Source organism: Primulina eburnea, chromosome 10 (genome assembly GCF_022965805.1).
Source record: "Primulina eburnea isolate SZY01 chromosome 10, ASM2296580v1, whole genome shotgun sequence".
NCBI lineage: Eukaryota > Viridiplantae > Streptophyta > Magnoliopsida > Lamiales > Gesneriaceae > Primulina > Primulina eburnea.
Window position 1 is genome coordinate 29,080,243 of NC_133110.1, and position 144,179 is coordinate 29,224,421.

General features: G+C 39.7%; 2 protein-coding genes, 1 long non-coding RNA gene and 1 pseudogene across 5 annotated transcripts; all 4 read right to left on the bottom strand.

Annotated features, from left to right (window-relative positions):
- Positions 1-9,472: 9,472 nt before the first annotated feature.
- LOC140802838 (endoribonuclease Dicer homolog 1-like) lies at positions 9,473-11,122 on the bottom strand (annotated as a pseudogene).
- Positions 11,123-32,379, bottom strand: LOC140803260 (endoribonuclease Dicer homolog 1-like). 2 transcript variants are annotated; one of them, XR_012111814.1, is made up of 6 exons: positions 21,351-21,813; positions 13,300-13,897; positions 13,138-13,233; positions 12,409-13,039; positions 11,492-11,592; positions 11,123-11,414 (listed from the first exon to the last, which is right to left on the bottom strand). XR_012111814.1 is itself a non-coding variant. In XM_073159043.1 (6 exons), the coding sequence occupies exons 1-4, from the start codon at positions 32,345-32,347 to the stop codon at positions 12,875-12,877; spliced, it is 567 nt and encodes a 188-aa protein (XP_073015144.1). In that variant the 5' UTR covers positions 32,348-32,379; the 3' UTR covers positions 11,126-11,414; positions 11,492-11,624; positions 12,409-12,874. The 2 variants fall into 2 exon arrangements, 1 of the variants encoding a protein (XP_073015144.1); XM_073159043.1 differs by lacking the exon at positions 21,351-21,813 and adding an exon at positions 32,200-32,379 and having other exon boundaries at positions 11,126-11,414; positions 11,492-11,624; positions 13,300-13,457.
- An 81-nt stretch (positions 32,380-32,460) lies between these two features.
- LOC140802839 (endoribonuclease Dicer homolog 1-like) lies at positions 32,461-77,575 on the bottom strand. Its single transcript, XM_073158457.1, has 8 exons — positions 77,309-77,575; positions 76,715-77,103; positions 76,248-76,476; positions 33,521-33,693; positions 33,302-33,424; positions 33,067-33,227; positions 32,744-32,977; positions 32,461-32,617 (listed from the first exon to the last, which is right to left on the bottom strand). Exons 1-8 carry the CDS (start codon positions 77,508-77,510, stop codon positions 32,461-32,463), a joined length of 1,668 nt encoding a protein of 555 aa, XP_073014558.1. The 5' UTR covers positions 77,511-77,575.
- A 46,930-nt stretch (positions 77,576-124,505) lies between these two features.
- Positions 124,506-127,612, bottom strand: LOC140803885 (uncharacterized). 2 transcript variants are annotated; one of them, XR_012111971.1, is made up of 5 exons: positions 127,262-127,612; positions 126,649-126,733; positions 126,356-126,567; positions 125,460-125,521; positions 124,506-124,693 (listed from the first exon to the last, which is right to left on the bottom strand). It is a non-coding gene; the product is annotated as an uncharacterized lncRNA (long non-coding RNA). The 2 variants fall into 2 exon arrangements; XR_012111970.1 differs by lacking the exon at positions 127,262-127,612 and having other exon boundaries at positions 126,649-126,802.
- Positions 127,613-144,179: the final 16,567 nt, after the last annotated feature.

Below are 144,179 nucleotides of genomic sequence, written 5' to 3' on the forward strand. Positions count from 1 at the left end.
CATAGCAAATGGCTAGTAGTTGTACTTTGTTATGTACTGTAGTTGAACACTGGATTGTTGAGTACGTACCAGACGGGATATGTATGTTATGTGTTCATGTTGTAATTAAATAAAAATATGATGCTTATTTATATGCATTTGAGTTAATGTAAAAGCAAAAATTTGACCCACTTTTTATATTAATGATCCATTTAAATCCCAAAGAAAAGAGTTAGAGCCCGGGTCCCCACAACAGGTGGTATCAGAGCCGTAGGTTCTGTAGACTGAGATAGAGTAGAATGAGCGGGGTAGATCGAGTCATCTTCCTTGCTTATGCTGTGCTAGCATGTTTATTGCTTTCGTTACTACATGTTGTTTATTATCTGATTGATTACAGCGTGTAATAAACTGAATCAGAACCGATTCTAGATCAGAGGTAAATGATCAGAGGAGGACTGAAACAGTTGTATAGCTTGTATACTAAATTGTTTGAATATCAGATACATGCCTCCTCGAAGAGCAGCAGTTCCTCTACGACCATTAGCGCCAGAACAGGGGAGTACATCCGGAGATACGATGGATGTCACTGCTACGCCCATGGAGACTCTATTAAAGCGATTCCAGTCATTCCGACCACCGAACTTAAAGGGTACAGAAAATGCCATCGAATGCGAAAGCTGGTTGGAGGATATCGAGATGTTATTCGAGTCTTTAGGGTACAGTGATGAGAAGAGAGTGAAGCTCATTGGCCATCAACTGCAAGACATTGCTAAACATTGGTGGTTGAATATCAGAAGAGCACTAGAACAGCGTGGTACTGAGATTACATGGAAAGTGTTCAAGACCGAGTTCTATCAGCGATTCTTTCCTGTATCCTACCGTAAAGATAAAGGCGCTGAATTTGCAAACCTGAGGCAAGGGCAATTGAACATTGAAGAGTACGTTGCTAAATTTTCTTCTTTGCTTCGCTTTGCACCTCACGTTTCAAGTAATGATGAGGCCATGGCAGATCAGTTTATAAATGGCCTGAATCCAGATATCTTTACGTTGGTCAATACCGGGAGACCCGATAATTTCTCGGATGCATTGAATCGTGCCAAAGGAGCTGAAGCAGGATTGCTTAGGCAACGGAGTGCTCCGTATGTTGCACCGAGTCCGAGACCGTCACTACCTCCATCTCAAGTTCCTCCTCCTCGATTCGAAAGTGGTGGTAGCCGTAGTGGACGCAAAGATCATTTGAAGGCAAAGGGCAAACAGTTTAAAAGGACAGGGAGCAGTTCTTCGAGCTCCAGCGGGTCAAAACAGAGAGGTTTTGGCCAAAGTCTAGAGGTAGCAAGTGGATATTGCAATACTTGTGGAGGTAAGCATGCCACAGAACAATGTCAGGGTGTATTGGGTAAATGTAACGTATGCAAGCAACCGGGGCATTATGCCAAGGTCTGTCCTCAGAGGAGTGGTGCATCGAGATTCCAGGCGGCAGGATCGTTTGCCTCCGTGACGCAGCCTGAGAGGCAAGCTTCATCTGTTCACTCATTTCAGCCGCCACCTACACCGACCCAGCCTCGAGCCAGAGGTGGCCAGCCAGGGAGTCAGCCTCAGAGACAACAGGCTCAGGTGTTTGCCTTGACTGAAGAGCAAGCACAGGATGCCCCAGATGATGTCATAGCAGGTAACTGTTCTCTTTGCGGTTATCCTGCTTATATATTGATAGATACGGGTGCATCGCATACATTCATTTCAGAACGATTTGCATTGTTGCATTCTCTGCCTGTTGAGTCGTTGTTAGATGTTGTGTCTATTATTTCTCCGTTGGGAAGTGGTTTGATAGCTGTGACCACGGTTAGACATTGCATCTTAAGGTTTGAGGGTCATGAAATTGATCTAGATTGCATAGTACTCGGGTTAGATGATTTTGATTGCATTGTTGGTATTGACATGCTAACAAAGTACAGAGCTACCGTGGATTGTTTCCACAAGATTGTCAGATTCAGACCCGAGATGACAGATGAGTGGAAATTCTACGGGAAGGGTTCCAGATCTCGGATTCCCTTGATTTCGGCTTTGTCTATGAATAAGTTGCTGCAGAAAGGAGCAGATGGGTTCCTTGTGTATGCTGTAGATGTTCAGAAATCTAGCCCGACATTGGCAGATATACCAGTAGTACGAGAATTTGCAGATATCTTTCCAGATGAGATCCCAGGATTACCTCCGGTGCGAGAAGTAGATTTTAGTATTGATTTGATTCCAGGTACCACTCCTATTTCGAGAGCTCCGTATAGGATGGCACCGATAGAGTTGAAAGAATTAAAGGCACAGTTGGAAGATCTGCTAGCCAAGGGATATATCAGACCTAGTGTATCTCCTTGGGGTGCTCCGGTGCTATTCGTGCGAAAGAAAGATGGATCCATGCGGCTGTGTATCGATTATAGGCAACTGAATAAGGCCACGATAAAGAATAAATATCCATTGCCTAGGATCGATGATTTATTTGATCAATTGCAGGGATCCTCTGTTTATTCTAAGATTGATTTACGATCCGGATATCATCAGCTCCGAGTTCGAGATGTAGACATACCAAAGACAGCATTTCGAACCAGGTATGGGCATTACGAATTTATTGTTATGCCTTTTGGTTTAACAAATGCTCCGGCGGTATTTATGGGCTTGATGAATCAAGTATTTCAGAGATATTTGGATGATTTTGTTATTGTCTTTATCGATGATATTCTGGTGTATTCTAAGAATAGAAATGAGCATACAGAACATCTCAGAATTGTGTTGCAGACACTGAGAAATGAGAGATTGTATGCCAAATTGTCAAAGTGCGAATTCTGGTTGAATCGAGTTGTCTTTTTGGGACATATCATATCGGGAGATGGTATTTCTGTAGATCCGAGTAAAGTGGAAGCTGTAATCAGTTGGCCGAGACCGACTTCTGTACCCGAAATACGCAGTTTCATGGGTCTCGCGGGATACTATAGACGATTCATCCAAGATTTCTCCCGTATTGCGAAGCCAATTACGCAATTGACACAGAAGAATGCACCGTTCTTATGGTCTGAGGAGTGTGAGTCTAGCTTTTTGGAATTGAAGAAGAGGCTGACCAGCGCACCCGTCCTGATGATTCCTTCAGGTACGGGTAATTTTGTTGTATATTGTGATGCTTCTCACAGAGGTTTGGGATGTATTCTTATGCAGCGAGGGCATGTGGTTGCATATGCCTCGAGACAATTGAAGACTCACGAGACGCGATACCCCATTCATGATCTTGAATTGACGGCTATTGTATTTGCGCTGAAGATCTGGCGCCATTATCTTTATGGCGAGAAATTCGAGATCTATTCAGACCACAAAAGCTTAAAGTACTTGTTTTCTCAGTCGGAGTTGAATATGCGACAGCGTAGATGGCTTGATCTGTTAAAAGATTTTGATTGCGAGATCAAATATTACCCGGGAAAGTCAAATGCAGCGGCAGACGCCTTGAGTCGAAAGGTATGTGCCTTATCCTTATCGACGATAGGTGTTACGAAACTCGTTGAAAATTGCTGTTTTGCTGGATTAGAATTTGATACAGATAGGAAGCCACTACGACTTGCTACTATTCAAGTCGAGCCAAACTTGATCAGAAGAATAAAAGAAGCACAAAGAACAGATCAGAATGTGCAGAGATCGATTCAGATGGTCAGAACAGGACACGTATCAGAATATCGGGTGCGGGAGAATGTGTTGTACGTAAATAACCGTCTGGTGGTGCCGGATGTTTCAGAGTTGAGACATCAGATTATGTCTGAAGCACATTGTAGTCGGTTTAGTATTCATCCTGGTGGCCGAAAGATGTACAATGATCTGAAGACACAGTTCTGGTGGAAGCAGATGAAGTCAGACATTGCGGAATTTGTGTCTAAATGTTTGAACTGCCAACAGGTGAAGGCCGAGAGGAAGAAGCCCGGAGGGTTACTTCAGAGTTTGTCTATTCCTGAATGGAAATGGGATCACATTTCCATGGATTTCGTGACGAAGTTACCACGATCTTCCCGAGGCTGTGATGCGATTTGGGTCGTTATCGACAGATTAACCAAATCAGCTTGTTTCATCCCGTACCGAATGACTTACAGACACGAGCAGATGGCGGAGATATATGTTCGAGAGGTAGTCAGATTACATGGAATGCCGAAGTCCATCGTATCAGATCGTGATCCACGATTCACTTCACACTTCTGGCATAGTTTACAGCAGGCCTTAGGTACGACATTGCACCTGAGTACTGCGTATCATCCTCAGACAGACGGACAGTCAGAGCGGACTATCCAGACTTTAGAGGATATGTTGAGAGCTGTAGTGCTAGATTTTGGCACTAGCTGGCAAGATTCCTTACCTCTTTGTGAATTCTCTTACAATAATAGCTATCAGACGAGCATTGAGATGGCACCAATTGAAGCTCTATATGGTAAGAAGTGCAGATCTCCGCTATACTGGGATGACATTGTAGAAGTACCAGAACTTGGACCAGATATGATTCGTGACATGACAGAGAAAGTGAAAGTCATTCAAAAGAGGATGAAAACGGCGCAAGACAGGCAAGCGAAATACGCCAACATCAGACGTAGACCGTTAGTATTTGAGCAAGGAGACAGGGTGTTTCTAAAGATTTTCCCATTCAGAGGCATTGTCAGATTTGGCAAGCGTGGAAAGTTGTCTCCTAGATACGTTGGTCCTTACGAGATTCTAGAGAAGATTGGCGATCGAGCATATCGACTGGCTCTTCCTCCTTCTCTATCTGGGATACATGACGTCTTTCATGTATCGATGTTGCGTAAATATATGCCTGATGTTTCTCATGTCATTCGTCCTGACGAAGCTGAACTCGATCAAACTTTGAGCTATGTTGAACAACCGATACAGATTCTTGACCGGAAGGAAAAGAAGCTGAGAACAAAGACTATTCCTCTAGTGAAAATCCAATGGAGTCGTCATGGCATTGAAGAAGCGACTTGGGAAACGGAAGCAGATATGCGACAGAAACATCCCGAGTTGTTTACATGATGTAAGTAATTTTCAGTCTTGATTATATTACTTGTCATATATGTTTAGTAACTGCCGGTGATTTCGAGGACGAAATCATTTCTTAGAGGGGGAGAAATGTAAGGCCTGAGAATTAATAATCTTTATTGACGCGATAATTGAGGATATGAGAATACATGTCATGTCATGAGGAGCATGACGAAATGCCAAGATTTTGACTCTGTTAATCCGGAATTATGAAATTTTAGTTGAGGTAACTATAGTAGGACCATATTGAGACGAGAAAGGGCAAAACTTTGCATTTCACAAGTTTCGGGCAGAACTAGTGGCGCCCGAGCGGTAGAAAGTGACCGCCCGAGCGCCAATGCTCAATAGGAAGATGTTCGGGCAGAAGGTGTGGCGCCCGGGCGGTAATTTATGACCGCCCGAGCGCCAGAAACTCGCATGACGGGCAGAACCTTCCGCGCCCGGGCGGTAAATTGTGACCGCCCGAGCGCCAAGGAGCATTACGGAAATGCTGGGACAGAAAGTGACGCGCTCGAGCGGTACTTTCTTACCGCCCGAGCGCCGACCCAATTTCAGGAAAAATGACACGTTTTGTTTTCATGCAAGTGGGGATATATATATGTTTCTCCTTCAGAATTCAGTAAGAACGAAGGAAGGGAATCGAAAATCTTTCAGAAAATTCTTACGCCTTTTTGGTTCAATCCGTCCGTCAGATTTTAAATCCGACTTCGGTACCGTGTTCCTATCGTTGTAGGCTACACGTGGACGTAAGTTTTACCATGTTTTGACATGTCTTGAAATTATGTTGTTGAAGGAATCAGATATGATTCATATATGTTGTTTCTGGCATGTTAGACATCGTATAATTGTAAACGGATTTAAGAACGGACACCGTATAGAATTATTATGATTTTTCAAGCATGTGTATTGTTGGGAGATGCAGATTATGGGGAAATTAGGAGTGTGTTCTTGATGTATTGGATTGTAGAGAATATACTGATTTTGGTTAAGTTATTGGTATCGAGAATTACGTCGTTTTGTCGTTAAAAATTGATACCGATATTGATTATTGATAGTATATGTATCAACATTGCCATTTCAGATTGATATCGGTAAAATTTGTCTTCGAGACTTCGACTACGACCGAGTGGTGCGACGAAAGGTATAAGCCATGTTTTGTTTGGGGAGATGTAACTCATATAAGATATTATTTGAGTTTCCCAACCAAAATCACATACTAGTATTATTAGGTATATTGTAACATGTTTATGAATTGTGTATAGTATTATATTCAACATTATAACATGTTTATGCTTTGATTTCAGAATTGTATTCAAGCACGTATGATCAGTGTGATATTCAGATATGAATATGATTATACTTTGTTTACATATTGATAATTCATTGCATTTAAGATAGGAGAGTCGTTGACAGCCATTGTAAACTATCTAGATGTTCGGTGTATCTCAGCTTAGGAGCAGCCATGACTCCTATTGCAGCCATAGATACAGCTCAGACCGAAGTCTAGGAATAAGACGTACAGTCATCCCGAGTGGGAGGGTAGGTGACAGCCATTGACGTCTTATTCATACGGGATCCCTAGAGTTCTAGTCGAGTCGAGTCCAGACATGGTTTGATTCGTATTGCATTGCATGTGCATATAATGTCATTCATGATAGCATGTTTCATGTTTACTTGATTATATGCATGTATACATGTTTATACTGGGATTTGTTCTCACCGGTTTTCCGGCTGTTGTTGTGTCTGTATGTGTGCACGACGACAGGTGGGGCAGGATCTGGGTCACGCAGAGGATGAGAGACAGGTATAGCGTGGTGATCACGGGCATAGCAAATGGCTAGTAGTTGTACTTTGTTATGTACTGTAGTTGAACACTGGATTGTTGAGTACGTACCAGACGGGATATGTATGTTATGTGTTCATGTTGTAATTAAATAAAAATATGATGCTTATTTATATGCATTTGAGTTAATGTAAAAGCAAAAATTTGACCCACTTTTTATATTAATGATCCATTTAAATCCCAAAGAAAAGAGTTAGAGCCCGGGTCCCCACATATTCAAAATTGGTCATGCAAAATTATACAAGAGTGAGAACTCTACATACAAAAATTTCAAGCATGCATGTTTTATGGACAAACAAATATCAAGAATACGATGCAACAAACAAGATACACTTAAATGAGAAGGAAATAAAAGTGTCCAAAGTTCAGGAAAAGGTCACCCTAAATGACAAACAATTACACCAACAGAGGATGATTTGACGAAACATGAGTCAGATATTCACATGAAATGAAGCTATTAAATGAATATAACTAACGAGGAAAAAATTAGAATCCACGAGTTCTTCAATAAAGGTGTGAAATCTCATTTCTGGTCATATGTCAGGCTGAAGAAAATATTCAAATTCGAAAAAAAAATTAATATGGAAGGAGGCGGCTAAAGTGTTCGCTCCATCTGTATGTTTGGGACCATAAGCCAGATCAATTCCATTAAATTTGGGGAAAAAAGGAAATGAAAAGATAAAATTAAAGCATACCTTGGCTTGAAGAGCTTCAGATTCTTTGAGAAAGAAATCGAACAAAGAATCCGATGATTTGGGAACGCACTTGTCCTCGTACAGGGCAAAATTTCTGGGATATTTCCCTCTAAAAGATAACGGTTTCATCTTGGCGAACCAAGGTCGTGAAGTTGATGGCTAGATCGCACGGTGGTCGGCCGGTCTTCCTTGGCGTTGAGAAGCGGCGGCATCGGCTTGAGATTTTGTGGGGAAGAGGGCGACGTAGCGCGGGAATGGGTTTGGGTTTTCTTTCTTTTTCTTCACTCTTTTATTACAAGTGTGTGTATTATAACATTACAAATTATTTTAAAAAAAATTATACGATAACGGTTTTTGTACAACCGTTGTCGTTAACCATATAAATTACTAAGAAAAAACCAGCTCAATGACAACAATTTAAACAAACCGTTGTCTTTGACCCTCGACAAAATCATATATAGACAACGGCTTTTATAAACCGTTGTTGTAGACCAAAAAAACACGCTCATAGACAACGGTTTTTACGTATCCCAAAAAAACACGCTCATCTACAACGATTTTTATAAACCGTTGTTGAATCCAAAAAAATAAACACGCTATTGACAACGGTTTTTAAAAACCGTTGTTGTAGCCCAAAAAAACACGCTAATAGACAATGGTTTTTAAAAACCGTTGTCATAGACATATCTAAGACAACGGTTTTTAAGAAACTGTTGTCTATGAACGGGTTTTTGAGCCTACGACAACGCTATTTTCTTGTAGTGTCGGTTGAATGTCCTTTTCAACAATTGATGACGTGTACAGCTGAATGATCAGCTGATTCATTGGTAAGCTCACAACTGATTATATCAACTAATCAGTCAGTTGTCTTCGAAATTCCAGTTCAGCTGGTTTCAATTGCCTTCGATAAACTGCACATTAATCTTCAGTTGAGCAACTGTCCATTGATTTATGTAGTTTAGTTACTTCAAACTACTTGATCAGTTAATCCAATTAACATTTTTTGAACTGAAGATAACACTATTTGATAATCATAACGATTTTTTATCATGACAAATTTCGAAAATGGCCCACCAATAATCAATCATAACTAATGAAGCAAAATACTAACACACAAATACATTTTCCATGATTGTATCTACGGACATTGTATTGTTAAAATATCTTTAGAAATTTATTATTTTTTAAATGTTTTTTTTTTGTTTTATATGTAATAAAATATAAAAATAATATAATTTTGATGAGTCTAACATGCCCAATTTAGATTTGATCCGTCGAGTTCGTGAGATGGGAGGGGTTTAAATTGAGTCGGGACGGGTTTGGCCAGACGGGCCCTAGACGACCTCGTTGTATCTGGAAACTGAGCATAGAAAAGGAAATGAACTTCCTTGCCAATGTTTTCCTTCCACTCGATTTTTTAAGACAGAAAATGAGAAGGCAAATACAATTTTTTTTTTAATCTTCTGTTCTCCTTTCCCAGCTGAATCCAAGTTAAATTTCATTAGCCAAGCTATAGATAAGTGACCGGGGAATATACAAAATAAAATTCCCTCTAGCCGAGGAGAAAAAAGGTTCACAGGCCTCGATGAACTGTTGGATTAAATGATGTAAATACAAAAGAAACGTGAATATAATATAACCTTTCATATCAGTTGCTAGATATCATTCATGTATACCATTTATTCAAAAGTTCCAGAAGGAGAACTGCAGCAGAATCCTTTGCTCTCTTGACACTCGGCATTGGATCCCCGAGGCATTCATCGGTCCATCCTCTTATCAGAAGTATTAACACGCACTGCAAAGGTAAATCTTTTTGCATGTGCCTGACCGCCCTCATGTATACACCTGAAACGTGTTTAAAAAATCAATATAAATGAATATTTTCTTCGAGAACGACATTTTCAATTTACAAAATTCCACCTAGAAAAAGAGCTCTTACTGGTATATGCTGCATTGGCCAGTTTCTGCGCAATCAGGATATCATTCAAGGTCTGCCTGGTAAAACTTTGGCTACCATTCTTCTCTTTTCCGTCAATGTCACCATTCTCTTTGGCTTCTGCTAACTCCTTTTCTTCCAGAGCAACAAGAGCATTTCGTGCGGCCAGTTTTTGTGCCATTTTCTTTTGCGGATTGCTTGTGCTACCAACCTCTACACCATCAACATAAACTTTCACAGTAGCCAGGTTCCCACTACGAGTAGCTTTGTATTCTACACCTTTTGCTTGAAGCTGGCATCGCTCTTGTAATTCTCGAACATGATGCATCCGGAGTGTTTCTGGAGTAACAATCGGGTTCAGCAAGGGCTGAAAGACCTGGAAATATACACCAATACATTCCAACTCAAACCTCCCAGCCCATCCCTTACAACATTATATAAACCAAGAAAATTCTGATGGGTTGCATTAATGAAGCTAACCTCCCATATAGATGCAGTAACACATCCGCCATCAAGGAAGATAGCCCCAGCAATTGATTCAGCAATATCTGCAAGAACTTTGGGAGCTTTGCAATCCCCTAAACCAAAAGAATTGAACCCAGGTTTTGAAGGTTCATTCTCAACCTCTTTCACAAAATCCCGAATCTGAAAGTGGGTTAAATAAAATAAAAGTAATGGACATATAACATCGATAGGTAAATGAAGCAAAAAAAATTCACACCTGTTTCTCAAGGGAACTTGAACCATGACGAAGATGAGAATGAAGATTATGTTTGAAAGCCACGCGTGCAAAGTTCTCTTTATTTACAGCAGCCGCTCGCAAGTCTGTTAGACTTCCTGGAGGCAAATCTGTATATGTGAAGAATAAGTACCTTGTGATGAGATGATCCAGCAATGCATCGCCAACAAATTCCAGTCGTTGATAACAAGACACTCCAGAAGATGGACGTGATGCATGAGTTATAGCTTCTGCAAGTAACCCTCTATCACTGAACTTGAAATTCAAAGAACCTTCTAATGAATCAAAATCGATACTTCTCAGTATATTGTCTGGTACAACGCACGGTTTGACTGAGTATTTAATCTCTTTCAAACAAAATCAATCTCAATTCCAATCCATCTTATTAGGTGGTTCGCAGCACACTTTCCACCTTCGACATAATAGACACTAACTAATGCTTCCACAACATCAGCCAGAGTTTTGCCGGAGAGCACACGATATGAGCTTGAGTCACTCTCAAGTTCCCCATCTTCCATTTTGTCTTCTTCATATTCATCATTATCGTGGAACTTTCTACTTAACCTCTCATCGGACGCTATTTCTTCATCAAAAAGTGATAACTCTGCTTCCTTGGTGTCCTCATCAAAGACAGGAAGCACCCCAGGTAAAGCCCATCTAGATGGAGCAAATCGATCTGCCTGGATGTATGACTGAAGCCCTTTGTTCAGCGCATACCTATAAAGTGCCATGTTGCTTATCATTTTCTTTCTCATTTCAGTGAGCTGACCTTCATGTTTTTGGGGATATTTTAGAAAAAGAAATCTAATCACAACCCACTTAAGGTAAGCATCTCCTAAATGCTCTGCTCTTTCATAACAGAAGGTCTCTTGGCATGAAGTTGCAAGGCTTTCAAGATCTGTAAATAGACGGATCACAGATCAGGTATATGTTAACAGCAACTTTCATGAATCTTAATGGAATTCAAGAGTACCTTTGAAGCCGGAACAGGATAATTAATGATATCCTTAAGTTGAACCGCAAGCAGCATGCTTTCAATTCTCCTCATAATAGATGGCAATCTTTGAGCACTCCTAACTAGTGAACCAGGAAGAGGATGTACAAAACATAGTTCAGGAGGGAGGAAAACATAATATGTTTTCTCATGCGTCTCTTCAGATACAGCATCATGACCTATCATGGAAACTTCCATGGGTACTCAAATAGCCAAAAAAAAATGATGAAACAAAAAAATTAACCAAATAGCATACCGTCTAAATGTTCGAACCGTGGGGATAAGAGATTCTTGCAATATGAAACACCACAGGCTTTTATTAGAGGTTGCTGTCTATAGATCAATTCAATCCCATACCTACAATTAATTTGGTCAGCAAGGTCACCATGCTGCTAGTAGAGAACGGAATTTGCTCAATGTTTGAAGGCTGGCTTCTAGTCTTCTAGCAACTAAAAGAAGCACATTCAAAACAAATTTTTTTTAAAAAAAAACTTATAAACCACGTTATTCATAATCAAATGTGTTTCTCTCTCCAATAATTAGAATGATTAAGAAATCTGAAAAATTTTCAAATCCACAAGCAATAGCTAACCCTTGCACACAAAATAGGTTAAAAGCAAAAGGAGCAAAAGGGTAGGGGATTGTTTCTTCGGATTTTTTAGTTGAGATTATTCTACTTAAAATCCCAGTTACCAGACTGTGTATCCACTTAAAAAATCAAATCTTCCTCACTATTAGAACATCATTCCGGAAACACAAAATACATCCATTTTTTGTCTTTCACCATCACCGCATCATGCCAAAAACATTAACATATTTTAGATTTTTAATACCTCCTCGCAGTCCAAAAACCCAAAACTTTCAAAAAGCAAACATCACTACAGGATTCAAAATTTTCACATCAAACACTTCTCGAACTCTTTTTGAAACTCTCTAATTGCAAATTACAGAACCAAATCAAATGTCAACTGTTTTTATCCTTTTTTAAATTCTTTTTCAACACACATTTTCCTGATTCTCAGCCAAAATCTTTCCAAGCTAGCACATATAAAAGTGAAAATTACCAATAAAAACAACCAGATACATGGAGGAATTCATAATCACACACATCATCTATGCAGTAGGGGAAGAGTTAACACAATAGATAGCAAATTCAAAGTGCAGGAAACATACTTTTGCTTATAATATTCGGCATAAGAACTGTACTCCAAAGGACTTAGGTAGCCTTCTTTCCTTGGGAATGAGTTCTCAGCTGTCATATCAAAGCGCACAGAATCAACCTAGAACCTCTTTCCAGAATGAACTGCAGTGACAATTTTTCCTCCCAGATCTTCAACCATAACACAACAATCAGCCATCATCAATTTTCCATTTGTTAAATCAACTTGCAAGGGTACTCTACTAGCATCGTGATGAGGTGCTAATCCAGATGCTTTGACCACATCGAACTAGGTAACATCTCTTCTGATCCCATAATTAGGATGGCTTTTCTGTTCATTGGCCATGCCATGGCGTAATTTTGCAAACCCATACTCTCTACGGTCTCCACCTAGTGTTTGCTCATTGGTGCCAAGGTAAACATCCGGTCTAGCTCTCTGAAGGGGATTACTCCATGCATCAGTCTTCGCAACTTTATCAATTAGAGCCCAGTCAAAATAAGCTTTACTGGATCTGCAGATTTTCCTCTAGACAAAGGAACAAACAAATATGCTTTCGCAGTGTCCCAAGGAGTGTTGGATGGTTCAACATCCACATCCAATACAATGCTCATCAGGCGTACATGAAAGTTCTTAAGCAAAGTCAACTGTACACAGAAATTGTTAGTGCTTTCTCAATCTATCATTTCTAAACCAAGCACAGCAAAGTAAAGATTCAAAATAATCAAAGAAAAAATCTGCACACCTGGGTTTCTCTAATTTCTATCGCCCCCTCGCAAACAAGTGTAGCCTTTGTTATAAAAGCCCGAGCAATAAATAAATCCATCGACATTGATAATACCTGGCAAGTATAAGGGAGCAAATGAAGAACTCTACTGTTGTTGAGCTAAAAATAAAAATAAGATACCTCAGCATCCAACTCAGTGCCAAACAGTACTGCAAACTCTGACACTTGGTTTAGGAGGGAATCTTTTGAAAAGCCAGTATTTTCACATGTGACAGAGTACATGTAAAGATTAAAAATCTTGGATTCTTCGCGGCTTTGTCCAGATAATATCCACTCTCCATGCAAAGAAAAAGGTAGTTATGTGCTTCTAAAATCCACAACAAAGCATGGACTGAAAATAGGGATAATAAGGAGAATCCAGGACCAATAGATTGTTTATTTGATAGAAACATGGCATAAAAATACTGGAAGCCTCTGGCACCACAGGGCTCTAAGATCCCAACGGAAGATGTATCACAAGCAAAACATATAACCACTCTATTGATTCATTTATTCCCTTATAATCTTAGATTCACAACCTTGTTTCCTGTACATTTTCCAAAATCAATGAAAAATGTTTATTTCTGCTGTCCAGCATAGGATGGTGACTTTCAACCTTTGTACCATATTTAGACAACAATAGTTCTGTGACTGAAATCTAGAGAACTATCTTGTTTCTAATTAAGAACATTAATTTGTGACTTGTGAGTGGTTGACAGCATCATTGTCATTGAAGAACCTAAAGGGGGGGTGAATAGGTTCTTTTAGGCCCTTTAGCGTTTTTAAAACGAGTTTGCAAAAATTGCAAGCGGAAGACTTGAGGGACAATCACAAATAAAATGAATGCGTAAAGTAAGTGCGTAAAATAAATGCGTAGTAAAGTAAATGCGTAAAGTAAAGAGGGATAGAGATGTTTATGGAAGTTCGACGAAGAATCGTCTACGTCTCCCCTTCTCGATGAGGATCGAGGTATCACTATATCGACTTGGCTTTAGGAGCTCCAAGCTAGCTTTTACAACCACGCCTCGATGCGTCTACTTGGCCTTGAGGGCTCCAAGGATAGCCACGAACTTTACAACCCACTCGAGAGTATTACTTTCACTCTTTTTCTACAACTCTTTTGATATTACAACTCTTTTAATCAACGCACACAAGAGATAGTAGAAAGCTTTGTAAGAGACAAGAGAGAGTGGAGTGGGATGTTTTAAAATGCATCCTCAAAGGCCTATTTATACTAGTCTTGGACGCCAAGGTTCGGATCTTCTGTTTTTGCTTCGGAACGTCCGATGTGATTGAAATCAATTTGCGTAATTCTGGGATGACTTCGGATCGTCCGTTCTTGACTTCGTAGGGTCCGAACATATGCTTCGGATGGACCGATCCAGCTTCGTTTCTTCCGAACGGTTCTTTCAGACAGTGTATGACCAGCTTCGGAAGGTCCGAACTCAAGTTCGTACCGTCCGAACATTCCCGCGTTTCCAGAGATTTGAAATCTTCAACACTTCGTAGCGTCCGATCATGTCCTTCGTAGCGTCCGAAATCTTACTCAATCAATCAGTCAGATCAATTTGTCTCCGCATTCAAGTGATTTGATTGCTTGTGTTCGGAACGTCCGATCACGTCTTCGGACCGTCCGAACTGGCTCCTCGCAGCTTCCGAACAGGCACCTTTTCGGAACGTCCGAACCAACTTCGGATCTTCCGAACTTAACTTTGTTCTTAGTTTCCTGCATGCCTCAATATAAAACATTAGTACATTTTTAAGCCAAGTTTTGGTATCATCAAAACAAAAACTTTGGGATATGTTACAGCATTAAAAACATTAATCTCATCCTCGAGATTTGTATGCGTTTAAGGCGTAACAATCTCCCCCTTTTTGATGATCACAAAACTTGGTTAAAAATTGAGAAACAATAATCAACATAATTCAAATTATTATTAAATAACTCCCCCTTAATCAAATAACAAGTCTAAGAGGTTGAATTAAGGCGAATTTATTTAATAACCATTTGATAGCAATTTTAACCAAATAAATTCTCCCCCTTTTTGTGATAAGCAAAAAGACATAAGCATAAAGAGAGACAAATAAACAGGTAAAATATCCACTAATAAATACAAGTCTTTTATACAATGATGCATAAAGATAAAATAAACAAAAATAACAAAAACATAATCTAAGAATCCGCATCCCGCAACTCTCTATGGCTCGGTTCGGACGATCCGAACACGTTCGGTGGATTCCGAAGTAGCCAAGATGAGGAACACCTAAAATTTAAAATATTTAGCACATAAATGAATGTTGAGCCATAATTATGGATAAATACAATTAATTTGTATTATCCGACATTATAATGCTCACATTAATAATACTCCCCCTCAATTTAACAAATATGTACGAGAGTATTCGACTAGTGTTTACAACTCAATCATGCCAAGTTCACCACGCAAACGAGTAAAAGTAGATTCATCTAGTGGTTTTGTAAAAATATCAGCAATTTGATTCTTGGTGTCAACATAGTGAAGTTCAACATCATTTTGCTCAATGTGATCACGAATGAAATGATGTCGAATGTCAATATGTTTAGTACGAGAATGTTGAACTGGATTCTTTGTTAGACATATGGTGCTTGTATTATCACAAAAGATTGGAATTTTTGAAAAAGTAACACCATAGTCGAGTAATTGATACTTCATCCAAAGAATTTGTGCACAACAACTACCGGCAGCCATATACTCGGCCTCGGTCGTTGAAAGTGCAACACAGTTTTGCTTTTTAGAAAACCATGACACCAAGCAATTTCCCAAAAAGAAACAAGTTCCACTAGTGCTCTTTCTATCCACCTTATATCCTCCAAAGTCGGCATCACAGTAAGCTTTTAAATCGAAAAATGAGTTCTTAGAATACCATAATCCGAGATTTGGAGTATTTGAAAGATATTTGAAAATGCGTTTTAAGGCGAATAAGTGTGATTCCTTTGGACATGATTGAAATCGTGCACACAAGCAAACACTAAACATAATGTCAGGTCTACTAGCAGTCGCATAGAGTAGGGAGCCAATCATGCTACGAAATAACTTTTGGTCAACAGGTTTACCTCCCTCATCTTTGTCGAGTCTGACTGTCGTGCTCATAGGTGTGGATGAGGCTTTGGAAGACTCCATCCCAAACTTTTTTAGCATCTCCTTGATGTACTTTCCTTGGTTGACAAAGAAACCATCCTTGCATTGCTTGATTTGGAGACCAAGGAAGTAGTTGAGCTCGCCCATCATGCTCATCTCAAAGTGATCCTGCATAAGCTTAGAAAAATCTCTACACAAGTGTTCATTAGTAGCACCAAAAATAATATCATCTACATATATTTGTACTATCAGCAAATCATTATTTTTAGTCAAGGTAAATAAGGTAATATCAACTTTACCCCTACAAAAACCATTAGACAACAAAAAGGTAGATAATTTCTCATACCAAGCTCTAGGAGCTTGTTTCAAACCATACAAAGCCTTATCAAGTTTATACACATAATCAGATAAGTGCACATCTTCAAAACCAATAGGTTGCTCAACATACACTTCTTCTTTCAAATCACCATTAAGAAAAGCACTTTTAACATCCATTTGAAACAATTTAAAGTCTCTAGAGCAAGCAAAAGCAAGTAGCATGCGAATGGATTCTAGTCTAGCAACAGGGGCATAAGTCTCATCATAATCAATTCCCTCTTCTTGACTATATCCTTTAGCTACTAGCCTAGCTTTATTTCTAGTGATTGTACCATGCTCATCTAACTTGTTCCTAAATACCCATTTAGTTCCTATGACAGGTCTATCAGTGGGTCTAGGTACAAGATTCCAAACTTTATTCCTTCTAAATTCATTTAGTTCATCTTGCATAGCAATAATCCAAGAATCATCAAGTAAAGCTTCTTCTATGTTCTTAGGCTCTATGTGAGAAAGAAAAGCAAGATAATTGCACATATTAGAAGAGCGAGTAGATACTCCCTTCGATGGGCTACCAATGATGAGGTCCATGGGATGATCCTTGTGTGTAGTCCACTCCTTCGGAAGAGGTGCGTCCTCTTGATCTTTAGGAACATCATCTAGGCTTGTGGACTCCAACTTTTCGCCAAGGATATCTATATCATCATCATCAGAAACAACAGGTCTAGGCAAGCAAGGGTTAGTTTCATCAAATATGACATGAATAGATTCTTCAACTAGTAAAGTACGTTTATTAAAGACTCTATATGCTTTGCTAGAAGTAGAGTAACCAAGAAAGATACCTTTGTCCGATTTAGCATCGAACTTACCCAGGTTGTCCTTACCATTGTTGTGGATGAAGCATTTTGATCCAAAAGCGCGGAAGTAAGAAATGTTAGGCTTTCTCCCTCTCCATAGTTCGTATGGAGTTTTCTTGAGAATTGGCCTTATTGATACGCGATTGATGATGTAACAAGCAGAACTCATTGCTTCAGCCCAAAAATATTTTGGTAGAGAATGCTCACATAGCATGGTCCTTGCAATCTCTACTAGGGTCCTATTCTTCCTCTCAACGACACCGTTTTGTTGAGGAGTTCTAGGACAAGAAAAGTTGTGACCAATGCCTTTGCTTTGACAAAAAATTGAAAAATTTTCATTTTGAAATTCCGTTCCGTGGTCACTACGGATTTGTTTGATCAAAAGATTTTTCTCATTTTCAACCTTTTTGACAAAAATTTTGAAATGATCAAAGGCATCATTTTTGTGGGCTAAAAACAATGTCCAAGTAAAACGTGAAAAATCATCTACAATGACAAAAGCATAAGATTTTCCTCCTAGACTAGTTGTCCTCGAGGGACCACATAAATCTAGGTGAAGTAATTCAAGGGGCATAGAAGTGGATACAAAATTTTTATTTTTGAAAGATTCCTTTGTGTGTTTACCAAGTTGACAAGCATCACAAAAAGAATCTAATTTTAAATTCAGCTTTGGCATTCCGGAAACTAGGTCAAGTTTTAAAAGTTTTTCTATGGTGCTCATCCCAACATGACCAAGTCGTCTATGCCAAAGAATGTTGTCATCAACATTTAATGTTACAAGGCTTTTTATTTTTGAAAAAGATGAAATCTTTAAATCGACCTTGTAAACATTTTCACTTCTATAACCTTTGAAACTAATGGTTTTGTCAGTTGTGAGTGATACAGTGCAATCGTGTGGTGTGAATTTGACTTCATAACCCCTATCGCACAATTGACTAATGCTTAGGAGGTTATGTTTAAGCCCTTTCACAAGAAGTACATCATCAATAATAGTAGAGTTAGATATACCTATTGAGCCGATGCCTTCTATGATCCCTTTGCTGTTGTCTCCGAAGGTCACCGATCCCTTTTCTTTTGGTCGAATGGATTGTAGCAGCTTCTTTTCTCCCGTCATGTGTCGAGAGCATCCACTGTCAAGATACCAAGTGCTCGATGACTTGTCTCCCCTTTGTCCCTACAAGGTTGAGATACAGTTTGATAGTTGGTACCCGTTTCTTTGGGTCCTTTGAGGTTAGTAGTAGTTGGGGATTTGGGGATCCATTTCCAATAACTATTCTTGTTGTGTTGGTGTCTAAGTTTATTGCATTTAGGTCTTATGTGGCCTATCTTACAACAGTAAGTGCATGTTGGTGGTGTTCTTGGTTTTGCCTTTGCGATAAGGCTAGCGAAGTTGACTGATTTCTTTTCATATCCTAGACCTCCTTTGTCGAAGTTACACCTTTGCATGCTCAAGAGGTTTTCTAGTTTACCGCTACTCACATTGAACTTGTTGAAGGCTTTCTCTAAGTCTCTTAGGTTTGTCTTGAGCTTAGTGTTGTCATGCATCCTAGCTTCTAGTTCAGTTTTAAGTTGCTTATTCTCATTTCTAAGTGACTTAGCCTTATTGTACATACTAGTGTAAGCGGAGAGTAATTCATCGTAAGAGGGTACCTCGTCATCATCCGAGTCGGTCAGATGATCTTCCTTCGCCATGAAGCATAGGGTAGACTCCTCTTCGTTGTCGCTGTCGCTCCACGTGGCTAGAAGGGCCTTTTTCTTGTCTTTGCCGGCCTTCTTCTTGGAGGGACACTCGTTTGCATAGTGACCCTTTTGTTGACAGTTGTAGCAGGTCACTTCCTTCTCAAACTTTTTGTCTTTCTTGTTGAAGTTGGAACTCCGCATGAATCTTTTGAACTTTCTAGTGAGGAGTGCCATTTCTTCATCGTCGCTATCTTCAAGTTGACTGGTCAAGGCGATCCCTTTCGCCTTTACTTTGTCGTCATCTTTCTTTGTCTCCTTCCGGGTAGATACTTCAAGTTCATGGGTCTTTAGGGTCCCATGAAGTTGATCAAGGTCGTAGGATGCCGCATCTCCCTTGTTGGATTCAATGATAGCCGTTCGCTTTGAATCCCATTCCGCCGGTAATGCTCGAAGGGCTCTCCTCCACACTTGTTTAGTTGGGTAGTTCTCACCAAGTTGGGCAAGCTCATTGATGATTTGGGTGAGCCGCCGGAACATGGTGTCGATATCCTCCTTGGGTTCCATCTCAAAGGTCTCGTACTTGAGTTGGAGAAGGTCTATCTTCGTTTCTTTGACTTGATTGGTTCCCTCGTGGCAAATCTCCAATTTGTCCCAAATCTCTTTGGCGGAGGTGCAAGCCGAGATTCGGTTGTATTCATTCATATCTAGAGAACAATGAAGAATATTCATAGCTTTAGCATTTTGAGAGATAAGTTTCATATCGTCCTTGGTGAAGTCATCCATTCCCTTAGGAATTTCCTTATTATCCACCGTTTTCATGGGGATATAGGGACCTTTCACCGTTATTTTCCAAAGGTCGTAATCGACGGATTGGATGTATAGAGATATTCTATTTTTCCAATATCCGTAATTAGTACCATTGAAAAGAGGGGGACGATTTGTGGATTGTCCTTGGGCATACTCGCTTGCTAGATTGGCCATTTAAAAGATTTTGAAAAACCTTGCTCTGATACCACTTGAAGAACCTAAAGGGGGGGTGAATAGGTTCTTTTAGGCCCTTTAGCGTTTTTAAAACGAGTTTGCAAAAATTGCAAGCGGAAGACTTGAGGGACAATCACAAATAAAATGAATGCGTAAAGTAAGTGCGTAAAATAAATGCGTAGTAAAGTAAAGAGGGATAGAGATGTTTATGGAAGTTCGACGAAGAATCGTCTACGTCTCCCCTTCTCGATGAGGATCGAGGTATCACTATATCGACTTGGCTTTAGGAGCTCCAAGCTAGCTTTTACAACCACGCCTCGATGCGTCTACTTGGCCTTGAGGGCTCCAAGGATAGCCACGAACTTTACAACCCACTCGAGAGTATTACTTTCACTCTTTTTCTACAACTCTTTTGATATTACAACTCTTTTAATCAACGCACACAAGAGATAGTAGAAAGCTTTGTAAGAGACAAGAGAGAGTGGAGTGGGATGTTTTAAAATGCATCCTCAAAGGCCTATTTATACTAGTCTTGGACGCCAAGGTTCGGATCTTCTGTTTTTGCTTCGGAACGTCCGATGTGATTGAAATCAATTTGCGTAATTCTGGGATGACTTCGGATCGTCCGTTCTTGACTTCGTAGGGTCCGAACATATGCTTCGGATGGACCGATCCAGCTTCGTTTCTTCCGAACGGTTCTTTCAGACAGTGTATGACCAGCTTCGGAAGGTCCGAACTCAAGTTCGTACCGTCCGAACATTCCCGCGTTTCCAGAGATTTGAAATCTTCAACACTTCGTAGCGTCCGATCATGTCCTTCGTAGCGTCCGAAATCTTACTCAATCAATCAGTCAGATCAATTTGTCTCCGCATTCAAGTGATTTGATTGCTTGTGTTCGGAACGTCCGATCACGTCTTCGGACCGTCCGAACTGGCTCCTCGCAGCTTCCGAACAGGCACCTTTTCGGAACGTCCGAACCAACTTCGGATCTTCCGAACTTAACTTTGTTCTTAGTTTCCTGCATGCCTCAATATAAAACATTAGTACATTTTTAAGCCAAGTTTTGGTATCATCAAAACAAAAACTTTGGGATATGTTACAGCATTAAAAACATTAATCTCATCCTCGAGATTTGTATGCGTTTAAGGCGTAACAGTCATCACATTACTCAAATAATATATGTTGAGAACATTAATTTGTGACTTGTGAGTGGTTGACAGCATCATTGTCATCACATTACTCAAATAATATATGCCAACAAATTGAGGGAAATTCACTTATGCATCCGATATGAGCTAACACTTGCAATATCTTTATTCATCAACTGGGAGATTTGTTAAGTCTAACTACTTGCACAACATTACATTGCTCCTATCCACTTCCAAGTTTCCTTTACTTTTTCAATTCATTTGAAGTTATGCCCAAATTCTGCAGATTTGAGGACCACATATGGCATTATGACTTAAACGCAAATATATTCCATCCCGAATTTGACCGAATTAGAAATTATCTTCCAACAATCACAGAAAAGGGTCATAAACAGCAACAATTTCATGCAGACAAAATCGTACATATTTGAGAACAATTTAGCATGTATACTATGCTCTTGATAGAAAAAGGGAGGTTATTGGGATTTCAACATAAAAAAGACATCTAATGATACTTCTGTTTCAAGAAAATGTTGGCATCTGTCATGTCCCGGGACCGGGGTTAGTCGACACCGGCATTGTCTCACAATCACATAATTGCAAAACAACAAGACTCGTAGTAAATCAAAATAACCAGTCTTTTTCATAACAAATAATCGTCTTTACAATGCGATGGAAAAAAAATGCGGAAGCGAAATACTTTAAAAGACAAAAAAAATTCGACTAGTCTCGATTGGATTGGCTTCATCACCATCCCCAAAAGTAATCTCGCTCCTCATTCTCGACTTGTTCTTCGTTCTTTCCTGGGTGGGAATGTAAGGGGTGCGTATTTTAGGAAACACTCAGTAAATGGGGCCGATCATGCATAACAAATATCGAGGATATACATACGAATAAATTATCGAAATTTCAATATTAAGCATGTTGATACAATTACGAATATAGCACTGAAAAATCATCTCATTTTCTATGGTTTTTACTGATCAATCCCCTATATGTTACTCCTCTAAGGGGCGAGGTCAAAGGAACGGTTATTATAACCCACCGCATCAGGGCCTAAACAAATCATATCAAAGTTCGAAATTTCCTTTACCATTTCTAAATCAAATCATTACAATGTATTTCAAATAATTCAAACATGCTTTCGAATATTATAATTGATATTAACAACGAATAATTCAGGGGATTTCATACCGAAAGGAAATGAATATATCATGCCGATCGAATTTTCAAAGTCATATTTAATTTATTTTCGAAATATATCATGCTCACTTAAAAAGAAAATAAGTGTCATTTTATTTAATAATATCAAAAACCCACTTACAGTGTTTTAAATGCTAAAGAAAAAAAACGTGGATGGTGTTGCACTGGGTATTCGAACTGTCACACCCTTACTCTATACTTAGCATAATTACCATAATCAAAATAAGGTTTGAATGATATAACTATAGTATGAAACAAATCAAACAAGAGGCATCACTTTGACGGTTTATAAAAATTTTGGCATGATGTCCCTATATTTGTATAAGCCAAAAACTCAACTCAAGCAACAACCTCAAGCATATTTTCATACAGAACCATACACCATATTGTTATACATATACATATTCTCGTATACAAGCATACTTTGTATCATCATAACCTTCGTAAAAACTTGTTCAAACCCTGACATGTTTTAGTACAATACATATGCGGAAGCTATACAATAATAAGTCCCGGTTCTTGTCGAGGTGAGGCACGTCACAAGCATCCATTGGTGAACCGGCATCCTACGTCTCTTCACTACCTGATCCTGTAATACATGAGCTACGTGAGTTTATAAAACTCAATAAGTTGGCACTTATACGTATCAATATGCATAGAAATAACTACATATCAAGTTGTGATCAACAATGGAACTTTAAACAATGTCATATCATACCGTATATTCATGTTCATTTTTGTACTTGAGCCTCATTAGTTGACCTGTACTACTGTACTTGCTTTATTATATTGCTACTACTGTGTTGGACGTCAGGGAGCAACCTTTGGCAACCCCACGCCCCATGAACATATATTGGCCAATAACTTTGGTGGACTTAAAACCACCCATGATGTCAACAAGCTCTATATCATGTAAAATCAGTCCTTTTCTTTTCATGTTCATGTTCATTTTCATTACATAGCACCCATCATCAAGATTCATGAGTTCCTTACATATTTAATACATAACAATGGAATATGGTGCTATGTTTTCATCAATAAACATACTAACAATGTACATATAGCAATAATCAATGGGAAGTATTTGAAATCATAATATTACTCATGTATTACTTCAAGAACATGCCAACTTACTGTCCAAGCTTAACAACACTGGTTTGAGATGGTGAATCTCGCTCCTATACTGTCAAATACATCAATAAACCCATCACTATGTATATACTAGGTGAAAATCACTCCTCTACATGTAGAACAACTAAAAAAGAAGAAAACTTACACCTATATGATGCTCTTGTGATGGAGAACTAAGTTCTCACTTCAAAACAATGAAGGAAATGAAGAAAGAGAGCTTTGGAGGAAGATTCTAAGTTTTTCTTTCGTGCCTTGCTGTGAAGGAAAGGGGAAAGAATTGATACAATGGCTCAGAAATTTGAAACTTATCTTCTTGTATGAAAGGCGACGCTCGGGCGGTAGTTTTCTACCGCTCGAGCGCGGAATGTTCTGTCCAAGACATAAAATTTTGGTGCACCGGCGCTCGGGCGGTCATATTCTACCGCTCGGGCGCCATATGTTCTGTAAAATTTGTGAGCTTGTAAAGTACAGGCGCGCGAGCGGTAAAATCTTACCGCTCGGGCGCCACCTATTCTGCTTCTGCGCACTGGATCCTTAAAGATCGCTCTAAAAACGTCTCTTCCGTTCATAATCTGGAAAAGTGGTAAACTAGGAAGTTGTAGCTCTATGTCTTGGCTTGAATCGCCCACTGGTTTCATGTCATTTGGAAGTCTGAGTAAAACGTTATGCCCATTCGCCCAACATGTGTCATTGTAGGAGTGACGATACACACAACTCACTTCGGGGCGCTTTTGGCTTGTCTTCCACAATGATTTGGACAAAACTCAAAATAAGAAAGTTGTAGCATTATATCTTAGCTTTCTAATGGTTAAGGCCTCACACAATTTGGACCAATATTCAAATCATTATGATAAAACCCGTACGAACTACCATATTTACATCTCATTTCCCACAACTTCCATTACACTATCATCACCTACACATCTTACTCTACTATTTAGACATATATTCATTCTCAATATACCATGGGCAATATAAAAGTCATGTTCAATCTCAATATCGATACCTAAATCATCACGTGGAATCTAACGAGCTAAATAACTACATAATAAACGACATAAACGCATTATTATCATTTGTACGAGTAACCGGGCATTACAATTCTCCCCTCCTTCAAAGAATTTCGTCCTCGAAATTTGACGTACCATATAGTTCTGGATATCTCTGTTGGATCTCGTCTTCTCGCTCCCAAGTTGCTTCTTCAATCGCATGATTGCGCCATAATAATTTCACCAAGGGTATTTCCTTGCCTCGTAACACTTTTGATTTCCTATCGAGGATTTGGACCGGTCGTTCTTCATATGAGAGATTCGATGCAAGCTCCAATGGTTCATAGTGAAGAACGTGATAAGGATTGGCCAAATACTTTCGTAGCAAGGAAACGTGAAAAACGTTGTGAACATTTGACAAGTTCGGAGGTAAAGTAACTCTGTAGGCTCTGTCTCCTATTCTTTCCAAGATTTCAAAAGGACCGATATATCTTGGACTTAATTTTCCCTTCTTACCAAAACGCAAAATGCCCTTCTATGGTGATATCTTTACAAATACATGGTCACCAACCTGAAATTCCAATCGACGACGTCGCACATCAGCATAGCTTTTCTGTCGACTCTGGGCAGTGTGCATTCTTTCTCTGATCTTGGTTACCAATTCAGCTGTCTTTTGTACCAATTCAGGGCCTAATAATTTCCTTTCTCCTATTTCATCCCAATGTACTGGAGATCGACATTTTCTACCATATAATGCAGTATATGGTGCCATTCCAATGCTTGACTGATAGCTATTGTTATATGTAAACTCAGCCAATGGTAGTTTACTGTCCCAACTACCTGGGAAGTCAATAGTACATGCCCTCAACATATCTTCTAAGATCTGATTCACTCATTCTGATTGTCCATCAGTTTGAGGGTGGAATGCTGTGCTGAATGACAATCGAGTTCCCATAGCATGATGCAAGATTCTCCAAAATGCAGATGTAAATTTGGGATCTCTATCTGATACAATGGACACTAGGATGCCATGAAGCCTCACTATCTCTTTGATGTATTTTTCAGCATATTGATTCATCGTGTATGTGGTCTTCACCGGAAGAAAGTGAGCTGATTTTGTAAGTCGATCCACAATAACCCATATACCATTGAACCCTCTTTGAGTTCTTGGCAAACCAAGAATGAAATCCATCGTGATGTGTTCCCATTTCCATTCAGGAATGGGTAGTGGTTTCAGGAGTCCTGCTGGTCTTTGATGTTCATTCTTGACCTGTTGACAAGTTAGACATTGTGCAACAAATTGAGCAATGTCCTTTTTCATACCTGGCCACCAAAATAATGGTTTCAAATCCTTGTACATTTTAGTGCCTCCTAGATGGATCGAATAGGGAGTAGCATGAGCATCAATAAGAATGTCGTTCCTGATCGTTCCTTGTTTTGGCACACACAATCTACCCCGATATGTCCATATTCCTTCCCCATTCCATTCAAAGTTCGAATGTCCTTTATCCTCATCTCGTTGTCTCAATTGCTGGAATTCAGTATCTGTATTTTGTTCGGCCTTGATCCTGTCTGAAAGTGTTGGTCGAACCATGAGAGATGATAATTGGATTGCAGTGCCCTTTGTCATAACATTAATCTTCAAATTCTACAAATCCCATAAAATTTGTTCTTGTACTTGCATTGCAGCAATAGAACTGGACTTTCGACTTAACGCATCTGCAACAACATTGGCTTTGCCTGGATGATAATTAATAACACAATCGTAATCCTTCACCAATTCCAACCAACTTCGTTGTCTCATATTCAGTTCTTTTTGCGTGAATAAATATTTCAAACTCTTGTGGTCAGTATAAATTTCACATCGTTCGCCATACAGATAATGGCGCCATATTTTCAATGCAAATACCACTGCTGCCAGTTCTAAATCATGTGTTCGATAGTTTTTTTCATATTCTTTCAATTGCCTAGAGGCATAAGCAATCACCTTCCCGTGTTGCATCAAGACTGCTCCTAAACCTTGTTTCGAAGCATCACTGTACACTACAAAATCTCCTGATCCTTCTGGAATAGCAAGGACCGGTGCTGAAGTCAATTTTACCTTTAACTCTTGGAAACTGCGATCACATGCTTCGTCCCATACAAATTTCACATTCTTTCGAGTTAAAGCAGTCAAGGGCAATGCTATCTTAGAAAATCCCGCTATAAACCGACGTAATAACCAGCTAGCCCAAGAAAACTACGTACCTCGGTAACAGTGGTAGGTCGTAGCCAGTTATTAACAGCTTCAATCTTACTTGGATCCACTGATATGCCTTCTTTTGAAATGATATGACCCAAAATGATACTTGTTCAAGCCAAAATTCACATTTCTTCCATTTTGCATATAAATGTTTATCCTTCAAAGTCTGCAAAACTAATTGCAAATGTTCTCTATGCTCCTCTACAGTTCGTGAGTAGATGAGAATATCATCTATAAACACAATCACGAACCTGTCTAGGAATGGTTTGAAAATTCTGTTCATTAGATCCATAAATGCAGCTGGTGCATTCGTTAGTCCAAATGGCATTACAAGAAATTCATAATGCCCGTACCTGGTTCTGAAGGCAGTCTTTGAAATATCATCTGACTTCACTTTTAATTGATGATAGGCTGATCGTAGATCAATTTTCGAAAAGATAGCAGCTCCTTGTAGTTGATCAAACAAATCATCAATTCTAGGGAGTGGATACTTATTTTTGATTGTCAATTTGTTCAACTCCCGATAATCAATGCATAGACGAAGAGTACCGTCTTTCTTTTTCACAAACAAAACAGGTGCACCCCACTGTGAAAAGCTCGGTCTGATAAACCCTTTATAAAGCAACTCCTGTAACTGTTCTTTCAATTCTTTCATTTCTGTAGGAGCTAGTCGATAAGGAGCTTTTGAGATCGGATGAGTTCCTGCCACAACATCAATTACAAATTCGATCTCTCTATCTGAGGGTATGCCTGTTACATCATCAGGAAATACTTCTGGAAATTCACAAACAACATCTGTATCTTTCAATTCAAGAACAGGTGGATCACTAGTTCACACAAATGATAAATATCCTTGACACCCCTTCTGTAGTAATTTACAAGCCTTCATACAAGAGATTATCCGAAGAGGTAAGGATATACCTGCACTTGCTACGGTGAATGGTTCAGCTCCTACTGGTGCAAACTTGATCATCTTTATGCCACAGTCAATAGTAACTCTGTACTTCGAGAGCCAATCCATTCCCAATATCACATCAAAATCGGTCATGTTCAAAACAATCAATTCAGCATACATCTGATGGCCTTGGACATATATTGGACAACCTCGCACAATCTGATCTGTCTGTAATTCTTGCCCGGAAGGTAAGGCTATGGCGAGTTGTGTCTCTGTTGTACTTGCTGTAATGCCCAGTCTCTTTACAAACGATTCCGAAATAAAAGAATGCGTAGCTCCTGAATCTAGTAAAACAATAGCAGTAATACCAGAAATCAAGAACATACCGGTGATCATCGATGTATCAGCATCCACTTCTTCTTTGGTCAACGAGAAAAGGCGTACTGTACTTTCTCAGAACTTTTTGGACAATTCTTGGCGAGATGTCCTGGCTTCTTGCAACGATAACAGACATTAGAACCCTGCATACACTCCCCTCCATGGAGTTTGCCACATTTAGGACAAGGTGGCCTGTCATGTTCTTTACGTGGATGGGGACCCTTGCTACGGGGTTCCTCTGGTCGAGCACCTTTGCTATCGGTCTTTTTGCCTTGTCCTGTTCCTTGGCTCTTTTGAAAGTACTGTTGCCTTTGTTGTTGCCTGTCTATGTCAATGTCATGTTCATCTTGTTCTGCTACTGCTGGATCGGTGCTTCCCACGAATTCCGGAGGATTCAAACGTCTAAAACGATCATATACGTCTGTTTGAACAGGCACATGTCTGTGTACTATGGCTTGAGCTTGTGCCTGTTCATGAGTAGTCCGTTGCATCTCCAGTAGCTGCTGGATTTGTTCACGATGGACTTTTGCTTGTTGTTGGAGTAATTGCGCGAAGTCATCTACAGGTCGCTGCGCACTGCCCTCACCTTCGACTTATGGGGCCTTGCCCTTAGATGACTCTCCTTCCTGCACTTTACGTTTCGGTGGCATCGTCGCTTATCTTAACCTATATGTAGGAAACATAGACACATAACTTAGCATAAACTATGAGATACAAAGATACTTACTTGCCGAGTTCTCCATGTGGATGAAGTGCAGTGTCTTCCCTGTCAAAGAACCGTGGGCTCTGATACCATAAAAATGTCACACCCTTACTCTATACTTAGCATAATTACCATAATCAAAATAAGGTTTGAATGATATAACTATAGTATGAAGCAAATCAAACAAGAGGCATCACTTTGACGGTTTATAAAAATTTTGGCATGATGTCCCTATATTTTTATAAGCCAAAAACTCAACTCAAGCAACAACCTCAAGCATATTTTCATACAGAACCATACACCATATTGTTATACATATACATATTCTCGTATACAAGCATACTTTGTATCATCATAACCTTCGTAAAAACTTGTTCAAACCCTGACATGTTTTAGTACAATACACATGCGGAAGCTATACAATAATAAGTCCCGATTCTTGTCGAGGTGAGGCACGTCACAAGCATCCATTGGTGAACCGGCATCCTACGTCTCTTCACTACCTAATCCTGTAATACATGAGCTACGTGAGTTTATAAAACTCAATAAGTTGGCACTTATACGTATCAATATGCATAGAAAGAACTACATATCAAGTTGTGATCAACAATGGAACTTTAAACAATGTCATATCATACCGTATATTCATGTTCATTTTTGTACTTGAGCCTCATTAGTTGACCTGTACTACTGTGCTTGCTTTATTATATAGCTACTACTGTGTTGGACGTCAGGGAGCAACCTTTGGCAACCCCACGCCCCATGAACATATATTGGCCAATAGCTTTGGTGGACTTAAAACCACCCATGATGTCAACAAGCTCTATATCATGTAAAATCAGTCCTTTTCTTTTCATGTTCATGTTCGCACCCATCATCAATATTCATGAGTTTCTTACATATTTAATACATAACAATGAAATATGGTTCTATGTTTTCATCAATAAACATACTAACAATGTACATATAGCAATAATCAATGGGAAGTATTTGAAATCATAATATTACTCATGTATTACTTCAAGAACATGCCAACTTACTGTCCAAGCTTAACAACACTGGTTTGAGATGGTGAATCTCGCTCCTATACTGTCAAATACATCAATAAACCCATCACTATGTATATACTAGGTGAAAATCACTTCTCTACATATAGAACAACTAAAAGAGAAGAAAACTTACACCTATATGATGCTCTTGTGATGGAGAACTAAGTTCTCACTTCAAAACAATGAAGGAAATGAAGAAAGAGAGCTTTGGAGGAAGATTCTAAGTTTTTCTTTCGTGCCTTGCTGTGAAGGAAAGGGGAAAGAACTGATACAATGGCTCAGAAATTCGAAACTTATCTTCTTGTATGAAAGGCGGCGCTCGGGCGGTAGTTTTCTACCGCTCGAGCGCGGAATGTTCTGTCCAAGACGTAAAATTTTGGTGCACCGGCGCTCGGGCGGTCATATTCTACCGCTCGGGCACCATATGTTCTGTAAAATTGGTGAGCTTGTAAAGTACCGGCGCTCGGGTGGTAAAATCTTACCGCTCGGGCGCCACCTATTCTGATTCTGCGCACTGGAGCCTTAAAGATCGCTCTAAAAACGTCTCTTCCGTTCATAATCTGGAAAAGTGGTAAACTAGGAAGTTGTAGCTAGGGGTGAGTATTCGGTTAATTCGGTTACCGACCGAACCGAATTAACCATAATCGAACCGAACCGAAATATTTATCCATAACTGAACCGACCGAATTAATTTTTATAACCGATGAAAACCGAACCGAATTAAAATCGGTTAATTCGGTCGGTGACCGAATTAACCGATTAGTTTAGAAAAAAATTTGTGATTTAATTTTAATTATATATGTAATTTTTTTTAACATTATAATTTACACAAATGCATAAAAACATAAAATCACACACATCACAAATATATAAGTTTTATTTGAACACAATTAATTCATACTATATCGATTTTAAAATTAAAAATTAAAATATTTATAAAAATTGATAAGTAAAAAAAATTATTAAATAATAATATTTATTATATCGGTTAATTCGGTTAACCGATTTAAAAATTTTGAAAACCGTAACCGAACCGAATTAACCGATATAACCGAATTTTTTTAATTTGGAAACCGAATTTCCGAAATAACCGAACCGAATTTCCGAATTGGCTCGGTTCAGTCGGTTAATTCGGTTTAACCGAAATCTTGCTCACCCTTAGTTGTAGCTCTATGTCTTGGCTTGAATCTCCCACTGGTTTCATGTCATTTGGAGGTCTGAGTAAAACGTTATGCTCATTCTCCCAACATGTGTCATTGTAGGAGTGACGATACACACAACTCATTTCGGGGCGCTTTTGGCTTGTCTTCCACAATGATTTGGACAAAACTCAAAATAAGAAAGTTGTAGCATTATATCTTAGCTTTCTAATGGTTAAGGCCTCACACAATTTTGATCAATATTCAAATCATTATGCTAAAACCCGTACGAACTACCATATTTACATCTCATTTCCCACAAGTTCCATTACACTATCATCTCCTACACATCTTACTCTACTATTTAGACATATATTCATTCTCAATATACCATGGGAAATATAAAAGTCATGTTCAATCTCAATATCTATACCTCAATCATCACGTGGAATCTAACGAGCTAAATTACTACATAATAAACGACATAAACGCATTATTATCATTTGTACGAGTAACCGGGCATCACACGAACTTTCTCCCCGGTCCGGATCGCGGCAGGGCTTTGCTGCTTGAGGATGAAAGCTTCGAAAATTTGGAGGATGCCAGAGAGAATTTCAAAATTCTAAGGTGTGAATTTCGAGTTATGGAGCCTCCTATTTATTAGCGTGGGATAAAATCCTACCATAATTAGATTGATACATCTTACCTATTTACGGGATAATCTTTCCATATACGTAAGATTATTATTCCCTAAATAAACCTTTCCAAAATTCGAATTTATGGCTTCTGGACTGGATGGATGAACGTAGACTGCTTTCTAGTATAGGTTCATGACGTACTGGACTGCATTGCAAATTTGTTAGCTTCCTTATTAAAAAACTTCCTTATATGCAATATATTCTTTCCAATTAAGTTGGCACATTGCCTAGTATGCAATATTTCGAAATTCATTGTATATCCTGCACTGGATTTTTGAATTTCGTATAATTGTTGGTTTGGAATATTTTTGAATACCATGTATCATTCAATATTTTCGAATTTCCTTTTACACAAAGAATTCGAAAATAATATCCTATACATGTTTGTAATAATAAAAACACATATCTTAAATTCGCGGTTCTCAAAGCATCAATATCAATCATGAAGGCATGTCAAGCTAATCATCTGCAAAGCATAAGTCCGCTAATGCAAAACCAGAGCAGGAGGACCTAACCTGGAGAATATCGGCTACACCTTCAGGGTAGAATTCTCTATGTCTTGCAGTTCCTGGGAGAGGTTCTCCTTCATCATTTTGTTCAACTTTGTCAGCTTCTGCCCCAACTCCCTTGTCTGGCAATAGCATACCAGTAAATGCTACCATCTCATGTAATTTCTTGCAAGCAGCCAAACAAACAGCCTACAAAATGCATGATTTGTCAAATAGATATCCCCCAATAAGAACTCAAACAAGTAGCATGAAGATTTTTAACATAATCATGCCTGATGTGCAAGACGCATCAACTTGCATGGAGGACCTTCCAGTTTTTCAAAGGGTGCATTACATGGGAGTCGAAGTTCACATGAATATTCCATCGGGCCTCTTGGCATCTCATGAAGCTTTATTGTAAACTCTGGATGAAGAATTGAATACCTGAACGTATAAAAGAAGTCGAGTGATTGCAACATGATAAGATGCACATGCATGAAAAGTGGTGGGGCGGGGGGTGGATTTGCCTCACATGTATGTGTTTGTATATGTCTACAGAAAGAGAGTGACCTGTCACTAGGCAGTTGAGAGGAGTAAAAGTGGATGAGTCCAACAGCTGAATTTAAGCTAACTACAACACCTGTTGATTTCACCTGGTACATCGTACTATCTACAGCCTCTCCTGAATTTATGCTGCTGGTATCCTTGAGAAAACTAATATCAGTCCTCTCGATGGCTTCTTTCCTCAAGGTATCTTCACTGTTCTTAGCATTTTTTAAAAAGGCTACATGGGATAAATTCTCTCTGCAAATGAATCATCAATTTCAAATTAAGCTATATAAGTCGTCACTCCATGAATTAACGGGGAAGGTAAAATCATGCCACAGAGGCACCTTTCAACCATCAAAATATAATCTGATCCAGGTTTTCTAGCTCGACCTCTGGACTGAATGTAAGCCAATACAGTTTTGGCAAGATCAAAGCGAATGACAACATTACATTGCCGAATATCAAGTCCCTCCTCAGTAACACTAGTGGCAACTAAGACAGTCACCTGCCAAACAGGTCAATACCAAATAAGTTGTTGGCAGTATTAAGGGACCTTCAAGCAAAGACAGCTTAACATACACGACCATCTCGGAATCTGGCAATTGTATCTTGCATTTGAGAAGTTCGCATTTCTAGACTATTGTTGCGCCCTGTCAAACTTGCTGATTTGACAAAACTTAGAGATGGAAGTTCCATAAACACCTGGACATATATACCAGAAACTTTAATTCATGTAAGAAGACACTAGCTAGCAAGAAACAACTTCAAGCCATAATAGTTATGCTGTACTCAATTGACCTTAGGAAGAACCAAAGCTGCCACAACACGTTCCACGAAGATTATTGCACGGAAATCCTCAGTGTGCTGATACTTTAGAAGTATTTTGTTTAATGACTGCACCTTTGGAGTCGTCTTTCCATCAGCAACTGCAGCTCCAATAATCACATCAACATGCTCCCCACCAGAGACAACTAACAGACACACGTATCATCACATTATCCATCCAATGACAAATTTAGGTACCAGATACTGCAAATAAGTTGTAAGATATACACAAAAAAAACCAAAACACAAATACTGATAACTCAAGCATAAAGAAGAATCCGCCAAATTATATAGTCTTGAATATGTCAATTAGATAAGGATATTATCTTGTATTTTGTATTAAACAAGATTAGGTTTATCCACTAATTTGTTTTTGTTGGAAGATTTATTAGAATATTGTATATTTGTGCAATTTTTTTTTATTGTACTAGATAGATTTTAGGAGTTCATTTGTTAGTTTCCTTAATAGGAAGATTTGTTTCCGGTTTTGTTTAAAAATAAAGTCTATATATTAATGTACAACCACTATGCCTATGATATACAAGATTTATTTCTCAATACTTGATCGTTTTTCTGTCAATTTGGTATCAGAGTCAAATCCAAGATCCTAGGGCTTAAATTAGCTTCTGAAAAATGTCAAAGGCTGAGAGTTCCCGCCTCCTCCACCCGAGACTCAACTTAAACCCATCTGAAAATCATCCCATTCAGATCACTACAATCCGAATCAATGGTAACAATTTCCTTCGATGGTCTCAAGTAGTGAGAATTTGCATCAGGGGGAGAGGCAAGGTTGGCTACATTATGGGTGAAACACCAAGCCCGATGAAAGAAACCCAGCCTATGCCACTTGGGAAGCTGAAAACTAAATGGTGCTGACTTGGTTGGTCAACTCCATGGTCGAAGAGATAAGTGCAAATTATCTTTGCTATTCAACATCCAAGGAGTTATCGTATAATGTTTCGTAGATGTACTCAGATTTAACGAATCAATCTCAAGTGTATGAATTAACTCTACGACTTGGGTAAATTTGCTTGGTGAGAATTTCGTGACTACATATTTCAATTCCCTAAAGAGAATTTGGCAAGATCTAGAATTATTCAATGATCAAGAGTTGAAATCACCCGATGACTGGATATAAATTATCTTTGCTATTCAACATACAAGGAGTTATCGTATAATGTTTCGTAGATGTACTCAGATTTAACGAATCAATCTCAAGTGTATGAATTAACTCTACGACTTGGGTAAATTCGCTTGGTGAGAATTTTGTGACTACATATTTCAATTCCCTCAAGAGAATATCAAGAGTTGTAATCACCCGATGACTGGATATACTATAAAAAAATTGTCGATGTTGGTCGCGTCTTTAAGTTTCTTGCAGGATTAAACATTGAATATGATGAAGTCCGTGACCGAATTGTTGGGAGAAACCCTGTTCCATCCATTGGAGAAGTTTTTGCGGAGGTGCGGCAAGAAGAAAACCGTAGACATGTTATGCTAGGAAAAACAACTGCTTGTAAAATGGAATCTGCCGAACGATCAGCCCTGGCAATTCCTGAAGCTCATGCTAGCCGTAAATCCTTCCAGAACCATCATGTAGGAGACAAAACTGGCCGCAATTGTGAATATTGTGGAAAGCCTAACCCTACACAAGAAACTTTCTGGATGCTGCATGGAAAGCCACAAATGGAAGGCTGAAGAAATCGAGTATTCCTACAGCAAATGAGGCCGAGGCACCCTCATTCAGCAAAGAGCAATTATAATCAACTTCTAAAATTGGTACAATCTTATTCAGCACCTAATGTTCCTATCGGTTCGATTGCACAAATAGGTAGTAATCCGTTGGCACTTTCTGTCTTTCAAAATGTCAGCCCTGGGGTCATAGATTCGGGGGCTTCAGACCATACAACAAGCAATTCTCACTTATTTGACTCCTATATTCCATGATCTGGAGTTGAAAAGATTATAATAGCTGATGGCAGTTTTTCATCCATTGCAGGGAAAAGACACATTAAAATTTTTTGGTTGTGTTTGCTAAGTGCATATACCTAATGTTTTCCATTTCAAACTTAGATCCAAAATCTGAAAAATGTGTTTTTCTCAGCTATGTTTCTAAATAAGTGTTTTAACCATTTCACAAAAAAAAAAAAAATTCAGAGCATGAATGTCCGATCTGTGGAGGATGAGTCGTTTTTTCCAACAAATTATCTTCCGGGAGAGAAAATAGTGGTTGAGAAAGATAATTTTTGGGACACATTACCCGTTCTTGAAATTATACGAAAGGCTTATGATCCCTTAGTTGAATTCGATAAACACTTTGTGGAAAAAACTTTTGGAAGTACGGAAACCAGAAGTAGTACCACGTCTTTGCCAGACATTAACCATTTATTTCTCAAGCAAATGATCAATCCAACTTGCGTAGTGATGGTTCTACAAGTCAGGGTAATATTCCTTCCACTCCATCATTTGATATATCTCCCACTGATCTTGATATTCCTATTGCACTTAGGAAAAGAACTCGAGCATGCACTAACCATCCTTGCCAAGTTTCTACTTATGAAAAATTGTCAAACACTCATAAAGCTTTTGCGTCTAAGATTGCTAACATGCCTGCTCCAAGAACTGTCTATGAAGCATTAGGTGATCAAACTGGAAATTAACAATGATGGAAGAAATGAATGCTCTTAGGCGACATGACAGATCTACCGAAAGATAAAAAGATAGTTGGTGCAAATGGGTGTTTATGGTAAAGCTTAAATCTGATAGAAGTGTTGCGAGCTACAAGGCGAGACTTATAGCTAAAGTATTTACTCAAACTCATGGTATAAATTACCAAGAGACTTTTGCCCATCTCGCTAAGATTAACTCTATCAAAATACTTGTGTCTCTAGCAGTTATCTCCAACTGGCCAATTGCATCAGTTTGATGTGAAAAACGTATTCCTAAATGGAGATTTACAACAAGAAGTATATATGGACTTACCTCCGGGTTTTGAAGAAAGGTTTGAAAAAAAAAAGTGCGCAAGTTGAAGAAAGCCCTGAATGGACTAAAGCAGTCTCCTAGAGCTTGGTTCGAGCAATTTGGGAATACAGTGAGGAGATATGGTTTTCTACAAAGCCAAGCTGATCACACTTTATTTTTCAAACATTCCACCAAAGGTAAAGTAACCATCCTAATTGTCTGCATTGATGACATTATCATGACTGGAGACGATTACCTTGAGATAAACAACTTGAAGTTGAATTCGATATAAAGGACCTTCAAAAGCTGAAATATTTTCTTGGGATGGGATTCTCCAGATCGAAGAAGGGATTTTCATTAGCCAACGTAAGTATGTTATTGACTTACTCAAAGAAACAGGAATGACTGGTTGTAAGGCAACATATACTCCAACAGAACCTAATGTTAACTTGAAAGCTGCAGCACCTAATGAAGTGGTGGACCGAGAACGTTATCAAAGATTAGTTGGAAGGTTAAGCACATACCAGACCCGACATAGCTTTTGCAGTAAGTGTTGTGAGTCACTTCTTGCATTCATCTGGACATACTCATTTCGAAGTTGTATTCAAGATCTTGAAATATCTCAAAGGGACACCTGGGAAAGGACTTTTGTTCGAAAATAGAGGTGTAATAGCCGAGCCCGGTGTACGGTACGGTTTAAGCTTTACTTGTTTATTTGGGTTTTGTGATTAGATGTTTAGAGTTGTGTTTTGGGCCATAGTATTATTGGTTATTATTGTTAATGAGGTGTTAGATGTTGTTGATTGTTCGTTTCAGTGTTTCGGTTCGATTTTTAGTTGCCTTGGTTTGTTCTTGGCCGAAGTGGTACCGCACCCGCACCCTTGCAAGGACCGCACCCGCGGTCATTTATGTTGGATTTTGATGGTTTTACCGTGAGGACACCGCACCCGCGGCAGTGTAAGCACTGCACCCGCGGTGAGACCGCACCCGCGGTAAATGTAGCACCGCACCCGCGGTCATCGTGCATGGGAATTATTTTGGTTGGCCGAAGGCATAGCGCACCCGCGGTGCTTGTGGTAGCGCACCCGCGGTGGAGGTATGGGCGAGTTTTTAAGTTGCTTTTTGGAGTTGTTGGCCATACCTTATCCTCATCTTTCCTCTTTATTTCCGATTTCCTCTCATTTTCTTAGGGTTTTCTACCATTTCATTCACTTCCTACCTTTGATTCTTGGGTTTGTTTGGATTTCCGACTTGAGATCGACGTTCTCCGTGGTATAAGGAAGCTTAGGTAAGTTTTTGGTGCGATTCTATCATGGTTTTTGGAGATGAGTTGTTATAGGGTGTTGTTATTGTTGGTTTAATGGATTATTTGACTTGTATTTGTGGATATAGAGTTGATATTGGTGTTGTTTATGGATTATTGTTGTAGGTGGTGTACCAAGATTTAGTTTGGAGGTGTTCGATTGGTTTGTAAGTGGAATTTCATCCTTTGTGCTCACATGATATTATATGTATTGTGTTTTAAAGGTTTCAAAGTGTTATTCCCTTCCATTGATCCATTGTTATGTATTGATTTCATTGATTATCTATTGGAGGTATTGTATATCTCACTATTGTTAAAAGGGAATACAAGAGAAAAGATAGAGATTGCGAAACGACGGCTTTAAATGATATTCAGAGTTCAAATGTTTTATTGGATTGATTAATCATAGTCAGAGCATTGCATGCAATTAGATGATCCTCGACCATAGGCTTTTATCCCTCATGATTAAGATCATGATTAGCGTCCGGGTCCCCACAACAGGTGGTATCAGAGCTGTAGGTACTAGAACTGTAGATTCTTGAGATTGAGATAGAAAAGGCTAGTGAGCGGGGTAGATTGAGTTTTCTTTCCTTGCTTGTGATTGCTAGCATGACTTGCTGCGTTATATAATACATGTTACTTGACTTATCTGATTTGATTTTGTAATATGTATTATTGGCACGAATCTGAATTGATTCTCGATCAGCAGTAAGATGATTGGAGGAGAGATTGAATTGAAACAGATGTGTTGGATTGGGCTACTAATCCTTTTGAGTTTCAGATATGCCTCCCAGAAGAATCCCAGAACAGGGTAGTACATCGAATCCTCCAATGGATGTAACACCAACTCCAATGGAAACCTTGCTGAAGAGGTTTCAGTCATTCAAACCACCCACTCTGAAAGGTACTGAGACATCAGTCGAGTGTGAGAGTTGGTTAGGTAGCATTGAGTTGCTGTTTGATTCACTGGAGTACAGTGATGAGCGCCGGATTAAATTGATTGGGCACCAGTTGCTGGATGTTGCACAAAGCTGGTGGGTTACAATGAAGAGGGCCTTGGAGCAACGAGGTACGATTATTACTTGGGATGTATTTAAAACTGAGTTTTATCAGAGATTTTTCCCAATATCGTACATAAAAGACAAGGGGGCGGAGTTTGCCAATTTGAGACAGGGTCAGCTGAACATTGAAGAATATGTGACCAAGTTCTCGACCTTGTTGAAGTTTGCTCCACATGTGGCTGGAAATGACGAAGCCGTTGCCGATCAGTTCATCAATGGCTTGAATCCCGATATTTTTACATTGGTGAACACAGGGCGACCCAATAACTTTGCTTATGCCATGAATAGAGCAAAGGGCGCTGAAGCAGGCCTGATAAGACAGAGAGGAGCTGAATTTGTTCCTCCAGTGTCGAGACCACAGCAACCACTTCCCCGATTCGAGAGTGGTAGTAGCAGTGGTGGAACGAGAGATTTTCTGAAAGCTAGAGGAAAGCAATTTAAGAAGTCTGGCGGCAGTTCTTCTAGCTCTAGTGGTTCTCAGCAGAGTTATACTGGAATGTACTGCGGAAATTGTGGAGGGAGACATTCCACTGAACAATGCCAAGGAGTACTTGGTAGCTGCCACTTCTGCAAGCAACAGGGACATTTTGCCAGAGTATGTCCACAGAGGGGTTCCCAAAGATCCCAGGGAGCCGAACCATCTGGATCAGCGGCACAGTGGAGTAGACGATCAGCTGCTGTTCCTTCATTTCAGCCAGCACCATCTCAGTCACAGCAGAGGCCAGGAGGAAGCCAGACAGTGGGCCAGCCTCCTAGACAGCAGGCCAGAGTATTTGCTTTGACCGAGGAGCAGGCTCAGGAAGCACCAAATGATGATGTTGCAGGTAACTGAGTTGTTTGATTTTCCTGCATATGTATTGAGTGATGTCGGTGCTTCACATATTTGTATTTCTGAGAGATTTGCATTGATGCATGCATTATCTGTTGAGTCCCTATTTACTGTAGTAGTGTTTCTTTCCTTGAGAAAAGATCTTGTACCAGTGATTTCTGTTAGATCTTGTATACTACAGTCGGATGAGAATGAGATCGAGTTAAATTGTGTGGTAGATGGTATTGTACTGGTGTTCTATGATTTTAGAACTGCATTACTGATATTGATATGCTGATCAAGTACGAAGCTACCTTAGATTGAATCCAGAAGATGGTAAGAATCAGACCTGAGATGACCAAGGGACGAATATAGTACGATAAGAATTCTAGATTGAGAATTCCTTTGATATTCGTACTAGCTATGACTCGATTATTACAGAAAGGAGCAAAGTGACTCCTTATGTATTCAGTTGATTTACTGAAGTTGAATCTATCATTGGCTGATTTACCAATGATACGAAAGTTGTTAATGTTTTCCCCAGATAAGACTTCAGATCTGATTTCAGAGAGATTGATTTTAACCTTGAATTGATATTAGAAACGGTTAAAATGGTGAATCTTGATTGAGACAGATTGTGTTCAGGGATTTTTATATCTGAAAATGATGTATCTGTTGATTCTAGCAGAGTTAAACCGTGATTAGTCAGCTGAGGTTGACATCAGTGTCAGACAGTTGCGGTTTATGAATTTAGCATATTTTGAATCTGATTGAGTATTGATGTTATTCTGAACACGTGGTTGAGACTGATTGTAGACAATGAAGATTATATTGTACCGTCTGAACCAGAGCTGATTTTGAAACGTTAGCAGTTCAAAAAGCTGATTAGAATGTTTAGAACTCAATATCGATAATCAGAACAGAGTGTCGATCAGAGTAACAGATATGTGATTGTGTATGTTGTATGAGATTGATTATTCTGTGATGTCAGATGTGTCAGAATTGTACAATAAAGCTTGATAGTGATAGTCAGAGCCGAATACCAGGTAGGTATTTCCTCTTTAATTTATGTAATTAACTGATTTGTGTATATCAAATAGTTCGAATCAGAAATGACAGATATTGTCAGAAACTTACAGTCGTGGATTTAGTGTTCAGTCTGAGGATTGTGACTGTATTGTATTCGAACAGATAGTGGTGATATAGACAGATGAGATCAGTTATAACAGAAATGTATTGAAATGTTGGCAGAAATTGTACTGATATGTCTAAATTGCTAACAGAAAAGATAGAAAGATAGAAATCAGAAGATTATTACAGATTTTGTATAGTTCTGAACAGAAATGGGAGTACATTTCTATAGCTTTCGTAATGAAATTACCGCCATTTTCTTTAGATTATGATATGATATGATTATGATTGACAGATTATTCAATCTATATCTATCAGTTTGTACCAGATTACGTACAAACAGAACTAGATGACATAGATCAATGTCAAAGAAATAGTCAGATTGACGAGAATGCAAGAATTAGATGATATCAGATTGTGATTTTGACGGAGTTGTACTTGTGATAGATTATATCATAAGCTCTCTTGTGCAGATTATTACAGATTGACAGATAGTCAGAGTATATTATCAGATATTGACAGATAATTGTAGAGCTTTGGTACTGGATGTTAGTACTAGTTGATATAGATTATTGTCATGACATGATTGATTGTATGACAGTAGCTATAAAGATAGTTCAGAATGGACAGATTTAAGAAACCAACGTTGGATAATAACGATTGGTAATTGAAGATGAAGATTGATTATGTTCTAGATTGGGATAAACAGATAGGATAACAACTACAGATGGTATTTTTTTGTGATAGATTGCAGATTGGAATATACTGATGTTGTATAGCCAGTAATGCGGGATTGATTCGGCTAGAACGAGTTGAAGAAGGATTATGATATTATAATTCTTGACTACTGATTCCAGGCCAGAATCAGAGCTTGATCAAAGAAAAATACCTCAGAATGATGTTAGTAAAACGAGTTTGGATGTTAAACTCTGTTATTCATTTCTTCTAATAGATTTGGATTGCTTGTGGGGAGTTCGAGGACGAACTCAGATCTAAGAGGGGGAGAAATGTAATGCCCAAGAATTAATCACTGCAATTAACGATGATTGATTTATCATTTCATGTGATTATGACGGGATTAATCGGGACACCGAGAAATGTATTCAGAAATAAAATTATGAAAGATATGAGAATGCTATACCGCACCCGCGGTAAGGGGAGGACTGCACCCGCGGTGGTGCTACGGGAATTTGAAAGAATCGATACAGCAGGGTGACCGCACCCGCGGTGCTTACGAGACCGCACCCGCGGTGCAAGACCGCACCCGCGGTGCTAATGCGACCGCACCCGCGGTGTTGCGTGTCTTGCGGAAAATGAGCCATGTGCCGGAATGCATGCGCGAGTTGTCTAGATATATATATAGACATGCAAGTCGGTTTTCAGAACATAAATGGAGGAGAAAGGGTCGAAGCTTTGGCACGAGAAATCCTTACGCCTTTTTCGAGAAATCCGTCCGTCTGATTTTGAATCCGACTTCAGTATCGAGTTCCTAGCAACGTAGGCTACAACTGGACGTAAGTTTTACTACGTTTTGACATGCTTTGGAATTATGATATTGTCAGAATTGAATGGAACTCATATATGTTGTTCTTGACGTATTAGACATCATAGAATCGAAGTCAGATTAAGAAACAGACTGATTATGGAATTGTTATGATTTTTGGAATCAAGTGATATCAGAATTGAGTTGTTATTGAGTATGAGATATTAGAATTAATATCTGATTGATATGGTATTGTTGGGTATATTGATATTATACCGTTATGCCATCGATATTGAATTAGATTGAGTATTGAGCAGGACAGATTTGATTCAAGTGGTGTATTGATATTATACTCCTCGTTATTGTTCTTGTCAGATCGATAGTGACAGGTTTTGAGTTCGAGACTTCGACAGAGCCAGAATATCAGAAAGAAAGGTATAAATTAATGTTGAGTTGGGATTGCACAACTCGAGTGAGGTTTGACTCGAGTTTCCCTAAATCACATACTTTTACTTATTGCATTGATATTTGCAATTAATCAGACTTATGATTGTAGTTTATTGATTTATAGCTACTGTGTGATAAGATTGATATTTGTAGCTTATTGATTTATAGCTACTGCATGTAATGACTGCTGATTCGCTAGTCATTGACTGATTTGCTTAGATACTGACTGTATGTATGGATTACTGAGTCGTTGAGTCATAGGCTGATTCGCCTAGTCACCGGCTGATTCGTCGGGTTATAGACTGATTCGTCTAAACTTAAGCTGATTCGCTTAATTACAGGCTGATTCGTCTGGTTATTGGCTGATTCGCCTAAATACCGGCTGATTCGTCGGGTTATTGACTGAGTCGTCAATTCTGCGGCTGATTCGCCCAGACACTGATATATGAATTATATCGATGCCGTTTAGGGATTGATTCATTCCTATCGACTGAGATTCGATATAATACCTATATCCAGACATCGGGATCCCTAGGATAGAGTTGAGTCGAGTTTGAGACGACGCGTCAGTGGAGTCGAGTCTGATGACGACGCGTCGGTTGAGTTGAGTCTGATATGACCTGTTGATTTACATTGTTTATGCCATTCATGATTATTGAATGTTTGATATTGATTTATGTATTCTGATTTGATACAGGTTAAGAATATGTCTTATATATGCTTTCGTATATGCTTTTATATGATTGCATGTTTACATTGTTTATACTGGGATATTTATATCTCACCGGAGTTATCCGGCTGTTGTCTTGTTTTGTATGTGTGCATGACAATAGGTGGGGCTGGATCAGGGTCAGAAGAGGATGAGAGATGACGAGTTTAGCGTGGTGATTCCGGACTTGGTAGAGATAGGGTTAGACACTTGATATTAGTTGTTAAACCCTAGTTGAATAAATGTATGTTGTACATGACTTGTACTTTTATACTGAGATGTATGTTCATGTTTAATATGTAATTTGAGTAAATTACATTACTTTTCCGCTGTGTATTTTAAAAAAAAAATTTAGACCCTGTTTTATAATTGATTAATTAGTCCCAAACATGATTAAGAACTTGATTTGCGTCCGGGTCCCCACAACGGGTATGTTTTCTTGCATCTATCCATTGTTATATATATTGATTGGTGTCTTGTGAGCATTTGTAGAGTATGCCTCCTAAGCGTAAGGCGGCAGAGGGTGAGGATAGTTCTTCCTCGAGAGTTGTCGACGAGTTCGGCAAGTTGCTTAAGGAGCAGGCTAAGGTGCATAGCGATCAGATTCAGCAGTTGCTCCGATTGCAAGGAGCAGGACAGGGTCGAGGCCAAGTGAGAGGTCAGGTTGCTCAGGCTGTTGGCACTGATGCCGTCTTTTCTGCTTTCAAGAGAATGGATCCACCGGAATTCGCAGGTAGCACCGATCCTTTAGTTGCTGTCGAGTGGGTCAAGGCGCTTGAAGCTATCTTCGATCATCTCCAGTATGAGGACAAAGACAGGATCAGCTGTGCAGTGTTCATTTTGGTTAAGGCTGCCCGCATTTGGTGGAATGCGACGAAGGTTGGTGTGACTGTTGCGACACTGAAGTGGTCAGAGTTCACTGACCTGTTCTATGACAAGTATTTCCGTGATGCACTTCGAGCGAGGAAGGTTACGGAGTTCTTGGAGCTTCGACAGGGGAGCTTGGATGTTGGTCAGTATATCCTGAAGTTTGAGGAGGGTTGCCTATTTGCTCCGTATATTGCTTCGAACGACAAGGACAAAGGCGCTCATTTCATTCAAGGCCTTAGAGCTGAGATTCGCCGTGATATCAACATGTCCAAGGCTGTTACTTTCAAGGAGATCGTGTCCAAAGCTTTGTTGGCCGAGCAGGATGAGAAGGATATCGCCAGGGAGAGGCAGGAGAGGCATCAAGCTGTTGCTCAGAGAGGCCAGGGTTCTATTCAGAGGGGCAGGGATCATTTCAAGGACAAGGGCAAGATGGAGTCGAGTCCTAGACCTCCGCCAGTTCCAGTTGTTCCATTTGATCCCGAGAAGCCACTGTGTCCAAAGTGTGGCAAGCATCACCGTGGAGAGTGCAGATTTGGCACTCATACTTGTTATCGTTGTGGCACGGCAGGCCACGCTGCCAGGAATTGTCCTCAAGGAGCTAGCCAAGGGAAGGTGCAGGGTCGTATCTTTTCGATGACCAAGGAAGGTATTAATCACGATTCTTCATTGATCTCTAGTACTATTTTGATTTCAGGCAGAGTAGCTACTACTTTGATTGATACTGGTGATACTCATTCTTTTATGTCTGAATTGTTTTTGAGATCTTTGGGTATAGTTCCTTCTGTTCTTCCCCTCCAGCTTAGTGTTGTTTTGCCTTCGGGAAATGTCTTGTGCCCGACATCGATTGTCTTTGCGTGCCCTATTCGTATTGAGGAGCGAGTTGTCTTCGCTGATTTGATTATTATCCCTATGGTTGCCTTCGATGTTATTCTTGGCATGGATTGGCTTTCGACTTACCGTGCAGTTATCGATTGTGTTGCTAAGAAGGTGACTTTTGCAGATGATGGCCAGGGAGGAGTTATCGCCAGCTCAGGTACTTCGCTGGTCCTTCCTTTTATTTCTTGTCTTGAGGCTGAGAGATTGCTGTGTAGAGGTTGCGATGGGTTTCTTGCTTCTATTGTGGATGTTGATAGACTGATTAAGTTGAATATTGATGATATTGATGTTGTGAGGGAGTTTGCTGATGTGTTTGAGGATGATGTTCCGGGTTTGCCACCGGACAGAGATGTTGAGTTCGTTATCGATCTAGCTCCTGGTACGGTTCCTATCTCTAAGGCTCCGTACAGGATGGCCCCTACTGAGATGAAGGAGTTGAAGGCGCAGTTGCAGGATCTTCTAGATAAGGGTTTCATTCGTCCGAGTTCTTCGCCTTGGGGAGCTCCGGTACTTTTCGTTAAGAAGAAAGATTGTTCCTTGCGGCTGTGTATCGACTACAGGGAGCTCAACAAAGTGACTGTCAAGAACAAGTATCCGTTGCCACGGATAGATGATTTGTTTGATCAGCTCCATGGTGCCACTGTGTTTTCGAAGATTGATCTTCGGTCTGGCTACTATCAGTTGAAGGTTAGGGAGTCTAATGTGTTAGAGTAGGTGCCCGTCGAGCCAAGTGTTGGCCGAGTGTTCACAATGAAACTCTATGTATAAGCAGTCTTTATTTTAATAATATTTGAAATTATTATTTTGGCAAATCTTTATCTGTATACCCATGCTAGCTGCATAGATAAAGCCCTTGAATATACGAATAGTAGAAAGAATATGAGATGCTCATATGATGAGTATCATGAAACTCATATTTGTAATACTGTATATTCTAAACGGTTCCTAGTCGATTCAGCCGCCACTAAGAAGGATATAGGCCGCTCGAGTTAGAGACTAGTATCTGCGATGTGAGTACCATGTTTCATTGGTAGGGGACATTGTGATGTCCGAACATGCAGATAGGTGCTCCTTGTAGAGTGCACTGAACAACCCTCCATAAAAGGACTTTCCAAGTGGTTCTCACTTATCGAGTGGAAAAGTCCTGGTTTATGGTTGTACAGAATTAGTCCTTATGACCCGGGACAACATTGAGACTCTATGTGCTAGAATTACACTTTGACTTGTTTACCGACTCTCATGGGGTCATCAGGTGGCAAGGTTGGGTGTTCTGTCGAAACACATAGGAGTCGATGCATTGTAGTCGGGGATTCACCGCTTACCTTCGGGTATGGATATCCTATGTGTTATCATGTGTATGTAGATCGAAATCTCTGGCCAGAGTATGGTTGTAATTATGAAAGGGGTTTCATAGATTACACCATCGATGCAACTACGACATGACACATAGTATCGATTCTTGGACAACTCTCGATATACCAATGGTTGTCGAATCGATCGGGATATATGAGTTGAAGGGACCGTACTGTACGCTAACCATAATTGAATGGTTCTTGCAGGCACTATCATGTGATACCTAGGGAATCACGTAAGCGATGCTGCTAGGCGTTTAACGTGATTGGTTGGGTACTATCAGACTTGAGTTCTGACGTTCTTACTATCAAGGAGTTGATAAGTAAGAATGGAGCAATTGGGGTATGCTCGAATAAGGACATGTTTAGTCCGAATCACATGGAGATGTGAACCCACGGCTAGTTGTATCAATGAACCATTGAGGGCCACACAAGTACTAGCTTTGTAAATCCCGATGAGAAGTAAAATAGTTCAATGTGTTGAACGGCTTATAAAGGAGTTTATAAGCGTAAAGGAAAATTAGAAGTATGACTTCTATAAAGGAGAAAATAGTTCAAAGTGTTGAACGGCTTATAAATGTGTTTATAAGTGTAAAGAAAAATAGAAGTATGACTTCTATGAGAGAAATGTAAATTTTGATTTATGGAAGTGTTTCTAAATTAAAATTTGGCCAAGTGAATAATGTAATTGAAAATTGTGATTTTCATAGACATTATTATGGACTAAATAAATTAATTCAAGTGTTGAATTAATTAAACACTAGTGGGCCTAGTAGAGCCCAAATAATTAAATTAATTCAAGTGTTAGATTAATTAAATAATATTGAGTCTTGTAGAGCTCAATTAAAATAATTATTTAAACTAGTGGGACTTGAGTAAATTCAAGTAATGTTTAAATAGTCTCAAATGTGTTTGAGATATTTAAATTTAGTCCAAAGTTTTTAATTTGATTAAAAACTATATAATATGCATGCATGGGAGGTGAAGGGTTGGAGATTACTTTTTAATAAAATAATGCAAGGCATGCTACTTTTCATTTTTGCTTTTTGCAACACCAAGACAAGGAATTGAATTCATTCTCCCTTCCCTCAACCATGAGATGGCCGAAACATGCTCTAAAATTCTCTCCCATTTTTCTCTCTTCTTTGTGTTCTTGAATTGTTTAAGAACACACACTTCTCTTTGATAAATCCTCACATTTTTCTAGTGCAAATTGTGAGGGGATTTACCTAGTTGGTGGTGGGCTTAATTTTGGAGTAAGGAGGAGGCTTGAAGATCTTCATCCATTCAAGAGCTTTGTTGCTAGTCAACAAAGTTGGAGCCACAATCAACTTTTTAAAGTTGATAGGTAAAACATTCTAAACATCCTATGTGAGGATTTATCAAAGAGAAGTGTGTGTTCTTAAACAATTCAAGAACACAAAGAAGAGAGAAAAATGGGAGAGAATTTTAGAGCATGTTTCGGCCATCTCATGGTTGAGGGAAGGGAGAATGAATTCAATTCCTTGTCTTGGTGTTGCAAAAAGCAAAAATGAAAAGTAGCATGCCTTGCATTATTTTATTAAAAAGTAATCTCCAACCCTTCACCTCCCATGCATGCATATTATATAGTTTTTAATCAAATTAAAAACTTTGGACTAAATTTAAATATCTCAAACACATTTGAGACTATTTAAACATTACTTGAATTTACTCAAGTCCCACTAGTTTAAATAATTATTTTAATTGAGCTCTACAAGACTCAATATTATTTAATTAATCCAACACTTGAATTAATTTAATTATTTGGGCTCTACTAGGCCCACTAGTGTTTAATTAATTCAACACTTGAATTAATTTATTTAGTCCATAATAATGTCTATGAAAATCACAATTTTCAATTACATTATTCACTTGGCCAAATTTTAATTTAGAAACACTTCCATAAATCAAAATTTACATTTCTCTCATAAAAGTCATACTTCTATTTTTCTTTACACTTATAAACACATTTATAAGCCGTTCAACACTTTGAACTATTTTCTCCTTTATAGAAGTCATACTTCTAATTTTCCTTTACGCTTATAAACTCCTTTATAAGCCGTTCAACACATTGAACTATTTTACTTCTCATCGGGATTTACAAAGCTAGTACTTGTGTGGCCCTCAATGGTTCATTGATACAACTAGCCGTGGGTTCACATCTCCATGTGATTCGGACTAAACATGTCCTTATTCGAGCATACCCCAATTGCTCCATTCTTACTTATCAACTCCTTGATAGTAAGAACGTCAGAACTCAAGTCTGATAGTACCCAACCAATCACGTTAAACGCCTAGCAGCATCGCTTACGTGATTCCCTAGGTATCACATGATAGTGCCTGCAAGAACCATTCAATTATGGTTAGCGTACAGTACGGTCCCTTCAACTCATTATCCCGATCGATTCGACAACCATTGGTATATCGAGAGTTGTCCAAGAATCGATACTATGTGTCATGTCGTAGTTGCATCGATGGTGTAATCTATGAAACCCCTTTCATAATTACAACCATACTCTGGCCAGAGATTTCGATCTACATACACATGATAACACATAGGATATCCATACCCGAAGGTAAGCGGTGAATCCCCGACTACAATGCATCGACTCCTATGTGTTTCGACAGAACACCCAACCTTGCCACCTGATGACCCCATGAGAGTCGGTAAACAAGTCAAAGTGTAATTCTAGCACATAGAGTCTCAATGTTGTCCCGGGTCATAAGGACTAATTCTGTACAACCATAAACCAGGACTTTTCCACTCGATAAGTGAGAACCACTTGGAAAGTCCTTTTATGGAGGGTTGTTCAGTGCACTCTACAAGGAGCACCTATCTGCATGTTCGGACATCACAATGTCCCCTACCAATGAAACATGGTACTCACATCGCAGATACTAGTCTCTAACTCGAGCGGCCTATATCCTTCTTAGTGGCGGCTGAATCGACTAGGAACCGTTTAGAATATACAGTATTACAAATATGAGTTTCATGATACTCATCATATGAGCATCTCATATTCTTTCTACTATTCGTATATTCAAGGGCTTTATCTATGCAGCTAGCATGGGTATACAGATAAAGATTTGCCAAAATAATAATTTCAAATATTATTAAAATAAAGACTGCTTATACATAGAGTTTCATTGTGAACACTCGGCCAACACTTGGCTCGACGGGCACCTACTCTAACAATCTCCCACTTGCACTAGAGCCAACTACCCATATGTTCAAAACCCATTGATTCGCGATGCTTGTTGAACAATGGTCCAGGTAAAGGCTTAGCTAGTGGATCAACAACATAATCTGCGGAGCCGACTTTGTCAATAGACACTACTCTTCTTTCCACAATCTCTCCGAGGATGTGGTACTTTCTCAATACGAGTTTGGATTTCTGATGAGACCTTGGCTCCTTTGCTTGAGCTAAAGCTCCCGTGTTGTCACACAACACCGGGATAGGAGCAACTTCATTAGGAATGACGTCCAACTCTTAGACGAAATTCCTTATCCAAACAGCCTCTCTTGCTGCATCTGATGCAGCAATGTATTCGGCCTCTGTGCTGGAATCCGCAATATTGTCATGCTTGGAACTCTTCCAAGAGACAGCAGCACCATTGAGCATGAATACAAACCTAGAGGTTGACTTCGATTTATCGATATCGCTTTGGAAGCTAGAGTCGGTATAGCCTTCCAATTTCAGTTCTCTATCCCCATAGACCAAGAACAACTTATTGGTCCTTCTCAACAACTTGAGGATGTCTTTCACAGCTTTATGGTGTGGAAGACCGGGGTTCGATTGATATCTCTTCACTACACATAGTGAAAACGCCACGTCAGGACGTGTAGATATCATCCCATACATGATGCTACCATTTGCCGAAGCATACGGAATGCGTGTCATCGCCACTATCTCTGCATCTGTCTTGGGAGACAGACTTGGATAGGGACACGCCATGACACACTGGTAGACGTCCTCTCATGGACTCATCCATCGAGAACCGCTTCACGATGGTATCAATGTATGTGGACTAGGTGAGACCAAGCCATCTTTTCGATCTATCTCAATAGATCTGTATCCCAATACAAAAGATGCTTCACCCAAGTCCTGTATCGAGAACTCACTCGCTAATCATATCTTAGTTGATTGCAACATTCCTACATCATTCCCAATGAGTAGAATGTTATCAACATAAAATATCGGGAATGTCACGACACTCCCACTGACCTTCTTATACACTCAGGGTCCCTCATGATTCTTAGTAAATCAAACTCTTTGATCGTACTATCGAATCTGAGGTTCCAACTCCTAGATGCCTTCTTTAGACCATAAATAGATCTCTGAAGTTTGCATACCATATGCTCACTTCCGACAGATGTAAACCCTTCAGGTTGAGACATGTAAAACACTTTCTCAAAATCCATATTAAGAAAGACTTGTCTTAACATCCATCTACCATATCTCATAGTCATACTATGCAGCTATGGCTAATAAAATCCTTATGGACTTGAACATTGCGACTGGGAAAAGGTTTCTTCAAAGTCAACTCCTTGTCTTTCAGTGTAACCTTTTGCCACCAATCGCGCCTTGAAGGTCAATACCTTCCCATCCGCCCCAAGTCCCTGTGGGAACAGTTCCCACAGGTGGATCCACAAGATCCTACACTTGGTTCGAATGCATGGAATTCATCTCAGATTCCATTGCTTCAAGCCACTTGGATGAATCGGCATCAGATAACGCTTTCTTGAAGGTCCTTGGATCACATCCATGGTTAGGCTCATCATGGCCCTCTTCAAGAAGCAGACCATACCTCATAGGTGGTCTCGAGACTTTCTCGTATATGCTAGGAGCTTGTATCTCCTCTCTTGGCTCATCGGGTGTGGGTTCTATAATTGTGGGTTTCTCTCGAACCTCTTCGAGTTCTATCATCTGCCTTTTTCTATCCAATAGAAAATCCCTTTCCTAAAAGGTTGCATTCCTAGAAACAAACACCTTTGTTTCTTGGGGATGATAGAAATAATATCCAACTCAATTCCTTGGATATCCCACAAAGTAACATAAAATGGATCAACAATCCAATTTATCTCCCACTTTCCTGCTTCACATAAGCAGGGCTCCCCATATTCTAAGATAAGAATATTTGGGAGGCTTACCCATCCATATCTCATATGGTATTTGCCTTTGAATGGACATTTAGTAGAATATCTTTTACTTTTAAGTTATAGAGATCGTTTTTCAAGTTCTCAAGTACCAATTAAACATTCATTCTTGTAAATGTTGCAAACACCTTTGCTAAATAAACAAGAATATCCATTTTTATCATAATAGAAATGGAAACAATGTTTTACAAAATTAGGTACAAACAAAACATCTCACAAAATTAACTTAAACTATTGTTCAACAATAAGTAAACATCCTCAATAGCCTTGGCAGCAACTCTTGCTCCATTGCCCATTCTCAAGAAGGTCACACCTTCCTTAAGCTTCCTACTTCTTCCCATCACCTGTAACCCATTACAGAGATGTGAGTCACAACCGGTATCTAATACCCAAGAAGTAGAGTTAATTAAAATGTTTACTTAAATCTAGAACATACCGTTTCCAGAACATTTCTGGGCAAGATATTCTTTGCAATTTCGCCTCCAATGTCCAGGCTTCTTGCAGTGATGACATACATCATTAGTCTTGTCAGCCTTAACTGGTCTGGCTGCCTCAACAGGGTTCGGAGATTGCCTCAACAGGGGCACGTTCTTCTCGGGACGTTGGAAAGAACTCTTCTTTCCCTTCCCATGTGGATCAATCTTCGTACCAGATGAAGAACCCACATAAAGAACCAACTTCTCTTTCTTGATGGTGGATTCAAACGTAACAAGCATGTTCACCAACTCCTCAAGGGTCGGTTCCATCTTGTTCATGTTGAAATTCACCACAAAAGGATCAAATGAGCTAGGCAGCGATAACAGCAACACGTCGGTGGTCAACTCCGAAGGCAAGATCAAATCCATGCCAACGAGCTTGTCCACGAGCCCGATCACCTTTAGGCCATGCTCATGGACCGAGGCCCCATCTCGCATGCGCAAAGTGATCAGCTCCTTGACGGTTGCATGCCTAAGAGGACGCGTTTGCTCTCCAAAGAGCTCCTTGAGGTGCAAATGAATGTCAGCAGCATTCTTTGCACCCTCAAAACGCCTCTGTAGCTCATCGTTCATAGAAGTCAGCATATAACACCTGGCTATCAAGTCATGGTCACACCATTCCTTGTAAGCCTGCAATTCCTCAGGATTGCAGTCAGTCGGAGCCTCAACAGGGGGCGACTGAGTCAGTGTATATGTTACCCTTTCCGAATTTAAGACTATTTTCAAATTTCTTAGCCAAGTGAGGTAATTAGGTCCAGTTAATATGTGTTTGTCGAGTATTATAGATATCGAATTGCGCATCGAAGACATTGTTGATTTGTACTGAAAAGTAAAAACAGATAAATGTTGATGACTATTTTAAAATATTTGGTAAGATATAAAGTATGGACTTTAACTTTATAAATATTTACTCCCACTGTTTTGACATCTTTCACTACCCTCTAGTGAAAACGGGAAACTCTTTCCTCAGTAGGTACGTAAGGTCCAATTAGCGAATTGTGATCCCGAATAATATCGGCCATCACAATTCCTAAAAGGTAGTTTCCAATTGCATCGCCATGCAACCCTCTACGTATACTTTTGTTTCACGTTTGATTAGGACCCAATAATATGACGTCGTTCATCTTTACGTGTCAAGCCTAACCCATCGATATTGAACCTTAATGGACGGTCGCCATGAGTTCCCTCAATAATATGAGCCGAAATCATGGGAGTTCCACGTAGTTCACATCACCATGTCAATGGATGTCACAGCTTTCCGGCACCCAGGGCCCCCTCAATAATATGAGCCGAGCCCCGAGTACGGGTAGCGTTCATCATGCACCCATTGTCGATGGAAGACAAGGAAATTATAACCAATTTTATAATTCCCCTTTTCGGGCTTGATATTAATTTTGAATCTTATTCAAAATGAGGGTTTTTAATTTTGAAAGGTCTCATCATTAATTTTATTTTAAAAGCTCGCCATGTTTGATCGTATGTTTGCCGGATTCATGCAACTTTGTTATTATCATAATAATAACGCACATACTCATTATTTATAACATATCATGCATATATTATAAACAGTAAACAATACAAGGATGATCAATTGCCCCAACACTAATGGCCCGTGTGAGCCAAACACGGGCCTAGGTCCAATCCTAGGGTAAATGCACGGGATGCAAATGCAACTACATTATTACATTAGCATCCAATATTACATGTCTTCGATCTTCATAATCACCAAGGCCACCATCTTCCAATCTTGATCTTCACCTATTCTAATATTTACAATTAAATATCCATGGCACATAGGGATACATCTCATGGGGGGTGGGAACGGGCCATAAACCAAGCCCACTTTAAATTGATAATTATTACAATCATACAACACAAATATCCTAGCATACACCTAGCAAATTGGGCTTGGGCTTTTGATCATCCTTCATGCATAATATCACATATCATACACCATCAATTAATTATCACTATAATTAATTGATCCAATATTATATATCTTGATCCAATCACTAACCGCCACAATTATAAATTAAATTAACAAAGTATACAAACACCTTTGTCTACTTTCAAATTAATTTATTTATAATCGAATTTCTTGTAAATCACAATTTACTATAAATAATTAAAGTCCAACTTCAATTATTTATTTTATGAGAAAACATGTGCAACAATTGTAAATTTAAACTTAAGGGCCCAACAACCATTTTTCACCAAAAATACTTTGGCCCATTTAAATTTCACAAATTATGTTGTCCATCCAATGGCCCAACATCTCAAGGCCCATGACACTAAGATTCACCAAAACACTTTTGGAAACCCTAGCCGTCATCGCCGTCGCCGGAGCTCCGTCGCCGGATTCCGGCAACAACAAAAAAATTTTTTTTATTTTAAAAAGACATTTCGGGCAGCCCCTTGGGCTGCCCCTCGGCTGCCCGAAATTTTCGGGCAGCCCCTTTCGGGCAGCCCCTCGGCTGCCCGGAAAAACATTTTTTTTTTTTGTTTTCTTAAAAAATTTTCGGCCCTATCAATACATGCACAAAAAATTTCTCAAGCGGTTAGAAATCGATCTCAACATAATATTACGTAAATATTACACAAAATCCGTAACCTAAGCTCTGATACCAATTGAAAGCGGACCGGTTACGGTGGCCGGAAACGCAACGGAAGCACAAAAAATCGAAATTTTGAGGGAATAATTTCGGCCACCCCTAGGACTTGTGCAATATTTACAAAAACAAAAACACCATACATAGGATGTTTAGAATGTTTTTGTTTTTGTAAATATTGCACAAGTCCTAGGGGTGGCCGAAATTATTCCCTCAAAATTTCGATTTTTTGTGCTTCCGTTGCGTTTCCGGCCACCGTAACCGGTCCGCTTTCATAATGTCCCTAAGACGGCTTTCAGGACCAGGTATGGTCATTTTGAGTTTCTTGTGATGTCGTTTGGTTTGACCAATGCCCCTTCAGTCTTCATGGATTTGATGAACCGTGTGTTCAAGCCGTTCTTGGATAGCTTCGTCATTGTCTTTATCGACGATATTCTTATCTATTCCAAGACCAGAGAGCTTCATGCAGAGCATCTCAGAGTTGTGCTTCAGTTGTTGCGAGAGAAGAGGTTGTTTGCCAAGTTGAAGAAGTGTGAGTTTTGGCTGGATCAGATTTCTTTTCTAGGCCATGTCGTTTCGAGAGATGGCATTGCTGTTGATCCATTGAAGATTGAGGCGATTCAGAATTGGCCTATTCCTACTTCTGTTTCAGAGGTGCGCAGTTTCCTTGGTTTGGCGGGTTACTATCGTCGTTTCATTTCAAATTTTTCCAAGATTGCCCTGCCATTGTCCAATCTGACGAGGAAGACTGTGAAGTTCGAGTGGTCCATCGATTGCCAGAGTGCATTCCAAGAGCTTGAAGTATCTGTTTTCGCAGAAAGAGCTCAACATGCGGCAGAGGAGGTGGTTAGAGCTTGTCAAGGATTATGATGTGACTATCAGTTACCACCCAGGGAAGGCAAACGTTGTGGCAGATGCGTTGAGTCGCAAGTCGAGTGCTTCATCGAGTTCTTTGATTCAGAGGCCATTGTTGATGGATTTTCAGAGAGAGGAGATAGATCTGGTTATTCCAGGTACCATTGCTCGTCTTTCAGCGTTGGTTATTCGATCTACTTTGACGGACAAGATCCGTAGAGAGCAGTCGACTGATGTTCAGTTGACAGAGTTGAGAGCTAGAGCAGAGGAGAGAGGGAACTCAGAGTTTGGTTCGAGTGTTGATGGTTTGGTGACTTTCAGAGGCCGTATTTGTGTTCCTGTTGGCGATGATATTCGACGAGACATTCTGACAGAGGCTCATACCGCACCTTATTCGATTCATCCAGGTAGTACGAAGATGTATCAGGATCTTCGTCGACTCTATTGGTGGCCAGGTATGAAGAAAGATGTTGCTTTGTTCATTTCTCAGTGCCTTACTTGTCAGCAGGTGAAGATTGAGCATCAGAGACCTGCTGGGACATTGTTATCATTGCCGATTCCTTAGTGGAAGTGGGAGCATATTACGATGGATTTCGTGACTGGTCTTCCCAGAGTTCAGAGAGGTTATAATTCCATTTGGGTCATCGTTGATCGATTGACCAAGTCAGCGCACTTTCTTCCAGTCAAGACGACGTACTCCATGAATCAGTACGCCGAGGACTACATTGCAGAGATTGTTAGACTTCACGGTGTCCCTGTGTCGATCGTGTCTGATCGTGACCCTAGATTTACTTCCGAGTTTTGGAAGAGTCTGCACAGAGCTATGGGTTCGCGGTTAGCATTAAGTACAGCTTATCATCCCCAGAGCGACGGTCAGTCAGAGAGAGTCATTCAGATTCTTGAGGATATGCTCAGAGCTTGTACTATTGACTATTCTGGTAGCTGGGATTCTAAATTTCCACTTGTGGAGTTCACGTACAACAATAGCTACCAGGCGTCGATTGGGATGGCACCATATGAGGCACTTTATGGCAGGAAGTGCAGATCGCCTTTGTTTTGGGATGAGGTTGGTGAGAGGAAGATGTTGGGTCCCGAGTTGGTCCAGCAGACGGCCGATGTTGTTGCAGTGATCAGAGAGAGGATGAAGACTGCTCAGTCCAGACAGAAGAGCTATGCAGATGTTCTTCGCAGACCTTTGCAGTTCGAGGTTGGCGATCATGTATTTTTGAAGATAGCACCTCTCAAGGGTGTGATGCGATTTGGTAAGAAGGGTAAGCTGAGTCCGAGGTTTATTGGCCCTTTTGAGATCTTGGACAGAGTTGGTGACAGAGCCTACAAATTAGCCCTACCGCCCGATCTTGACAGAGTCCATAATGTGTTTCATGTTTCGATGCTCAGGAAATATATTGCAGATCCTTCCCATGTTCTTCGCCACGAGCCATTGGACTTGACGCCGAGTTTGACGTACCAAGAGATTCCGATTCAGATTTTGGATCGCACAGTTAGAGTTCTGAGGAACAAAGAGATCGGCATCGTTAAAGTCCTTTGGGGGAACCATTTGATAGAGGAAGCTACGTGGGAACCAGAGGATGAGATGAGAGAGAAGTATCCTGAGTTGTTCGTGCAGTGACGTCAATTTCGCGGACGAAATTCCTCTAAGGAGGGGAGATTGTAATAGCCGAGCCCGGTGTACGGTACGGTTTAGGCTTTCCTTGTTTATTTGGTTTTGTGATTAGATGTTTAGAGTTGTGTTTTGGGCCATAGTATTATTGGTTATTATTGTTAATGAGGTGTTAGATGTTGTTGATTGTTCGTTTCAGTGTTTCGGTTCGATTTTCAGTTGCCTTGGTTTGTTCTTGGCCGAAGTGGTACCGCACCCGCACCCTTGCAAGGACCGCACCCGCGGTCATTTATGTTGGATTTTGATGGTTTTACCGTGAGGACACCGCACCCGTGGCAGTGTAAGCACCGCACCCGCGGTGAGACCGCACCCGCGGTAAATGTAGCACCGCACCCGCGGTCATCGTGCATGGGAATTATTTTGGTTGGCCGAAGGCATAGCGCACCCGCGGTGCTTGTGGTAGCGCACCCGCGGTGGAGGTATGGGCGAGTTTTTAAGTTGCTTTTTGGAGTTGTTGGCTGTAATGCCCGAGAATTTAATTACCGTAATCTGGAATGATTTGGATATGATTACTGTAATCAGAGATTAATCCGGAATGATTTATTGAATTAATCGAGATGATTATAGACGGGACGCGTTCTTGTTAGATTTTGAAAGGAAGAATATTGCGTGTGCGTGACTCGAAGGTCTCGCGCATATGCGCGAGAAGTGTACGCGCATATGCGCGAGCCATGCGAGAAGCCAAGGGAGAAATCCAGAAAGTTTGGCGCACATGCGCGGTGTAAGTGCGCGCACATGCGCGGCAAGGCCAGAACCAGTGGCGCATATGCGCGAGTAGAGTGGCGCATATGCGCGGGAGGGTCAGAAGGGGTGGCGCATATGCGCGGAAATAATGGCGCATATGCGCGAGTAGCATTCTCGCCGAGACAGTAGGTCTCGCGCATATGCGCGAGTAGTGGCCGCGCATATGCGCGAGACGTGCTGCGTGAAGAAGTATGCCACGTTTTTCTACATGCATGGAGTATATATATATACATATAACAAGCGTCTCTCATTCAGAATAGCAAAGGAAATCGACAAGTTTGGGGGAAAGCTTTGTTCTTTTTCTTCGAAATCGATTTGCGAGTAAACCGTCTATCTGAATTGAAATCCGACTTCGGTACTGTGTTTCTATCAACGCAGGCTACACAAGGACGTAAGTTTTATTACGTTTAGACAAGATTTGAATTTATGATGTTGTTAGAATTGAATATGATTCAGATATGGTGTTTCTGCTACCGTAGATATTGTAGAATCGAAGTCAGATTTAGAAATAGACTGGTTATGGCATTGTTATGAATTTTAGAGTTGATTTGATTGAGATTGCTATCAGAATTATGCTGTTATTCATTTTACAAGGTACAGATACTGAAGTTATAGATTGTACCGAGATTTATTAGGAATTCTGGTAGTGTAATTGTGATGTTAAGACTGACGGGATTACAAGACTGTAGTGTTATGCCGTCTAAACATCAGTTGGTACAGATTGATCAGATTCAGTATTGGTTTCTGTTATCTTGTGATATGGTTGATATGAATCAGATTGTAGCTTATTCAGATATTGACCGGACAGATTTTGAATGGGATTATACATTGATACAGTGTATTGATTATTGTCATTTCAGATCAGATATGGACAAATTCGACTTCGAGACTTCGTCTTCATCAGACGGGGACGACAAAGGTATAATGCATGTGATATTCGGGAAGTCCCAACTCAAATGAAATCTCATTTGAGTTTCCCAATGAAATCACATACTAGATTATTATTTATATTGTTACCTGATTATGCTTTGATTTTAGAATTGTATTCAAGCAGGTAAGATAATTGTGATATTCAGTTATGAATATGATCATGCTTTGTTTACAGATTGTTATTCATTGCATTTAAGATAGGAAAGTCTTGACAGTCATTGTCAGACTTCTAGACGTTCGGTGTATCTCAACTTAGGAGTAGTCATTACTCCTATTGCCAGCCGTCGATACAGCTCGGACCGAAGTCTAGGAATAAGACGTACAGTCGCCCCGAGTGGTTGGGTAGGTGACAGCCAGTGACGTCTTATTCACCCCGGGATCCCTAGAGTTATAGTTGAGTCGAGTCTAGACATGATTTGATTAGGACTGCATGCTCATATGGATGTGGCTCCTAGATCATGGGACCCATCGTTATTGCCTTCAGTTATGATAGCATGTTTGTATGATTTAGACTGTTTATGTGCATATTTATTGATTTAAATTGCATGCGAGTTTAAATGGATTTCGTAGATTAAGAAATCTATTATTTTGATTCTAATCATGAATTATTTTGAATATATACATGCTTACCATGTTTTATACTGGGATTTATTCTCACCGGAGTTATCCGGCTGTTGTCTTGTTTTGTATGTGTGCATGACAACAGGTGGGGCTGGATCAGGGTCAAGATGATGATGAGAGAAGACGAGTGTAGCGTGGTGATTCCGGACTTACAGTAGACTTGGTTTTATTACTGGACTTTAGTAGTTGAACCTTAAATTAGCTTGTTGTACTTTAATACTGAAATGTATTTTATACAGACATGTATAGTATTTAGATTCCATTACCTTCCGCAGTTATATCTTAAAACGAAAAATTTTTAGACCCTGTTTTATCTTAATTGATAATTAAATCCCAAAGATGATTAGCGTCCGGGTCCCCACAACAGGTGGTATCAGAGCGAGGTTAGTTCTTTCAGAGCTATAGATTCCTTAGCGATGGATATCGTAGAAGTTAGTTCCTTTAGAGATTTGATCTGTTAGCTATAGATCTTTTAGCGATAGATCTTTTAGATTGAGATAGTCAGAATTGATAGATCTTTTAGACTGCCTTAGATTAAGATAGAAGAGAATGAGCGGGGTAGATGAATTTTCTTTCCTTGCATGTGTGTGCTAGCATGAGATTGATTTTAATGTTGACTGACATTGTGTGCTAGCATGAGACTATGTGTTACTGCTTAAAGATCCATGTTTACCTGATTATATGATTTGAATTGGTATTATGTATTCTTGAATATGAATCAGATCGGATTCATGATCAGCAGTAAGATGATCATGATCAGAAAGGATTGGCACAGCATTGTATTATTGGGTTATTAATGTTTGTGGTAATCAGATGTACCTCCCCGAAGGATTTTGGAAACAGGCAGTACTTCGTATGAGCAGCCATATATACCAGAACCGCAGATAGATGTGTCAGCGACTCCGATGGAAACCAAATTGGCAGAATTTCAGTTATTTCAGCCGTCGATTCTGAGTGGTACAGAGACGCTTGAAACGTGTCAGCACTGGGTTGAGGACATAGAGATATTGTTCGATCTACTGGATTGTACAGATGACCAAAGAGTTAAATTGGTATTTCACCAATTACAAGAGGCTGCCAGAAGTTGGTGGATTACAATCAAAAGAGTATTAGCACTACGTGGTACTGTGATCACGTGGGAAGTCTTCAAGACTGAATTCTATCAAAGATTTTTCTCCGCCTCGTACCGAGAAGACAAGAAAGCAGAGTTTGAGAATTTGAGCCAAGGGCAGCTGAATATTGACCAATATATTGCTAAATTCTCTACTCTACTGCATTTTGCTCCTCATTTAGCTAGGAATGATGAATCTGTAGTGAATCAATTCGTTAGAGGAGTGAATTCGGAGATAGTTGCATTCATGAATCTACAGCGACCCTATCACTTTGCTGATGTCTTGAGTAAAGCAAAGAGAGCAGAAGAGAGTTTGATTCGACAATTAACGAGGTTGTGTGTGAAGCAACCCCAGACACCACAATCCCCTTCGAGATTTGAACGTGGCAGCACGAGTGGAAAGCAAGATTTGCTGAAAGCTCGGAAGAAACAGTTCAAGAAGTTAGGCAGTGGTTCCTCCAGTTCCAGTGGTTCCAGTCCGAGTTATACGGGAGTCTATTGCGCTAGGTGTGGAGGGAGACATCCCACCGAACAATGCCAGGGAGTGACTGGTAGATGCAATATCTGCGGACAGCATGGGCATTTTGCTAGAGTGTGTCCTCAGAAGGGTTCCCAAAGATTCTGGGGAGCAGGACCATCGGGTGGCAATGCGTGAAAAACAGACCCAATAGTTACAACAGGTACCATTCTTTATGATTATATTGCATACGTATTGATATATACTAATGCATTCGTTATGAGTATCTGTGAATGAGTAGTATGGAGATATGCTGCATCTGTTGGGTCTGTGTATACTGTAGTATTGATTCCTTGGCTGTTGAGGAATATGTTGATATCAGAAATTTCTGTGACATATTATATATTACAGTTAGATGAGGATGGGACTGGATCAGATTATGATGTACTTGTAACCATCTGATTTGGATTGCATTATTGACATGATTATGCTGAACAAGTACCGAAATATTGTAGCATGTGTTCCAGAAATAGTAAGATTAAGACCAGATCTAGGTGATAAATGAGGATTTTCGATCCCGAAGTCCTTAGAAAATTTTAGGGTTTAGGACTCGATTATTACAGAAAGGAACAGATGGCACCCTTATGTATCCAGTAGATCCACTGAAATCGAGTCTAAAATTTGATAGTAAGATAATAGTTAACTGGTGTTTGCAAAGATAAGATGTCAGATGGGTTCTCTATCAGAGAGAATTGAAAGAATTGACAGATTAAAGTATGGGCTAAAAAATCCAGTTGATTGTGTATTTCTCTTGAAGACATTTTAGTTCTGTTTCTAGATTGACAGATTATGTGTTCAAGGGTATTTTGAAGAATTATGCTTGTTATATCTATGATTCCGGGATATATCCACAGCATCTGATTGTTTATATTGAATATTTGAAGACTGGGTTAAATATTCCGAGAACTGTGATTATGGTATACAGCGATGGGTCAGGTAGGGATCCGAATGCAGTTATTGATACAGGTTTATATTCAGACTATGCGGTATCAGGAATGTCAGAATTAGCAGAATGTCAGATATGTCAGAACTTTCTTATCTAAGCTGGACAGATTATCTTATTCCGATTATCTTCTTCTTGTGTTGATTTACATCTGCTGAGTATTGTTATGAGTTAAATCAGTAATTGAGACATCTTATATTGTTTGGGAGTATATTCTAATTGCAGATGAGATAAAGCAGTTGATCTGGGCAGTATGAAGATTGGTCAGTCAGCCAGAATCTATTATGTTATGAGTTTCTTAAACTCACTAGATCAGCATAGGACATTTCTATTCTGAGTTTGATTTGTTGTTATTGTAATGATTATTCAGTGTGTGATACTATGCAGTTCCAATTGTATCAGAGTTGTTTGTGGAAAATACAGTAGTCCCGAACGGTGATCAGAATTTTCAGACCTGTATTTTGTTGATCAGATCAATCTACCATCGATATGATTTTGTGTTTTCTATGGGTTTGGTTATTGTGTGATGTCAGAATGTTTCAGAATTATTTATAGCTTTTGATATGGGTAGTAAGAGCTGAATGCCAGGTAGGTATTTCTTATTTATTTTATGTTATTAACTGATTTTGTACAGCATAGTTCGAATCTGAAATCTCAGGTATGTCAAAAATGCACAGTAAGGGATTCAGTTTCATTCGGATGGTTCTGAAGGTTTGATACTCGAACAAATAGTGTTGGTATAGACAGATTTGATCAGTTATAACAGAATTTGTACCGAAAGGTTGGTAAAAATGGTACTGATATGTCTGGATCGCTAACAAAAGAAGCCAGAAAGCTAGGAATCAGAAGATGATTACCGACTTAGTATATTCCTGAATAGAAATGGGAGTACAATTCTATTACTTTTGTGATAAAAATTACCGCTATTTTCTTCAGATAGAGATGTGAGATGATTGTGATTGATAGATTGTTCAATCTATATCTAGTAGGTTGTATAAGAAGATGTACCAACAAAACTAGAAGACAGAGATCACTGTCAAAGAAATAATCAGATGGATGTGATTGTGATGAAGTTTGCACTTATGGTAGGTTATATCATAAGCTGTTTTCTCTCAAACTTTTGTTACAGATTGACAGGTAGTCAGCGGGTAGTAATCAGATAGTGAAAGATATTGATAGAACTCTCGTGCTGGATGTTAGCACTAGTTATCCAGATAGTGCAGAAGGAATAGATGTAGGAAACCAATGTCGGAGGATGACGATTGGTATTTGGAGCCAAATATGGAATATGTCCTTAATTGGAATAAACAGATGAAATAGCAACTACAGGTGGTATTGCTTTGTTATGGATTGCAATTGGCGTATATGGGTGTTGTATAGCCAGTAATATGCGATTGATTCGGCTAGTGACATGAGTTTGGATGTGAAACTCTGTCAAACAGATCTTCGGATAGATGTGGTTTGATGATTGGTGAGTTCGAGGACGAACTCAGATCTAAGAGGGGGAGAAATGTAATGCCCGAGAATTTAATTACCGTAATCTGGAATGATTTGGATATGATTACTGTAATCAGAGATTAATCCGGAATGATTTATTGAATTAATCTAGATGATTATAGACGGGACGCGTTCTTGTTAGATTTTGAAAGGAAGAATATTGCGTGTGCGTGACTCGAAGGTCTCGCGCATATGCACGAGAAGTGTACGCGCATATGCGCGAGCCATGCGAGAAGCCAAGGGAGAAATCCAGAAAGTTTGGCGCACATGCGCGGTGTAAGTGCGCGCACGTGCGCGACAAGGCCAGAACCAGTGGCGCATATGCGCGAGTAGAGTGGCGCATATGCGCGGGAGGGCCAGAAGGGGTGGCGCATATGCGCGAGTAGCATTCTCGCCGAGACAGTAGGTCTCGCGCATATGCGCGAGTAGTGGCCGCGCATATGCGCGAGACGTGCTGCGTGAAGAAGTATGCCACGTTTTTCTACATGCATGGAGTATATATATATATACATATAACAAGCGTCTCTCATTCAGAATAGCAAAGGAAATCGACAAGTTTGGGGGAAAGCTTTGTTCTTTTTCTTCGAAATCGATTTGCGAGTAAACCGTCTATCTGAATTGAAATCCGACTTCGGTACTGTGTTTCTATCAACGCAGGCTACACAAGGACGTAAGTTTTATTACGTTTAGACAAGATTTGAATTTATGATGTTGTTAGAATTGAATATGATTCAGATATGGTGTTTCTGCTACCGTAGATATTGTAGAATCGAAGTCAGATTTAGAAATAGACTGGTTATGGCATTGTTATGAATTTTAGAGTTGATTTGATTGAGATTGCTATCAGAATTATGCTGTTATTCATTTTACAAGGTACAGATACTGAAGTTATAGATTGTACTGAGATTTATTAGGAATTCTGGTAGTGTAATTGTGATGTTAAGACTGACGGGATTACAAGACTGTAGTGTTATGCCGTCTAAACATCAGTTGGTACAGATTGATCAGATTCAGTATTGGTTTCTGTTATCTTGTGATATGGTTGATATGAATCAGATTGTAGCTTATTCAGATATTGACCAGACAGATTTTGAATGGGATTATACATTGATACAGTGTATTGATTATTGTCATTTCAGATCAGATATGGACAAATTCGACTTCGAGACTTCGTCTTCATCAGACGGGGACGACAAAGGTATAATACATGTGATATTCGGGAAGTCCCAACTCAAATGAAATCTCATTTGAGTTTCCCAATAAAATCACATGTAAGGCTCAAGAATTTTCCGTTGTCATCGATGTGAGACTTGAAGAGGAGAATGCGTGACATGAAAAATGAGAGTTTGAGCAAGCATGGCCGAAGCCACACCGCCCCTGCGGTGCTAGGACTACCGCCCCCGCGGTGTAGGTGATAGAAAATTGAGGGAAATGTGCGAACAGACACCGCACCCGCGGTGCTAGCACGACCGCACCCGCGGTGTGAGACCGCACCCGCGGTCATGTAAGGACCGCACCCGCGGTCTAAGTGCTACATTTTTGGATGAACTCGCCGTGAGCACAGCGCACCCGCGGTGCAAGAAGAGCGCACCCGCGGTGCTGCATGCGAAGTGCCACCTTCGTTTCTCTACTTGACACATGGCATGCTATATATATATATGTTGTATTGACACTTCATCTCTTCATTTCTTCATCAGCAGAATCGAGAGTTCCTCTTCAAGAATCCTCAAATTTTCATAGCCTAGAAACTATATTATGCAAGAGTTGTTCATCCGATTTTAATTCCGAGGTAAGATTTGTGTTCCTTGCATTGACGGCTACAAAGTGACGTAAGTTTGATATAATTCCAGCATGATTCAGATTGTGGATGTTGGGGAACTTATGATTTTGTTGCGAATATATGTTCTTGATATATAGAGCATCGTATATTTGTTATCAGATCGATTTTCGGACACCGTATACGAGCCTTGCGAATTTCCAGCATGTATATTGATATTGATTGGAAGAATTGAGCATATTATATTGTGTTGATGAGTATATTAGGAAGATTATGAGTTGTGGCTATGGTATATATTGTTTGTTGAGATTGAGTTGATCGGTATTGCGAGAATACGCTGTTATGCCGTAGATTTGTACCGAGATTTATTATTGATTGGCATATATGTTGCTTTGAGTTAGAAATTGATATTGGGTGTCTACACATTGCCGTTTCAGATTTGAGGTGACAGGTTTGACATTTGATTCGAGATCTCGACAGACGATTCGACAAGAAAGGTATAATTCATGTGGTCACGGGATTGCACAACTCGATTCAGATTTGATACGAGTTTCCCTAAATCACATACTAGATTGTTATTACATTGATTATGTAATGCCTTGTTTATTGATTTATATTCGAGTCCTGAGATAGGAGAGATTGGCAGACTTGCCAACACTAGACGTTTCGGTGTATCGTCGCATAGGAGCAGATTTGCTATATGTGTAGACCTTCGATACAGAGTTGACCGAAGTCTAGGAATAAGACGTACCGTTGCCCCGAGTGGTTGGGTAGGTGACAGACCGTCTTATTCACACCGGGATCCCTAGATTAGAAAAGAGTCGAGTCAAGATTTGAATTGTCGAATACAGATTTGTATTCTACTACATGTTTAGATGTATATTCATGTTACTTGATTTATGTTATGCATTTGTACATGATTTATGACATTGCATGCATCCATGTTTTATACTGGGATATGTTCTGACCGGAGTTATCCGGCTGTTGTCGTGTCTGTATGTGTGCATGGCAACAGGTGGGGCAGGATCAGGGTCACGACGAGGACGAGAGAGTTGATAGCGTGGTGATGCCGGGTGTAGCAGAAGACTTCTTATGTTGTACTAGTAGTTCATGTTGATACTAGAGATGTTATATTGTTCTTATCACATGTATAACAAGTAAGGCTACTAGATCACGACATGTAATGTTTGATGACTGATGTTTGTTTAAAAAAAAAAAAAACGCTTTATGTTAACATTCGATTAAATGTTAGAAAGCGAAAATTTGACCCGTCATTTTTAATAAAGATCCAATTAAATCCCAAAAGAATTGAGTTAGAGCCCGGGTCCCCACAACAGGTGGTATCAGAGCAGTAGGTTCTGTAGACTGAAATAGAATAGAATGAGCGGGGTAGATCGAGTCATCTTCCTTGCTTTTGAGATGCTAGCATGCTTTATTGCTTTCCCTATATATGTTGTGTTGTATTATCTGAATTGATTTACAGCATTTCAAGCCTGAATCAGAACCGATTCTCGATCAGAGGTATATGATCAGAGAAGGGCTGAGACAGATGACATTGGGTGTGTACTAATCAGTTTTATGATCAGATTTATGCCGCCTAGACGAGTGCCACAACCAGAGCAGGGTAGCACATCCGGTGCACAGATGGATGTCACCGCTACGCCGATGGAGACTTTATTGAAGAGATTCCAGTCTTTCCATCCGCCTACTCTGAAAGGCACAGAGAGTGCAGTAGAATGCGAGAGCTGGCTGGATGATATCGAGATGCTGTTTGAGTCTTTGGCTTACACTGACGAACGACGTGTGAAGCTGATAGGGCATCAGATGCAAGAGGTTGCAAAGTGCTGGTGGTTGACTACAAAGAGAGCCTTGGAGCACCGAGGCATTGATATCACGTGGAAAGTTTTTAAAGACGAGTTCTATCAGCGCTTCTTTCCCGTCTCCTACCGGAAAGATAAGGGAGCTGAATTTGCGAATCTGAAGCAGGGACAGTGGAACATCGAGGAGTATGTTGCTAAATTTTCTGCATTGCTACGATTTCCACCGCATGTGGCCGGAAACGACGAGGCAGTGGCCGATCAGTTCATCAACGGACTAAATCCGGATGTTTTCACTTTGGTGAACACGGGCCGTCCTAGTACTTTTTCGGAGGCACTGAACCGAGCAAAGGGAGCAGAGGCTGGCTTGATCAGGCAGCGAGGAGCTTCCTACGGTGTTCAGGGGCAGAGACCGCCACAGCCTACTACCGTACAGTTTCCATCACCTCCTCCTCGTTTCGATAGCGGATCTAGTGGTAGTGGCAAGAAGGAATTTTTGAAGGCTAAGGGCAAGCAGTTTAAGAAATCTGGGAGTAGTTCATCGAGTTCGAGTGGATCTCGACAGAGAGGTCAGGGGTCAGATTATAGTGGCGCATACTGTGGTTCGTGCGGAGGGCGACATGTGACGGAGCAATGTCAAGGAGATCTGGGACGCTGCAACATCTGTAGGCAACAGGGACACTTTGCCAGAGTTTGTCCCCAGAGAGGTGCATCACGATTCCAGAGTACAGGATCATCAGCACCAGCGCCACAGATGGAGAGACAGGCATCCTCTGTACACTCCTTTCAGCCACCCTCTACACAGACCCAGCAGAGGCCAGGAGGTAGTCAGACGGTGAGTCAGCCTCCCCGACAGCAGGCACGTGTTTTTGCCCTGACAGAGGAGCAGGCGCAGGAGGCGCCAGATGACGTCATTGCAGGTAACTGTTTTCTTTGCGGTTATCCTGCATATGTGTTGATAGACACAGGGGCATCTCATACATTTATATCTGAACATTTTGCATTGAGACATTCATTGCCTGTTGAGTCGTTGTCGACAGTAGTGTCTATAGCTTCTCCGTTGGGAAGTGGTTTGATATCTGTGACTACTGTTAGACACTGTATGCTTCAGTTTGAGGGGCATGAGATTGATCTTGATTGTGTAGTACTTGGTTTAGCTGATTTTGACTGTATAGTTGGTATAGACATGTTGACCAAGTACAGGGCCACGGTAGATTGTTTCCACAAGATTGTCAGATTCAGACCCGAGATGACAGACGAGTGGAAATTCTACGGCAAGGGTTCCAGATCTCGGATTCCCTTAGTATCTGCTCTGACTATGAGTAGATTGCTTCAGAGAGGAGCAGAGGGCTTTCTCGTATAATCAGTAGATCTAGTGAAGTCGAGCCCAGCATTGGCAGATCTGCCAGTGGTTTGCGAGTTTGCAGATGTTTTTCCTGATGAGATTCCAGGGTTGCCTCCTGTTCGAGAGGTTGATTTCAGCATAGATCTTATGCCCGGTTCTGTTCCTATTTCGAGAGCTCCGTATAGGATGGCGCCGATAGAGTTGAAAGAGTTGAAAGCACAGTTGGAGGATCTTTTGTCCAAGGGATATATCAGACCCAGTGTATCTCCTTGGGGTGCTCCAGTGCTTTTCGTTAGAAAGAAAGATGGTTCGATGCGACTGTGCATTGATTATAGGCAGTTGAACAAGGCAACCGTGAAGAACAAGTATCATTTGCCTCGCATCGATGATCTGTTTGATCAGTTACAGGGATCTTCGGTATACTCGAAGATTGATTTGAGATCAGGGTATCATCAGCTCCGAGTTAGAGACGTTGATATTCCAAAGACTGCATTCCGAACCAGGTATGGACATTACGAGTTTGTTGTCATGCCTTTCGGTTTGACGAATGCACCTGCGGTGTTTATGAGTTTGATGAACCGCATTTTTCAGAGATATTTAGATGATTTTGTGATTGTGTTTATTGACGACATTTTGGTGTATTCGAAGAGTTTGACTGAGCATGCAGATCATCTGAGAATTGTGCTGAAGACTTTGCGACAGGAGCAGTTGTATGCTAAACTGTCCAAGTGTGAATTCTGGCTGAGACAGGTTGTCTTCTTAGGGCACATTATATCTGGAGATGGTATTGCGGTAGATCCGAGTAAAGTTGAGGCTGTGATCAGTTGGCCGAGACCGACTTCTGTGCCAGAGATACGCAGTTTCATGGGTCTAGCCGGGTATTATCGACGTTTTATTCGAGACTTCTCCAGTATAGCGAAGCCGATTACCCAGTTGACACAGAAGAATATGCCATTTGTGTGGTCCGAAGATTGTGAAGCCAGTTTTGTTGAGCTGAAGAAGAGGCTGACTAGTGCGCCTGTCTTGACGATTCCTGCAGGTACAGGTGAGTTCGTTGTATACTGTGACGCATCTCACAGAGGGCTTGGATGTGTTCTTATGCAGCGAGGGCACGTGATAGCATACGCCTCTAGACAGCTGAAGCCGCACGAGACTCGTTACCCGATTCATGATCTTGAATTGGCGGCGATTGTGTTTGCACTTAAGATCTGGCGTCATTATTTGTATGGCGAGAAATTTGAGATCTATTCCGATCATAAGAGCCTGAAATATCTCTTTTCCCAGTCAGAGTTGAACATGAGGCAGCGACGATGGCTTGATCTGCTGAAAGATTTTGATTGCGAGATCAAGTACCATCCAGGAAAGTCGAATGCAGCGGCAGACGCCTTGAGTCGAAAGGTATGTTCTTTGTCCTTGTCGACTATAGGTGTATCGAGTTTAGTAGAAGATTGTTGCTTGTCTGGATTGACATTTAATACAGAGAGTAGACCGTTGCGACTTGCTGCGATTCAGATTGAGCCAGACTTGATTTCGAGGATCAAAGAAGCACAGAGAACTGATCCGAGTGTGCAGAAATCGATTGATATGGTCAGAGCTGGTCATATCTCAGAATATCAGGTCAGAGATTCTGTTCTGTATGTGAATAACCGCCTAGTGGTGCCAGATGTTTCAGATTTGAGACGACAGATCATGTCGGAAGCACACTGTAGTCGGTTCAGCATTCATCCTGGTGGCAGGAAGATGTATAACGACTTGAAGACACAATTCTGGTGGAAGCAGATGAAGACAGACATTGCAAAATTTGTGTCTAAGTGCCTGAATTGCCAGCAGGTGAAGGCAGAGAGAAAGAAGCCCGGAGGTTTACTTCAGAGTTTGTCTGTTCCTGAATGGAAATGGGACCACATTTCCATGGACTTCGTGACGAAGTTACCTCGATCTTCGCGAGACTGTGACGCGATTTGGGTTGTAATAGACAGACTGACCAAATCAGCGTGTTTTATTCCGTACCGGATGACCTATCGACATGATCAGATGGCCGAGTTGTATGTCAGAGAGGTCGTCAGATTGCATGGTGTGCCGAAGTCGATCGTATCAGATCGAGATCCACGATGCACTTCTCACTTTTGGCACTGCTTGCAGCAGGCTTTGGGTACGACTTTACACCTGAGCACTGCTTATCATCCCCAGACGGACGGACAGTCAGAGCGGACTATCCAGACTTTAGAGGATATGCTGAGAGCTGTAGTACTAGATTTTGGTACTAGTTGGCAAGATTCATTGCCATTGTGTGAGTTTTCATACAACAACAGCTATCAGACGAGCATAGAGATGGCACCGTTCGAAGCTTTATACGGAAAGAAGTGCAGATCTCCGTTGTACTGGGATGATATTTCTGAGGTACCAGAGTTGGGGCCTGATATGATTCGTGAGATGACAGAAAAAGTGAAGATCATTCAGAAACGAATGAAAACGGCACAGGATAGGCAAGCGAAGTACGCCAATATTAGACGTAGACCGTTAGTATTCGAACAGGGAGACAAAGTATTTTTGAAGATTTCACCTTTCAGAGGCGTTGTCAGATTTGGCAAGCGAGGAAAGTTGTCTCCTAGATACGTCGGTCCGTATGAGATTCTTGAGAAGATTGGCAATCGAGCTTACAGACTTGCTCTTCCTCCTTCACTGTCCGGTATACATGATGTTTTTCATGTATCGATGTTGCGCAGATACATGCCAGATGATTCTCATGTCATTCAATCTGAAGAAGCCGAGTTAGATCAGACTTTGAGCTATATTGAGCGACCGATTCAGATTCTTGATCGGAAGGAGAAACAGCTTAGAACCAAGACTATTCCGCTGGTGAAGGTTCAATGGAATCGTCATGGCATCGAGGAAGCAACTTGGGAGACAGAGTCTGAGATGAAACAGAGGCATCCCGAGCTATTTGTATGATGTGAGTTTTCTTTCAGTTCTAATGTCATTTCTTCCTTTACTATGATTGATTAAGTTGTTTGCGAGTTCGAGGACGAACTCCTGTCTAAGAGGGGGAGAAATGCAAGGCTCAAGAATTTTCCGTTGTCATCGATGTGAGACTTGAAGAGGAGAATGCGTGACATGAAAAATGAGAGTTTGAGCAAGCATGGCCGAAGCCACACCGCCCCTGCGGTGCTAGGACTACCGCCCCCGCGGTGTAGGTGATAGAAAATTGAGGGAAATGTGCGAACAGACACCGCACCTGCGGTGCTAGCACGACCGCACCCGCGGTGTGAGACCGCACCCGCGGTCATGTAAGGACCGCACCCGCGGTCTAAGTGCTACATTTTTGGATGAACTCGCCGTGAGCACAGCGCACCCGCGGTGCAAGAAGAGCGCACCCGCGGTGCTGCATGCGAAGTGCCACCTTCGTTTCTCTACTTGACACATGGCATGCTATATATATGTTGTATTGACACTTCATCTCTTCATTTCTTCATCAGCAGAATCGAGAGTTCCTCTTCAAGAATCCTCAAATTTTCATAGCCTAGAAACTATATTATGCAAGAGTTGTTCATCCGATTTTAATTCCGAGGTAAGATTTGTGTTCCTTGCATTGACGGCTACAAAGTGACGTAAGTTTGATATAATTCCAGCATGATTCAAATTGTGGATGTTGGGGAACTTATGATTTTGTTGCGAATATATGTTCTTGATATATAGAGCATCGTATATTTGTTATCAGATCGATTTTCGGACACCGTATACGAGCCTTGCGAATTTCCAGCATGTATATTGATATTGATTGGAAGAATTGAGCATATTATATTGTGTTGATGAGTATATTATGAAGATTATGAGTTGTGGCTATGGTATATATTGTTTGTTGAGATTGAGTTGATCGGTATTGCGAGAATACGCTGTTATGCCGTAGATTTGTACCGAGATTTATTATTGATTGGCATATATGTTGCTTTGAGTTAGAAATTGATATTGGGTGTCTACACATTGCCGTTTCAGATTTGAGGTGACAGGTTTGACATTTGATTCGAGATCTCGACAGACGATTCGACAAGAAAGGTATAATTCATGTGGTCACGGGATTGCACAACTCGATTCAGATTTGATACGAGTTTCCCTAAATCACATACTAGATTGTTATTACATTGATTATGTAATGCCTTGTTTATTGATTTATATTCGAGTCCTGAGATAGGAGAGATTGGCAGACTTGCCAACACTAGACGTTTCGGTGTATCGTCGCATAGGAGCAGATTTGCTATATGTGTAGACCCTCGATACAGAGTTGACCGAAGTCTAGGAATAAGACGTACCGTTGCCCCGAGTGGTTGGGTAGGTGACAGACCGTCTTATTCACACCGGGATCCCTAGATTAGAAAAGAGTCGAGTCAAGATTTGAATTGTCGAATACAGATTTGTATTCTACTACATGTTTAGATGTATATTCATGTTACTTGATTTATGTTATGCATTTGTACATGATTTATGACATTGCATGCATCCATGTTTTATACTGGGATATGTTCTCACCGGAGTTATCCGGCTGTTGTCGTGTCTGTATGTGTGCATGGCAACAGGTGGGGCAGGATCAGGGTCACGACGAGGACGAGAGAGTTGATAGCGTGGTGATGCCGGGTGTAGCAGAAGACTTCTTATGTTGTACTAGTAGTTCATGTTGATACTAGAGATGTTATATTGTTCTTATCACATGTATAACAAGTAAGGCTACTAGATCACGACATGTAATGTTTGATGACTGATGTTTGTTTAAAAAAAAAAAAACGCTTTATGTTAACATTCGATTAAATGTTAGAAAGCGAAAATTTGACCCGTCATTTTTAATAAAGATCCAATTAAATCCCAAAAGAATTGAGTTAGAGCCCGGGTCCCCACATCACATACTAGATTATTATTTATATTGTTACCTGATTATGCTTTGATTTTAGAATTGTATTCAAGCAGGTAAGATAATTGTGATATTCAGTTATGAATATGATTATGCTTTGTTTACAGATTGTTATTCATTGCATTTAAGATAGGAAAGTCTTGACAGTCATTGTCAGACTTCTAGACGTTCGGTGTATCTCAACTTAGGAGTAGTCATTACTCCTATTGCCAGCCGTCGATACAGCTCGGACCGAAGTCTAGGAATAAGACGTACAGTCGCCCCGAGTGGTTGGGTAGGTGACAGCCAGTGACGTCTTATTCACCCCGGGATCCCTAGAGTTATAGTTGAGTCGAGTCTAGACATGATTTGATTAGGACTGCATGCTCATATGGATGTGGCTCCTAGATCATGGGACCCATCGTTATTGCCTTCAGTTATGATAACATGTTTGTATGATTTAGACTGTTTATGTGCATATTTATTGATTTAAATTGCATGCGAGTTTAAATGGATTTCGTAGATTAGGAAATCTATTATTTTGATTCTAATCATGAATTATTTTGAATAGATACATGCTTACCATGTTTTATACTGGGATTTATTCTCACCGGAGTTATCGGCTGTTGTCTTGTTTTGTATGTGTGCATGACAACAGGTGGGGCTGGATCAGGGTCAAGATGATGATGAGAGAAGACGAGTGCAGCGTGGTGATTCCGGACTTACAGTAGACTTGGTTTTATTACTGGACTTTAGTAGTTGAACCTTAAATTAGCTTGTTGTACTTTAATACTGAAATGTATTTTATACAGACATGTATAGTATTTAGATTCCATTACCTTCCGCAGTTATATCTTAAAACGAAAAATTTTTAGACCCTGTTTTATCTTAATTGATAATTAAATCCCAAAGATGATTAGCGTCCGGGACCCCACATTGGCCATACCTTATCCTCATCTTTCCCCTTCATTTCCGATTTCCTCTCATTTTCTTAGGGTTTTCTACCATTTCATTCACTTCCTACCTTTGATTCTTGGGTTTGTTTGGATTTCCAACTTGAGATCGACGTTCTCCGTGGTCTAAGGAAGCTTAGGTAAGTTTTTGGTGCGATTCTATCATGGTTTTTGGAGATGAGTTGTTATAGGGTGTTGTTATTGTTGGTTTAATGGATTATTTGACTTTTATTTGTGGATATAGAGTTGATATTGGTGTTGTTTATGGATTATTGTTGTAGGTGGTGTACCAAGATTTAGTTTGGAGGTGTTCGATTGGTTTGTAAGTGGAATTTCATCCTTTCTGCTCACATGATATTATATGTATTGTGTTTTAAAGGTTTCAAAGTGTTATTCCCTTCCTTTGATCCATTGTTATGTATTGATTTCATTGATTATCTATTGGAGGTATTGTATATCTCACTATTGTTAAAAGGGAATACAAGAGAAAAGATAGAGATTGCGAAACGACGGCTTTAAATGATATTCAGAGTTCAAATGTTTTATTGGATTGATTAATCATAGTCAGAGCATTGCATGCAATTAGATGATCCTCGACCATAGGCTTTTATCCCTCAGAGTTATCGGTTTATATCGATAGGGATATTAGCACCAGAGCAGAGATACTATTGATATCAATCCAATCAGAGAAAAGAGAATACCATCTTATTGCTATCTTATTGATATGTTATTGCTACAGTTATTGCTACAGTATTTACGTTTCAGAGTTGATGGTATTTATGATTTAAAAGCCATGTTTTACAGAGTATACTATGTATCATTGCTATGTTAGAGTTCCACTTGATGAGATTTATTCTCATTTCAGTTTATTCATGTGATGCAGATCAGAGTGGAGGCCCTGGACGTTGACTGCGGATAGGGGTCATATGCATGCACCGTTGGAAGGAAGATTTTGGCATGATCATAGGAATGATATTTTGTATTTTGTTATGTCATTTAAATGATCATGTATTGCTATTTTGTAAACATTTTTATGAAATGTATTTTTGAAACTCCTTCCATTTGAAAGAAAATTTTAAATTCCGCTGTATTTTTATTGTAACGGGTCAGGGTGTCACAAGAGGCCACCTTCAAGTGGAGGCCTATACATACGTAGGTTGGGCAAGCGATGTAAATGATAGAAGATCTACCTCAGGATATTGCATCTTTGTTGGAGGTAATCTGGTTACTTGGAGAAGCAAATAACTTAATGTTGTTGCAAATACTAGTGCTGAAGCAAAACTTATATTTCTACATATAGCATTATAACTGCAAGCAAAATCTAATGAGACACACAAGCCTCCATCAGATTGGTTCCTCTGACAAGAAAATCCTCCATGGCAATAAATATAATGGTATAAAAGAAAAAGTACAGCTGACATTTGAATGAACAATTGTCGATTCATTAAATTTACTTCTAATTGATCAAATTAATCAAACATGCACCAATACGAAACCAATGCCTGCAAACATCATATTAACAGCTTTTGTTAGAAATAAAGGGTCAACGATAATGATCTACATAATCAAAGGCACAAAAAAATAAACTAAAGTAACTCAGGATCTTTTTCAAGTCCAAGTCCTAAAATCAGTAAGTTTGCCACTACCTTGGACAGAATTGGGATCTCATAGATAGAATTTAGTTGGATAATAACATGTTTATAGCATAGAGCATTCAATAAGTCATTATTAATTTATACCATTTAAGATAAAGATGCAAACTACTCACTGTGACTGGTAGTAAGTTCCCCTTCCTCAAGTTCATCAGGGTAATTCCCATTTACAGAAGTACCATCCATTTCAGAACCTCTAGAATTATTCTCAGAAATGGCTCCTTCAGAAAGATTACATTGCAAGATAGAGACAACTGTGACTAAGTAAGATTCTTGGAACTTGATATCAAGTTCGTAGTTTGCCAGTTCATCATTTTGTAAAGCTGTTAAGAATGCCCGTGCAACCTGCCAAAAAGACATGAAAAGAAACGGCAAAAATAAAATAGCATGAGACCAATACTTCCAGTCACCCATAGCATCGTATGCCAAATTTTGGCTGTCAGCAGATCCACATCACAACTTCACCAGCCCATCCAAAAATGAAGGAAGAGATAGCAAAAATATACAGATGCAAGTAGGAACTAGGGCATCAATTGCATAAGAAGAGTGTAAAATACAATCTACAATAAAGATGACAAATCACCTTGTAAGCACACCATTGTCCTAGTTCACCAAGTGCATAATTGATCGCCCTCAATTTTATGATTAACTTAGCGGCACCGTCACTTTCCGTTCGTTCAGACATACCATAAACTTGCCGCAACTCTTCCTTAGCACCAGAATCTCTTGCTCCCATGAATTGCCACTTACTAGAGCTTGACCGAGCTACCTCTTCAACAGTCTGTTCCATTTGTTTTATTTTTTCATGGAGAAACAATAAGCTAGAAGCTTTATCGTACTCCACCACCACTTCTGAAGGCATCGGTACATGTTTCTCCAGTTCCTTGCGGTCTTTAATGGTACAAACTACAGAGTATAGTTTAATCTCTAGATTTCGAATTTTTACTGCACAATCCACTTGGCTAGAAACACCTGGAATAACGAGGTGCAAAGTTCTACACCTCAAGAAACTTCAACAAAAGAACATAAGAAGGGACCAACACAACACCTTGTGCAGGAAAAATATAATGACAACAACAACAACGAAAACTTATGTTTGAATCTATGGATGAAAAAGCCGTGTGATGATCCCTAAAAAAACCTAACACTGATACAGAGACACAAATAAAATAAATACTCTTCAAGTTGACCGGAGATGCAGTCATCCCGAAAACTGATGGCCTCTTCTCTTTCGGTGTCGTGTTATAAAACTCGGACATCACCAAGGAATAAGGATGCTTCTTCACTGCATGATGACATTCGTCCAGAATAAGGAGATTTATTGCTTCCATTTTCACTATACTGTGCCGAAGTATATTCAAATGAATTTGAGCCGTCATAACTAACACCTGGTTAAAGAGCAACAAGATGAAGATACGTTCAGTGCTTCCACAAGTTTTCCAAATTCAGTGGTTTGACTAGTAACTTTAGAATGATAATTTTGCACATATTTCAAGAAAGTCCTGAAATTTTAGCAAAATCCTACATGTCGTCTTCGTATAATCTACCCCACTATGCTTTGAAATGAACATGTATCCAAAAGCTATTATGTTTGTACTAGTTCTAACTGATATTTCAATGTTTTTAAAGTGTATGATTCACATGATGGCAACTGACGTTTAAGTGCATTAGAGTATCAGCACCAAAAATGAATAAGTAAGAAACAAGCAGGAAAAAATTATGGAAATGTTCTATAATATATGGACTCCAAGCCAGAGTGACCACTTACGTTCTATAACGACCCAAATATTTATTTGAATTAAGTATTTACAAAGACATGATTAAAAATTTATCAATTAAACATTATTAAAGAAGTGGTTAATTGAGGATCAACATGTTAGGATCCATCGAATTTGGAATGGACATCCAATCTACCTGAGTATCTTATCCCGAGAAATCCAACTAGACCAATGAGATTATGACACAAGATAGATAAGATTGATTTCCGATCTTTTGGACTAGTATGGATGAAGCCTATAAACAAAAACTAATTACATTTGTTTCCTACACCGCTTTGCCTCAGCTTCTCTCTCGAGTTCTAACCATATACCTTAGGTTTTTAGTCAGTTTCTAGGGCAATTTATGTCGGGATGCTTCGGAGCTAGTGCCGACTCGAGAAGGAGTCGGTGAACAGGGACACACAGATCTAGACGTCATCCACGAGCTGACAATGGATGCAAGTATAATCCCAAATACTTAAATAGTGATTTAAGGATCATTACGAAAAACTTCGAGCATGTTTAGTGATTATGGATCTAGCATCATAGTGGTTTAGTCTGTTGGTATTGTCTAGGTTCAGACGAATAGACTTTCTGTCATGTGATGTATTGACTGAGATATCAGAGCGTAATATACACACTTATATGTTACATATTTATCTGTTGCATGACACTTGTTTCACTGCTTTGACATATTACACATGACATATCATGTTAGGCCTGATATCTTTTAAGATATACCTCGTTTGTTTGGATTTCTCAGCCATGTTCTATATTGTTGACGGTTGGGTATCGAGAGCTACAGTGTCTGACGGAACCCACGGGCTCTGATGACCCTAGACATTGTAGGTCCACGTCTTGATGATGAGTGTGGGAGCCAAAACATGGACATGGCATATCAGAGAGTACACACTATAAACTGAGTGAAAGATTCTTGGCTTAATCCTTGACATCCGAGCATATTGCATTTCGCATGAATCATATCGGTTTGTATACTTATACATTCTCGTACTGAGCGATTGTCGCTGATGTCCTTGTTTTCATCTTGGACATCCCATTCTACGGGACAGCTCTTAGGTTGGACGGTCAAGACAGTGGCTAGAACAGTTGAATTTTGAACCAACATGGCATGATCATCTACTGCTTGTGGAGTTGATGTATAACAATAGCTACCATAGCAGCATCATTATGGCTCTGTTTCAAGCATTGTATACTAGACATTGTCGTACTCCATTGTTTTGAGACGAAGTAAAAGAACGACAAGTGCAAGAACCTGAATTAGTGCAACAAGCGATTGACCAAGTGGAACTGATCAAGAAAATAATAAAAACTGCACAAGATCGTCAAGCGAGTTAACACAAATACCAAGCGTACACCCATACATTTTCAGCCTGGGGAAAAGGTATTCTTTAAACTTTCATCATTCCATAGGGTGATGAGATTTGGACTTGGGAAAATTAGCCTCAAGATTCATCAGACCTTCCGAGATCTTGGAATGTATTGGAAATTTGGCGTATCGATTGGCTTTACCGTCGTATTTGTCCAACATTCACAACGTCTTTCATTATCGTTGCTATGAATGTATGTAGCATATGAATTATGCGTTCTTGACTAGACAGATATTCAACTTGAAGAATGTAAGGTCCGAGATTTATTAGTATTCATTCATATGAGACTCGGAAGATATGAGAATGCATGACGTGTAAGGAGAAGAGAAAAGACATGAGAATTAGGGTTTTGCAAGACAGCACCCGCGTCCAGAACAGGAGTGCACCCGCTGTCATGCAATTATGGATTTTTGGCAAGAAGGGCCGAAGCCATACCGCACCCGCGGTGCATGGACAGTAAGTTAGCAAAATTTCCCGTAGCATCACCGCACCCGCGGTGCAGAAAGACCGCACTTGCGGTGACAAGACCGCACCCGCCGTGCAGAACAGGACCGCACCCGCGGTCGATGATTTTAGAAAATGATAGAGTTGCCGAAGGCACAGCGCACCCGCGCTCCTTGAACCACCGAACCCGCGGTCATGCGTGCCCTTTGAAGAATGAGCCATGTGTTATATAACATGCAAGATATATATAGAGGTAGCTTCATTTCCTCCTTGCTCAGATGAAACAACCGAGAGAGAGAGAGAGAGAGAGCTTAAGGAAAAGGAGAATTCTTGCACTTTGAATTTAGATTTCTCAAGATTTAGTCACCCGAGTTGTATTCCGAGTTAAGATTCTTGTTCCTCGCTTTAAAGGCTTCAAGGTGATGTAAGTTTCCTTCAATTCCAACATGATTCAGATTTTATAGATTAGGGAAATTGTAATATGATGGTTATATTGTGTTGTTGACATAGTAAGCATAGTATATTCACAAACGGATGGAATATCGAATAGCATACGCAATTGTTATGGAATTTCAGATTGTGGGAGTTGAAATAATGCAGATTTTGGGGAGATTATGATTTGGTTATTGATGTGGTGAGTTGTGAATAATCTACTCATTATTATTGAGAGATTAGTATCGAAGAATCAGAACATTACATTACTGTATTGTATTGAGAATGAATTGTGAATGGTACAAGATTCACTTTGAGTTATGTTTTGATAGAATGTATCTTTACATTGCTATTTCAGACTGTCATTGGTAAGATTCGTCTTCGAGACCTCGACATCAATAACGGTTTAACAAGAAAGGTATAATGCATGTTTTGTTTGGGGAGATACAACTCAAATGAGAGCCCATTTGAGTTTCCCAACCAAAATCACATACTAGATTTATTGTTTATCTTGTGATATGATTGTGATTTGTTTATAGACTTGTATTCAAATCTTTTGAAATGATTATGCTTTGTTTACAGATTGTTATTCATTGCATTAAGATAGGGAGTCTTGACAGATCAGTCAAACTTCTAGATGTTCGGTGATATCACAGCTTAGGGGAAGATCGTTCTCCTATTGTAGACGTGGATACAGATCAGGCCGAAGTCTAGGAATAAGACGTACAGTCACCACGATTGGGAGGGTAGGTGACAGCCATTGACGTCTTATTCACACCTGGATCCCTAGAGTTATAGTAGAGTGGAGTCCAGACATGGTTTGATTCGCATTGCATGATTTTATGGATGTCATTCATCATAGCATGTTTCATGTTTTAGATTGATTATATGCATGTATACATGTTTATACTGGGATTTGTTCTCACCGGAGTTTCCGGCTGTTGTTATGTCTGTATGTGTGCATAACAACAGGTGGGGCAGGATCTGGGTCGAGACAGAGATGAGATCGTGATAGCGTGGTGACTCCGGGCGCAGCAGAGGACTAGTGGTTTCTACTAGCTAGTACTACTTGTAGATAATATTTTGTTTTAAACACTAGTTTGTACGAATGTATAATAACAAGACTTGTATGTACATTTGATTAAATAATGTAGAAGTATCTATTGTGCTTAGTTTTATTAACATTTGATGTAATGTCAAAAGCAAAAAAATTTGACCCACTTTTCATAATAAAGATCCATTTAATCCCAGAGAAATGAGTTAGAGCCCGGGTCCCCACAACAGGTGGTATCAGAGCGATAGGTCCTTTAGATTAAGATAAGATAGAATGAGCGGGGTAGATCGATTCATCTTCCTTGCTTTATGATGTGATAGCATGCTTTATTTTTTTCATATTACATGTTGTGTGTTATCTGATGTGATTACAGCATGTAATGACTGAATCAGAACCGATTCTGGATCAGAGGAGGGCTGAGACAGTTTGTATAGACTGTACACTAATTTGTTTGAATACCAGATACATGCCTCCTAGAAGAGCAGCCGTGCCTTTGCGACCCACAGTACCAGAACAAGGTAGCACGTCCGGGGATCCGATGGATGTTACTGCTACACCCATGGAGACTCTGTTAAAACGATTCCAGTCTTTCAGACCACCTACCTTAAGAGGTACATAAAATGCAATGGAATGTGAAAGCTGGTTGGAGGATATTGAGATGTTATTCGAGTCTCTAGAATATAGTGATGAGAAACGAGTGAGACTCATTGGCCATCAATTGCAAGACGTGGCTAAGAATTGGTGGTTGAACATCAAAAGAGCATTCGAGCAGCGTGGCACAGAGATTACATGGAAAGTGTTCAAGACCGAGTTTTATCAGCGATTCTTTCCTGTATCCTACCATAAAGATAAGGGCGCTGAGTTTGCAAACCTGAGGCAAGGGCAATTGAACATTGAAGAGTACGTTGCTAAATTTTCTTCCTTGCATCGCTTTGCACCTCATGTTTCCAGTAGTGATGATGCCGTAGCAGATCAGTTTATAAACGGCTTAAACCCCGATATCTTTACCTTGGTAAATACTGGGAGACCCAACAATTTCGCCGACGCATTGAACCGTGCCAAAGGAGCAGAAGCAGGATTGCTTAGGCAACGGAGTGTTCCGTATGTTGCCCCGAGTCCGAGACCTCCATTACCTCCCGCACAACCTCCTCCTAGATTCGATAGCGGCGGTAGTAGCAGCATGCGGAAAGATCAGTTGAAAGCGAAAGGGAAGCAGTTTAAAAGACCCGTGAGCAGTTCGTCGAGCTCCAGTGGATCAAAACAGAGTGGTTTCGATCAGAGCACAAGGTACACAGGTGTATATTGCAATTCTTGTGGTGGCAGGCATGCCACAGAGCAGTGCCAGGGAGTGACGGGGAGATGCAACATATGTAGACAACAAGGACATTTCGCCAAAGTCTGTCCTCAGAGGAGTGGTGTACCGAGATCTCTGGGTAAGGGTCATCTGCATCAGTGACTCAGCCTGAGAGGCAAGCTTCATCAGTTCACTCCTTTCAGCCGCCACCTACACAGACCCAGCCTCGAGCCAGAGGTGGTGAGACAGGGAGTCAGCAGACCCGACAACAGGCTCAAGTGTTTGCATTGACAGAGGAGCAAGCACAGGATGCACCAGACGATGTCATCGCAGGTAACTGTTCTCTTTGCGGTTATCCTGCTTATATATTGATAGATACAGGTGCATCGCATACATTCATCTCAGAACGATTCGCATTATTGCATTCCTTGCCTGTTGAGTCTTTGTTGGATGTAGTGTCTATTACTTCTCTGTTGGGAAGTGGTTTGATATCTGTAACTACGGTTAGACATTGCATTTTACAGTTTGAGGGTCATGAAATTGATCTAGATTGCATAGTAGTTGGGCTTGCTGATTTTGATTGCATTGTTGGGATTGACATGCTAACAAAGTACAGAGCCACCGTGGATTGTTTCCACAAGATTGTCAGATTCAGACCAGAAATGGCAGGGGAGTGGAAATTCTACGGTAAGGGTTCCAGATCTTGGATTCCCTTGATTTCGGCTTTGACTATGAATAAGTTGTTGCAGAAAGGAGCAGATGGGTTCCTTGTGTATGCTGTAGATGTACAGAAATCGAGCCCGGCATTGGCAGACTTGCCAGTAGTACGGGAGTTTGCAGATGTGTTCCCAGATGAAATACCAGGGTTACCTCCAGCTCGAGAGGTAGATTTTAGCATTGATTTGATTCAAGGTACTGTTCCTATTTCTCGAGCTCCGTATAGGATGGCGACTGTTGAACTTAAAGAACTGAAAGCACAATTGGAAGATCTTCTAGCCAAGGGATATATCCGACCTAGTTTATCTCCTTGGGGCGCACCAGTACTCTTTGTGCGAAAGAAAGATGGATCAATGCGCTTGTGTATAGATTATCGGCAACTGAACAAAGCGACAGTGAAGAATAAATATCCATTGCCGCGCATCGATGATTTATTTGATCAATTACAGGGATCATCGATTTATTCCAAGATTGATTTGCGATCCGGATATCATCAACTCGGAGTTCGAGATGTAGACATACCGAAAACAGCATTTCGAACCAGGTATGGACATTATGAATTTATTTTCATGCCTTTTGGTTTAACAAATGCTCCAGCAGTGTTTATGAGTTTGATGAACCGAGTCTTTCAGAGGTACTTGGATGATTTTGTGATTGTGTTTATTGATGATATTTTGGTGTATTCTAAGAATTTGACTGAACATGCCGATCATTTGAGAATTGTATTGCAAACACTGAGGAATGAGAGGTTATATGCTAAACTATCCAAGTGCGAGTTTTGGTTGAGACAGGTTGTCTTCTTGGGTCATATTATATCTGGAGATGGTATTGCTGTAGATCCAAGTAAAGTGGAAGCGGTGATCGGCTGGCCAAGACCGACTTCTGTGCCAGAAATACACAGTTTCATGGGTCTAGCAGGATACTATAGACGATTTATCAAAGATTTCTCCAGTATTGCAAAACCAATCACCCAGTTGACGCAAAAGAATGCGCCATTTATATGGTCTGAGGATTGTGAGTCTAGCTTCGTGGAATTGAAGAAGAAGCTGACCAGTGCTCCAGTACTGACGATACCTTCAGGTACAGGTGATTTTGTTGTATATTGCGATGCCTCTCACAGAGGTTTGGGATGTGTTCTTATGCAGCGAGGTCATGTGGTCGCATACGCCTCGAGACAATTGAAGCCACATGAATTTCGATACCCCATTCACGATCTTGAACTGGCGGCTATCGTATTTGCATTGAAAATCTGGCGTCACTACCTCTACGGTGAGAAATTTGAGATTTACTCCGATCACAAGAGCCTGAAGTATCTATTTTCTCAATCAGAACTGAATATGCGGCAGCGTAGATGGCTTGATCTACTGAAAGACTTTGATTGCGAGATCAAATACTATCCAGGGAAGTCAAATGCAGCAGCGGACGCTTTGAGTCGAAAAGTTTGTTCCCTATCCTTATCGACGATAGGTGTTACAAAGTTAGTTGAGAATTGTTGTCTGTCTGGATTAGAGTTTGATACAGATAGTAGGCCACTACGACTTGCTACCATTCGTGTTGAACCTGATTTGATTTGGAGGATTAAAGAAGCCCAAAGAACCGATCAAAATGTGCAGAGATCGATTCAGATGGTTAGATCAGGGCATTTGTCAGAATAACAGGTACGTGATCATGTGCTGTATGTGAATAACCGTCTTGTAGTGCCAGATGTTTCAGATTTGAAACAATAGATTTTATCAGAAGCGCACTGTAGTCGGTTTAGCATTCATCCTGGTGGCCGCAAGATGTATAATGACTTGAAGACACAGTTCTGGTGGAAGCATATGAAGTCAGATATTGCAAAATTTGTGTCTAAGTGCCTGAACTGCCAACAGTAAAAGCTGAGAGGAAGAAGCCCGGAGGTTTACTTCAGAGTTTAGCCATTCCTGAATGGAAATGGGATCACATTTCCATGGATTTTGTGACGAAGTTACCTCGATCATCTAGAAGCTGTGATGCGATTTGGGTCATTATTGACAGACTGACCAAATCAGCTTGCTTTATTTCGAACAGAATGACTTATCGACATGATCAGATGGCGGAGATATATGTCCGAGAGGTAGTCAGATTACATGGTGTGCCGAAGTCTATCGTATCAGATCGTGATCCACGATTCACTTCACACTTCTGGCACAGTCTACAGCAGGCTTTAGGTACGACATTATACCTGAGCACTGCATATCATCCTCAGACTGACGGACAGTCAGAGCGGACTATCCAGACTCTAGAGGATATTTTGAGAGACGTAGTGCTAGATTTTGGCACTAGTTGGAAAGATTCTCTACCTCTTTGTGAATTCTCTTATAATAATAGCTATCAGACGAGCATTGAGATTGCACCGTTTGAAGCTTTATATGGCAAGAAGTGCAGATCTCCGTTGTACTGGGATGACATCTCAGAGGTACCAAAACTTGGGCCGGATATGATTCGTGATATGACTGAGAAGGTGAAAATCATTCAGAAGAGAATTAAGACAGCACAAGATAGGCAAGCTAAATACACCAATATCAGACGTAGACCGTTGGTATTCGAGCAAGGAGACAGAGTATTTTTGAAGATTTCTCCATTCAGAGGAGTTGTCAGATTTGGCAAGCGTGGGAAGTTGTCTCCTAGATACGTCGGTCCTTACGAAATCTTAGAGAAGATTGGCGATCGAGCCTATCGACTTGCTCTTCCTCCTTCGTTATCCGGGATACATGATGTTTTTCATGTGTCAATGTTGCGTAGGTATATGCCGAATATTTCCCATGTCATTCAACCTGACAAAGCGGAACTTGATCGGACCGAGCTATGTTGAGTAACCAATACAAATTCTTGATTGGAAAGAAAAGAAGCTCAGGACAACGACTATTCCGCTAGTGAAAGTCCAATGGAGTCAACATGGCATAGAAGAAGCGACTTGGGAAACAGAAGCAGATATGCGACAGAAACATCCCGAGTTATTAACATGATGTAAGTAAATTTTCAGTCCTGATTATATTACTTGTCATGTGTGTTTAATATTTGCCTACGATTTTGAGGGCGAAATCATTTCTTAGAGGGGGAGAAATGTAAGGTCCGAGATTTATTAGTATTCATTCATATGAGACTCGGAAGATATGAGAATGCATGACGTGTAAGGAGAAGAGAAAAGACATGAGAATTAGGGTTTTGCAAGACAGCACCCGCGTCCAGAACAGGAGTGCACCCGCTGTCATGCAATTATGGATTTTTGGCAAGAAGGGCCGAAGCCATACCGCACCCGCGGTGCATGGACAGTAAGTTCGCAAAAATTTCCCGTAGCATCACCGCACCCGCGGTGCAGAAAGACCGCACTTGCGGTGACAAGACCGCACCCGCGGTGCAGAACAGGACCGCACCCGCGGTCGATGATTTTAGAAAATGATAGAGTTGCCGAAGGGTGCTCCTTGAACCACCGCACCCGCGGTTATGTGTGCCCTTTGAAGAATGAGCCATGTGCTATATAACATGCAAGATATATATAGAGGTGGCTTCATTTCCTCCTTGCTCAGATGAAACAACCGAGAGAGAGAGAGAGAGCTTAAGGAAAAGGAGAGTTCTTGCACTTTGAATTTAGATTTCTCAAGATTTAGTCACCCGAGTTGTATTCCGAGTTGAGATTCTTGTTCCTCGCTTTAAAGGCTTCAAGGTGATGTAAGTTTCCTTCAATTCCTACATGATTTAGATTTTATAGATCAGGGAAATTGTAATATGATGGTTATATTGTGTTCTTGACATAGTAAGCATAGTATATTCACAAACGGATGGAATATCGAATAGCATACGCAATTGTTATGGAATTTCAGATTGTGGGAGTTGAAATAATGCAGATTTTGGGGAGATTATGATTTGGTTATTGATGTGGTGAGTTGTGAATAATCTACTAATTATTATTGAAAGATTAGTATCGAAGAATCAGAACATTACATTACTGTATTGTATTGAGATTGATTTGTGAATGGTACAAGATTCACTTTGAGTTATGTTTTGATAGAATGTATCTTTACATTGCCATTTCAGACTGTCATTGGTAAGATTCGTCTTCGAGACCTCGACATCAATAACGGTTTAACAAGAAAGGTATAATGAATGTTTTGTTTGGGGAGATACAACTCAAATGAGATCCCATTTGAGTTTCCCAACCAAAATCACATACTAGATTTATTGTTTATCTTGTGATATGATTGTGATTTGTTTATAGACTTGTATTCAAATCTTTTGAGATGATTATGCTTTGTTTACAGAATGTTATTCATTGCATTAAGATAGGGAGTCTTGACAGATCAGTCAAACTTCTAGATGTTCGGTGATATCAAAGCTTAGGGGAAGATCGTTCTCCTATTGTAGACGTGGATACAGATCAGGCCGAAATCTAGGAATAAGACGTACAGTCACCCCGATTGGGAGGGTAGGTGACAGCCATTGACGTCTTATTCACACCAGGATCCCTAGAGTTATAGTCGATTCGAGTCCAGACATGGTTTGATTCGCATTGCAAGATTTTATGGATGTCATTAATCATAGCATGTTTCATGTTTTAGATTGATTATATGCATGTATACATGTTTATACTGGGATTTGTTCTCATCGGAGTTTCCGGCTGTTGTTATGTCTGTATGTGTGCATAACAACAGGTGGGGCAGGATCTGGGTCGAGACAGAGATGAGATCGTGATAGCGTGGTGACTCCAGGCGCAGCAGAGGACTAGTGGTTACTACTAGCTTGTACTACTTGTAGATAGTAGTTTGTTTTAAACACTAGTTTGTACGAATGTATAATAACAAGACTTGTATGTACATTTGATGAAATAATGTAGAAGTATCTATTGTGCTTAGTTTTATTAACATTTGATGTAATGTTAAAAGCAAAAAATTTGACCCACTTTTCATAATAAAGATCCATTTAATCCCAGAGAAATGAGTTAGAGCCCGGGTCCCCACAAAGAAGACTTGGCTTATGTCGAGCAACAACTCTTGATTTTGGGTAGGAAAGAGAAGAGGGTCAGAAACAAGACAATCTCGCTTGTTCAAGTACAATGGCAACGCCGAAGTACCGTAGAGATGACTTGGGAGTTAGAGAGCTTTATGCGCTCGGAGTATCCGCAATTGTTTTGAGCTGTATCATTGTAATCAAGAGTTGTATCTTATTCAGTTGTATTTATACTTCGGTTCTGATTTCGAAGATGAAATCTTTGCAAGGAGCAGAGGAATTAAGAACCAAATTCTTATTTGAATGAAATACTAATTAATAAATGATTAACAAATTATTAATTAAGCATTATTAAATAAGTGATTAATTAAGGATCACCATGTCAGGATCCACCAAATTTGAAACCTAATCTACTTCAGATTACCTAATCCAAAGAAATCCAACTAGACGAATGAGATTATGAATTTATGACAAGTGAAACATATGATTGAGTTGGGATCTTCTGAACTAGTCTGGATGGAGCCTATAAGCTGATTTAATTTATTTCCTACATTACTAGTCTGGATGGAGCCTATAAGCTGATTTCATTTATTTCCTACACCGCTTTCCTTCAGCTTCTCTTGAATTCTATCCATATACCTTAGGTTTTTTAGCCAGCTTCTAATACAGTTTAGTGTCGAGAAGCTTCGGAGCTAGTGTTGACTCTAGGAGGGTCGGTGAACCGGGACACACAGATCGAGACGTCATCAGCGAGCTAACGACAGACGCTAGTTGTAAAGTGCAAGAATTGCACTTAATTTATATGCTAATCCATTTGATCTATGTTGGTTTCGAAGAGAATTATGTTTGGTTTTTGTTGTTTTTTGTGTTGTGCGGGGGATAAACAACTATTGGATGGTTTAGAGCAATCAGAAGTAATTTTGAGCGTGAAACTGTGATAGAAGAGAGCCGCAACGCCACAATGTAGCGCCGCAGCGCTCATTTTGCCGAGGAAAGAGTGCCTAGGCGCTGTCCAACAAGCGCCGCGGCACCTCACTGCCGAGAAATGAGCGCCTAGGCGCTGTCCAAGAAGTACCGCGGCGTCTCACATGCGCAAACCAAGCGCCTAGGTGCTAAGGAACAAGTGCCTAGGTGCCTACACCAGCAAAGCACGGGCGCCTAGGCGCTACTTACTCAGCGCCGCGGCGCCAATGGCGGCGAGACAAACACTTTGGGCTTTCAATTTACGGCCCAGACGCGGAAATAAAAGGCAACCGAGGGTTCAGAAGACGGGGGACGGCATTTTGGAGAAAAAAGGGAGATAAGAGAGCAGGAGCGAACACGATACGAAGATCGGGGAAGCGAAGATCGATCGCAAATACGAAGAACGACGCATCTGGGGACAGAGACGACACTTCGGATTTGTCATTTATTCTTTCACGCCTATCTTTTACTGTGTTGTGATGTCTAAAAAGTTAAAAACTATTTCCCAACAATTTCATAAAAGAAGGTCTCTCAAGTGTCCCGGTGAATGCAACATTCGTGGAGCCGGATTCATATTTTCGTATAATGAATATCGAGATTACCTGAAGCCATTCTCATGTGTTGTTTCTTTTTAGAATTCGTCATGAACTAATTTTCTAGTCTAGAGAATGACGTAGCTTTGTTGATACAATCATTTGACGTGGTGGTTTGTTTTATTGAATTCCATTTTGGTTTAATTGTGTTCTCTGTGTTTATTTGACTGCAATTTACTGGCCATAAATTGTGTGTTGTCTGATTAATTCTACAACTCGGGAGAGGGACTATGATTAAAGATCATTAGAGACGCACCGTTGAATGTTTATGTCGTTCGGAAGGCTATAACTTTAGCGGGGCTTAGGCAAGAACATTGTTTGCATTTATCATTGAAATCTAGATTCTTATTAGGAATGTTTGAATCGAGGTTTGAATGATACAGTTTATTCGTCACTTGGGAAAGGGGGAATAAAATAATTAAGTGTTCTTGGTCATTAAATAATTGGAATTCATGAATATAAATTTAACTGAGAATAATTATCGTGGAAACTTAGTAAAATCATTTCTCTGGATATTTTCTCTCACTGTTATTTCTCAACTCGGTGATTAGATCAATTCTTTATTTTCAATTAATTCGTTTAAGCAAACCAAACATTTACTGAATTTTCTAGATAAAGTCGGGACTATTCTAATTACTAACATTGATATACGTTTATATACACACTCCTCGTGGGATCGAGACTTGTACTCTAAAATACATTTTACTATAACTTGACGTCATGCGCTTGCGAGCAATCAAGAAAATACGCAACACTATTATAATCTTATAGCCTAGAATAGTGATTTAAGGATCATTAATAAGAATTTGAAGCATGTTTAGTGATTATGGATATGTTATAATAGTGATTTCAGTACGTTAGTATTGTCTAGGTTCAGACGAACATACTTTCTGTTAGGTTGTTTAAGTGAGAAACGTGATGTATTGACTAAGATATTCGAGCATAGTATACACACTTATACGATGCATATTTATCTGTTGCATGATACATGTTTTACAACTTTGATTATGCATGACATATCACGTTGAGCCTGATATCTTTTGAGATATACCTCGTTTGTTTGGGCCGCTCAGCCATGTTTTGTATTGTGGAAATTGGGTATCGAGAGCTACAGTTTTTGACGGGACCCGCGAGCTCTGATGACCATGGACATTGTAGGTCCATGTCTTGATGATGAGTGTGGGAGCCTGTTGGAAACTAGATTCTAGAGTTTGACAAAACATAAATCAATTGATTAACAAAATATGAATTAACTGATGCGCACAAGCAAATTCGGCAACTGAAGCAAGTTGATACAATGATATAAGGCAAACTGATCAACTGATCAGTTTCTCAACTGAAGACGTCTCGGGAAAGAACAAAGGAGACATAACAGATTACAAGAACTTCGCACTTCAATCATTACAGCATAGAACAATGTGTTTCGGCTATTGCAATTAAGACGCCGTATCACAATCAATGAAGAGAACATTGCCCAAGGAATGATGAAGTGGCAATCAACGGATACTAGAATTCAAATACATATCAAAGTTACCGTTGAAAATGAAGTATAAATATAACTGAAGCACAACAGATAAAGTAGAGACGATAAGCTTGTTGTTACTCTGTCAAAATCTCAGCTCACTCTCATTTGAATTATTCGTAGCAATCAAGGCTACAATCTGAGCTTATTAGCACTATCTAAAATCTGTTAGATTCAATTGTGCTAATATCAGTTACGTACTGAAAATATTGTGTAGAACTAAGAGTTTCAGTTTTGGCAGTTGTAAGTCCAAACTGAAGTGTGTCGGTACAAGTGTTGTACTTGATCAAAGTCTTTTAGTGAATATCCTATCCTTGTGATAGAAGGGGTGACGTAGGAGTAATTAAAATCTCCGAACATCCAGAAACAACTCTTGCATATTTCTTTCAGTTTCGTATTCTATCTTTCAATCAGTTACTTTCCGCAACTATTCTAGTTTAACTGATTGTTATTGACCAACAAGATTCCGAGATTCAGTTTGTCACCAAACTGAACTCAAATATTGTTAAAGAACATTTTTAAGTATGAGTGTTTATTCAACCCCCCCCCCCCCCTTCTAAACACTCTTATTACGAGAACCGATCCTATCAAGTGGTATCAGAGCAGTTGAATCTTGTTTTTGAATACTTCTGATCTATAAATCTGTTAGTATGACTTCTTTCAATAAAATTCCTATGTTCTCAAGAGAAGATTTTGATGACTGGAAAATCAGAATGCAAGCTCACTTAGCTGCACAAGATGATGATATGTGGTTTGTCATAATAGACGGACCCATGAAGATTCTGAAAGCAAACACAACAATAGCCATAACTGAAGGGGCACCACAGAGAATTCAGAAGCCCAGAGAAGAGTGGACAACTGAGGACAAGAGAAAAGCCAATCTTGACAATGTGGCCAAAGATACTCTATACAAAACACTGGATAAAGCAACCTTCAACAAAATAAAGATGTGCAAAACAGCAAAAGAAATTTGAGAGAAGTTGATTCAGTTATATGAAGGAAATGACCAAACAAAAGAAAATAAACTATCTGTTGTTGTCCAGAAATTTGACAATATCAAAATGAAGGTTGGAGAGTCAATGAATGAGTATGATGAAAGAGTGAGCAGTATTGTAAATGAATTAAATGCACTCGGAAAAGTGCATACTAACAAAGAGGTTGCATTAAAGTAATGAGAGGTCTTCCAAAGGAATGGGACGTCAAAACTATGGCTATGAGAGAATCAAAGGACTTGAACCAGATCGAAATTCATGAACTGTTTGCTGATTTAAAAGCTTATGAATTTGAAATGCAGAACAGAGAAGGAGAACCATCTACTCCTACAACTACAACTGCCTTAGCAGCTGTCAGAACTGAATCAAGCAGTTCAGCTGAGAAATCTGCTGATCAGTTAAGCAATGATGCAATGTCATTATTCATCAAAAAGTTCGGGAGGTTCATGAGAAAGAACCAAGGAAACTTTCAGAAGCAATACCAGAAAAATAATTCAAAAGAAGAAACAAATGCTTGCTCCAATTGTGGCAAAACAGGTCATTACATTGCAGACTGTCCTAAACCTAAAAAGGACAGTCAAGGATAAACTGACAGAAGAAAGAAACCATATGAGCATAAGAGAAGGCCCAGAGATGATAAGAAAACCAACAGAAAGAAATACGAAGTTCTATTAGCAGAAGAGAACAAATCCAAATGGGCAGAAACTGATAGTGATGAATCAGAACCAGAAAGCTCATATAGCTCAAGTGATGAAGAGGAAGTCAAATGTCTAATGGCAAATGATGTTGAAGCAGAATCTACAAGTCAACAGGTAACAGGTACAGATAAAAATTCAATATGGTATTTGGACAGCGGTTGCTCATGACATATGACAGGAGATGCAAGTATGCTATCTCAACTGACCAAATATAGTGGTCCAAACATCAGTTTCGGAGATAATTCCAAAGGTAAAACCGTGGGTAAGGGTAAGATTATCCATGGTAACTTTACTATTAAAGATGTTTTATTGGTAGAAAATCTAAAGTATAACTTGATTAGTATAAGTCAGTTATGCGACAATGGATTTTTGGTACAATTTGATAAAAACTCATGCTCAGTTAAAACATCAACTGATGAAATCATACTAACTGGCAAACGATGTGGAAACACATATAAAGTCAGTTGGAATGAACAGCCTCATGCACCAGTTTGCTTCATTGCTTCAAATTCATTTCAAAACTGGTTATGGCATAAAAGATTAAATCATTTAAACTTTAAATCCATTGCTTATCTGAGTAAACATGAACTTGTAACTGGTTTGCCCAAAATAAATTTTTCAAAAGAAAAACTTTGCTCAGCATGTCAGTATGGAAAACAAGTACGATCTTCTTTCAAAAACAAGGGCTGTAAATCTTCATCCCGATGCTTAGAACTATTGCACATGGATCTCTTTGGTCCAATTCCAGTCATGAGCTTAGGGGGAATGAAATACACGCTGGTGGTCGTAGATGATTTTTCAAGATTTACTTGGGTTATATTTCTAAAATCCAAAGACCATACGGCTGCACAACTGATTAAACTCTTCAAAAGACTTTTAAATGAAAAATTAGTTGGGATTGATCGAATCAGATCTGATCGAGGAACTGAATTCATCAATCAAACACTTTCAAATTTTCTAGAAAATGCTGGAATCAAGAATGAGCTCTCAGCAGCAAGAACTCCTCAGGAAAATGGTGTAGCTGAGAGAAGAAATCGGACCCTAAAAGAAGCTGCTAGAACAATGCTTGCTGATTCTGGGATTTCTCAAAGATTTTGGGCAGAGGCAGTAAACACTGCGTGTTATACTCAGAACAGATCGATGATTAATAAGAATCATATGAAAACACCATATGAGATCTGGCATGGAAGAAAAAGTATAATCACCTATTTCAAAATATTTGGCTGTAGATGCTTTATTCATGATAATGATAAAAATTACTTAAAGGCATTTGATGCCAAATCTGCAGAAGGAATTTTCCTTGGATATTTATGAAAGCGGATCGGTTACGGTGACCGGAAGCACAACGGAAGCTCAAAAATTTTATTTTTCATACAAAAATTTCGGCCACCCCTAAATCTTGTGCAACAAATACAATAAAACACAAAAATGTCATACATAGGGTGTTTTAAAGAAATATACCTATCAATCTCAAGAGATTGATTATGGCTCCAACTTTGTTGACTAGCAACAAAGCTCTTGAATGGAAGATGAATCTACAAGCTCTCCTCCAAATCCTTGAAGCTTTCCTTCAAATTAGGCCCACCACCAACTAGGTAGATCCCCTCACAATTTGCACTAGAAAAATGTGAGGATTTTTCAAAGAGAAGTGTAGTGTTCCTCAACAAATTGAAGAACACACAAGAAGAGAAAAATGGAGAGAAATTGGGAGGAGAATTTTCGGCCAAGTTGAGTGGAATGGAGGAGGGAAGAGTTCTCTTGGGGTTGCAAAAAGTTAGATACAAAAGTTGTATGCCTTTGCAATTTTTTTAATCAAAAGTATTCAAGACTCTTCACCTCCCAAGCATGCAAACCCTAGCATGTCTCACATATATTATATGGTTTTTAACACATTAAAAACCATGGACTAAATTTTAATTATCTCAAACATATTTGAGATTAATTAAATACTACTTGAATTTATTCAAGTCCCACTAGTTAAATAATTATTTTAATTGAGCTCTACAAGACTCAATATTATTTAATTAATTCAACACTTGAATTAATTTTAATTATTTAGACTCTACTAGGTCTACTAGTGTTTAATTAATTCAACACTTGAATTAATTTAATTTAGTCCCCAATAATGTTTATGAAAATCACAATTTTCAACTACATTATTTACTTGGCCAAATTTTAATCTAGGAACACTTTCATAAATTAAAATTTATATTTCTCTCATAGAAGTCATACTTCTATTTTTCTTTACACTTATAAACACATTTATAAGCCGTTCAACACTTTGAACTATTTTCTCCTTTATAGAAGTCATACTTCTAATTTTCCTTACGCTTATAAACTCCTTTATAAGCCGTTCAACACATTGAACTATTTTTTACTTCTCATCGGGATTTACAAAGCTAGTACTTGTGTGGCCCTCAATGGTTCATTGATACAACTAGCCGTGGGTTCACATCTCCATGTGATTCGGACTAAACATGTCCTTATTCGAGCATACCCCAATTGCTCCATTCTTACTTATCAACTCCTTGATAGTAAGAACGTCAGAACTCAAGTCTGATAGTACCCAACCAATCACGTTAAACGCCTAGCAGCATCGCTTACGTGATTCCCTAGGTATCACATGATAGTGCCTGCAAGAACCATTCAATTATGGTTAGCGTACAGTACGGTCCCTTCAACTCATATATCCCGATCGATTCGACAACCATTGGTTTATCGAGAGTTGTCAATGAATCGATACTATGTGTCATGTCGTAGTTGCATCGATGGTGTAATCTATGAAACACCTTTCATAATTACAACCATAATCTGGCCAGAGATTTCGATCTACATACACATGATAACACATAGGATATCCATACCCGAAGGTAAGCGGTGAATCCCCGACTACAATGAATCGACTCCTATGTGTTTCGACAGAACACCCAACCTTGCCACCTGATGACCCCATGAGAGTCGGTAAACAAGTCAAAGTGTAATTCTAGCACATAGAGTCTCAATGTTGTCCCGGGTCATAAGGACTAATTATGTACAACCATAAACCAGGACTTTTCCACTCGATAAGTGAGAACCACTTGGAAAGTCCTTTTATGGAGGGTTGTTCAGTGCACTCTACCAGGAGCACTTATCTGCATGTTCGGACATCACAATGTCCCCTACCAATGAAACATGGTACTCACATCGCAGATACTAGTCTCTAACTCGAGCGGCCTATATCCTTCTTAGTGGCGGCTGAATCGACTAGGAACCGTTTAGAATATACAGTATTACAAATATGAGTTTCATGATACTCATCATATGAGCATCTCATATTCTTTCTACTATTTGTATATTCAAGGGCTTTATCTATGCAGCTAGCATGGGTATACAGATAAAGATTTGCCAAAATAATAATTTCAAATATTATTAAAATAAAGATTGCTTATACATAGAGTTTCATTGTGAACACTCGGCCAACACTTGGCTCGACGGGCACCTACTCTAACAATCTCCCACTTGCACTAGAGCCAACTACCCATATGCTTAAAACCCATTGATTCGCGATGCTTGTCGAATAATGGTCCAGGTAAAGGCCTAATTAGTGGATCAACAACATAATCTGCGGAGCCGACTTTGTCAATAGACACTTCTTCCACTTTCCACAATCTCTACGAGGATGTGGTACTTTCTCAATACTAGTTTGGATTTCTGATGAGACCTTGGCTCCTTTGCTTGAGCTAAAGCTCCCGTGTTGTCACACAACACCGGGACAGGAGCAACTCCATTAGGAATGACGCCCAACTCTTGGACGAAATTCCTTATCCAAACAGCCTCCCTTGCTGCATCCGATGCAGCAATGTATTCGGCCTCTGTGCTGGAATCCGCAGTATTGTCTTGCTTGGAACTCTTCCAAGAGACAGCAGCACCATAGAGCATGAATACAAAACCAGAGGTTGACTTCGAGTCATCGATATCGCTTTGGAAGCTAGAGTCGGTATAGCCTTCCAATTTCTGTTCTCCACCCCATAGACCAAGAACAATTTATTGGTCCTTCTCAACTACTTGAGGATGTCTTTCACAGCTTTCTAGTTGTGGAAGACCGGGGTTCGATTGATATCTTTTCACTACACATAGTGAAAACGCCACGTCAGAACGTGTAGATATCATCCCATACATGATATTACCAATTGCCGAAGCATACGGAATGCGTGTCATCGTCACTATCTCTGCATCAGTCTCAGGAGACAGACTTGGATAGGGACACGCCATGACACATTGGTAGATGTCCTCTCAAGGACGCATCCATCGAGAACCGCTTCACGATGGTATCATGTATGTGGACTGGGTGAGACCAAGTCATCTTTTCGATCTATCTCAATAGATCTGTATCCCAATACAAAAGATGCTTCACCCAAGTCCTTCATCGAGAACTTACTCGCTAACCATATCTTTGTTGATTGCAACATTCCTACATCATTCCCAAATATTAGAATGTCATCAACATAAAGCACCAGGAATGTCACAACACTCCCACTGACCTTCTTATACACATAGGGTCCCTCATGATTCACAGTAAATCAAACTATTTGATTGTACTGTCGAATCTGAGGTTCCAACTCCTAGATGCCTGCTTTAGATCATAAATAGATCTCTGAAGTTTGCATACCATGTGCTCACTTCCGATAGATGTAAACCCTTCAGGTTTAGACATGTAAATAACTTTCTTAAAATCCCCATTTAAGAAAGTTTGTCTTGACATCCATCTGCCATATCTCATAGTCATACTATGCAGCTATGGCTAATAAAATCCTTATGGACTTGAACATTGCGATTGGGAAAAGGTTTCCTCAAAGTCAACTCCTTGTCTTTGAGTACATCCTTTTGCCACCAATCGCGCCTTGAAGGTCAACACCTTCCCATCCTCCCCAAGTCCCTGTGGGAACAGTTCCCACAGGTGGATCCACAAGATCCTACACTTGGTTCGAATGCATGGAATTCATCTCAGATTCCATTGCTTCAAGCCACATGGATGAATCGGCATCAGATAACGCTTCCTTGAAGGTCCATGGATCACATCCATGGTTAGGCTCATCATGGCCTTCTTCAAGAAGCTGACCATACCTCATAGGTGGTCTCGAGACTTTCTCGTATCTTCTAGGAGCTTGTATCTCCTCTCTTGGCTCTTTGGGTGTGGGTTCTATAACTGTGGGTGTCTCTCGAACATCTTCGAGTTCTATCATCTCCCTTTTTCTATCCAATAGAAAATCCTTTTCCCAAAAAGGTTGCATTCCTAGAAACAAACACTTTTGTTTCTTGGGGATGATAGAAATGATATCCAACTTAATTCCTTGGATATCCCACAAAGTAACATAAAATGGATCAACAATCCAATTTATCTCCCACTACCTGCTTCACATAAGCAGGGCTCCCCATATTCTAAGATAAGAATATTTGGGAGGCTTACCCATCCATATCTCATATGGTGTCTGCCTTTGAATGGACATTTAATGGAATATCTTTTAATTTTAAGTTATAGAGATCGTTTTCAAGTTCTCAAGTACCAATTAAACATTCATTCTTGTAAATGTTGCAAACACCTTTGCTAAATAAACAAGAATATCCATCTTTATCACAATAGAAATGGAAATAATGTTTTTTCATCAAAAAGGTACAAACAAACATCTCTTAATTAACTTAAAACTATTGTTCAACAATAAGTAAACATCTCTTAAGGTCTTGGCAGCAACTCTTGCTCCATTGCCCATCCTCAAGAAGGTCACACCTTCCTTAAGCTTCCTACTTCTTCCCATCACCTGTAACCCATTACAGAGATGTGAGTCACAACCGGTATCTAATACCCAAGAAGTAGAGTTAATTAAAATGTTTACTTAAATTTAGAACATACCGTTTCCAGAACACTTCTGGGCAAGATATTCTTTGCAATTTCGCCTCCAATGTCCAGGCTTCTTGCAGTGATGACAAACATCACCAGTCTTGTCAGCCTTAACTGGTCTGGCTGCCACAACGGGATTCGGAGATTGCCTCAACAAGGGCTCGTTCTTCTCGGGACGTTGGAAAGAACGCTTCTTTCCATTCCCATGTGGATCAATCTTCGTACCAGATGAAGAACCCACATAAAGAACCGACTTCTCTTTCTTGATAGTGGACTCAAAGGTAACAAGCATGTTTACCAACTCCTCAAGGGTCGGTTCCATCTTGTTCATGTTGAAGTTCACCACAAAAGGATCAAATGAGCTAGGCAGCGATAACAGCAACACGTCCGTGGTCAACTCCGAAGGCAAGATCAAATCCATGCCAACGAGCTTGTCCACGAGCCCGATCACCTTTAAGCCATGCTCATGGACCGAGGCCCCATCTCGCATGCGCAAAGTGATCAGCTCCTTGACGGTAGCATGCCTTAGAGGTCGTGTTTGCTCACCAAAGAGCTCTTTGAGATGCAAATGAATGTCAGCAGCACTCTTTGCACCCTCAAAACGCCTCTGAAGCTCATCGTTCATAGAAGTCAGCATATAACACCTGGCTATCAAGTCATGGTCACACCATTCCTTGTAAGCCTGCAATTCCTCAGGATTGCAGTCAGTCGGAGCCTCAACAGGGGGCGACTGAGTTAGTGTATATGTTACCCTTTCCGAATTCAAGACGATTTTTAGGTTTCTTAGCCAAGTGAGGTAATTAGGTCCGGTTAACATGTGTTTGTCGAGTATTGCAGATATCGGATTGCGAATCGAAGACATTGTCAAAATTTGTACTGAAAAGTAAAACAGATAAATGTTGATGACTATTTTAAATATTTAGTAAGATATGAAGTTTGGACTTTTACTTCATAAATATTTGCTCCCACTGTTTTGACATCTTTCACTACCCTCTAGTGAAAACGGGAAACTCCTTTCCTCAGTAGGTACGTAAGGTCCAATTAACGAATTGTGATCCCGAATAATATCAGCCAATCACAATTCCTAAAAGGTAGTTTCCAATTGCATCACAATGCAACCCTCTACGTAAACTTTTGTCTCACGTTTGATTAGGACCCAATAATATGACGTCGTTCATCTTCACGTGTCAAGCCTTACCCATCGATGTTGAACCTTAATGGACGGTCGCCATGAGTTCCCTCAATAATATGAGCCGAAATCATGGGAGTTCCACGTAGTTCACATCACCATGTCAATGGATGTCACAGCTTTCCGGCACCCAGGGCCCCCCCAATAATATGAGCCGAGCCCCGAGTACGGGTAGCGTTCATCATGCACCCATTGTCGATGGAAGACAAGGAAATTATAAACAAATTTATAATTCCCCTTTTCGGGCTTGATATTAATTTTGAATCTTATTCAAAATGAGGGTTTTTAATTTTGAAAGGTCTCATCATTAATTTTATTTTAAAAGGTCGCCATGTTTGATCGTATGTTTGCCGGATTCATGCAACTTTGTTATTATAATAATAATAACGCACATACTCATTATTTATAACATATCATGCATATATTATAAATAGAAAACAATACAAGGATGATCAATCGCCCCAAGTACTAATGGCCCGTGTGAGCCAAACACGGGCCTAGGTCCAATCCTAGGGTAAATGCACGGGATGCAATGCAACTATACTATTACATTAGCATCCAATATTACATGTCTTCGATCTTCATAATCACCAAGGCCACCATCTTCCAATCTTGATCTTCCCCTATTCTAATATTTACAAATAAATATCCATGGCACATAGGGATACATCTCATGGGGTGGGAACGGGCCATAAATTAAGCCCACTTTAAATTGATAATTATTACAATCATACAACACAAATATCCTAGCATACACCTAGCAAATTGGGCTTGGGCTTTTGATCATCCTTCATGCATAATATCACATATCATACACCATCAATTAATTATCACAATAATTAATTGATCCAATATTATATATCTTGAACCAATCACTAACCGCCACGATTATAAACTAAATTAACAAAGTATACAAACACCTTTGTCTACTTTCCAATTAATTTATTTATAACCGAATTTCTTATAAATCACAATTTACTATAAATAATTAAAGTCCAACTTCAATTATTTATTTTATGAGAAAAATTTGCAACTTTTGTAATTTTAAACTTAAGGGCCCAAAAACTTATTTTTCACCAAAAACATTTTGGCCCATTTAAAATTCACAAATATGTTGACCATCTAATGGCCCAACAACTCAAGGCCCATGACACTTTGATATTCCAAAACACTTTTGGAAACCCTAGTCGTCATCGCCGTCGCCGGAGTTCCGTCGCCGGATTCCGGCCAACATTCCGGCCAACAAAAAAAAATTTTTTTTTTTTTTATATTTTCAGAGGGGGTTTCGGGCAGCCCCTCGGGCTGCCCTTGCTGCCCGTTTCGGGCAGCCCCTCGGGCAGCCCGAGGCGCCCAAATGGGCAGCATGTTGCTGCCGAAATTTTTCCCCAAAAACGGCCCTCGATTTGTTGCAAAAATACACTCATGCGGTTAGAAATCGATCTCAACATAATATATATTGTATTTGCTACACAAAAACGTAACCATAGCTCGGATACCACTTGAAAGCGGATCGGTTACGGTGACCGGAAGCGCAACGGAAGCTCAAAAATTTTATTTTTCATACAAAAATTTCGGCCACCCCTAAATCTTGTGCAACAAATACAATAAAACACAAAAATGTCATACATAGGGTGTTTTAAAGAAATATACCTATCAATCTCAAGAGATTGATTATGGCTCCAACTTTGTTGACTAGCAACAAAGCTCTTGAATGGAAGATGAATCTACAAGCTCTCCTCCAAATCCTTGAAGCTTTCCTTCAAATTAGGCCCACCACCAACTAGGTAGATCCCCTCACAATTTGCACTAGAAAAATGTGAGGATTTTTCAAAGAGAAGTGTAGTGTTCCTCAACAAATTGAAGAACACACAAGAAGAGAAAAATGGAGAGAAATTGGGAGGAGAATTTTCGGCCAAGTTGAGTGGAATGGAGGAGGGAAGAGTTCTCTTGGGGTTGCAAAAAGTTAGATACAAAAGTTGTATGCCTTTGCAATTTTTTTAATCAAAAGTATTCAAGACTCTTCACCTCCCAAGCATGCAAACCCTAGCATGTCTCACATATATTATATGGTTTTTAACACATTAAAAACCATGGACTAAATTTTAATTATCTCAAACATATTTGAGATTAATTAAATACTACTTGAATTTATTCAAGTCCCACTAGTTAAATAATTATTTTAATTGAGCTCTACAAGACTCAATATTATTTAATTAATTCAACACTTGAATTAATTTTAATTATTTAGACTCTACTAGGTCTACTAGTGTTTAATTAATTCAACACTTGAATTAATTTAATTTAGTCCCCAATAATGTTTATGAAAATCACAATTTTCAACTACATTATTTACTTGGCCAAATTTTAATCTAGGAACACTTTCATAAATTAAAATTTATATTTCTCTCATAGAAGTCATACTTCTATTTTTCTTTACACTTATAAACACATTTATAAGCCGTTCAACACTTTGAACTATTTTCTCCTTTATAGAAGTCATACTTCTAATTTTCCTTACGCTTATAAACTCCTTTATAAGCCGTTCAACACATTGAACTATTTTTTACTTCTCATCGGGATTTACAAAGCTAGTACTTGTGTGGCCCTCAATGGTTCATTGATACAACTAGCCGTGGGTTCACATCTCCATGTGATTCGGACTAAACATGTCCTTATTCGAGCATACCCCAATTGCTCCATTCTTACTTATCAACTCCTTGATAGTAAGAACGTCAGAACTCAAGTCTGATAGTACCCAACCAATCACGTTAAACGCCTAGCAGCATCGCTTACGTGATTCCCTAGGTATCACATGATAGTGCCTGCAAGAACCATTCAATTATGGTTAGCGTACAGTACGGTCCCTTCAACTCATATATCCCGATCGATTCGACAACCATTGGTTTATCGAGAGTTGTCAATGAATCGATACTATGTGTCATGTCGTAGTTGCATCGATGGTGTAATCTATGAAACACCTTTCATAATTACAACCATACTCTGGCCAGAGATTTCGATCTACATACACATGATAACACATAGGATATCCATACCCGAAGGTAAGCGGTGAATCCCCGACTACAATGCATCGACTCCTATGTGTTTCGACAGTGAAAGCGGACCGGTTACGGTGGCCGGAAAACGCAACGGAAGCAAAAAATCGAAATTTTGAGGGAATAATTTCGGCCACCCCTAGGACTTGTGCAATATTTACAAAAACAAAAACACCATACATAGGATGTTTAGAATGTTTTACCTATCAATCTTTAAAAGATTGATTGTGGCTCCAACTTTGTTATCAAATAACAAAGCTCTTGAATGGAAGAAACTATCTACAAGCCTCCAAGCCTCCTTCTTTCCTTCAAAATCAAGCCCACCACTAACTAGCTAGAACCCCTCATAATTTGCACTAGGAAATTAAGAGGATTTTTCATAGAGAAGAATTTTGTTTCTCCAACATTTGAAGAACAAAACAAGAAGAAAATATGGAGAGAATATGGTGGAGAATTTCGGCCATCTCTATGCTAGAATGAGGGAGGATGAGTTGTCTTGGGGTTGCAAAAAGTTGATCCAAAAAAGTTGCATGCCAACCATTATTTTAATAAAAAGTAATCTCCAACCCTTCACCTCCCATGCATGCATATAATATAGTTTTTAATCAAATTAAAAACTTTGGACTAAATTTAATTATCTCAAACATATTTGAGACAAATTAAATATTACTTGAATTTACTCAAGTCCCACTAGTTTAAATAATTATTTTAATTGAGCTCTACAAGACTCAATATTATTTAATTAATCCAACACTTGAATTAATTTAATTATTTGGACTCTACTAGGTCCACTAGTGTCTAATTAATTCAACACTTGAATTAATTTAATTTAGTCCATAATAATGTTTATGAAAATCACAATTTTCAAATACATTATTCACTTGGCCAAATTTTAATTTTAGGAACACTTCCATAAATCAAAATTTACATTTCTCTCATAGAAGTCATACTTCTATTTTTCCTTACACTTATAAACTCATTTATAAGTCGTTCAACACATTGAACTATTTTCTCCTTTATAGAAGTCATACTTCTAATTTTCTTTACGCTTATAAACTCCTTTATAAGCCGTTCAACACATTGAACTATTTTACTTCTCAACGGGATCTAGAAAGCTAGCACTTGTGTGGCCCTCAATGGTTCATTGATACAACTAGCCGTGGGTTCACATCTCCATGTGATTCGGACTAAACATGTCCTTATTCGAGCATACCCCAATTGCTCCATTCTTACTTATCAACTCCTTGATAGTAAGAACGTCAGAACTCAAGTCTGATAGTACCCAACCAATCACGTTAAACGCCTAGCAGCATCGCTTACGTGATTCCCTAGGTATCACATGATAGTGCCTGCAAGAACCATTCAATTATGGTTAGCGTACAGTACGGTCCCTTCAACTCATATATCCCGATCGATTCGACAACCATTGGTTTATCGAGAGTTGTCCAAGAATCGATACTATGTGTCATGTCGTAGTTGCATCGATGGTGTAATCTATGAAACACCTTTCATAATTACAACCATACTCTGGCCAGAGATTTCGATCTACATACACATGATAACACATAGGATATCCATACCCGAAGGTAAGCGGTGAATCCCCGACTACAATGCATCGACTCCTATGTGTTTCGACAGAACACCCAACCTTGCCACCTGATGACCCCATGAGAGTCGGTAAACAAGTCAAAGTGTAATTCTAGCACATAGAGTCTCAATGTTGTCCCGGGTCATAAGGACTAATTCTGTACAACCATAAACCAGGACTTTTCCACTCGATAAGTGAGAACCACTTGGAAAGTCCTTTTATGGAGGGTTGTTCAGTGCACTCTACAAGGAGCACCTATCTGCATGTTCGGACATCACAATGTCCCCTACCAATGAAACATGGTACTCACATCGCAGATACTAGTCTCTAACTCGAGCGGCCTATATCCTTCTTAGTGGCGGCTGAATCGACTAGGAACCGTTTAGAATATACAGTATTACAAATATGAGTTTCATGATACTCATCATATGAGCATCTCACATTCTTTCTACTATTTGTATATTCAAGGGCTTTATCTATGCAGCTAGCATGGGTATACAGATAAAGATTTGCCAAAATAATAATTTCAAATATTATTAAAATAAAGACTGCTTATACATAGAGTTTCATTGTGAACACTCGGCCAACACTTGGCTCGACGTGCACCTACTCTAACAATCTCCCACTTGCACTAGAGCCAACTACCTATATGCATAAAACCCATTGATTCGCGATGCTTGTCGAATAATGGTCCAGGTAAAGGCTTAGCTAGTGGATCAACAACATAATCTGCGGAGCCGACTTTGTCAATAGACACTACTCTTCTTTCCACAATCTCTCCGAGGATGTGGTACTTTCTCAATACGAGTTTGGATTTCTGATGAGACCTTGTCTCCTTTGCTTGAGCTAAAGCTCCCGTGTTGTCACACAACACCGGGACAGGAGCAACTTCATTAGGAATGACGTCCAACTCTTAGACGAAATTCCTTATCCAAACAGCCTCCCTTGCTGCATCCGATGCAGCAATGTATTCGGCCTCTGTGCTGGAATCCGCAATATTGTCTTGCTTGGAACTCTTCCAAGAGACAGCAGCACCATTGAGCATGAATACAAACCTAGAGGTTTACTTCGATTCACCGATATCGCTTTGGAAGCTAGAGTCGGTATAGCCTTCCAATTTCAGTTCTCTACCCCATAGACCAAAAACAACTTATTGGTCCTTCTCAACTGCTTGAGGATGTCTTTCACAGCTTTCAGGTGTGGAAGACCAGGGTTCGATTGATATCTCTTCACTACACATAGTGAAAACGCCACGTCAGAACGTGTAGATATCATCCCATACATGATATTACCAATTTCCGAAGTATACGGAATGCGTGTCATCGCCACTATCTCTGCATCTGTCTTGGGAGACAGACTTGGATATGGACACGCCATGACACACAGGTAGACGTCCTCTCACGGACTCATTCATCGAGAACCGCTTCACGATGGTATCATGTATGTGGACTGGGTGATACCAAGCCATCTTTTCGATCTTTCTCAATAGATCTGTATCCCAATACAAAAGATGCTTCACCCAAGTCCTACATCGAGAACTCACTCGCTAATCATATCTTAGTTGATTGCAACATTCCTACATCATTCCCAATGAGTAGAATGTCATCAACATAAAATACCGGGAATGTCACAACACTCCCACTGACCTTCTTATACACACAGGGTCTCTCATGATTCTTAGTAAATCAAACTATTTGATTGTACTGTCGAATCTGAGGTTCCAACTCCTAGATGCCTGCTTTAGATCATAAATAGATCTCTGAAGTTTGCATACCATATGCTCACTTCCGATAGATGTAAACCCTTCAGGTTTAGACATGTAAATAATTTTCTTAAAATCCCCATTTAAGAAAGTTTGTCTTGACATCCATCTGCCATATCTCATAGTCATACTATGCAGCTATGGCTAATAAAATCCTTATGGACTTGAACATTGCGATTGGGAAAAGGTTTCCTCAAAGTCAACTCCTTGTCTTTGAGTACATCCTTTTGCCACCAATCGCGCCTTGAAGGTCAATACCTTCCCATCCGCCCCAAGTTCCTGTGGGAACAGTTCCCTCAGGTGGATCCACAAGATCCTACACTTGGTTCGAATGCATGGAATTCAACTCAGATTCCATTGCTTCAAGTCACTTGGATGAATCGGCATCAGATAACGCTTCCTTGAAGGTCCTTGGATCACATCCATGGTTAGGCTCATCATGGCCTTCTTCAAGAAGCTGACCATACCTCATAGGTGGTCTCGAGACTCTCTCGTATCTGCTAGGAGCTTGTATCTCCTCTCTTGGCTCTTCGGGTGTGGGTTCTATCGTTGTGAGTGTCTCTCGAACCTCTTCGAGTTCTATCATCTCCCTTTTTCTATCCAATAGAAAATCCTTTTCCCAAAAAGGTTGCATTCCAAGAAACAAACACCTTTGTTTCTAGGGGATGATAGAAATGATATCCAATCTTAATTCCTTGGATATCCCACAAAGTAACATAAAATGGATCAACAATCCAATTTATCTCCCACTTACCTGCTTCACATAAGCAGGGCTCCCATATTCTAAGATAAGAATATTTGGGAGGCTTACCCATCCATATCTCATATGGTGTCTGCCTTTGAATGGACATTTAGCAGAATATCTTTTAATTTTAAGTTATAGAGATCGTTTTCAAGTTTTCAAGTACCAATTAAACATTCATTCATGTAAATGTTGCAAACACCTTTGCAAAATAAACAAGAATATCCATTTTTATCACCATAGAAATGGAAACAATGTTTTTACAAAATTAGGTACAAACAAAACATCTCACAAAATTAACTTAAACTATTGTTCAATAATAAGTAAACATTCTTAATAGCCTTGGTAGCAACTCTTGCTCCATTGCCCATCCTCAAGAAGGTCACACCTTCCTAAAGCTTCCTACTTCTTCCCATCACCTGTAACACATTACAGAGATGTGATCAATATTTGGTATCCAATACCCAAGAAGTAGTGTTAATTGAAATGTTTGCTTAAATTTAGAACATACCGTTTCCAGAACACTTCTGGGCCATATATTCCTTGCAATTTCGCTTCCAATGTCCAGGCTTCTTGCAGTGATGACAAACATCACCAGTCTTGTCAGCCTTAACTGGTCTGGCTGCCACAACGGGATTCGGAGATTGCCTCAACAAGGGCACGTTCTTCTTGGGACTTTGGAAAGAACTCTTCTTTCCCTTCCCATGTGGATCAATCTTCGTACCAGATGAAGAACCCACATAAAGAACCAACTTCTCTTTCTTGATGGTGGATTCAAACGTAACAAGCATGTTTACCAACTCCTCAAGGGTCGGTTCCATCTTGTTCATGTTGAAGTTCACCACAAAAGGATCAAATGAGCTAGGCAGCGATAACAGCAACACGTCCGTGGTCAACTCCGAAGGCAAGATCAAATCCATGCCAACGAGCTTGTCCACGAGCCCGATCACCTTTAGGCCATGCTCATGGACCGAGGCCCCATCTCGCATGCGCAAAGTGATCAGCTCCTTGACGGTAGCATGCCTTAGAGGTCGTGTTTGCTCACCAAAGAGCTCTTTGAGATGCAAATGAATGTCAGCAGCACTCTTTGCACCCTCAAAACGCCTCTGTAGCTCATCGTTCATAGAAGTCAGCATATAACACCTAGCTATCAAGTCATGGTCACACCATTCCTCGTAAGCCTGCAATTCCTCAGGAGTGCAGTCAGTCGGAGCCTCAACAGGGGGCGACTGAGTCAGTGTATATGTTACCCTTTCCGAATTTAAGACTATTTTCAAATTTCTTAGCCAAGTGAGGTAATTAGGTCCAGTTAATATGTGTTTGTCGAGTATTATAGATATCGAATTGCGCATCGAAGACATTGTTGATTTGTACTGAAAAGTAAAAACAGATAAATGTTGATGACTATTTAAAATATTTGGTAAGATATAAAGTATGGACTTTAACTTTATAAATTTTTACTCCCACTGTTTTGACATCTTTCACTACCCTCTAGTGAAAACGGGAAACTCTTTCCTCAGTAGGTACGTAAGGTCCAATTAGCGAATTGTGATCCCGAATAATATCGGCCATCACAATTCCTAAAAGGTAGTTTCCAATTGCATCGCCATGCAACCCTCTACGTATACTTTTGTCTCACGTTTGATTAGGACCCAATAATATGACGTCGTTCATCTTTACGTGTCAAGCCTAACCCATCGATATTGAACCTTAATGGACGGTCGCCATGAGTTCCCTCAATAATATGAGCCGAAATCATGGGAGTTCCACGTAGTTCACATCACTATGTCAATGGATGTCACAGCTTTCCGGCACCCAGGGCCCCCTCAATAATATGAGCCGAGCCCCGAGTACGGGTAGCGTTCATCATGCACCCATTGTCGATGGAAGACAAGGAAATTATAAACAAATTTATAATTCCCCTTTTCGGGCTTGATATTAATTTTGAATCTTATTCAAAATGAGGGTTTTTAATTTTGAAAGGTCTCATCATTAATTTTATTTTAAAAGCTCGCCATGTTTGATCGTATGTTTGCCGGATTCATGCAACTTTGTTATTATCATAATAATAACGCACATACTCATTATTTATAACATATCATGCATATATTATAAACAGTAAACAATACAAGGATGATCAATTGCCCCAACACTAATGGCCCGTGTGAGCCAAACACGGGCCTAGGTCCAATCCTAGGGTAAATGCACGGGATGCAATGCAACTAAATTATTACATTAGCATCCAATATTACATGTCTTCGATCTTCATAATCACCAAGGCCACCATCTTCCAATCTTGATCTTCACCTATTCTAATATTTACAATTAAATATCCATGGCACATAGGGATACATCTCATGGGGGGTGGGAACGGGCCATAAACCAAGCCCACTTTAAATTGATAATTATTACAATCATACAACACAAATATCCTAGCATACACCTAGCAAATTGGGCTTGGGCTTTTGATCATCCTTCATGCATAATATCACATATCATACACCATCAATTAATTATCACTATAATTAATTGATCCAATATTATATATCTTGATCCAATCACTAACCGCCACAATTATAAATTAAATTAACAAAGTATACAAACATCTTTGTCTACTTTCAAATTAATTTATTTATAATCGAATTTCTTGTAAATCACAATTTACTATAAATAATTAAAGTCCCACTTCAATTATTTATTTTATGAGAAAATATGTGCAACATTTGTAAATTTAAACTTAAGGGCCCAAAAACCATTTTCCACCAAAATTACTTTGGCCCATTTAAATTTCACAAATAATGTTGTCCATCCAATGGCCCAACATCTCAAGGCCCATGACACTAAGATTGTCCAAAACACTTTTGGAAACCCTAGCCGTCATCGCCGTCGCCGGAGCTCCGTCGCCGGATTCCGGCAACACAAAAAAAATTTTTTTTTTATTTTAAAACAGCAACTTTCGGGCAGCCCCTTGGGCTGCCCCTCGGCTGCCCGAAATTTTCGGGCAGCCCCCTCGGGCAGCCCCTCGGCTGCCCGAAAAATATTTTTTTTTTTTTGTTTCTTCAAAAAAATTTTCGGCCCTATGATATTTTTGCACAAAAAAATCTCAAACGGTTAGAAATCGATCTCAACATAATATTATGCAAATATTACACAAAATCCGTAACCTAAGCTCTGATACCACTTGAAAGCGGACCGGTTACGGTGGCCGGAAAACGCAACGGAAGCAAAAAATCGAAATTTTGAGGGAATAATTTCGGCCACCCCTAGGACTTGTGCAATATTTACAAAAACAAAAACACCATACATAGGATGTTTAGAATGTTTTACCTATCAATCTTTAAAAGATTGATTGTGGCTCCAACTTTGTTATCAAATAACAAAGCTCTTGAATGGAAGAAACTATCTACAAGCCTCCAAGCCTCCTTCTTTCCTTCAAAATCAAGCCCACCACTAACTAGCTAGAACCCCTCATAATTTGCACTAGGAAATTAAGAGGATTTTTCATAGAGAAGAATTTTGTTTCTCCAACATTTGAAGAACAAAACAAGAAGAAAATATGGAGAGAATATGGTGGAGAATTTCGGCCATCTCTATGCTAGAATGAGGGAGGATGAGTTGTCTTGGGGTTGCAAAAAGTTGATCCAAAAAAGTTGCATGCCAACCATTATTTTAATAAAAAGTAATCTCCAACCCTTCACCTCCCATGCATGCATATAATATAGTTTTTAATCAAATTAAAAACTTTGGACTAAATTTAATTATCTCAAACATATTTGAGACAAATTAAATATTACTTGAATTTACTCAAGTCCCACTAGTTTAAATAATTATTTTAATTGAGCTCTACAAGACTCAATATTATTTAATTAATCCAACACTTGAATTAATTTAATTATTTGGACTCTACTAGGTCCACTAGTGTCTAATTAATTCAACACTTGAATTAATTTAATTTAGTCCATAATAATGTTTATGAAAATCACAATTTTCAAATACATTATTCACTTGGCCAAATTTTAATTTTAGGAACACTTCCATAAATCAAAATTTACATTTCTCTCATAGAAGTCATACTTCTATTTTTCCTTACACTTATAAACTCATTTATAAGTCGTTCAACACATTGAACTATTTTCTCCTTTATAGAAGTCATACTTCTAATTTTCTTTACGCTTATAAACTCCTTTATAAGCCGTTCAACACATTGAACTATTTTACTTCTCAACGGGATCTAGAAAGCTAGCACTTGTGTAATGCCCAGAACAATGATTGACATATACGAATATGTTGTGAAGATTGTACATAACCATAAGAAATAAGAAATGATATCATATATGATTTTCAGTATGATTATGACTTGTTGAGACCGAAGTATTGTATTGGATTATGATTGAGAATATGATAGTGTTGATATCTATTGAGAATTAGATTGACCGGCATCGAGAATATTGGAGTATTTATATTTCGGTGAGACCGGAAGGACCGAACCGAGATCGGAACGTACGATCAGAATTCGCACCGTCCGTTCGGAGTTCGGAGCGTCCGAGCCAGGTGGCTGGACACATGGATGGCATGCAATAGTTCGGATCGACCGATCGTAGTTCGGATCATCCGAGACAGTTGGCTGGAGACGTGGAAGACATGCAGGATTCGGAACGTCCGAAGTGAGTTCGGAGCGTCCGAAGTATGTCAGATCGGATCGTCCGAAGTAGATCGGATCTTCCGATCGTTGTCTATAAATAGAGGCGCGAGGTCTCAGTTTAGAGTCATTCCTACGAGGTCTCAGTATAATTAGAAGTGTTAGAAAGTCATTTCTATTTCAGATTCATCTTCTCGACTGTGACAGCAATTCTACGACGGAAGGTATACTACATGCTTTGTTTTGGGGAATCACGACTCAAATGAGATCACATTTGAGTTTCCCAACTAAAATCACATACGAGTTTTATTGTTTATATCTTGATATAGGTATTATTATAGAATTGTTTATATGCAAATCTCGCTATGCTTTGTTTACAGATCATGTTACATTGCATTAGATGTTTATTAGAACTTGTATTCAATTCTTATTATGCTTTGTTTACAGATCATGTTACATTGCATTAGATGATTATGCTTGTTTACAGATTTTGTATTCATGCATTAAGATAGGGCAGTCTGGAGATCAGGCAGACTACTAGATGTTCGGTTCTATCCCAGCTTAGGGGAAGATCACCGCCCCTATTGTAGACGTGGATACAGATCAGGCCGAAGTCTAGGAATAAGACGTACCGTCACCCCGATTGGGAGGGTAGGTGATAGATCGTCTTATTCACACCGGGATCCCTAGAGTTTTAGTCGAGTCGCATTCTAGACATGATTAGGCTCGCATTTCATGATTTTATATGAATGACATTCATATCAGCATGTTTCATGTTTTATAGTATTTATATGCATGTTCACATGTTTATACTGGGATTTGTTCTCACCGGTTTTCCGGCTGTTGTTATGTCTGTATGTGTGCATAACAACAGGTGGGGCAGGATCTGGGTCGAGACAGAGATGATCGTGTTAGCGTGGAGATCTCGGGCGTAGCAGATGGACCAGTAGTCGTCTTTTATTATGTACTGTCCTTTATTACTGGTTAGGGAAAACATACAGAATAATACATGTATTTGATGGTTGTATGTTGTATTTAAATAAAGAACTCATGCTCGTTTGTTTACATTAGATTTAAGGTAAAAAGCGAAAAATTTGACCCACGTTTTTAATAACAATCCATTTAATCCCAAGAAAAAGAATTAGAGCCCGGGTCCCCACAACAGGTGGTATCAGAGCCGATAGTTCCGTTAGACTGGCCGATAGTTCCGTTAGACTGAAATAGGATAGAATGAGCGGGGTAGATCGAGTCTTCTTCCTTGCTTGATGATGTGCTAGCATGATTATTGCTTTCTTATTACATGTTGTTTGGTATTTGATTAATTTCAGCATGTGATTGACTGAATCAGAACCGATTCTAGATCAGAGGTAACTGACTAGATGATGGCTGAGACAGTTGTATATCTTGTTTACTGATCAGTTGGATTATTAGATATGCCTCCTAGAAGAGCAGCCGTACCTCTACGACCAGCAGCGCCAGAGCAGGGGAGTACATCCGGAGATTCTATGGATGTTACGGCGACCCCTATGGAGACGTTGCTGAAGCGATTCCAATCCTTTCGACCTCCCACTTTAAAAGATACCGAGAATGCCATCGAGTGCGAAAGTTGGCTTGAAGATATTGAGATGCTATTCGACTCGTTGGAGTACAGTGATGAGAAGAGGATCAAGCTAATTGGCCATCAATTGCAAGATATAGCAAAGAATTGGTGGTTGAACATTAGGAGAGCTTTAGAGCAGCGGGGTACCGAAATTTCTTGGAAGATATTCAAGACCGAGTTTTATCAGCGATTCTTCCCTGTATCCTACCGTAAAGATAAAGGCGCTGAATTCGCAAACCTGAGGCAAGGACCATTGAACATTGAGGAGTACGTTGCTAAATTCTCTTCTTTGCTTCGTTTTGCACCCCATGTTTCAGGAAATGACGAGGCCATGGCGGATCAGTTTATAAATGGCCTGAATCCAGATATCTTTACGTTAGTCAATACTGGGAGACCCGATAACTTCTCGGATGCATTGAATCGTGCCAAAGGAGCTGAAGCAGGATTGCTTAGACAACGGAGTGCTCCGTATGTTGCACCAAGTCCAAGACCGCCACTACCTCCATCCCAAGTTCCTCCTCCTCGAGTCGAAAGTGGTGGTAGTGGTAGTGGACGCAAAGAACAGCTGAAGGCGAAGGGGAAACAGTTTAAAAGACCCGGGAGCAGCTCGTCCAGCTCCAGCGGATCAAAACAGAGTGGTTTTGATCAAAGTTCAAGGTTTATCGGTGGTTATTGCAGTTCCTGTGGAGGAAAGCATGCGACTGAACAGTGTCAAGGGGTGACAGGGAGATGCAACTATTGCAGGCAACCAGGGCATTTTGCCAAAGTCTGTCCACAGAGAGGTGTACAGCAAGGCCAGAGTGGAAGAGCATCCGGTTCAGTACCTCAGTTTGAGCGGCAGGCATCGTCGGTTCACTCTTTTCAGCCTCCACCAGCACCGACTCCACCCAGAGGCCGAGGTAGTCAGACTGTGACTCAACCTCCGAGGCAACAGGCCCAAGTGTTTGCGTTGACAGAGGAGCAAGCACAAGATGCACCAGATGATGTTATAGCAGGTAACTGTCTCCTTTATGGTTATCCTGCTTATATCTTGATAGATACAGGTGCATCGCATACATTCATCTCAGAACGATTTGCATTGTTGCATTCATTGCCTGTTGAGTCTTTGTTAGACGTTGTGTCTATTAATTCTCCGTTGGGAAGTGGATTAATATCTGTAACTACGGTTAGACATTGCATTCTACAGTTTGAGGGGCATGAGATTGACCTAGATTGTATAGTGTTGGGTCTAGCTGATTTTGATTGTATAGTCGGTATTGACATGCTAACGAAGTATAGAGCCACCGTGGATTGTTTCCACAAGATTGTCAGATTCAGACCCGAGATGACAGACGAGTGGAAATTCTACGGGAAGGGTTCCAGATCTCGGATTCCCTTGATTTCGGCTCTTACTATGAACAGACTGTTACAGAAAGGAGCGGATGGTTTCTTTGTTTATGCTGTAGATATGCAGAAGTCGAGCCCGGCATTGGCAGATCTGCCAGTAGTACGGGAATTTCCAGATATTTTTCCAGATGAGATCCCAGGATTACCTCCGGTTCGTGAGATAGATTTTAGCATTGAACTTGCGCCAGGTACCGTACCTATTTCGAGAGCTCCATATAGGATGGCACCCATCGAATTCAAAGAATTGAAAGCACAATTAGAAGATCTTCTAGCCAAGGGATATATCAGACCTAGTGTATCTCCTTGGGGCGCTCCGGTGCTGTTCGTGCGAAAGAAAGATGGGTCGATGCGGTTGTGTATCGATTACCGGCAGTTGAACAAGGCAACGATCAAGAATAAATATCCTTTGCCTAGGATCGATGACCTATTTGATCAGTTGCAGGGATCCTCGGTCTATTCTAAGATTGATTTACGTTCTGGTTATCATCAGCTCAGAGTTCGAGATATAGACATACCAAAGACAGCGTTTCGAACCAGGTATGGACATTACGAATTTATTGTCATGCCTTTTGGTTTAACAAATGCTCCTGCGGTATTTATGGGCTTGATGAACCAAGTGTTTCAGAGATATCTAGATGAATTTGTGATTGTCTTCATTGATGACATTTTGGTGTATTCGAAGAACAGAAATGAGCATGCAGAGCATCTCAGAATTGTGTTGCAGACGTTGAGAAACGAGCGACTGTATGCTAAATTGTCAAAGTGTGAGTTTTGGTTGAATAGAGTTGTCTTCTTAGGACATATCATTTCTGGAGATGGTATTTCTGTTGATCCGAGTAAAGTGGAAGCTGTGATTAGTTGGTCGAGACCGACTTCTGTACCAGAAATACGCAGTTTCATGGGCTTAGCCGGATACTACAGAAGATTTATCAAAGATTTCTCCAGTATTGCAAAACCAATAACTCAATTAACACAAAAGAATGCACCATTTGTTTGGTCAGAGGAGTGTGAGTCTAGCTTTGTTGAATTGAAGAAAAGGCTGACCAGTGCTCCAGTATTGACGATACCTTCAGGTACAGGTGATTTTGTTGTATATTGTGATGCTTCTCATAGAGGTTTGGGATGTGTTCTTATGCAGCGAGGTCATGTGATCGCATACGCCTCGAGACAATTGAAGCCACATGAAGTTCGATACCCCATTCATGATCTTGAATTGGCGGCTATCGTGTTTGCATTAAAGATTTGGCGTCATTATCTCTATGGCGAGAAATTTGAGATCTTTTCCGATCACAAGAGCTTAAAGTACCTATTTTCTCAATCAGAATTGAATATGAGGCAACGTAGATGGCTAGATCTTCTGAAAGACTTTGACTGTGAAATCAAATATTATCCAGGAAAGTCAAATGCAGCAGCAGATGCCTTGAGTCGTAAGGTATGTTCATTGTCCTTATCGACGATAGGTGTTAACAAGTTAGTTGAAAATTGCTGTACATCTGGATTAGAATTTGATACAGATAGTAAGCCACTACGACTCTTTACGATCCAAGTTGAGCCCAATTTGATTATGAGGATTAAGGAAGCACAAAGAACTGATCAGAATGTGCAAAGATCAATCCAAATGGTCAGATCAGGGCATGTATCAGAATATCAGGTACGAGATCATGTGTTGTACGTGAATAACCGTCTAGTTGTGCCAGATGTTGCAAATTTGAGACAGCAGATTCTGACGGAAGCACATTGTAGTCGGTTCAGCATCCATCCTGGTGGCAGAAAGATGTACAATGACTTGAAGACACAGTTCTGGTGGAAGCAAATGAAGTCAGATATTGCCGAATTTGTGTCTAAATGCTTGAACTGCCAACAGGTGAAGGCCGAGAGGAAGAAGCCGGGGGGTTTACTTCAGAGTTTATCCATTCCAGAATGGAAATGGGACCACATTTCCATGGATTTTGTGACGAAGTTACCACGATCATCCAAAGGCTGTGATGCGATTTGGGTCATTATTGACAGACTGACCAAATCCGCATGTTTCATTCCATATAGAATGACGTTTAGACAGGATCAGATGGCGGAGATTTATATTCGCGAGGTAGTCAGATTGCATGGAGTGCCGAAGTCTATCGTATCAGATCGTGATCCACGATTCACTTCTCACTTCTGGCACAGTTTACAGCAGGCCTTAGGTACGACATTACACCTGAGTACTGCTTATCATCCTCAGACAGACGGACAGTCAGAGCGGACTATACAGACATTAGAGGATATGTTAAGAGCCGTAGTGCTAGATTTTGGCATTGGTTGGCAAGATTCTCTACCTCTTTGCGAATTCTCTTATAATAACAGCTATCAGACGAGCATTGAGATGGCACCGTTTGAAGCGTTGTATGGCAAGAAGTGCAGATCTCCGCTATATTGGGACGACGTTTCAGAGGTACCAGAACTTGGGCCAGATATGATTCGTGACATGACTGAGAAGGTAAAGATCATTCAGAAACGAATGAAGACAGCACAAGATCGACAAGCAAAGTACGCCAATATCAGACGTAGACCGTTAGTATTTGAGGCGGGAGATAGAGTGTTTTTAAAGATTTCTCCATTCAGAGGCGTTGTTCGATTTGGCAAACGCGGAAAACTCTCTCCTCGATACATTGGTCCTTACGAGATTTTTGAAAAGATTGGCGATCGAGCTTATCGACTTGCTCTTCCTCCTTCCTTATCCGGAATACATGACGTATTTCATGTATCAATGTTACGCAGATATATGCCAGATGTTTCTCATGTTATTCAACCGAACGAAGCTGAACTTGATCACACCTTGAGCTATATAGAACGACCGATACAGATTCTTGATCGAAAGGACAAACAGCTCAGAACGAAGACCATTCCACTTGTGAAAGTTCAGTGGAGTCGACATGGCATTGAGGAAGCGACGTGGGAAACGGAAGAAAACATGAGGCAGAAACACCCCGAGTTATTTATATGATATGAGTATGTATTCAGTTTTAGATTATCAAACTGTTTTAGATACTTTGTATGGTTACTTCAGTTCGAGGACGAACTTCTGTCTTAGAGGGGGAGAAATGTAATGCCCAGAACAATGATTGACATATACGAATATGTTGTGAAGATTGTACATAACCATAAGAAATAAGAAATGATATCATATATGATTTTCAGTATGATTATGACTTGTTGAGACCGAAGTATTGTATTGGATTATGATTGAGAATATGATAGTGTTGATATCTATTGAGAATTAGATTGACCGGCATCGAGAATATTGGAGTATTTATATTTCGGTGAGACCGGAAGGACCGAACCGAGATCGGAACGTACGATCAGAGTTCGCACCGTCCGTTCGGAGTTCGGAGCGTCCGAGCCAGGTGGCTGGACACATGGATGGCATGCAATAGTTCGGATCGACCGATCGTAGTTCGGATCATCCGAGACAGTTGGCTGGAGACGTGGAAGACATGCAGGATTCGGAACGTCCGAAGTGAGTTCGGAGCGTCCGAAGTATGTCAGATCGGATCGTCCGAAGTAGATCGGATCTTCCGATCGTTGTCTATAAATAGAGGCGCGAGGTCTCAGTTTAGAGTCATTCCTACGAGGTCTCAGTATAATTAGAAGTGTTAGAAAGTCATTTCTATTTCAGATTCATCTTCTCGACTGTGACAGCAATTCTACGACGGAAGGTATACTACATGCTTTGTTTTGGGGAATCACGACTCAAATGAGATCACATTTGAGTTTCCCAACTAAAATCACATACGAGTTTTATTGTTTATATCTTGATATAGGTATTATTATAGAATTGTTTATATGCAAATCTCGCTATGCTTTGTTTACAGATCATGTTACATTGCATTAGATGTTTATTAGAACTTGTATTCAATTCTTATTATGCTTTGTTTACAGATCATGTTACATTGCATTAGATGATTATGCTTGTTTACAGATTTTGTATTCATGCATTAAGATAGGGCAGTCTGGAGATCAGGCAGACTACTAGATGTTCGGTTCTATCCCAGCTTAGGGGAAGATCACCGCCCCTATTGTAGACGTGGATACAGATCAGGCCGAAGTCTAGGAATAAGACGTACCGTCACCCCGATTGGGAGGGTAGGTGATAGATCGTCTTATTCACACCGGGATCCCTAGAGTTTTAGTCGAGTCGCATTCTAGACATGATTAGGCTCGCATTTCATGATTTTATATGAATGACATTCATATCAGCATGTTTCATGTTTTATAGTATTTATATGCATGTTCACATGTTTATACTGGGATTTGTTCTCACCGGTTTTCCGGCTGTTGTTATGTCTGTATGTGTGCATAACAACAGGTGGGGCAGGATCTGGGTCGAGACAGAGATGATCGTGTTAGCGTGGAGATCTCGGGCGTAGCAGATGGACCAGTAGTCGTCTTTTATTATGTACTGTCCTTTATTACTGGTTAGGGAAAACATACAGAATAATACATGTATTTGATGGTTGTATGTTGTATTTAAATAAAGAACTCATGCTCGTTTGTTTACATTAGATTTAAGGTAAAAAGCGAAAAATTTGACCCACGTTTTTAATAACAATCCATTTAATCCCAAGAAAAAGAATTAGAGCCCGGGTCCCCACAACTTGTGTGGCCCTCAATGGTTCATTGATACAACTAGCCGTGGGTTCACATCTCCATGTGATTCGGACTAAACATGTCCTTATTCGAGCATACCCCAATTGCTCCATTCTTACTTATCAACTCCTTGATAGTAAGAACGTCAGAACTCAAGTCTGATAGTACCCAACCAATCACGTTAAACGCCTAGCAGCATCGCTTACGTGATTCCCTAGGTATCACATGATAGTGCCTGCAAGAACCATTCAATTATGGTTAGCGTACAGTACGGTCCCTTCAACTCATATATCCCGATCGATTCGACAACCATTGGTTTATCGAGAGTTGTCCAAGAATCGATACTATGTGTCATGTCGTAGTTGCATCGATGGTGTAATCTATGAAACACCTTTCATAATTACAACCATACTCTGGCCAGAGATTTCGATCTACATACACATGATAACACATAGGATATCCATACCCGAAGGTAAGCGGTGAATCCCCGACTACAATGCATCGACTCCTATGTGTTTCGACAGAACACCCAACCTTGCCACCTGATGACCCCATGAGAGTCGGTAAACAAGTCAAAGTGTAATTCTAGCACATAGAGTCTCAATGTTGTCCCGGGTCATAAGGACTAATTCTGTACAACCATAAACCAGGACTTTTCCACTCGATAAGTGAGAACCACTTGGAAAGTCCTTTTATGGAGGGTTGTTCAGTGCACTCTACAAGGAGCACCTATCTGCATGTTCGGACATCACAATGTCCCCTACCAATGAAACATGGTACTCACATCGCAGATACTAGTCTCTAACTCGAGCGGCCTATATCCTTCTTAGTGGCGGCTGAATCGACTAGGAACCGTTTAGAATATACAGTATTACAAATATGAGTTTCATGATACTCATCATATGAGCATCTCACATTCTTTCTACTATTTGTATATTCAAGGGCTTTATCTATGCAGCTAGCATGGGTATACAGATAAAGATTTGCCAAAATAATAATTTCAAATATTATTAAAATAAAGACTGCTTATACATAGAGTTTCATTGTGAACACTCGGCCAACACTTGGCTCGACGTGCACCTACTCTAACAGACAGAACACCCAACCTTGCCACCTGATGACCCCATGAGAGTCGGTAAACAAGTCAAAGTGTAATTCTAGCACATAGAGTCTCAATGTTGTCCCGGGTCATAAGGACTAATTCTGTACAACCATAAACCAGGACTTTTCCACTCGATAAGTGAGAACCACTTGGAAAGTCCTTTTATGGAGGGTTGTTCAGTGCACTCTACCAGGAGCACTTATCTGCATGTTCGGACATCACAATGTCCCCTACCAATGAAACATGGTACTCACATCGCAGATACTAGTCTCTAACTCGAGCGGCCTATATCCTTCTTAGTGGCGGCTGAATCGACTAGGAACCGTTTAGAATATACAGTATTACAAATATGAGTTTCATGATACTCATCATATGAGCATCTCATATTCTTTCTACTATTTGTATATTCAAGGGCTTTATCTATGCAGCTAGCATGGGTATACAGATAAAGATTTGCCAAAATAATAATTTCAAATATTATTAAAATAAAGATTGCTTATACATAGAGTTTCATTGTGAACACTCGGCCAACACTTGGCTCGACGGGCACCTACTCTAACAATTTATCAGTTAGTATAGCTTATAGAGTCTTTAATAAGAAAACTTTAAATGTTGAAGAATCTGCGCATGTTAATTTTGATGAAACTGTACTAATTGATAAGCCAACTGATCAAGTTGAGCTAGCTGATCGATTGATAGATATAAGTTTGGACGATGATGATAAAGATGAAAGTCATAACAATCAAGACATCTTCCAAACAACAGAACCATAGATTTTAGATCAATTAAATGAGCAGGAATTCAATGACAACAATCAGTTATTAAAGGAAACTGATAACATTCAAATACCAGCTGTTGAGACATTAACTGAAGCTGAAAATTGCACTCAGATGTCAACTGAAGAAGTTGCTGATGCAACAAATACAGAATACAGATTGAAAAAGTCACATCCACCTCATCTAGTAATAGGAAATCCATCTGATCCTGTAAGAACTCGCAATCAAATGTTAAATTTATTTATTCACTCAGCCTTCGTCTCACAACTGGAACCAAAGAAAACTGATGAAGCTCTTGTTGATCCTAACTGGGTAAATGCTATGCAAGAAGAGCTGAATCAGTTCACTCACAATAACGTCTGGAACTTAGTTCCAAGACCAACTTCAAAAACCATTATAGGAACAAAATGGGTGTACAGGAATAAGCTAAATGAGGATGGCTCAGTTATACGCAACAAAGCTAGAATAGTAGCACAAGGATATAGGCAAGAAGAAGGAATTGACTACGATGAGACGTATGCTCCAGTTGCAAGATTGGAAGCAATCAGAATATTTCTTGCTTATGCATCTCACAAAAACTTCAAAGTTTATCAGATGGATGTGAAAAGTGCATTCCTAAATAGTCAGTTACAAGAAGAAGTATATGTCGAACAACCTCCAGGTTTTGTAAACCACAAATTTCCTGATCATGTGTACTTTTTGAACAAAGCATTATATGGTCTTAAACAAGCTCCCAGGGCTTGGTACGAAACTCTTTCAAAATTCCTAACTGATCATGACTTTTCAGTTGGATCAGTTGATAAGACCTTATTCAAATTTACTAAAAATAATCATATCTTATTAGTTCAGATTTATGTTGATGATATAATTTTTGGGTCAACTAACCCCAAATTGTGTGAAAAGTTTGCTAAGTTAATGCAGGGTAAGTTTGAAATGAGTATGTTGGGTGAACTGACATTCTTTCTTGGACTGCAAGTGAAGCAACTGGAAACTGGCATATTCATTAGTCAAACAAAATATACAAAGGAGCTGCTAAAGAAATTTGGTATGGAATCATGTTCAGCTGCAACAACTCCCATGAGCTCATCAGTTAAATTAGACACCGACGAAGGGGGAATATCAGTAGAGGCGACATTATAGAGAGGGTTAATAGGTTCACTGTTATACCTAACAGCTAGTCGCCCTGATATTGTTTTTGCTGTCTGTATGTGTGCCAGATTTCAAGCAAACCCTAAGCAATCACATTTCTCAGCTGCCAAAAGAATTCTGAGATATCTTAAGGATACACAAAATGTTGGACTATGGTATTCCAAAGACTCCACCTTCAATTTAGTTGGATACTCAGATGCAGATTATGCACACTAGTAGAAAAATCGCTTTTTACTTCGCGTATTCAATGAAGTAATAAGGTAGTTAAGTACCGAAGTATATGGACGTGAAGTAATAGCTGTACTTTTCACTTCGCATAATAACCGAAGTTGTATGATTGAAAATACTGAAGTCTACCGGTCCAGAATTGGACCGGTGCCGAAGTAAGAAATGCGTTTTACTTCATCGATTATTGTAAGTAATGAAGTAATATATTATATATAACTCCGTCTTAATTATTATTTAGCGAAGTAGTTTATAATATTTTACTTCACAATTTACATTGAGTGACGAAGTAATTCATCTGAAAGACTTCGTAGTTATGTATTTTGGTGAAGTAATAGTCACAAACAACTTCACAATTTATCCTATTTGTTGAAGTAAATATAATTTATAACTTCAGCATTTATCCTATTTGTTGAAGTGTTTTATATTATGTTACTTCACAATTTGCAAATAATGAAGTAATTTACCTGTTACACTTCATTATTTTTTATTTTGATGAAGTAATTGTTAAAGAAAGACTTCGCAATATATGACTTAATACACTAATATAATTAAATTCATAAATTATCCATCTAAAAATGATGAATATCCACGAATCCACAATTACATATTCATCAATCCACAAAGAACACAAAAATGTATCAACAAAACCAAAAGTATATCCAAAAATCCACAATGACAAACAAAATATTTATCCCAACATACACCATCCATTTAAGCACCTACATAGGAGTAAACAAATTCACTCCATTCACTTCTGACCTCGTCATATTGAGATTGGGTGTAATATTGGTTCTTGATGCATCCTGCAAACTGAAATTTGAAAAAGAAAATACATTAGATTCTCCTTTTTTTATCACTAATATAAAATATATCACAATGACAACAATTCATCTCAAGCAATTATCTCAACAATAAAACAGCAAAATCTGATCTCCACCCAAGGATCATTTTTGCACAAGATTTTATCAGAATGCTGTATAGACATAGTTAACATTGTAATTTGTAGACACATTTCCCAAATGTTTAGACTGTTTGTAAATATTTCTAAGATTCAAGCTGACGTGTTTAAGAGTATCTTGACAGTTCGCAGCATAACTAGAAAAAAGTATCCCCTATAGACTTGGGATGATGAGTATGACCCAAAGTTTTCATCAGTGTGCCTCGCCTGAACCTAATTTTAGGCAAACGAGTTTTCTGTATCCACTAAAACATTTTCATAATAACATATGCGAAGGAATCAAACAGCAAACTTTTTTCTGCCAGGTATTTTACCAGAGTCCAGAGCTATGATTGTAACTGTAGTTTATGACCATGTTTATGCAAAAACAATCCAAATACTAATTTGCATAAATAGCAATATCAATATACCACCAAGTACATTCTTTGAAAATGGCAAACTTTACATTAATTCGATAAGACTAACAATTCATTTATATCGAAAACCTGTAGTTTAAGCAGAATCCAAGTAGAAGGGAACTTTGAATTCCTTCAAAAAAAAAATCCTCCATGAACTCGATAGTGAATGTGCAACCACATGATGTGTAATTCTTACAAAAATGGATTTTTCATCCCCAGAATAATTCATTCGCCCTGCACAACTCCACTCATGCATTGATCGACGAGCTTTCAATCTTATAAATATATATTTTACTAGTCCCAGGAATCACACAACCAATCAAACTAAAAACAAACAAAAATGTCATAAACCAATCAAACTAAAAACAAACGAAAATGTCATAAAACGCACCTAACACATCATCAAACGTTTAATAAACTCAAATGTGACAAATGCAAGGAAAACAAATTTATAGCATTTTTTATCAATTTAACTCACTTCTCAACAATGGAGCAAATTTTGGTGGAGAGCTCTCCCTTAAATTTTGGATCACATACTTCTAGATAGTCAACGAGCTCCTTAGTCAAAGACTTCACGTTACTTTCATTTATCAGAAGATAAACAAGTTCAAGGGCCCTTTTATGGATCGAAGCATTGCACTCTTTCTCAGTTTCGGAAAACGAGGAGAGCATCTAGCAAGGAATTTGATCCAATTAGGGGGAGGACCGATGCAACATAGAGATTAACCAAATGTTTAGGCATAGTTTGGTACACATGATAGAATAAACATGTGATATATAATATAAAGATAAGTTAAGGATAAATAAGATGTAAGATATCATATTTAATGTTTGGTATGATTTTAATAAGAGTGATTAAATTTATATATTAGATTGTAATGACAAAATTAACCTTATCATAATAAACTTTATAATTTCAAAGTTGTTGCTTGACTTCATATTTTTATTTGTTCATGCGTCCATAGTGCTTGCATGGTTTATTTATTGTTACTTAATTTTATATATTATATAATATGATAATTGAGCCTTTGATTTTGTAAGTCAAGTCAAATATCAATTTTTAAGGTTAATCGGGTGATACTAATAATTTTATTGAGATTTATAAAAATCAATTTATATAATTATCATTTATATAATATATAAAAATAAATAAAAAATATTTATTTGATTTTAATTTCTACCTAATAGCATAGATTTATAAAAATCATTTATAAATTGAGGGTAATTAAGTCATTTGTAGTGTATTTTATCCTTAAATTAAAACTATCACACCTAATAGAAGGGATATTTTATCCTTCAAAAAAATTATTTATCAAGGGCCCATAATATTATCATGAGCTTTTTAAAAATGTACCAAACATAGGATAAGGAGGATTATTTATCAATCCCTCCCTTATCCTATGTACCAAACTATGTCTTAGAGTCTTAGACATCTTACCTCGCATAAAAAAGCATGTATGCAGCTGTCGAAAAAACCTTTTCAAGTCCCACTGTTTGGACCTATAACCATAATAAACATGAATCATAATTGCAATGTAAATAATTCGGTGTCTCAAAGCCATGATATAAAGACTCTCTAAAAAAGACACATGGTATAAAGAACTACGAAAATATAGCAGAAAGGCAAAACAGGACGGAAAGTTTGGAGAAAAAAATCTCTCCGTCGAATAGGAAATGACGAAAGTCAAACTGCTCTGAGCACATCCACCTAAAAATTCTAGCGGGTTATGTTCTTGCCAATGGGATTTATGTTTCTCGCATACATTTAAACAGAATCGATACATCATCTTCTACAGGAAAGTTAATCAGCTCTTTGGTTGTTTAAGTTCCAAGGCAGATATTTTTCTAAACCAGGCCTAGTTTTAGCCATCAGAATATACATATGAAGCAAACAACTAAAATAATGGTATAAACAGCAGGATTAAATATCAATAGATTTCTCCGTATTGCATAGGTGGAGTCACGGCATAAGCACTAGTAGCAACAGGTCGCAGGTGTACCGAGATTTCAGAACCATATTTTTACTTACCCTTCACAGGGCCAAGAGTCTTCCGTTTTATTTAAATTTGATGGGTTTGTAGTGGAAAAGGTTGGAAAACAAGGATGGTTCCTCAGGGGGAAATGGAACTAAATCATAAAGCCTGCCAATTGCCCACTAACACAACTTATTGTTCAAAGTAAAATCAGTTAAATTCTAACATATTGGCTCAATTCAGGGGTTCAGAAGGAAAAATATAAAATTCCTTGATAAAATATTGATATATAACCGAGCAACCAGAAAACAGATGCTGCAATACAGTGAAAAATGTTTAGAACTTTTCAGGAAGAACTCACTGTCATGTCATCTGCTTTGAACCACCTTCCCCCATTATTCTTTAGGTAACACACATAGTGACCAGAAAATGTGGCATTCATAGAATCCAAGTGAACTACTACCCCATAAAGCCGATAAATTGTGGATTTGTCACTAGTTCCACTCATATATGGAGCTAAATTCAAAACTCAGGGAACTTGACTACTTTATTCAGCTTCCCATATTGACCTGACTGCAATGGCAACAACGACAGATGTAAGCAACCATTTACCCCTAAAAAAACAAATTAAGTACATATTTTGTTCCTAGATACCTGAAATCTTTTCAGAGCAACAGTGAGAACATTAGGAGCCTCCAACACCCTCAACTTCTTTTTGGCCCTCTCGTAGGATTTGCATCTGCCAAAAATAATACAACTAATTCATCGTCACTCAAGTCTATCATTTCAATTCCTAGATATAATATATCTCCTACAAGGGATTCACACTCGTCTCTGACGAAACAATTGTTAAATCTGCATAAGAATTAAAGCAGAACCATTATCATCGTAAATCAGACGATTTAATGGGTAAATCTTGAGGAAATAAATTAAGCTTAAAAGAGTCCCAAAACAGCAATAACTAAATACAACACCAGCAATTCAAACAAGCCTACACAAATTCACATGGAATCAAAGCATGAACTCCGAGATCATTCAACAGATTAATTGATCCACGAAACTCCGAATAAAGAGCGAAAATGAGTCATCCGATAAACGATTCAACCCAAAAAATGACGTGTGTGGCGTCCACAATTCAATTAAATGGCTTAAATTGTACAGATCTAGCTGAAATACAAACAGACACTCAGATCGAATAAAAAACAATGCGAGTCAGACCATACATAGCGAGACACAACACATAGATCGCAAATGAAGGAACTCATACACACTATGAGAGATTCGCTGAACCCATTCTTGCCGTCGCCGGAGCTAGATTTATCAGCTGAAAGCTTCACCTTCGAAACCAGCAGCCATTGGAAGAGGGCGAAGACGACTCCCACGACCGCGCAGAGGGGGATGATGATTTCAGTGGCGAGATCCGGAAGCAGCGTCGACTCACCCATCTCTTCTTCGCGTGCAGAGGGATTCGCGTGGGAACAGTTATGGGGGCACATCATCCGCCATTTGATAAGTTTTCGATTCCCCACCGGCTGACGAATAGTGCAAATCATCCGCCATTTGAGTAGCCACGGAGGAGCAAAAACCCTAGACAGCGAATGGAGAGGAATAGATAGTGATTAGTACTGTGTGGACATATTTTTAATTAAATTTATCGATTCATCTTTTTACTTCGGTATGAACTTATTTTCCTTATTTTTTACTTCATCATCATTGATATGCCGAAGTAAAATATAATAAAAAAATACAGTGAAGCTCGTGTTTTTAAACATCCGAAGTAAAATATATTATTTTAATTCGCTTATGTTATTATTGAAGTTATTGGTAATGTATTACTTCATAATTTATTATTGCCGAAGTAACGTCTGCCGAAGTAAAATCTGATTTTTCTACTAGTGGCAGGATGTAAGCTTGATCGTAAAAGTACAAGTGGATCTTGTCAATTCTTAGGAGATAAACTGATCTCTTGGTTCAGCAAGAAGCAGACATCCATAGCTACCTCAACAACAGAAGCAGAATATCTTGCTGCTGGTAGCTGTTGTGCAAAACTGATCTGGATTCAGCAACAACTGAAGGATTATGGAGTAACATCAACAGAATCACCCATATTTTGTGATAATACTAGCACAATTGCCATCACCTACAATCTAGTTCTTCACTCAAGGACCAAACATATAGATGTCAGGCATCACTTCATCAGGGATCATGCATTGAAAAAGGATATTCGGCTAGAATATATCTCAACTGAACAGCAAGAAGCTGACATCTTCACAAAACCATTACCTGAGGCTAAGTTTTCTTATTTTCTAAATATTCTTGGTTTTATCGACTTATCTTAGAAATTTTTAGTAATATTGTTATACTAACAGAATCATATACAGAAAATAAGAACACAACAAATAGAAAATAACACTTTATTATGAATACCAACGTTCCCATTTTACAGAAGATATCATGGCATCAACTGAATCTGGCCATGCTCTAACCCAATCATTTAACTCATAAATTCGAACTCTAGCAAATGCCCTAGATTTCGAAATCTTATCAACAACATGCCACTCTTTCCACAGCAATGCCTCCAAAAGACAGTTGTCCTCCACCAAATCTCTAACCTGCCTAACTTCAAAACGTTCAAGATACTTCAATGCTCTTGCCTCCTGAGCACGAGTAGGAACAGCATCACTGTCACTAATCATCTTCAATTCATGAATCTTCTCCCATGTTGACAACACTTTCTGCAGGACATATAACTCCATCTTTCTTTTGATATTTATTAAACGAGGAGTTGATTGCTCAGTCACATGGACATGAGTGCTGCTGCATGCATCAGAATCGGACATATTGAAATATTTTTGAACTGATATTAAAACACATCTTTTATCACTATCACCCTATTTATAGGAAAATGACGATGGAGAAGCTGAAGAGTCTCAAGTCAATTAAAGAGAATTTCACATATACCGAGGAATTTTAAGTTATCAGTTGTTCATTATCAACTGACACCAGTTTGATTGTTCTTAACAGCTGTTTAAATAGTATCAGTTTATCATCAACTTATGATAATTAGTTTCTCAACAGTTCATTTGATTACTTATCACAACTGATGTTTCTTAGTGTGTCAATACTCCATGTGTTTAAATCTCATACAGATCATTGTGTGCAGAAACAAAGAAAAACGACGCATTATCAAAATAAAGATTTTATTTATCCTTCAATTTTGGAGAGAACTACATTTTCATAAATTTCTTCTACACTAGCTATCCACATCCTCATCCAAACATCTAGAGCTGAGGAAGAAGTTTTGCAGAAGCTGTGGGAAGAAGCAATGCCATTAAGAATCTCCAGCTCCTTGCGAAGCATCAGCTCATAGAGATGGCCCTCCTTGAAAGCATCCACCTCTACAGCAATGTTTAAGTGCCTTCGCACTTCTCTCAGCTGGGCCATACGCCTGAAGGTGGTAACCCTCCCAGAGTTGTACAGAAGCTCCAGCTCCTGTAACTCTTCCCAATAGAGAAGACTGGCATAAAAAACCTTGTCCTCTATGGCAGCCTTTTGAGCTTCAAGAGAAAGTGGAGAGACGTTTGAACTACTTGCTCCTTCCATTATTTTTACTGATACTTTTGACTAACTTCTTTATTTTTATTTATAGGCCAAGTCGGGAAAATGAAAGGACACTTTCTTAAGTGATGATTACTCTACTAAGCCTCAGGATTATCTTATTTAATCGACTTTATTTTTTTAATAACGCATCTATTTAGGGGGAATGGTGGTTTAAAAGGTTAACTGAGAAGACAGTTATTAGTGTATTTTCAACTGAAAGAACTCAGCCTCACTAACTGAACGTTCAGTTGCTAGTTCCACTAATCTTCTCATGTAAGTTACCTAATTAAACCTATCATATTCCAAATCAAATGACGTGACTGTCTGCCAAATCATGATGAATTTCAGTTTATAACGTGGACACATTTTTAACCCCTCAAAATTGTACACGCGCTTACAGCACACGTACACACATTTTTTTTCCTCAAAATTTTCCTGGCTGACACGTGTCCGATTATTCAAACAGTCACAAACAAAAGTACTTTACCCGCTTTGATTCAGTTCGTCTTCCTTACAATCACGATTATCCTCACTGTTCAAAGGAAATCTATATTTTTCGTTTCTACAGGAAATCATTCAGCTTTCAATGGCGACTCAAACTCCTGCTCGCATATTAAATGCAATGGTCATCGATTTTAACTCGGTTCTATCGATTCAAGAAGCAGATGTTAAGAATGTATTTCAAAAGCTTGAGTCGACATGTCTCAGGATGTTCTTAGGACAATCTTCTCAGAAGATATATCTCAAGGAGGTCAATGAATTCTACAGGAAAGGATTTATCACTAATAATGATACTATATCCGTGACTATCAATAATCAGCTGCTATGTCTTTCTGAGGAATATTTCGGAGAAATCTTTTCCTTACCAACTGAAGGTTATGTAAATTTTTCTGAAGTAAAAACTCAGGACATTGAAGAAATGCAGTCTCGATTATCTGCTGATGGACGAAAAATCAAGGTTTCCGATCCAAAGAAGGAACCGAAACCAGAAATTCAGTTGCTAGCTGATATCGTAGCAAAGGGAATATTAGCAAAAGCCGGTTCTTATGCTGCTCTTACACTCGAAAAATTCCAGGTAATGACCATAATCATGAGTGAAAGAAAGTAAATTGGATATATATTCTGTTTAACATCTTGAAGAATATGCTCAAGTCATCCAAACAATCATGTGGTTTTGCTATACAAATCAGTTATCTGTTAAAACTGAAGGGTTTAGTAGCTGAAAATGCTGAAATATCATCAAAATTCAAAGTCTTTACTGCCAAAAACATCTTGCAATCAAAAGCCAAACTGGAAGTTGAGTCATCACCAGTCAAGAAGGTCAAAACAGCAAAAAGGAAACTGATTCTCAGTGAATCAGAAGCAGAGAAAACTCCTTCACCTAGGCTTGTCAAAAGACCAAGGACTAAAAGAACCAAAACAACAAGAACAATGGAAGTTATCCAATCAACTGATCAACAACCCATTCAAGCCATACCATTGCAGATACTCTCACCTGATGAACCAGTTACCAAAGCCAAGACAACAGCTAAGGTTGAAGCCCCATTAACCCTTGTAAATCATCCTACCATCTTGCCTAGGGCCAGATCTAAAGGTATAATATTAAGGGAACCAGTGCAATCAACACACTCAGGAATGGATCTTCTTCACACTCTTTCAACTGACAAAGGCAAAGGACATCTAGTTGAAGAACCCCGGCCATCCAATGCCATTCAAACACACATTGACCTTGTTTGGGAACAGGTCAATGCATTTGCCACATCACAATTAAAATCTTTTGATTGTTGGAAAAGCTTCAGAACAGAAATCTTTGCCAAATAACTGAAGCATAGATCTCAACTGAAAAAGTTCATCAAACTAGAAGCAATCGTGATGACAGTAGTCAGAGCTGCTACAATTTCACAAGCATTGGAAAGGCAAAAATACTTCTTCGATCAGATTCGGGTCAAAAAGCTAGCAAAAATGGTAGCACAGCTGTAAGGCCTGAGAATTAATAATCCTCATTGATACGATATTCGAAGATGTGAGAGTGCATGACATTGCATGAGAAACACTAAGTAAAATGAGAGTAGGAAAGACATGAGAAAAGATGTGAAAGGTTAAGAATAAATGTAAAGGGCCGAAGCTATGGCGCACATGCGCGAAGAAAGGCGCGCATATGCATGAGAATTACAGTAGCATCGGCGCATATGCGCGAAGAAAGTGGCGCACATGCGCGACATGACCAGAGACATTGGCGCACATGCGCGGAATGAAGTGGCGCATATGCGCGACACCTCCAGCAGCTGCGGCGCACATGCGCTAGTTTAGTCGCGCATATGCGCAGTCTGTCCAGAAGCTGGGGCGCATATGCGCGAAAAGAATGGCGCATATGCGCGAGGTGTTGAATTGTCGAGACCGTAGGTCTCGCGCACATGCGCGAGTAATGCCGCGCATATGCGCGAGACGTGTAGTGAAAAGGATTAGCCATGTGTTCGAACCATGCAAGCTATATATATAAGATGGTCTTCTTTCTTTGCCATTTCATCAGCAGACCACCGAGGATAGCTCTAGGAAAAGGTAAGCTACTTTATACCTTAGAATAGAGCTTGTGTAAGATTTACACATCTAACCGTTAATCCGATTTTGATTTTGAACTCCTCTCCGTATTAGCTACAAGGTGATGTAAGTTTTACTCAGTTTCTATGTGATTTGAGATTGAGATGTGTGGGAAATTGTAATATGATATTTATATTGTGTTCTTGACATATTGAACATATGCTATTGTTGCTATTTTCTAGCATTTTTAGAAGTAAAATATTCAGATTTTGAGTAATATCATGTGCTTCTAATTATGATTATGAGTTGATGAGTTTAGATTGATAATGTGTTGATATAGGTTGAGATTCGAATTTGTTAGTATCGCGAGATCACGTTGTTATGCCGTCAAATTGTACCGAGATCACGTATAGAATTAGATATAGGTTGATTAGATTAGAGATTAATAGAATATATATTCCCATTTGTATTTCAGATCTGATAGTGACAGATTCATCTTCGAGACTTCGATGATTGTGCAACGAAAGGTATAGTACATGTTTTGTTTGGGGAATCACGACTCAAAGGAGATCACATTTGAGTTTCCCAACCAAAATCACATACTTGTTTCATTATCTATATCTTGATATGATTATGATTGTTTATAGATTTGTTTCTAGAACATGTATGCAAATCTTGCTATGCTTTGTTTACAGATCATGTTGCACTGCATTAAGATGATCATGCTTGTTTACAGATTTTGTACTCATGCATTAAGATAGGAAAGTCTGAGAGATCATCCAGACTTCTAGACGTTCGGCGATATCCCAGCTTAGGGGAAGATCACCGCCCCTATTGTAGATGTGGATACAGATCAGGCCGAAGTCTAGGAATAAGACATACCGTCACCCCGATTGGGAGGGTAGGTGATAGATCGTCTTATTCACACCGGGATCCCTAGAGTTCTAGTCGAGTCGAGTCTAGACATGATTAGATTCGCATTGCATGATTTTATATGAATGACATTCATATCAGCATGTTTCATGTTTTAGATTGTTTTAATGCATGTATACATGTTTATATTGGGATTTGTTCTCACCGGTTTTCCGGCTGTTGTTATTTCTGTATGTGTGCATAACAACAGGTGGGGCAGGATCTGGGTCGAGACAGAGATGATCGTGTTAGCGTGGAGATCACGGGCGCAGCAGAGGACTAGTGGTCTTTTTATTAGCTTTGGACTATCTTTTGGTTTATAGATGGTAGTGAACACTAGTTGTATATAGAATAAGACATGTATCTTTTGTTGTATGTTGTACAATTAAATAAAGAACTTATGCTTGTTTAGTTACATTTGATTTAATGTAAAAAGCGAAAAATTGACCCACATTTTAAAATAACGATCCATTTAATCCCAAGAAAAAGAATTAGAGCCCGGGTCCCCACAACAGGTGGTATCAGAGCGATAGATCCTTTAGATTGAGATAAGATAGAATGAGCGGGGTAGATCGAGTCTTCTTCCTTGCCTTATGATGTGCTAGCATGATTTATGGCTTTCATTATTGCATGTTGTATGATTATCTGACTTGTATTACAGCATGTGTTAGTAAAGACTGAATCAGAGCCGATTCTGAATCAGAGGTAAATGATCAGAGGAGGGCTGAGACAGTTTGTATAGCTTGTATACTAATTTGTTGAATAGCAGATACATGCCTCCTAGAAGAGCAGCAGTGCCTCTACGACCCACAGCACCAGAACGGGTAGCACATCCGGGGATCCAATGGATGTTACTGCTACGCCAATGGAGACGTTGCTCAAACGATTCCAGTCCTTCAGACCACCTACCTTAAGGGGTACAGAAAATGCAATCGAATGTGAAATCTGGTTGGAGGATATCGAGATGTTATTCGAGTCTCTGGAATATAGTGACGAGAAGCGAGTGAAACTCATTGGCCATCAACTGCAAGACGTGGCTAAGTATTGGTGGGTGAATATAAGGAGGGCACTAGAACAGCGTGGCACCGAGATTACATGGAAAGCATTCAAGACAGAGTTTTATCAGCGGTTCTTTCCTGTATCCTACCGTAAATATAAAGGCGCTGAATTTGCAAACTTGAGGCAAGGGAAACTGAATATTGAAGAGTATGTTGCTAAATTTTCTTCTTTGCTTCGCTTTGCACCTCACGTTTCAGGTAATGATGAGGCCATGGCGGATCAATTTATAAATGGCCTAAACCCAGATATCTTTACGTTGGTAAACACGGGGAGACCGAATAATTTCGCAGATGCGTTAAATCGGGCAAAAGGAGCAGAAGCAGGATTGATAAGACAGCCGAGTGCTCCGTATGTTGCTCATGTACCAAGACCACCGCAGCCTTCAGTGCAATCTCTTCCTCCTAGATTTGAAAGCGGCGGTAGTAGCAGTGGCAGAAAGGAACAGTTGAAGGCGAAGGGGAAACAGTTTAAAAGACCTGGGAGCAGCTCTTCAAGCTCCAGTGGATCAAGACAGATTGGTTTTGATCAAAGTTCAAAGTATACAGGTGTCTACTGCAATTCTTGTGGAGGTAGACATGCGACTGAACAGTGCCAGGGAGTCACAGGCCGATGAAACATTTGTAGGCAATCGGGGCATTTCGCCAAAGTCTGTCCACAGAGGAGTGTACAGCCAGCCCAGAGTTGACGAGCATCCGGGTCAGTACCTCAATTTGAACGGCAGGCATCATCGGTTCATTCTTTTCAGCCTCCACCGGCACAGACTCAACCCAGAGCCAGAGGTAGTCATACAGTGAGTCAACCTCCGAGGCAACAGGCTCAAGTGTTTGCATTGACAGAAGAGCAAGCACAAGATGCACCAGATGATGTTATAGCAGGTAACTGTTCTCTATACGGTTATCCTGCTTATATATTGATAGATACAGGTGCATCGCATACATTTATTTCGGAGCGATTTGCATTGTTACATTCATTGCCTGTTGAGTCTTTGCTAGATGTTGTGTCTATTAATTCTCCGTTGGGAAGTGGATTGATATCTGTAACTACGGTTAGACATTGTATTCTACAGTTTGAGGGGCATGAGATTGACCTAGATTGTATAGTGTTGGGTCTAGCTGATTTTGATTGTATAGTCGGTATTGACATGCTAACGAAGTACAGAGCCACTGTAGATTGTTTCCATAAGATTGTCAGATTCAGACCCGAGATGACAGACGAATGGAAATTCTACGGGAAGGGTTTCAGATCTCGGATTCCCTTGATTTCGGCTCTTACTATGAACAGATTGTTACAGAAAGGAGCAGATGGTTTCTTTATTTATGCTGTAGATATGCAGAAGTCGAGCCCGACATTGGCGGATCTGCCAGTAGTACGGGAATTTGCAGATATTTTTCCAGATGAGATCACAGGATTACCTCCGGTGTGAGAGGTAGATTTTAGTATTGATCTTGTACCAGGTACCGTCCCTATTTCGAGAGCTCCGTATAGGATGGCACCCATCGAACTGAAAGAATTGAAAGCACAGTTAGAAGATCTTCTGGCCAAGGGATATATCAGACCTAGTGTATCTCCTTGGGGCGCTCCGGTGCTGTTTGTGCGAAAGAAAGACGGTTCGATGCGATTGTATAGACTACCGGCAACTGAATAAGGCAACGATCAAGAACAAATATCCTTTGCCTAGAATTGATGATCTATTTGATCAGTTGCAGGGATCCTCTGTCTATTCTAAGATTGATTTGCGTTCTGGGTATCATCAGCTCAGAGTTCGAGATGTAGATATACCGAAGACAGCATTTCGAACCAGGTATGGACATTACGAATTTATTGTCATGCCTTTTGGTTTAACAAATGCTCCTGCGGTATTTATGGGCTTGATGAACCAAGTGTTTCAGAGATATTTGGATGAATTTGTGATTGTCTTCATTGATGATATTTTTGTGTATTCGAAGAACAGAAATGAGCATGCAGAGCATCTCAGAATTGTCTTGCAGACGTTGAGGAACGAGCAACTGTATGCGAAATTGTCAAAGTGTGAGTTTTGGCTGAATCGAGTTGTATTCTTGGGGCATATTATTTCTGGAGATGGTATTTCTCTTGATCCGAGTAAAGTGGAAGCTGTGATCAATTGGCCAAGACCGATTTCGGTACCAGAAATACGCAGTTTCATGGGTCTGGCAGGATACTACCGAAGATTTATTCAAGATTTCTCCAGTATTGCAAAGCCAATTACACAATTGACACAGAAGAATTCACCATGCCTATGGTCAGAGGAATGCGAGTCTAGCTTCCTAGAACTGAAGAAAAGGTTGTCTAGTGCTCCAGTGTTGACGATACCTTCAGGTACGAGTGATTTCGTTGTCTATTGTGATGCTTCTCACAGAGGTTTGGGATGTGTACTTATGCAGCGAGGTCATGTGATCGCATATGCCTCGAGACAACTGAAGCCACATGAACTTCGATACCCCATTCACGATCTTGAATTGGCGGCTATCGTATTTGCACGGAAGATCTGGCGTCATTATCTTTATGGCGAGAAATTCGAGATCTATTCAGACCATAAAAGCCTAAAGTACTTGTTCTCTCAGTCGGAGTTGAACATGAGACAGCGTAGATGGCTTGATCTGTTAAAAGACTTTGATTGCGAGATCAAATATTATCCAGGAAAGTCAAATGCAGGAGCAGATGCCTTGAGTCGAAAGGTATGTGCCTTGTCCTTATCGACGATAGGTATTAATAATTTAGTTGAGAAATGCTGCTTGTCTGGGTTAGAATTTGATACAGATAGTAAGCCACTCCGACTTGCTACGATTCAAGTTGAACCTGATTTGATTATGAGGATCAAAGAAGCACAGAGAAGAGATCAGAACGTTCAAAGATCGATTCAAATGGTCAGATCCGGGCATATGTCAGAATATCAAGTACATGATCATGTGTTGTACGTGAATAACCGGCTTGTTGTGCCAGATGCTGCAGAGTTGAGACAGCAGATTCTGTCAGAAGCACATGGTAGTCGGTTCAGTATTCATCCTGGTGGCAGGAAGATGTATAATGATTTGAAGACACAATTCTGGTGGAAACAAATGAAGTCAGATATTGCAGAATTTGTGGCTAAGTGCTTGAATTGCCAACAGGTGAAGGCCGAGAGGAAGAAGCCCGGAGGTTTACTTCAGAGTTTAGCCATTCCAGAATGGAAATGGGACCACATTTCCATGGATTTCGTGACGAAGTTACCTCGATCTTCCCGAGGCTGTGATTCGATTTGGGTCATTATTGACAGATTGACCAAATCAGCGTGCTTTATTCCGTACAAAATGACGTATCGACATGATCAGATGGCGGAGATATATGTCCGAGAGGTAGTTAGATTACATGGTGTGCCGAAGTCTATCGTATCAGATCGTGATCCACGATTCACTTCACACTTCTGGCACAGTTTACAGCAGGCCTTAGGTACGACATTACACCTGAGCACTGCTTATCATCCTCAGACAGACGGACAGTCAGAGCGGACTATCCAGACATTAGAGGATATGTTGAGAGCCGTAATGCTAGATTTTGGCACTAGTTGGCAAGATTCCCTACCCCTTTGCGAATTTTCTTACAATAATAGATATCAGACGAGCATTGAAATGACACCGTTTGAAGCTTTATATGGTAAGAAGTGCAGATCTCCGCTTTATTGGGATGATATTTCAGAAGTGCCAGAACTTGGGCCGGATATGATTCGCGACATGACTGAGAAGGTGAAAGCCGTTCAGAAGAGAATGAAGACGGCGCAAGATAGGCAAGCCAAGTACGCCAATGTCAGACGTAAACCGTTGGTATTCGAGCAAGGAGACAGAGTATTTTTGAAGATTTCTCCATTCAGAGGTGTTGTCAGATTTGGCAAGCGTGGGAAGCTGTCTCCTAGATACGTCGGTCCTTACGAGATCTTAGAGAAGATTGACGACCGAGCCTATCGACTTGCTCTTCCTCCTTCGTTATCCATGATACATGATGTTTTTCATGTGTCAATGTTGCGTAAGTATATGCCAGATATTTCTCATGTCATTCAGCCTGACGAAGCTGAGCTTGATCATACCTTGAGCTATGTCGAACAACCGATACAAATTCTTGATCGGAAAGAAAAGAAGCTCAGGACGAAGACTATTCCGTTAGTGAAAGTCCAATGGAGTCGTCATGGCATTGAAGAAGCGACTTGGGAAACAGAAGCGGATATGCGACAGAAACATCCCGAGTTATTTATATGATGTAAGTAAGTATTCAATTTTGAGTTATTACATCTTGTATATACTTGCATTAATAGAATGACATGCGATTTTGAGGGCGAAATCATTTCTTAGAGGGGGAGAAATGTAAGGCCTGAGAATTAATAATCCTCATTGATACGATATTCGAAGATGTGAGAGTGCATGACATTGCATGAGAAACACTAAGTAAAATGAGAGTAGGAAAGACATGAGAAAAGATGTGAAAGGTTAAGAATAAATATAAAAGGCCGAAGCTATGGCGCATATGCGCGAAGAAAGGCGCGCATATGCATGAGAATTACAGTAGCATCGGCGCATATGCGCGAAGAAAGTGGCGCACATGCGCGACATGACCAGAGACATTGGCGCACATGCGCGGAATGAAGTGGCGCATATGCGCGACACCTCCAGCAGCTGCGGCGCACATGCGCGAGTTTAGTCGCGCATATGCGCGGTCTGTCCAGAAGCTTGGGCGCATATGCGCGTAAAGAATGGCGCATATGCGCGAGGTGTTGAATTGTCGAGACCACAGGTCTCGCGCACATGCGCGAGTAATGCCGCGCATATGCGCGAGACGTGTAGTGAAAAGGATTAGCCATGTGTTCGAACCATGCAAGCTATATATATAAGATGGTCTTCTTTCTTTGCCATTTCATCAGCAGACCACCGAGGATAGCTCTAGGAAAAGGTAAGCTACTTTATACCTTAGAATAGAGCTTGTGTAAGATTTACACATCTAACCGTTAATCCGATTTTGATTTTGAACTCCTCTCCGTATTAGCTACAAGGTGATGTAAGTTTTACTCAGTTTCTATGTGATTTGAGATTGAGATGTGTGGGAAATTGTAATATGATAGTTATATTATGTTCTTGACATATTGAACATGATATATTCGCAAACGGATCAAAGAACGGATGTCATATGCTATTGTTGCTATTTTCTAGCATTTTTAGAAGTAAAATATTCAGATTTGGAGTAATATCATGTGCTTCTAATGATGATTATGAGTTGATGAGTTTAGATTGATAATGTGTTGATATAGGTTGAGATTCAAATTTGTTAGTATCGCGAGATCACGTTGTTATGCCGTCAAATTGTACCGAGATCACGTATAGAATTAGATATGGGTTGATTAGATTAGAGATTAATAGAATATATATTCCCATTTGTATTTCAGATCTGATAGTGACAGATTCATCTTCGAGACTTCGACGATTGTGCAACGAAAGGTATAGTACATGTTTTGTTTGGGAAATCATGACTCAAAGGAGATCACATTTGAGTTTCCCAACCAAAATCACATACTTGTTTCATTATCTATATCTTGATATGATTATGATTGTTTATAGATTTGTTTCTAGAACTTGTATGCAAATCTTGCTATGCTTTGTTTACAGATCATGTTGCACTGCATTAAGATGATCATGCTTGTTTACAGATTTTGTACTCATGCATTAAGATAGGAAAGTCTGAGAGATCATCCAGACTTCTAGACGTTCGGCGATATCACAGCTTAGGGGAAGATCACCGCCCCTATTGTAGATGTGGATACAGATCAGGCCGAAGTCTAGGAATAAGACATACCGTCACCCCGATTGGGAGGGTAGGTGATAGATCGTCTTATTCACACCGGGATCCCTAGAGTTCTAGTCGAGTCGAGTCTAGACATGATTAGATTCGCATTGCATGATTTTATATGAATGACATTCATATCAGCATGTTTCATGTTTTAGATTGTTTTAATGCATGTATACATGTTTATATTGGGATTTGTTCTCACCGGTTTTCCGGCTGTTGTTATGTCTGTATGTGTGCATAACAACAGGTGGGGCAGGATCTGGGTTGAGACAGAGATGATCGTGTTAGCGTGGAGATCACGGGCGCAGGAGAGGACTAGTGGTCTTTTTATTAGCTTTGGACTATCTTTTGGTTTATAGATGGTAGTGAACACTAGTTGTATATAGAATAAGACATGTATCTTTTGTTGTATGTTGTACAATTAAATAAAGAACTTATGTGTAATGCCCAGAATACCGAGTGATCATTCTGAATGAATAGATATGCTATGAATAATGAGCATAAAGATAAGAAATAAGAGATGAAGAAGTTTGGCTTAAAATGTAGAATTATGCCATTGTAATTCGAAGTCACAGTGCACCCGCAGTGCTTGTAGACACCGCACCCGCGGTGCATGGACAGTAAGTTGGCTAAAATTTCCGTAGCAACACTGCACCCGCGGTAGACTTAGACCGCACCCGCGGTGCTGAGACCGCACCCGCGGTAGTTACATGACCGCACCCGCGGTCTATGTTCTGAATGTTTTGATAGTTCTGCCGAAGCCATAGCGCACCCGCGCTACTAGAGTTACCGCACCCGCGGTCATACTTCCGAGAAATCCACTCTCCTTCTAAACGTGACATGTGGCATAGTATATATACATAAAGATGCTGAGTCGACTTATTCTTCATTTCCAGCTTTCAGAAACGAGATTTCCTCCCATAAGCTTCAAGGTTTTCACGCTTTCAAGTTAGATTTCTCAAGATTTAGCCATCCAAATTGTATTCCGAGTAGAGATTATTGTTCCTTGCATCGAAAGCTTCAAAAGGGTATACTTTGTATTCAGTTCTAACATGTTTTAGGAATTTCATGTAAGGGAAATGCTATTATGATTGTAGATAGTTGTTCTGGTGAAGATTATGAGTTTGTAATCGAAAACGGAACAAAGAAATGATATCGTATGCATTTCCTATGACTTTCAGCATGTTTAGATGTAAGCTGTACCGATTGTGAGTATGGTTTTGTGTATATGATTGAGAATAAGATAATGTTGATATTGGTTGAGAATTGGATTGACCTGTATCGAGAATTACGTCGTTATGCCGTCAGATTTTATTGAGATCACGTAGTGACTTGGATATATGTTGGTTTAGATGAGAAATTGATAGAGTGCGTATCAACATTTACATTTCAGATTCAATTTGGCGACCGTGACAGCGATTCTACGACGAAAGGTATAGTACATGTTTTGTTTGGGGAATCACGACTCAAATGAGATCACATTTGAGTTTCCCAACCAAAATCACATACTTGTTTTATTGTTCATACCTTGATATGATTATGATTGTTATAGATTTGTTTATAGAACTTGTATTCAGATCTTGCTATGCTTTGTTTACAGATCGTGTAGCATTGCATTATGCTTGTTTACAGATTTTGTATTCATGCATTAAGATAGGGCAGTCTGGAGATCAGACAGACTACTAGATGTTCGGCGATATCTCAGCTTAGGGGAAGATCACCGCCCCTTTGTAGACGTGGATACAGATCAGGCCGAAGTCTAGGAATAAGACGTACAGCACCTCGATTGGTAGGGTAGGTGACAGCCAGTGACGTCTTATTCACAACGGGATCCCTAGAGTTTTAGTCGAGTCGCATCTAGACATGATTAGACTCGCATTGCATGATTATATATGAATGACATTCATATTAGCATGTTTCATGTTTAGATTGTTTTAATCCATCCTCTGTAACTAGTAGTGAAATACAGTACAAGATAAAAGTAACTCTACTAGTCCATCTGTGACACCCTGACCCGATACAATTAAAAATACAGCGGAATTTAAAATTTCTTTCAAACATGGAAGGAGTTTCAAAATACATTTTATAAAAGTGTTTACAAAATAACAACATGATCATTCCAATGACATAACAAAATACAAAATATCATTAGTGTGATCATGTTACAAAATGGTACAAAATAATCATCCTTCCAATCTTCGTATGCATATGACCCCCATCCACAGTCAACGTCCCGGTCCGTCGCTCTTATCTGCATCACATGAAAATAACTGAAATGAGAATAAATCTCAGCAAGTGGAACTCTTACATAGCAATGATACATAGTATACACTGTAAAACATGGCTTTTAAATCATAAATACCATCGACTCTGAAACATGAATACTGTAGCAATAACTGTAGCAATAGCAATGGCAATAGATAGCAAAACGATGGTATTTCTCTTTTCTATGGTTGGATTGATATCAATAGTATCTGTGACTGTGGTTGCCAATATCCCATCGATATAAATCGATAACTGTGAGGGGATAAAAGCCTATGGTCGATGATCATCTAATTGCATGCAATGCTATGGCTATGATTAATCAATCCAATAAAACATTTGAATTCTCAATAGCATTTAAGGCCGTCGTTTCGCAATCTCATAATATCTCTTGTATTCCCTTTATAACAATGGTGAGACATCAATGCCTCCAATAGATAATCAATGAAATCAATACATAACAATGGATCAATGGAAGGGAATAACACTTTGAAACCTTTAAAACACAATACATATAATATCATGTGAGCAAAAAGGATGAAATTCCACTTACAAACCAATAGAACACCTCCAACTATACTCTTGGTACACCACCTACAACAATAATCCATAAATAACACCAATATCAAGACTAAATCCAAGAGTCCATGCTAAATAATCCATAGAACCATCAAAACATCAAATCCAAAATAACCCTTAACTCGAAACCTCATTAGAATCGCACCAAAAACTTACCTAAGCTTCCTTATACCACGGAGAACGTTGATCTCAAGCCGGAAATCCAAATAACTCCAAGAATCAAAGGTAGGAAGCTAAAGAAATGGATGAAAACCCTTGCCAATGGAGAGAAAATCGGTAAAGAAGAGAAGGAATAGGATAAGGTATGGCCAACAACTCCCAAAAAGTGACTTAAAAACTCGCCCATACCTACACCGCGGGTGCGCCAACACAAGCACCGCGGGTGCGCTAAGCTCACGGCAACCAAAATAAATCCCATGCACGAACACCGCGGGTGCGGTGCTACAATTACCGCGGGTGCGGTCTCACCGCGGGTGCGGTCCTTGCACTGCCGCGGGTGCGGTGATGCCACGGCCCTCCAAAACCAAAATCATGAATAGTACACCGCGGGGGCACTCATCTAAGAGCGCGGGTGCACTCTACTCACGGCAATGAACAGTAACAAAACAACTAAAAATCGATTCGAAACGCTGAAACGAACAATCAACACCAACTAACACCTCAAATAATTAATAACCAATAATACTATAGCCCAAAACACAACTATAATCATCTAATCACATAACCCAATTAACACAATAAAGCTTAAACCGTACCGTACACCGGGCTCGGCTATTACAATCTCCCCTCCTTAGAGGAATTTCGTCCTCGAAATTGACGTCACGGCACGAACAACTCAGGATACCTCTCTCTCATCTCAGTCTCTGGTTCCCACGTAGCCTCCTCAATCAAATGGTTCCTCCAAAGGACTTTAACGATGCCGATCTCTTTGTTCCTCAGAACTCTAACTGTGCGATCCAGAATCTGAATCGGAATCTCATGGTAAGTCAGACTCGGCGTCAAGTCCAATGGCTCATGGCGAAGAACATGGGAAGGATCTGCAACATACTTCCTGAGCATCGATACGTGAAACACATTATGGACTCTGTCAAGATCGGGCGGTTGGGCTAATCTGTAGGCTCGGTCACCCACTCTGTCCAATATCTCGAATGGACCAATGAATCTAGGGCTCAACTTGCCCTTCTTGCCAAATCGCATCACACCCTTGAGAGGTGCTATCTTCAGAAAAACATGATCGCCAACCTCGAACTGCAAAGGTCTACGACGAACGTCTGCATAGCTCTTCTGTCTGGACTGAGCAGTCTTCATCCTCTCTCTGATAACTGCAACAACATCGGCAGTCTGTTGGACCAACTCGGGACCCAACATCTTCCTCTCTCCAACCTCATCCCAAAACAAAGGGGATCTGC

What these genes read in the sequence shown, in the direction of transcription:
- LOC140803260 (XM_073159043.1), bottom strand. Translation starts at nt 32,347, where the DNA reads ATGGTAGCATTTACTGGTATGCTATTGCCAGACAAGGGAGTTGGGGCA. An exon ending in TGTAGCCGATATTCTCCAGG is followed by an intron (nt 13,458 to 32,199) that starts TTAGGTCCTCCT and finishes TTTCTTTGCATG; the next exon opens with GAGAGTGGATATTATCTGGA. An exon ending in GCACTGAGTTGGATGCTGAG is followed by an intron (nt 13,234 to 13,299) that starts GTATCTTATTTT and finishes TATACTTGCCAG; the next exon opens with GTATTATCAATGTCGATGGA.
- LOC140802839 (XM_073158457.1), bottom strand. Translation starts at nt 77,510, where the DNA reads ATGACGGCTCAAATTCATTTGAATATACTTCGGCACAGTATAGTGAAA. An exon ending in ATCTCCGGTCAACTTGAAGA is followed by an intron (nt 77,104 to 77,308) that starts GTATTTATTTTA and finishes TCGTTATTCCAG; the next exon opens with GTGTTTCTAGCCAAGTGGAT. An exon ending in TCTCAACTGCCTAGTGACAG is followed by an intron (nt 32,618 to 32,743) that starts GTCACTCTCTTT and finishes TTATACGTTCAG; the next exon opens with GTATTCAATTCTTCATCCAG.